Raw genomic sequence first — 144,179 nt, forward strand, 5'->3', positions numbered from 1 at the left:
TGGCTGAGTCAATATCAGTGTTGGGCGAATCCGAGCGCATGTATACAGAATGTACAAAAGTGGTTCCACACTTGAGGACCAAAAACAACTACTCAGTTGACATACACAAGCTGCAATTATATCTGTGGCTGGGAATGTGTGTCATGGATCCGTAGGGTACTTAGGTTTCGTCTGAGCCCATGAATCGTTTCCGATCTGTGCACAATGGCCACGAACGTGCTTCAAAAGGACGTTTTCAAACATATGAGCTATGATGTATTGAGCAATACTATAGAGAAACTCGTTAAACGGATTCGTGCCGATCTTTTCGTTGATTATGTACAAAACCAACTTCTAAGCTGCATTTTGGACCCAGCATTCGAATTCCAAAAGATCTTTGATGGCGGACTCACCTCTGCCCATAGCAAAAGTCGAACATGAAACTGACAAAACCTTAATACGTTGTCATGTCTGTATTGGACTCATATAAACCGTTCTTGAATGAGTTTAATTGTGATAAGATCAAACCGCGGTACGACAACGTCCAACAGTAATCTATCCGCTAGCATGAGTGAAGCATACCTGGTAAACGAATTTGATAAAAACGAATATACGAAAGATTATACACTGTTCAGTTACGAATAAAAAAAGAAAGTCTGTCCCCACTTGACACCGAGCGTGCGTGCGTAGATTATAAAAAAATAAAATTTAGTGTGCCCGAAGGAATAACTTGCAAATCATCTCGTACAAATGCTCTTTAGTCCTGCTAAATGGTAACGTGATTTTTGCTTCTGAGTAACAATCTGTCCGAGATTGAAAATATATCGACGGACCATACCTTGTTAGTAAGCCTCCAGATACCGAACACAGTTGTTTCTGAGTGGGTCTAACGGCGGTAGTTATGAAATCATTTTGTGAGTGACGTTTGTTTGATAAATAGCCTTAGCGGGTTTCAGTTCAATTGCTTTGACTTGCTTAATACTTGTATGAATGAAGGAAGTCTAATTATCCACTCTTGAGATCGTGTCTGCGGCCTCAACAATAATTGCGCGAAAAATCGTTGCAAGTGTAACTTTAACTTATTAAACGATAGCCTGGTTATATTAACACAGTTCTGAACCTATTGTTTTAATAATAATGCAGCAAGGCTCGGAGGTATGCTTTACTCGAATCCGTTTGCATGACCCGTGACTATGTTAGTGGAAAATATTAAAAAATATCAAACTGTAGAGAGCACTCAAAAATCGATTACAAAAATCCAAGAAGACATCGGATAAATTGCATAGGAAGTTGGCCAGATCCAACAGGATATTGGGGAAATTGTAAAGGAAGTTGGTAAGATCCAAGAAGAATCGCAGATACTTGACGCAGACATCAAAGTGGCACTTATTAATCTTCCACGGCTACCATCACCTGTGTATGAGTCATTGATACAAATACCGAAACAAAAATTTAATGAATTTGGTCGCCAGTGGATTTTTTAATGTCCCATATATACTGGTCTTATTGTTACAGCAAATGGGAAGATGGTTTGACAAAAAGGCATCACAGAATATATATGTAGTATGAACCAAGTGGGTGTCCTGAAAAATTACTGAGTTTAAGCAGACTACTGGTAAGCTTTTTGACACTCGTAATATAATTTTTGATACTACTCAAGCCGGAAAAATGACTAAAGCAAGAACACGCTCATGGCGTCGATACAGAGTATATTAGCTGCAAGACGAGGTCATGTGGAGCGTGCACCTCCATGTGATTGAATTATCCCAAGCAAAATGAAGCAAAAACCAGGGAGAAGTCACTGCCCAACCCGAACACTGAACCATAATCATCACTTTATGATTTTGCAGCAATTTCCAATAGTAGTATGAACAGCGGTTTAGCAAGTTACTAATATAGGTTAATGCCTTCTCCACACTCCCATGACTTTCTTCTGGAGGGGGCGCCTATTGGTAACATTCGCGGCTGCGCGTTATGTGAAGGCAAAGTCATGGGTGTTAAAGGCTTTACCCTCGATTAGTAACAAACCTGCTATCATATTTCTGGAATACACAGAGTAACGTACCGAATAACGCACAAAGTAACTTGCAAAATAACATTGGGAGTAACTTGTTGAATAACACAGAGAATAACTTAGAGAATAATATACACAGTAAGTTGTTGACTATTATACAGAGTGACTTGTAGAATAACTCAGAGAGCAACGTGTATGATAATATAGAGAGTAACTCGTAGAGTATGACACGGGGTAACTACGGAGAAGGTAAATAAATATTCATTTAAATGGAAAACTGCTTTTGAAAGAACAATTACTAACTATAACTAATTCAACTTTTTATGTAGCTGGCTTCAATGTTTTACAGATGTTTATATTGGTCAAACATAAAACTGAACACCAAATATATAGCGTAAATTCAGAGATCTGTTTAAAAATTACCACTAAGAATTTCCATAAGAATATAAAAGTGATAGCCAAAGTTTCCGTGTTAGGCAAATTCAAAATCAGTGTATCGCCTCCTTGATATATTCGTTTTTATGTATTAGCTGTCGTGATCACAGCCAAACGTAATACATGAGTTTGACGTACGATTCAACATAATTACATTATCTAACCTAACAAACCTCCTTGTTTATGTTCATTAATTAGGAAACTTAAAGTGGCAGTCGTTTTGTTCTGTCAAAATGCAAAATAAATTTTTTATCAATGTGGGGAAAATGGATATTTTGGTAACTGCATTTAAAACAAAATAGCATTTCTGGAAAAATCTCCTCGAAGGTTGTTCTGAAAGGATGGATACAGGCATTCGATATATATTTCCCTAGTGGTTGGTGCCAGTACTGCATATGACGACATTCACAATTTAAGGTTTCTGCTTAATCCAGTAATCCATTTTGTTTAAACGTGAGCATGCAGGTATCCACCTCATACATAAAACATGCTTGTTCGTAATATCTTCAGAAACGTTTAAACAACATAGGAAGGACGAGAAACAACTTGATATAAATGGAAGATATCATATTGAAATTATTATATATTTCGTCTGTCCTTCAGGAGTATTCATCTTTATTTATTTTAACACAACCAATCTATGGGACCATACAACCAATCTATATTATCATATGCATTACGCTTAATACTAAGAAAAGGTGGCGCTATAAGAATTATTTTGTTAATTTCTATCCACGAAATGTAAAACAGTGAACAGTAGGAAGCAGAGAAATATAAAATAACTATAAAGTGAACATGCTTACAATTTTCACCGGGGTATCCTTGATAGACATACCATCATACTACCCTTTCATCCTCCTCCTCCTCATCTACATTATCTATTTTGATGTAGCCGCCGACAATCATTGTCATTAAAATCAATTTCATTTTAACTATTGCTTCACAGTGCATAATGACATTATTATATTATAATACCTACTACTTTCCAATTTGACGCACTTTATAGCCTTTGGGCACTGGTAGCCTTTCCATGGTTGTAGTAACTATTTCTCCGTGCGTACGTGGATTGCGAATCTTTCCTGAACCTTTATTTACAGCAACGGTTGGAGGAACACTTATCAAGCTGAATAAACGAGATATTGTTAGATTTACCAATATACTCCTAGCTTTCTCTATGACCTTTCATAAAACCTAAATTAATTTTGTCTTTTCTAGTATTAATAAGAAAACGTTTTCCGTCGTATTATATGTATGCATACTATATAATGAGCTTTGCTGAGATTGTCCAAACTTGCAGCGCGATTGCTTGGAAGTACACCACACAAAGAGAAGTATGTTATCGCTATTGACCCGTTGCAGAAAATCTCATGATTATAGAAGAGACATATTGTTTATCAAATAAAGACTTATATACTGCTTTGATCTATAGACTAACAACCAAACTATTAAATACCGCTTTCACAAAGCGCCTATTCTGAGCCTAGTACGGTTGAGAATACAAATAAATCAGCTTACATTTAAAAATGGTATAAGCATAATTCCGTCATATCCTTTTTATGTTTCTCTAGACGAATTTAGGAGGGACGGCAGGTGACATTAGAGTAAAATTTAATCCAATTCCTCAACAATGTTATGGAACGAAAAGAGAGATTCAAGTAAGGAAATATATTAACTTTCAAAGATTATATATTGTGATGTAAATTTACTTTATATTATGAGATTAACTTTTGTCCTTGGTTGAAAGTTGCAAACAACGTGTTTGCATAGTTAACTTTTATCCACGATTGCAAGTTGTAAATAAATTCTTTACTTGGCAAGAGTTCAATGTTAATCTTGTTTACAGTTAGACTGCATTTTACCTTTGGAAATCTTCACATGCTATTACGATATAGGTAAACAAAAATGTGTATAAGTAGGGATAAGAAAACAAATAATTTATTGCTGTTTTATATCAGGCTGATATATATAATTCATCACTAAAGTACTCATTGACTCTTTTAGATTAATACATTATTTTTAACTTTTCTAAACTTATTCAAAGACATTCTGGATTGCATCATTTTGTTAAATATTAACTTTTAAGACAATTGGAATTCATTCGGAATATTCTATAAGTTTGTACTTGTGTTAAGAAATTTAGGATCATTTGGGATGCAATTCACAACACTTTAAGTCTTTCTAAATTTCACTTTGTATAGTATTGAAATAAATAACTTGCTTATTTTAGTTAACTTTTTGGGGGAAGAGGGTAACTATTTTGAGACCTAGAGTCTTAACAGAAATTCAGGGCTAGTCCCGGTTCTGAATTTCTTTACAATGTTTCGGAGATATTAAAAATTGTATTTAAAATAAAAACTGACTTTGTGTCGAAAGTTTCATTGTCAGTGATAAAATATTTTATTTCACACATTTGAAAAGTCCTTTAGTGAAAAATGTAATCATCCACACTGTCATATAATGTCAAGAACTTTTTTCAAATCCTACCCAATATCGGATAGAGTAAATGAAAATGGACGCGTTACTTTAAATTGCCAGACATTATGATTTTTTTATAGCGAAATAATCTTTAACAAAGCAAACGACAAAGAACATTTTGACTCGGTAACAGGATTGGTTAACAGGAAATAAAAGGAATTACAGTTGTAAAAACAAAGCGATTTGGAATCAAGAAATATACCGCTGCAGAAGAAAAAGATGGAAATAAAAATTCATGGTGAAAAATAAGAGAATTCAAATGCTGCGAGAGAGAGAGAGAGAGAGAGAGAGAGAGAGAGAGAGAGAGAGAGAGAGAGAAGGGAAGAGAAGAGAAGAGAAGAGAAGTGAAGTGAAGTGAAGTGAAGTGAAGAAAAGACAATAACAAAATGCAAATTCAGAGAGATGAAAGGGATAGGCACATTGAGAGTGAAGAAAAGAGAAGAAAATGCAAATCAGCTGCAAGGAGAGAAAGAGAGAAATACAAACACTGATTTAAATGAGTGGGTACATTGGCTGTTGTTTTCTCTTATGGAATCAGTTCAAGAATCATTGGATTGTAATCCTTTTGAACTAGGTTTTGGACATACTGTCCGTGGACATTGAAGATATTGAAAGAGAAACTTCTTTCAAATGAAGTCCAAGATTAACTTTCTTCGCCATGTCTCTGATTTCAAATATAAATTGTCAAAGGCTTGTGAAGTAGCAAGAAATAACCATCGCTCTACTCAGTCGAAACAGAAACTAAGGTATATCAGAAATATTAGTTCTGCATCTCTTGCCTAAACACCAAATCCTCTTCTGGCTAAATTATATATAACGCATCCAGAGATAGTCAAATGAGTATCGCTAATACAGTTTAACACATTGCTAAGGAGTATCGCTGATACAGTTTAATACATTGCTAAGGAGTATCGCTGATACAGTTTAACACAAGACCAAGGAGTATCGCTGATACAGTTAAACACAAGACCAAGAAGTATCGTTGATACAGTTTAACACAAGACCTAGGAGTATCGCTGATACAGTTTAACACAAGACCAATGAGTATCGCTAATACAGTTTAACACAAGACCAAGGAGTATCGCTGATACAGTTTAACACAAGACCAAGGAGTATCGCTGATACAGTTTAATACATTGCTAAGGAGTATCGCTGATACAGTTTAACACGAGACCAAGGAGTATCGCTGATACAGTTTAACACAAGACCTAGGACTATCGCTGATAGATTTGAACGCAGGGCAAGGAGTATAGCTGAATCCGTTTTTGATAGGGACAAGGTGCATCGATGATGCGGTTTAATACAGGACCGAGGAGTATCGTTGATACAGTTCAAAACAGGGCCAACGAGTAACGTTAATGCGCATTAACACAGGGTCACGGAGTAACGCCCATACAATTTAGTACAAGGCTAAATAGTATCGGTGATCAAGTTTAACACAGTGTCAGTGAGTAACAATGATGCAGTTTAATAAAAGTCCAATGAGTAACGTTCATTTAATTTAACACAGTGCCAATGAGTAACGCTCATACGATTTAGCATAGGAGCAAGGAGTAGTGTACTGTGTAAGCGATTTTATGTATTTACTGGAGATATTTTCTCCAATGGAGTTAAAATTATAGCACAATTAGAAAGAAGAGGAGAAAATAAAGGCAAAGAAAACAACATACATATATTCCTTTTATTGAAAACTAATAATAATAATAATGATAATAATAATAATAATAATCCAAGCCAACAGCCCACAGTGGATACAAAATTTAGCATGTGGTACATCAAAATGGAGGTAATCATGCCAAACACTGACATCATCCAAGAACGATAATGAGGTGTAAATGCAAGGTGTTTGTTCAATAAAAGTGACTTTCAGAAAACATTTTCACATTTGATCGTTCATTTACACATTACTCAAACACTCATACTGGAAAATTAAGATATCATTCATGTATATAGATTGGTGCAGTACTAATAATAACTGCAAAAATAATCAAACTAAATCATTAATACGTAAACATGTGAACAATTGTTTTGATCAGGATTTTGTATACACGTCAAAGTATGAACCTTTTTCTAATTTCAAGAATGCCAGGAAAAGTAATAATAAAGGTAACTTCATTTTCAATTTTCTGCTGCATAATTGGCAGATTCTATTTTCATAACAAATAAGTTGGTACATTCCTATATTTGTTCCTAGCGGTAAATTCCTTGCTCTTAACATTGTTAACAAATTTTCTCAATAAGTAAACCTAAAGCATCTAAATATCTTTGACATTTAAAATCACCTTTTGTGCACGTATGAAAACATATCAACATTTAACTCGTGCACGAAATTATTTCCTCATCGTTGTCTAAACGTTTTAATTAATACTTGTTCGTTGTACAAACTTTTTAATTAATACTTGTTCGTTGTATAAACGTTTTAACTAATACTTGTTCGTTGTATAAACGTTTTAACTAATACTTGTTCGTTGTATAAACGTTTTAACTAATACTTGTTCGTTGTATAAACGTTTTAATTAATACTTGTTCGTTGTATAAACGTTTTAATTAATACTTGTTCGTTGTATAAAAGTTTTAACTAATACTTGTTCGTTGTATAAAAGTTTTAAATAATACTTGTTCTTTGTATAAAAGTTTTAATTAATACTTGTTCGTTGTACAAAAGTTTTAATTAATACTTTTTCGTTGTATAAACGTTTTAACTAATTCTTGTTCATCCCCAAGGCCTTTTCTTACCTATATATCAATTAATTCTCATTTAAAATGTAATATTCTGACTTGCAGTATTGTAGAAGTACGATGCCATACTGATGAAGTACGGTGCAGTTCTGTAGAGGTACGATGAAGTGCTGTTGAATCTGTTGAAGGAAGATGCAGTAGTACGATGCAGTACTGTAGACGTACGAAACAATACTTTTGAAGATGTGCCCATCCTGCCGTATATGCTCTTAAGTTTAAATATATATTAATTGTTACACTGTGCAATGGTTATGTCTACTTATTTCTTTTTCTGTTTCATTAGATGCATGTCAAAGTAATATTTACAAAGAACACATTTTAAGCTTGAAATTGCAGAATTGCAGTCTCCAACAGCACGTGTGTACTTATAAGCCAACTCAAACAAGCTTTTCGTTTTTTGTTTAAGATGTTTTCTTGAACTTTTTAAAATGTTTTCATATTTATAGGCATTCCATGTGCAGCAAAGAAACTATATATGATAAATCCAAGCAATGAGACAGACATACAATTGTAACGATGTTATATAGCATGCATCCGTCAAGAGATCTGAGAAAGTGGATTCCAGTCATTATCATAATCATCATCGCCATCTTGTTCTTCCTATTCGTCTTTTCTGATAACCGACGCTATACATTCTATCACGTTAACCTTTTATTTCCAATTATTTAATCTGTGTGTAATCGAAGGTACTAGCATTCTCGACATATCACACTAACAATGGAAAGAATTAAATAAAGACAATACACCGGATTCCATCAGTTTATGGTGTAATGTGAATCTCGACATAAAGCAGCTGAGATCCTCAAGGAACGTCTTGTCAAGAAACAGATTTACATTTATAGTTGTTTGCATAAAGTCCAAACAGGAAACTATAGTGTCAAGAAGGACAACTTGACCTTTATTCGTAGGCGATAATTACCTTCCTTGTCATCTGAAATACGGCTGCTTTCAAACATTTTGATGTGAAAATCGGTTACTTTCAAATCTTGTCTGTCGGACAAAATTTCTAGCAAAGCAAAACGAGAAAAGGCACACTGAAGCCAGTTAGTAGTTTCCTGACAAAGTGGTCTCTATTTCATTGTCATGTAAAGAAGACGTATCACCAGGAATATAATCCAGTTACCACTTCCACTAATGACAGGGAGCACACCATTACCGGAATCTGTACTTGCATCAGGTTGGGCTGAAGGAGTAACGGGACTTACAGCTGCAGTTGCTGCAGGAGTAACGGGACTTGCAGCTGCAGTTGCTGCAGGAGTAACGGGACTTACAGCTGCAGCTATGGAAGATTTAGCTCCGTTGACAGAGGAATCATTTGTAGGGTTGGCCACAGTGGGAACGGACGGTGCATTCGTGGAAGGGGCTGCAGTTGGTACCGTTACAGGTTTGGCTGTAGTTTCAACGGGGGCTGAAGTTGCCACTGAAGGTACCGTTACAGGTTTGGCTGTAGTTTCAATGGAGACTGCAGTTGTAGAGGGTTCTGTAACAGTTGATGTCTCTTCTGCTGGTAGAGCTAAATGCAAGGGGAAAACAGTTAAATCGCTTCAAGCGGCTACTTTTCTTACATTCCACTCCTTAATTGATAATTATTCATACTTTAGGTTCCAGACGATTCAAAGAAATACAAGTTATATACAATTTTGTAGCGCGTGTTTCAAGCGTGAATTACTCTAGTAATGCAATTTACACATTGCAAATTGAAAAATATATATGGCAAACAATAGTTACTATCCTCTACGTGAAGGTATGCAAAATCATATTGAAAAGCACGAAACATATTAGCGAATTTTTTTTAGAGCTACTTAAATTTCTCATTTGTTCATTTTTGTAATATAGGAAATGCTTAGGATATATTTATGTCCGTGTTTATTATTATTATTATTATTATTATTATTATTATTATTATTATTATTATAAAAACTGTAAACTGATCAGAAGCAAACGTAAGTGATAATACTGGATAGGCAACACTGTTCTATCTTTATTTCAACAATCGATTTCCATTGCTGATTTTTTTTTAACGGTTCTAATTTGCATTTAGCTGTGACGCTGTCAGTCTTGTTGCAAATCATTTTAAGGAAACCATGGTGAGATATTGTAGAAGTATGACTCTCATAATTATGGTTATTTCTTGCAAAATTTCTCCTGTTTAAAGTTACAAGAGAATGGACAGCAGTTTATTTAGGATATGTTGTAGTCGTTAATGTTGATGTATTATTGCGTAGTCAAATGTTATTTGACAGATCCATTTTTGAGAGCTAAATCAGAATAATTGTTCCCAAATCCTATATCCCTCTAGCTGATACGCTCATAATTATTATCCTCCTAAGTAATAATAATAATAATAATAATAATAATAATAATAAGAAGAAGAAGAAGAAGAAGTAGTAGTAGTAATAATAGTAGTAGTATCAGTATTAGTTTTATTATTTGTTGCTGTTGGTGTTTGTTTTTTGTATTTTTTCATTCGGTAATGTAAGCCAAAGTTACAATTTGAAAGCGAAAAGCATACTGCAAATCAAAATTTACGTCACCAGCAAACTCCATTACTTAACAGATATTAATGTCTTGTACGGCTTAAGGAAACCATTATAAAACATTTATTGACTGATGTATGCTTTTAGTTCCGAAATTTAACTTTTCTAAATTTGATATCAAACATAAATTGTTGTCCTTGTAGGGATGCAGAATAGAAAAGCTGGAATGTATTTAAAACGAAACGAATAAATACTATACTTTAGTGAAATAGTATACATATCCTAGACTTTCGATATACTGACTATAAGCTAAAATACAGTATACATTAGCCATCAGTTCCATTAACCCTCATTTAATCTAAATATGCAATTCATTAGCATCATACTGCAGTTGTTTTATGTCACTGTTATAACATGGCTTGTTTAAAATTTCAAAAATATAATTTTATTGCCATCACTTTTGCTATACAGACCTCACCTAATCCACATACTAGCAATCAAGATGTTTCATTTACTCATCAAAACTTTGGTTATATCAGTGAATACCAAATCCATATGACAGCAACAGAGAATTTACTTTTCACCACCAACACTTTGTTTATAACACGATCAGCTAATTCAACGCAATAGCCACATAGATGTTATAATTTCAGCAGAATGCTCATGGTACTTTCTAACCATTTCAGTTACACATTGTAACTGCTCTTTGGAAACCTAGGTTATGTCAACTTTGTAGTCTTCAACGAGAATGACCTAAGTCTTACGTTAAGTATTTTATAATCCTTGTCATTGCGACATTAGTTTTGTCTATCGTATACTTTTTAAGTTTTATTGACGTTATACATGAGCATCTTATACTCTTTGTGGCATTTTGACATAAACTTTCTCTCACATAATAATTGAATAACTTGAGCAAATATTGTCAAAATTTGGCACTAACTTTCTCCATATCTGTCCCACTTCTCACAAGCGTAATGAAAAAGAGGTAAGATGTTGTATACAAATCTTATGAGCAGAATTGTTACCTATGAGTACTATTACAACTTTATTATTATTATTGTTGTTGTTATTATTATTATTATTATTATTATTATTATTATTATTATTATTATTTTCTGCTATAAGAAAAGTAACGAAAATGACTACGTTTCGGTCAAAAAGTAAAAATGATCCTGCCCGGTCCGGTGGCCTTAGTAGTTAAAGGTTCGCGTGTTCGAACTCCGGCTGAGTCTTACCAAAGATTTAGAAAAATGCTACTAACAGCTGCCGCGCTTGGCGCTCAGCATGAAGATGTTAGTGTTAGGACTATTCGGCCTCGTGTCAGGATAATGTGACTGAGTGGGACATGATGGTACATATCTGCGTCATGATGCCTCAGTGCTAGACATCACTATAAAAAAATTAAAAATAAAACTGCCACACTTCATACATCGTAGCGATATGACTAAAATTGTTAAATGTAGCTACAGCTACGTTAAAAATCTAATTCACACGATCACACATTCTTAAAATCGTAAACATAAATCCAACAAAAAGACCACAAAAGTTTTGCAAAAATTCCATAATGTTGTTTTCATAGAATGATATACAGTATACAGTATGTATTCATAGAAAGTCAGTTAGGAAATAAGCACAAACATTACTTAAATCGCGGTTTCTATTTACTTTATAGTATTTGTGTTTTTATATATTGGCTCGCCATAATTTTATTCCGACTAACACACTATTTGTAACGTCTATATGCAGTTGACTCCGGTACCCAGATGAAATAGAAAGCGTTTTGTTTTCATTTAAAGCTTGAAACAGAGACAAAAGCATGTATGTCGTCTGTGTATCCGTAATTATTAGGAAAACACCGTATAATACGGGAAAATATGTGTGTAAGTTTTCAGTGAGCCTTAACTTTGATTTAAGATTAAAATAGTATGACAAAAGAAAGACTATACATCTCTGGAGGGGATTTGGGTTGATGATCAGGTAATACGTTATCAATTACTATGTGTTTGTTATTTGGTTGATGATAAGGTAATGGGCTATACATTACAGGTGCTTAGTGTTTTATGGCACATAAAATCAATCAGGCTGTAAAGTGAAGAGACACGTGTAGCAAAATGCAAGCTGAACCGACGGCAGGAATCGAACCCACAACTGTCTGGGTAGCTAGTATGTCACACTAATCACACACTCACTACGGTTTTCATGAACTATTTTAGCTTTTGACAAATTAAACGAAAAGAACAACAGGGTAAAATATTACCAAAAAAACGGGCTGATTTACACAATGTACAATATATAATATTCTTAGAATCATATAGGTTTCCAATGAGTGTTATAACCCAACAAAAAAGAAAATGAAGAACAATAAAACATTACATCTACACCAAAGAAATGAAATAAAACTTACCTTTCTGTATGATAAGAATGGCCAGCATACAAATTACACGTAATTGTATCTGAAATAGATACGAAACAAAGCTGTAATGATTGATGTCAAGCTTGATTATTTAAAACATTATTATTATCATTATCATTATTATTATCATTATTATTATTATTATTATTAGTAGTAGTAGTAGTAGTAATAGTAGTAGTAGTAGCATGATCTACCTCAGATAACTGGTCCCGTTTTATTAATTTTTGCACACAAATAAATATACTACATTTTTGTGAGGTTTAATTTTCTGCGTTCTGTTATTCTTTCTACATTTGATGGGCAAAATAGTTTTCTTTCAAATCTCATTATTTTGATGGGTATTTTAAATTGTTTTGGATGGTACGTCTAGTGTTTGTGTTGACGTTCAATCCCCCCTTTCCCTTGATGATGGATGTGTGTGTGTGTGTGTGTGTGTGTGTGTGTGTGTGTGTGAATATAAAGAGAAATAGTTAAGAGAAATATTTATTGTGTACTTACCATTTCACTGTTGGGTTTTGTTCAGTAATCGATGTGATTAAATTGTTGGTTAGAACGATATCATTGAGAAAATGTGTATGCATGTCCTTCTTATATAGTACTGAATATCGGTTGTCATGGTAATAACAAACGTTAAAGCGACTATGGTGCAACGTAGGTTCTTTTGCGTATTACCACTTCATGCCAAAATAAATATTATTGCCAGGAGTATTGCGCATATATGTGTACAGGAAGAAAACACGTTGCTTAACTCTAAGGTGACATGATCTACATCTTGACACATGTGTTCTTATCTTCATTCCCTGATTACACAGGCAGAAACATGCGGTTACGTGTGGAGAAAGGTTTAGAACATTCCCAAAATCTACCAAGAGCACTGTAACAAACAGAACCAATGGAAAGGAAATACATAAACAACGTCAGATATGACAATTTACCTTGTCGTAAAGGCTTTGAAAATTGAAATATTTTTTTAATGAAAGGAACAATAATTATCCTACATCATACCTTCCCTTTTCGATAATTCATTGACTGTTTTCTCCGAGACATTGTAAATTATTTAATATTATGCACAAAATTACACAGTAATTGAGAAGGATGAAATCAATCAACGATAACAGATTCTGTGAATGTAATATTTTTGTTCAAGTTTCACCTGTTTCGTTGTCATTGTATCCCCTGTCCAATCTTATGGACTGGTCATATAATGTATCCATAATCCTACCTTTCGTGAAAATATAAAAGTAAACTATATGTTCCTTATTAAATAAATAAGATACGGACGTACTAAATACTGCCGAAATAGACTACATAGATACATGTAAATGTAAATTTTCTAACTCTTCAAAGCGTTTATTTCTCCGGTATTCACTTACTTTTTTCGTTCTCTGTAGTTGGCTTTGACTGGAGAGAAAATACAATGACGGCAACAATACCTTCCTAAAGCACATCATATCAATTTTAAATAAAAATTAAAATTATGTAGAAAAATATTGACATTCTGCGATGTATGTATACATGCATGCATGCATGCATGCGTGTGTATGTATGTATGCTTGTATCTATGTATGTATGTATGTATGTATGTATGCATGTATGCATGTATGTATGTTTAGGGTTCCATTGCACATCAGCACAATTGCGGCTTTAATGTAAAGATAGCGATCTGGTATCTCAAAACTAAGATAAAAGCAAAAATGGTAACTTTCTTAAAATAAAATGTTTGACTTTTTATTACGTACAACTGCACCCTTTAAAGAATCAAAGACCATCGCCTGTTAAGACATCTTACGACATTTTACCCTTCTTCGTGTGTCTATTCAACTTCCTTGAACACGTTAGAAAGTTTAGAGTGTAGGTGGTAAAAAACCTATTTAGGATTTCCTGGAGGGGGGGGGGGATGATGTGAGAAGTGGAGAGCATTTATTAATTTCTTTCTCACCTCGTTCAATCTAAATCTAATACTACAGTCTGCATTTCCAGAAAGATAGTCAATCATCAACCATGTTTGATTATTGAATAAAAACATTCGAGTTTATTCACACAATAACAACATCAACAGGTCCGCGTGGAGAGACGTGGATCTATGTTTCAAATGTTGCTATCTTACTAGGTTCGAGTTATAGAACCATTAGAAAGGCTGGCATAGTGTCATTAATATGGATACTGACAGAGACCCGTCTTGCTTAAATGTTTTTTTTTTTTTTTTTTTTGTTTCTCTCTCTCTCTCTCTCTCTCTCTCTCTCTCTCTCTCTCTCCATTCTTTTTCGTACGATGCCGTTAAAATCATTTGAAACATTATCCTTTTCTAAACTTCTCAACAAAGTCAAGGTCAAAGGATACCTTCATCAATAAATTGAGCATGTTTATTGTTATCTCATCCGCAGCATAAGCCTATGGATTAGGAACACAATAAATCGATTACCCAACCTTTCACAAAAGGATATAAGTGAACTTAATAGTGTCCCTTTAATGCGCGATAAGACAGTTAATAGTATGAATTTTATTGGATACGTTTAAATAACTAGGCAACATACTTGATGAAGATTAAATTGTTTACTTTGTATCCAGTGATTTCCAGAAAGAAACATAGTTTAATTTTTCGTTTAATTTTAATTTTTATCAGCTTACTGCAGTCGGTAAAACTTGAGGATTGTCTACCATCGATTAAATCCGGACCTGTTTGGACTGAAACCTACGCCGTTCAAGCATTTGAGGTGCGGAACTTTATTTACATCTTTGTCAAAGTCGCAAGGCCTGCTAACTGAAACTTATCTCAGCATGAATACCTTAATCGAGCACCTTAATCTTTGAATCCTAATGTTTACAGTTTTTCAGAATAATTAATTGAGACATGTGAATTCCTTAACATTAAACACAAAATGCACACCCTAGATGGGAAGGGTGAAGTCAGTTAACGATAACATTTACTGTACACGTAAATGTTCTTGTCTTCGTTTCACAATATTTTTTTTTTACGTCAGTGAGACATCGACAGGCAAATGTAGGGTAGCCGAAGGAACGACTTGAGAGGAAAAGTCAATGCTTCTAATGAAGGTCATACATATCAATTCTATCACATATAAACACATTGAAGACGAGTAAGGGCGTACATTTAGTTTTTCTATGGTGGCTTGTAGCAGAATATTATAAATCTGGTTCCGGGTCGCGTTTCGTATCTTCAGAATGGTGGGGCTCTTGTGTCCGGTTAATGTACAGAAAAGAAGACGTAAAGCAAATTAGCCTCTTTATGAGTTAGGTGTGCGTGACTGCCGATTATGTTGCTCGTTAAAAATCAAGGAGCTGATCAATTTTTGAAAAATTAATCGAACCAGGGAAATATAGAAATACGACTTTTCTGTTACACTAGACTTTTTGAGTCAATTATATCGTCTGAAAAATGGAAGACCATTCGTGTTATTTGTTTGGGGTGGCTGTGTGGGATTTGCAGTTTTTATTTGAGTATTTGACTTTTATTGATCGGTAGTATAGGTCATGACTTTCAAGAAAGCGTCATCATTCCAGTGATTATGCTGTACAATTTCGATCAGTTTATTTAACCGGGGAATGATTTATGATTTCTAAACGTATTACTCTCTTATTGCACCAAAAATATTTTGTGGCCTTCTTGATCGATGGAAGGATTTTCTTTTTTGTTGTAATTTTGGGTTTACAGCCATTTTTCAAGGCATGTTAGGCTGTCGATGGCAGCCAGAATAACTGCTGGAGGATGACCGTAGAAACCCCCGTTCAGAGCCAATGACATACCGGAAGCTACCGGCAAGCTTTCTCACATACCAGCGTTAACAGCCGAACCTGACATTCAGACCCACACAGACAGAGGTGAGATTGCAGTGTTCGTTCAAGGCGAGCACTTTAGACCACTCGGCTGTAAATGGCTCCGAAGTATATTTGTTAAAGAATTATATGATATTCTCCATCCATTGGTACACTACAACGTGTCTGTACAGGGAACTAAAGGGAGCATAAACACCGTGCTTCATAAACATGTTTTCTTAATATAAACGTTATATGCAGCGAAAATAAAGAGAGAAAAAAAGTTTCTAAATATTTTTCCCTGAATGCATATGTACTTTATCCTGAGGTGTCCATTACGGAAGGTATCCCTGTACTTATTGGAAATTTTCTATATTGGAGAACGTAGGATGGAAGAATAAACAAGCAGTTGTAATTATTCCATTTTCGCACACATACCCAAGGAATCGATGCATTCTTTTCAAAATGCTGAAAAATGAGAGAGAGCGAGAGAGAGAGAGTATGCGATGGGTATTTTATTGGTTGATTTTAAGGTCACTTTTGAAACGTTATTGGCCATATAATGTCCGTCAAATTGGAGCTACATGTCTTTCCCAAGGACACACAGGCAGTTGACACAGTCTTGCTTTAGATGGCATCGAAACCGGGATCATTGGATTACGAATCCGATGTTCTGCCGTCTTAGCCGCCGATGATCTACGATGAATAAAGTTACATTTGAATGGTAGTAATGTATTGCACTGATGGTTACCTGCGTTATAATTTATCAGAATGCGAATATATGTTAAGATTTGAACAAGAGTTGTAACTGAGCACAGCCCGCTTCTTCAACATACTTTAAGAGCTACGTTAAAAATCTAAATCACACACACACAAACACACACAAACACACAAACACACACACACACACACACATTCTTCGACGTCCTTGCTCGACCGACTAATATAGGAAATGACAAAATGCCTGATTGTTTGTCCCATCAGCAAACATAGGTCAAAATTTATGCCGTTTCGTTTCACACGACTTTATGTACTTTACATGTTCCATAAAAATCCTTTTGGTTTGTTTCTTTTCGGCGCAGTTAATACAATACTGAATAGTATCCGTGTTGATACTGAGTCATTTTGCTTTGTGTTATCAAAAATTTATAGTTTGAAAGCTTGTTATGTCAGTTTTATGCAGGAACCTGTCCCATGAAACAGTGCATACATTTTGGCAATTTTTAGCTGTAAGTACCGATAAGAGAATCGATTAGAGAGCTGGATAAACTGAACAGCCATGACCTCAGACCTCGTGGTTTCGAGAACCGTATGTGTTTCTTTTTTTGTCTGAAACCTTATTCAAAAGTCAAGCTCAACAATTAACTGCAAGGAAAGCAACAACAACAAAATGCTTACAACATCAATTCCCAGAAAAAAATCCCAGCAACATCAACAACAACAGCAATAAGACATTTGTAGCTACGGGTAAAATATGGGCCATACTTAATGTTTCGAAATAGGTGCATAGACCAAAGTGTTTTAAGTCCAGTTGTAATAATATTTTGTTTAATGTGATGTATAATTCTAAAAGAATGTTAAAAACAGCATTGCCACTGCTCATACACACTGTTATTGAAAACAGAATTGCCATTGCTTATACACAATGATATCGAAAACAGCATTGCCACTGCTTATACTTAATGTTATTGAAACAACATTGCCACTGCTTATACACAATGTTATTGAAAACAGAATTGCCATTGCTTATACACAATGATATCAAAAACAACATTACAAATGCTTATCGTAATGGTGATGAAAATATCATTCCCACTGCTTATACACAATGTTATTGAAAACAGTATTGCCATTGCTTATATACACAATTTATGAAAACAGTGTTGCCACTGCTTATAAACAATGTTATTGAAAACAGTATTGCCACTGCTTATACACAATGATATTGAAAACAACATTGTTACTGCTAATAAATAATATTATTGAAAACAGTGCTGCCACTGCTTATTGACAATGTTATTGAAACAGCATTGCCACTGCTTATAGACAATGTTATTGAAAACAGCATTGCCACTGCTTATACACAATGTTATTGAAAACAGTATTGCCATTGCTTATATACACAATTTATGAAAACAGTGTTGCCACTGCTTATACACAATGTTATTGAAAACAGCATTGCCACTGGTTATACACAATGATATTGAAAACAGCATTGCCACTGCTTATATATACAATTTTTGAAAACAGCATTGTAACTGCTTATAAACAACGTTATTGAAAACAGCATTGTCACTGCTAATAAATACTATTATTGAAAACAGTGTTGCCACTGCTTACAAACAATGTTATTGAACAAAATGGTAACTGTCTGAACGCAATGTTATTGAAACAGCACTGCCATTGGTTACATACAATTTTATTGAAAACATGCATTGCCACTGCTTGTATACAATGTTACTGAAACAGCATCGCTACAGTTTATATGCATTGTCATTGAAAACAGCATTAATACAGCTTATATGCAATATCAATGAAAACAGAATTGCTACAGGTTATATGCATTGTCTTTGAAAACAGCATTACGACAGCTTATATGCAATGTCATTGAAAACATAATTGCTAAAGCTTATACATAACACTAATGGCAGCATAATAGTACACCTCGCAATGACACAACAGTGTAACTTATTAGCAATAGGTAAATAGATAAGCATTATCATGAAGAAAAGGAATAAAAATATTGATTGACACATTAAAAACAGGTCATAAGGTTAATCAATGATGTACCAGTGTTTACCAACCATATTGAGAAAGGTAGTTTTTAGCTACACACTTGCTGTGTATGTATGTATGTATGTATGTATGTATGTATGTACGTACCTATGTACGTGCGTATTTGTGTATGTATGTATGTATGTATGTATGTATGTATGCATGCATGCATGTATGTATGTATGTATGTATGTATGTATGTATGTATGTACGTACGTATGTATGTTTGTATGTAAAATATTATGTTTGTATGTATGTATGTATGCATGCGTGCATATATGTGTGTACCTACGTACGTATGTATGTATGTATGTATGTATGTATGAATGTATGTATGTATGTATGTATGTATGTATGCATTTATGTATGTATGACAGCTAGAATAAAGTTCCTTTATTTATAAGCTAAACATTTTAGGGTCTTGCCTCCACTCGGCCGAAACACAAGTCTGATTGATATTCCGTCGACATTAAATGATCCCAGAGAAGAAAGCATAAAACAATGGTTCACACTAAATTGAGTGATTCACTATGATTATGTGGGTTCTTCCTCCACCATTAATACTGTCCGCCATGTATAGCCTATCGTGTGCTGAAAAATGGCGTTAAACCCTACAACAACAACAACAACAACTATGATTATGTGAATAGGAACGCTACCGTATGTATAATGTACTATATAAATATAGTATTTCAAAAGTAAATTTTAATTACCCAGGTATAATTGTATTTACGTTCACATATACGCGTTGGTTTTTTTTTTTTAAGAACAAAAGAAGACCTGGCCATTAAGAAAGAATGTTTTCTTTTTATCAGTAGTTCTCTTGATTGTTTCTATTTTCTTTTCTATACGCTCTCAAGTTTGTATATATTAGAGTAACAATGCCATTTGTACGTTTGACAGGGGAGGCAATCAGTAACACTGCATAACAACATGAGTTATATACTTCAGATATACGTCCTCGTGATCGATATTCCGTGGATATTGAAACACCGCGGAGGAATATATAGGCTGCTTCAAATTGTCAACAACATCGCCAGCAAGTGTGCAGCAGAAACATAGCAATTTCCCGATGTATTCTATCTATAAGTTTGAAATATACAAACTTACTGGCGAAAAAATTATCTTATATTTTCATTCCTATATTTTCACTTGTGAAAAAATATATCCTTGTTTATTTCCATGTGAAAATATATGATTTCCCATCATGCCTTGCGACGTTTGATTGTGTGTGCCTACAAAAGTTGTACCTGCATCAACAAGAAACGAGTACTTTATGAGGTAGAACAAATAAATAGAAACTGCCTTCCATTTCAGACAAGGAAATTAATCTTTGATGAAGACAACTGAGCAGACGCCCTTTGCGTCTATCAGAAGTTATTTCCCCTTGCAATCGTAGCAACAAGGATAACCCGCTGAAATGCATTGCTGAATCGAACTTGCTTTCTATTCATATAGGATCATATAGTTAACAAGATGACCATACAAAAAATCTAATTCATTGCGACATTATTAGGCCAGCCCAATAATACTATTCTCTTAGGTCCTGAATATTTATCAGCATACGAAACTGAGGTGAATTTAAGAAAAGGGATGGTGGTGAGGGAGTTGTGTCGACGAGTGAATTTAATCTTCTAAACTTCAACTCTTGAGTAAGTTTGGTATATAATAAAAATAAAATGTTCTTTTCCTACTTCAATACCGCATATATTTCATCTCTTTGGAACCAAAACCGGTGTGGTTTAACTCGTGTCTTCAACACTCGTTAAAATATCACGTTTTATGTACCACACGATGAAAAATAACCTGCATTTACGAATATCTTGAATTTTATATCATTTATTAGGATTGTCTCTGCTGCTTTTATATGCGAATGAGAAATACAAAAGAATACCAAAATGTAACGGTTACCAACCCCTTGTGCGTAAGCGAGGTTTTGTTTGATTTAATCGCAATATTTGATCTTCAGGTGATTTACGTTGACGGTAGGTATTATCGCTCTCTCATCGTTACTAAGATTATTTAATTGAATGTACAAAAATGATAGAGCTTATTTGTTACCGAAGTACAAACGAAGATTAATACATTCATTAATTCAGGTAAATGCGCAGCTCGCCTCCTTGGCATGAGAAAGGGCTTAGAAAAGGTGCCCTAAATAGTGCCTGCTCTTAACCTCCCTAGCCAGCTTATCACAGCTGGCTGGGACCCTGCTCCAGCGGTTGAATTGCAAAGAAGAAAATAAGGATGGTTCCTCTCACACTTGGCGTATGGTATGTGCGCACCTTACTGGACAGAGACGACGCCGAAAGATCTTTGAGGAGAACCGCCCCACTAGGAAGTGAACTCGCCAGATAAAACGTGGACATTGTTACCTTGAGCGAGACCCGGCTTTTAGGAGAAGGCGAACTCTGTGAAAGTGGTTCCAGATACAATTTCTTTGAGCCGCTGAGGAAGTGAATAGCGCTGTGAGGCTGGTGTAGGCTTTGCAGTGAAGACAGCACTGGGAGTAAACGGCTCATGACCATGAAACTCCCCCTCTTGTCTGGAAGAAAGCACCATCAGTTGTTACGCTCCGACCATGACCAACCCGGATGAAGTGAAGGACAAGTTCTATGAGGATCTTCACTCCGTCATTGCTGACGTTCCAATGGCAGATAAGCTCGTCATTCTTCGCAACTTCAATTCAAGTGTAGCCTGTGATCACTTTGCCTGGGATGGAATGCCACGAAAGCAAGGAGTGGGTCGTTGTAACGGCAACGGTCTCCTTTTGCTCCAGACTGGCACCGAGAATGAACTGCTGGTCACAAATACAGTCTTCCCTGGAAGAACGTCTGAAATCCACCCCTCATAAGTACTCTTGGATGATACGTATATTTATAACGAATTTATCGTATGGTGATCGGGAAACTACAGATCTGAGAAATCTAGGAATTATATAAGACCTAACGTTATAGACCTTACGGCTAATGATGCAAGTCATATTCGAAGGGTTAAAAGATCAGTTTGATCCCCAAGGCGTCCTCTGCTACGCTGAAAACGTCGTAAAATGACTAGACTGAAAATCTTTTATTCGTGCTATTCAAGGAATAGTTTGGGAAAATAAAAATTTGACATGGTGTACACAAAATGAATATAACGCATTAGGAATGTAATATAAGTGCTGAATATGATCTTACATAGATATAATAAAACTTTTTTGTATGTGTTAGAAGGTTAAGTTGCTATAAACATACTCCTTTCTATTAGCAACAAAAGCAGCTTGAAAACCGAACAGTGTTTTAAGCATTACCTTTAGTTAAGTTATAATATTGTACACCTCTCTATTACGCGGTTCATTTGAGTCTTTAGTGATCATACAATGCAACTCTCTTGTACACTTTTCATCTGCCACAAATGAATTTACATTATAAGCTATAGCTATGGTTACGTCATGATAGTGCGCTCCACTTTATTACGCTGTTTCATAAAACTAACCCGCCTTATTAGCGATATCCATGGTTAAATCATTGAACAGTGCTATTCTTTTTCACCCTTTCCATGTGAGAAAAAACACTGAGCTATGTTTTAAGAGATACAATAACTATGGTTAAGTCATTACTCAATGATCTCTGTTTATGCTATTTAAGTGATTCTTAAATCTGACACGCGTTGTAAGCGAGATCACACTGTAATGAGATTCGCATAAGGATGTGTGGTAGCACTGAAAAGTTAGCTAAAAAACATTCAATGATGTAAAAGTACACTGTGTTTGTCTCTAAAAAAACAAGGAATAAAAAGCAGTTTAAAAATATCTGAAACGGATAGAAAGAACATAGAATAACCAGTTAACCAGTTAAAGCGCATTCTCGGCCGAGTTATTGTCATATAAATTGCTGTATTATTCTGAATGAGACGTTAGTGTTGTCTGTAACAAGCGTGTACGAATGCATTTGTTTATCTAAATCGAATATATTTAAATTGCTTTAATCCTCCTGACTTGTCATTTGCTTAATGATGTTTCAACTATGCAGAAAGAAAGGTTTTTGAGGCCCAGTCACTTCCAAAAGAACTCATTGACTGACTGGTATTAAAGTTCACACTTGACATTCAAAATTATATCGTAATGGGATATGGGCCCCTGGTGGCCTAGTGGTGTAACGCATTCGACTTTATCGATCAATGCCCTCTCATCTCTGTCCGCGTTGTCAGCGCGTGGTTTCGAGATTCAGGCTCCACCAATACGGGTAATTAAATAAGCTTCAGCAGCTTACCGTGGGTCGGTGGTTCTTACCGGGATTTTCCGGAGTTCTTCTTCCACGAGTTATACTGGCCGCCATCTATAGCCTTTTGCATGCTGGAAAATGCTGTTAAACACAAAACAAGAACAACAACAACAACTGTACCGAAGAAAATGGATTAAAGAGTGTTTCTCAGGAAAACACCACGCTCTCAACATGTCTTCTTCTGGACAGGTTTGAACCGACACCCTTCTGGTCGCTTGTCTGGCACTCCAACCACTGATATACAACTGACAAATGCTTCAATGTGTGAGTACTTAACGATTGTTCCACAGGTTTTTTTAATTAGTGTTTGTATCAGTGTTTGTATCAGTGTCTGTACCAGTGTCTGTATCAGTGTTTGTATCAGTATTTGTAAATTCCAGATAGTAGTGGGCACAAACTTTCATGAGACACATGTATTTCTGATTAACCGCGTAAACACCGTTGAACATTAAGACATGGTTCACGTTTGTCAGCCAGAGATTAGTCAGTGAAATTAATGTTCCCATGGCGTGGATAATTTCAAGCGTATCTTGTCAAAACATTTACACCGATAACCTTGATTCTGTTTACATAAAAATAAGTTCTTTACATCGCATCATGGGTCTTACTCTAATCAAGAGGTCGCACGCCGTTATGAACAAGGAGACACAGAGAGAGAGAAGAGAGAGAAAGAAAGAGAAGAGAGAGAGAAAGATGTGAGAGTTAAAATGAAAGACACCAGATATTTCTTTTGCAACCCTCCATTCATGAATATATTTTTTTCAAGATGCAAAGCGGAATTCTGATGCAGTTTGCAAGCTATACTTGGTTAGAATTTCGCGAATTGAAAACCATGACAAATATATTAATTTAAATCGACAACGATGTTCTTAAACCCTAGATTTAAATTCCATAAGCGCTATGTGCACAGTCGGTGGCCATCCTTTGAATTTTAAGACTTTCATGGGATCATTCAGTTTTCCTCACATCCAAAACCTCTTTATCCGATCATACTTACAGTCGAGATTGCTTAGAATAAATCTTGCGTCGTGTCTGACGCAAACGTCTAGCATGTGGTGGGATTTCCTTCTCTTTAACAGATGAATATGAAGGATTTTATTAATCATATATAAATCACGTTTGTATAACAGTCAAGACGTATCAGCTATATCACATATCAGTCATGTTAGTATAACGGCCAAGACGTATGAAGTATATCATACATCAGCCATGATAGCATAACAGTCAAGACGTACTAATTATGTCATACTTCAGGCATGTTAGTTAAGAGTCAAGACGTATCACGTATATCATACATCAGCCATGTTAGTATAACAGTCAAGACTTGCAAAGTATATCATACATCAGTCATGTTCGCATAACAGTCAAGAAGCACCAAGTATATCATGCATCAGTCATGTTCGTATAACAGTCAAGAAGTACCAAGTATATCATGCATCAGCCCTGTTAGTATAACATCAAGACATACCAAGTATATCATACATCAGTCATGTTCGTATAACAGTCAAGACGTACCAATTATATAATACATCAGCCATATTAGTATAACAATAAAGAAATACCAAGTATATCATACATCAGCCATACTAGTAAAACTGTCAAGACGAATAAAGTATATTATCCATCAGCCATGCTGGTATAACAGTCAAGACGTATCAAGATAATCATACATCAGCCATGCTAGTATAACAGTCATGACCTACCAAAGATATCATACATCAGCCATTTTAGTAACACTGTCAAGACCTACCAAAGATATCATACATCAGCCATTTTAGTAACACAGTCACTACCTACCAAAGATACCATACATCAGCCATTTTAGTAACACAGTCAAGACCTACCAAAGAAATCATACATCAGCCATTTTAGTAACACAGTCAAGACCTACCAAAGATATCATACATCAGCCATTTTAGTAACACAGTCAAAACCTACCAAAGATATCATACATCAGCCATTTTAGTAACACAGACAAGACCTACCAAAGATATCATACATCAGCCATTTTAGTAACACAGTCACTACCTACCAAAGATATCATATATCAACCATTTTAGTAACACAGTCATGACCTACCAAAAAATATCATACACCATCCATTTCAGTAACACAGTCAAGACCTACCAAAGATATCATACATCAGCCATTTTAGTAACACAGTCAAGACCTACCAAAGATATCATACATCAGCCATTTTAGTAACACAGTCACTACCTACCAAAGATATCATACATCAGCCATTTTAGTAACACAGTCAAAACCTACCAAAGATATCATACATCAGCCATTTTAGTAACACTGTCAAGACCTACCAAAGATATCATACATCAGCCATTTTAGTAACACAGTCAAAACCTACCAAAATATCATACATCAGCCATTTTAGTAACACATTCAAAATCTACCAAAGATATCATACATCAGCCATTTTAGTAACACAGTCAAGACCTACCAAAGATATCATACATCAGCCATTTTAGTAACACAGTCACTACCTACCAAAGATATCATACATCAGCCATTTTAGTAACACAGTCAAAACCTAATAAAGATATCATACATCAGCCATTTTAGTAACACAGTCATGACCTACCAAAAAATATCATACACCATCCATTTCAGTAACACAGTCAAAACCTACCAAAGATATCATACATCAGCCATTTTAGTAACACTGTCAAGACCTACCAAAGATATCATACATCAGCCATTTTAGTAACGCAGTCAAAACCTACCAAAATATCATACATCAACCATTTTAGTAACAAAGTCAAAACCTACCAAAGATATCATACATCAGCCATTTTAGTAATACAGTCAAGACCTACCAAAGATATCATACATCAGCCATTTTAGTAACACAGTCACTACCTACCAAAGATATCATACATCAGCCATTTTAGTAACACAGTCAAAACCTAATAAAGATATCATACATCAGCCATTTTAGTAACACAGTCATGACCTACCAAAAAATATCATACATCATCCATTTTAGTAACACAGTCATGACCTACCACCTATATCATACATCATCCATTTCAGTAACACAGTCAAGACCTACCAAAGATATCATAAATCAGCCATTTTAGCAACACAGTCATGACCTACCAAAGATATCATACATCAACCATTTTAGTAATACAGTCAAGACCTACCAAAGATATCATGCATCAGTCCTGCTAGTGTAAAAGTCATGGCTTACCAAATTAAAAACAGATTACCACTCGTAATTTTGCTTTTGTGATAAAAGTGGACAAGTTTCAATTTGGCTTAAAAACAGCGAATGTATCAGGTTTGGAACATGTTGCTGGAATTAAATATCCTATCTTTTTTTACCTTAACGTAGAAACTCTTTGCGAATGACGCCCTCATTAGATTACCGTTAAACGTCATTTTTATTAGACTGATCTTATGAATACGTGTATTTTAGAAAAATTTATTTCCTGCAGAAGGTCGCGGGTTCGAACCCCGGCCGCGTCATACCAAAGACTTCTAAAAATGGTACAAACACCTGTCTTACAAGGGGCGCTCAACAGTAAGAGGTTAGTGTTAGGACTGGTCGGCCAGGTGTCAAGATGTGACTGGGTGGAACAGGATGCTACATGTCTGCGGCATGATGCCCCAGTGCTAGACATAACTATAAGCTGCCACACTGCAGAGATGTAGCGATATGACTGAAAATTGTTAAAGCTACGTTAAAAATTCAACACGTATGCCTATACACATGGTTGCATTGTCAACAGTGCACAGTGATTAACCAGGCATTGATGTTGTACCAGAAATGAAATCTGTGACCCATGGCCGACTTTTTGTGTACTGGTAGCCACTCAAAAAATCTGCCGGTTAAGCTATGACAATAACTAAACTGCGAGTTCATCTTTGAAGATATTTTACATTTTTAGATTAACATGTGATTTATTATGATTTAAGTACACTGGACAGTACTGAGAAGAAAAAAAAACTAATTTTGACACTGGTCCTAGCCCACCCCCCAACGTCTATTTCTACATAAACTGCTGACACAAACGTACATGGAAGTAGACACCATTTTTTTTTTGCACGTCATTCATTACTAATTTCTGTTTTATTCTACAATAGAATTTCAACACTCGATTTAAATGTACTTTTTCGAGTTGTGAACAAGTTTCTAGGTTTTGATGCAGTAACAAAGGTATGAGTTACACCAGGATTGAGTGAACCATTCTCGTGATGCCGAATATTCGTTATATGAATGTTTGTGATATCGAAAGTGTACTGTTCTTCAAGTCCAAATGCTATTTAACAAGTTGAACAAATTTTGTTTTCATCGATTAACTTAAAATTAAAGCTTGGTCGATAAGCGAGATAGTTCTTGAGAAAGATATATGTTGCTTTATTGTAAACAAGAGAAAAAAGTTCGAATCATAACTTTGATTTTATCTGAAGTTCTGAGCCTCGAGATATTTATATACTCCGATATGTCTTACTATTTTTTTTTCTTTTTAATTATCAATTAATTCAGTTCATTTTTCAAGTCTTTTAAGTAACTAAGAAAACCAGACGCTGAACTAAATGACACAGATTATCCTTGTAACTCAAAGGCAACAGGCTTGTGTGCGATATGCGCCTGTAAAATTACATTGTACCTCAGCTGTGTCACGTGGTGGGGGGAGTCAATTTAGGCGAAAGGTTCAAGTCTTACCATTGAATACCAAAGCAATGAATAGCACGAGAAATAAGAACTTTTCCAGAAATATGAAACTAATTATAAAAATGGTCAGTTACTGAAGATATTTGTGTGGGAGAGGAAGCGATGAAATGCGGCAAGAAATGGATCTGATTGGTCATTGGATTTTGTAGGGCATTAATGAAATAATTGAACAACTAACAAACAAGAATAAAAAAGACCCAGATATCCATGATTCGTCTTTGAAAACGATATGAATATAAAGTTTACTAAAAATCGAAGCGATATTATCAGTATCAATCGACAATTACTGTGAGGATACGGGGTCGGATCTGAATAAAAGTGTGTTGAAAGCAAAATTCGTTGAAGAGTGTGTTGTCTTTGTGTGTCTTTTGTACCAGTAATGATTGTTTGATTCATTAGGATACATCAACACATGCAAGTTCAGTTCTTGCTGAAACGATTTAGGTAAAGTCGTTTGCTCAGAGTGGTATAACAATTACAGGTGTCGATGTTAGTTAAGTTCAGCGATTCGTCATACAGCTGGAATCTTATGTTAACAAGGACCTGTGAATGATAGGGTCAAACGTGACATTAACATTCGGCATCCATATTCTTTGCTGTAGTGCGTGATGAACAATTGTAAATTAACGTTTGGCCACCATTCTTGTGGGATCCAGGGGACAATGGGAAATCCTATGTTAGAAAAGTAAATTGTTTCATTCTGTATAAATCCTCTTTGAAACCCAAGTGAGGAAGTTTGCCTATCCTAAAGTTAAGATTACCACTAAACATTGTTACGCAATTTATTGGCAGGAAGCAGTAATTTGGATACATTGAAAAACAAGCCAGCTAAATTTTCATTCACCAGCTTCTTAGAATGTTCCAAATGTGCTTCCATAAGCACTGACTTGGCCTATTAATGCACTCATACTATTCGTGTTGAGACCAGAGTTATTTACCCTACATTGACGAATGAAGGTGGAGTTTGTTGTGAGCCAGATTTGGTTTCGTAAAGTCTCTATTGCAAATATTACAACCATGACAGACTATACTTACCTAACTTTGGCTTGGCTAATGTTACGTCTGTCCTCCAAGATTTAAGACGAGGAGTAAAAATTGAGATCAGACTTATTTCGCTACATTTGTGAAACTAACGAATTTGGCTCATTGAATTTAAGATTCATCTAGCAAGTGTTTCAGTACTTACTGAAACCTGTTTGTCAACACAGATTTTGGACATTGAGAAGCTATAAGCTTCCTGTGAAGTCAAGATTTTTTGGGGGAAAGGTTACAACATTTTGTCTTTGGCAAACGTTGTGTAATAAGGCAAGTCATTTTCAGATACACAAACATATAATGCACATCAGTAAAATATGTCTAGGAATTCTACACTGCGGTTCTAATATTTGGTTACCAAAAATAGCACTTTATTAATAATAATAATAAACTATCTTTAACGAGGATAACACATCTGGTCATGGCTGACCCATCTGCCATGTGGTCCTAAGTTTTTGTAATAAAATAATAAAAATAGAAGTTCATGCATATAACCATGTATCGTCGCACACTCATTCGTACATATTTTACATGAATGACTATGTGTGACTATACTGGGAAACATACAAATATATATCAATTATGGATATAATTTTAAAGTTTTCTATTCAGAGCTTTTAATATATCATTCCAGCTGGTCTAGAAAGAATTTCTTTAATGATAATTTAAAAGAAGCAAGGGATGTTGAATTACGTATCCTCACTGGTAAGGAATTCCATAAAGTAGGTGCTGATACGGAAAATGAGCTTTTGTAATGATTGGTTTTCGACCAAGGAATCTGGAGATCGTTGTTTATCGTCGATCGGAGATTACGCTCAGTATTCGATGATCTTAGTTCAATTATGTTAGAGATATAATCTGGAGAAAGACCGTTTAAAGACTTGTATGTCATGATTCCTTTAAAATAAAGAATACGTTTTTGTATAGGTAGCCATTTCAGACGTGAAAACAAAACATTTGACGGAGTCATAACAGGAAGTTTCAGTATTATTCGGGCTGCCCTTTTCTGGAGTTTATCAATTCTGGACAGATCATAATTTGATGTATTTCCCCATATGGTACAGCCGTAATCTATCAGTGGTAGTATATAACCGAAAAATAAATTTCAAGTGATTGTGGAGGTAGAAATTTTGAAAGCAATTTTAACAGAGTTATTCTTTTGACTACCATTGCACATAAGTGATCGATATGCGCATTCCAGCTGAGGTGTTGATCAATGTAGATACCAAGAAGTTTTTGATTTTTGACAATAGATACGTCTAAGCCATTTTGAGTTAGAAGTAAATCCATGTTAGTAGATAGACGCTGGCTTGTTCCAATTGTCATACATTTCGTTTTAGAGATGTTAATATGCATTTTGTTTTGATGACACCAAACTGATATATTGTTGAGGTCGGTTTGAAGTTTATTTTTAATGGAGTCTAGAGATTTATCAGATAAATGCAATGTCGAATCGTCAGCGAAAAGATCTGTGTTAGCGTGCGCTGGATACAAGGCTAAGTCATTGATAAATAATAGAAAAGAAGAGGCCCTAATATAGATCCTTGAGGAACACCACTTAAGATATGACTTGGTTCGGATATATGTTTACCCGTGCAAACAACCTGGTGTCTGTTTGTGAGATACGACGTGAACCAGGCAACTGAGTTGGGAGAAAACTTGTAGGCTGAAAGTTTTTTAATGAGCACCGAATGGTCAACCAAATCGAATGCATTTTTAAAATCAATGAAGTTTACACCAGTAAGTTCACCTGATTCTACTGCTAGTAGCCATTGGTCTGTAAGTTTTGTCATTGCAGTCTGACATGAATGATTCTTTCGAAAACCTGATTGTGATCTATGGAGGAGTTGGTACTTGTCAAGATATATGAAAATATGCTTGCTGACATGTTTTTCCATAATTTTTGAAAGTACGGATAGAACAGATATGGGTCGATAGTTGGATGAGTCATTCTTTTCATTTCCCTTATAAATTGCGAATACCTTTGCTAACTTCATTGACTCCGGGAATTTATTGGAAGTGATACTACAGTTAATTATTTTTTTCAACGACTCTGAGATTGATAAAGCCGACATTTTCAGAGTTTTGGGGTGAATTCCATCTAGACCAGCTGATTTGTTTGTGCCAAGTTTATTTATAATATCAAAAGTGTCATTTATTGTTATTAAGGGAATGTTGAAACTAACATGATCGGGTACCCTTTCATTCACGAATTTAGTAAGTTTGTCTAAATTAGGCTCTGTATTATTAGACCTGTCAAGCGTTTGGGAGATATTAGTAAAAAAAATGGTTCAGCTGGTTTGTAATATCGAGCTCTTCAGTATATTTAGTGCTAACGACTATAATTTCACATGGAGCTAGAGACGCAGGTTTCGTTGAAGTTAGATTTCGTAAATGATTCCAGATGGATCTGTTATCGGACTTTGATGTGATGGCTTCTTTGAAAAGGAGCGTTTGTGTTTTACAATGATTGATTTGACTTTGTTTCGCCATAAACGATAGTTTGTGAAGTCTTTATGTTTATGGTAGTAGTTTCGTTTGCGTTGTGCCTCTGCGATTTCATTAGTATACCATTCTGGTTGTTTTGATCGTTTAATTCTCTTGATGAGTATGGGGACGTGTTTATTTAGGATAGTAAGAAAACAGTGATTCCAGTTCGACAAGTCATAATCTGGGTCTCTGTTAGGGAAATATATTGCGTTAATGTTTTGTGATAGTTCAGAGAGAAATTCATTTTCAGAAAAGTTTTTGAAACATCTGTACTGCATGTAGGAGTGTAAGTTGTTTTTCTTTGCGCTCTGTTGCTTACGAGTTGCACATTCATGATAGTGATCACTAATAGGGAAACATGGTACGTTTATCTCGTAGAGACTGGTTGGATGGGTAGTATAGATGTGGTCGATCAGAGTAGAAGTACAGGCTGTTACTCTTGTTGGAGCATATTGTTACACGCACACGGGTATTTACTTGACCGATCGGTTGTCAAACCCTGGCGCGATTCTCGCTAGAAGTCCTAAGTTTCCCCGACTTTCCAAAGACTTCCATACAACCTCAGTTGTAAATCAGAAAGCCCGACGTGTCCATTCTATACCTAAATTTTCCTCTAATTAATGCAAGACCACAGATAAACCAAACTGTCAACTATCTATCAACCGTACATCTGCGTGTTTTGGCTTCATTTTGTTTCCGTACCACCAACCGTTCACGCCTTAGAACATATATGAGTACTCCCTAACAATGGGAACTATTTTAACTCCGCCACCTTAGGACAGTCAATGTATGCTTTCCAGGCACATTTCGCCGATATAACTGCACCATATTCGCCCACATGGCGACATAAACGGTCTCTGCCAAGTCCCTTTTTATTTATGCCCTTGTGTAATTTACCGGTTTAATACCGTAAGTGCTGTCCTTGCAGTCACGCTACCAATGTATACCACTAGATTTTAATATGTACTATTTTACGACAGGGACATTCATTCGGTTTTGGTCGGAATTCACTACTAGTGAACCAGGACATCATGGAAACACACTAACACTTCACTCCGTGACGTTTGCTCCTATTAATTAGCTCATTAGTTCAGGCCAGGAATATTTTCATGGCGCCGAATTCCAATAATCAAACAAGTAATCACACAAATCTAAGAATTGCTTAAAACGGGGCACTACAACCACGTGCACATACTCTAAATTTACTACAATATATTACCTGTGTAAGGTCATGCATTTGTATCATATGTAGCCATTTAGAGTTAGTATTAGAGATGAGGTCAACATTAAAGTCTCCCATTATAATTACTTCATTGTTGGAAGATAAAGCAGCCTCTAACTCGTGTTCAAATTGGTCAGTCCATGAGGAGAGGGAGTTTGGGGGTCGGTATGCTGAGTAGATATAGAGTGATTTGCTATTGAGGAAACTTAACTCGATCCATATTGATTCGATAGTAGAATTTTCAAAATCTGTTCTTCTCTTGTATGTTAAGTTATTTGAAACGTACATGACTATCCCTCCTCCTATGCCTTGTGGTCGATCTCGTCTTTCCACTTTGAACCCTGTAATGACACCCTGAACCCATTTTCGGATTATATTTCTGGCTATCTACTATCCCGCACCCGAACATATAATGTATGTTTAGAATTTGGAACGTACAGTGGTTCTTCCTATTTAATTTTGTATAGACATATAGATAGTTCGTCATTAATGGGTCATCATGTTAAGGATTTAGGCCCTTGGAGAAATGGGGAAATGTAATGTTTCAAACGTTCATCTATGTAACATGCGGGGACAGTCTCGGGGCAATAGGCATTTATATGGAAAATGGCAATATAGTCCCTCTGGGAAATTTGACACAGTTGGGCTCTCTGGCCCCTAACGGGAGAGGTAATATTCAAAATGTATGTGATATTCTTTCAGCTGATATGTATGTATGTATGTATGTATGCATGTATGTGGGTATGTAGGTATGTATGTATATATGTATGTATGGATGTATGGTGGGAAAGGACGTACGTATGTAAGAAATAGGTATGGGGGTTAATTGATAGATATGTCATCCAACAAATCGGAGATATTTTATACATTAATCGTAACGATACAAGAAGGTGTCTCGCTAGGCATTTATCATTAAGAGGCTAGTGTTAGGACTGGTCACCCTGGTGTCAGGATAATGTGATTGGGTGTGACATCATTCAACATGTTTGCAGCATGAAGCCCCTGTGCTTGACATAACTATAAACTGCCAAGCTCCATACATCGTAGCAATATGAATGCATTTTTTAAAGCTACGTTAAAAATCTAGCACACACAAACAAACACACACACACACATACCATCAGTCGTAGAAATCGGACACCTGATTTGTTTGTATATTAGAGACATACATACAGACAGACAGAGAGACAGAGACAGAGAGAAAGATAGATTAGCTCTTTCGGACACTGAACAGCGGTGGCACTACCACAACGTCAACTTGGACGTGGAAGAAAAGGTTTAAGGAAGCTGTAGTCAACCAGTTTAAAAACACAAAGGCCTAATTCAGAGCCCATCAAGGTCTCTTCGAAAAGATATACAACTCAAATGATTGATATACAGATATCATCATAATAATATATTTAGCATATAGTAACCATACATAAAAAAAACAAATGAAGACATGGAGACAATTACGTCTCTTTTGGTGTATTCTTGTGAAAGGGAAACACGATATAATTTCGAAAACGAACAGCACGTTCCATTTTTCTTCATTAAAATAGTGTCTTTCCTAAAAGCACTTATTACATTTTGCACACAAGACCTTGATATATATCAAAGAGCAGACCGCTCCGGTGGCTTTGTAGTTAGAGCGTCCGCCTCGGATGCGGGAGGTCGCGGGTTCAAACCCCGGCCGAGTCATAGCAAAGACTTATAAAGATGGTACTAACAGCTGCTTTGCTAGATGCTCAGCATTAAGAGGTTATTGTTAGGACCGGTCGGCCTCATGTCAAGATAATGTGACGGGGTGGGACATCATGCTACATGTCTGCGGTATGATGCCTCAGTGCTAGACATCACTATAAATTGTCACACTGCAGCGATCGTAGCGATAAGACTGAAAAAGCGTTAAAGCTACGTTAGGAATCCAAATCACACACAAATCTATCAAAGAGCAACCTAATGTTTGAAATCGTATTGCAGTGATACATATTCAAAGCCGGTACATCCTTTGGATTGTATGCAGTTGCTATTTACACAATTTATCTGCACACACCGTGCATTACTATATTTATGTTTATGCCTTTATTTTGTCATGTCAGCACGTTGTATATGATATATATAGCCTTGGCTCGTAAAAGCTGGACATTATTTAACGAGTTTCATAAATTTAATATTAAATCATGACCCATTTGAGATTATGTTTATCACATAGTTTTATTTCAGTAGAAATTATTTAGATAGAAAGAAGAATGAACAATTTCGTACATTCTGACAGACGCTGTACCTTTCATATGTTGTGCGTAAAAATAGTCCCAAACAAAGCTGAAATAGTAAACGTTTATTATACATTCTTTCTAACTATCGATCAACGAATAAGCGTCCGACCAAAAAACAGAACATTTTACAAAAGAAAGAAACATTTGTCAAAACAAAATGTCTAATGCGTGTGATGTCACATTGTTTGATTCGGTGCACATTACTGGTTTGAGTTGGCCTACACAAAACAGTGCCAGTGTTTATGTTGAAATTTCACATCACAACTAAACATTACATTGTTGCGTTATTATTGTGAAAAGAAGATTACTGGGTGTAGAAATACACATATTTACTGTAATGTAATTTTGCCCGGACATTTGTAGTATTTGATTTGGAACATTACATTGTTGAGAATACGTACAGAAAACTCTTTCTGAGTCGTACTTGCATCACAAATTTACCGCGTAAATATGCTGTGGCTGGATAAAGTTCTGTTAGTTGGGGAGACCAGTGAGTTTATTTACTTCAGTTAAGTTCACATTTATACCAAGCTTGTATATATGGTGGATTCCATGCTACCGATATACCATCCCTTCATCCCCACCCCTTTCCATATAGCTATCATCTGAGCAATAACCGTAGTTTTACATGTTGTTATTTGTTTTGTCTAGGATGGTTTTTCTTTTTTCATCTTGTGATATGTTATACATGACATAACAAACCCTGTTAGGTCAAACACGCAATATTGAAACAGACGAGACCATTTTCTCCAATTCCCTTTCGCGAGTCGAATCAAAACTAGGCGGCAAAAAAAAATTATTGGAAACAAAAGGTTCCAGAAGGAGGGGTTAAAAAGTTTTCCCATGATCGCAACAATTTCATGGGCTTTTTTGGACCAATCAGAATCACATAAAGTGATATGTTCACATGCTATAATATCAAAAATATGAAACTGCACACTATATTGTCAAAGTGTACCGACTATCTGATAAAATATATTAAATATTACATCCCAGTGTAAAGATACAACAGAACTTGATACGGTATAAACAGGGTATTTTGTGATGAAGATTTAAATTGACCATTTTACAAACACGTTTAACCATTTATATGTAATTATGACCTCTGTGTAGAAGGGGTCGTAGGAAGTGTTTACAAGCAAACTAATACTAGCTTTATATATATAGTTTTTATTGAGTTGTCGCCCTTTGTTCAAGTTATCTTACTCAGGTTTAATCCCACCCATCCCTTCTTGATTTGCTACCGCCAAAAGCAGAAAAGATTATTAACCAGTCTAGCTGTGTGACGTATGCTTCAGTATGTGAGTTATGACCGTATTCGACTGTCCCAAAACATTGCAAGGAATACTTCTTGATTGTATTTCGTCTTTTTCTGCTTCAGTAGATATATGAAATTTCACGCATCTTTTCCAAAACGTTTTTTCTTTGTACCTTGGAGTTAGATGAACATACACACAACAGTTTTGGTTTCGAGTCAACAGGGACGGATGCAAGGAGGTGTTTATGATATAGACAAAGTATTTAGAATGCGTGTCACCCGACAGGGACGGTTACAAAGATGGGCCTATGTTGGCAGGGCCGGATCAGGGGAGGGGGATAAGGGTGTCAGAAGTTTCCGATTCACGTCCACCTACTAAAAAGAAACAAGAAAACCAAAATAAAAACAAAACAACGTATACATACACAAATTTACAAAACTTGTCACTTGAGAATTTGACCATCACGTTTATTGGGTATTATGCACACTTTGAGTAAATATAAACATAGTCGTTTGCTTTGGTGCTCTTTCGAGGAAACGCATGGTCTTTTTGAAATTTTGGAACCAACACCTCCAAAAACACTCGACCTGATCCGGCTCTGGTCTATATAGTATGTAGAATGGGTTTCACCCGACAGGGACGGGTAAAAGGATGTAGCAAATGTATAGTATGTATAATTGTTGAATCAGTAGGAAACGCCCCCCCCCCCGATAATGCTAGAGATTTTCAAAAAAATCTTGTTTATCTGGGTATAACGTCCTTCCAACATTGAACAATATATATATTTAGGTATACGACATTCATTTGACCTCCTGCCCTCGCATGTCCTCGTTTGAACTCGTCCTATGTGTGCCATGGTAATGCAATAAACGAACAAATAGTTATATGTTGATTGTGCGTGCAGCGGCATTTATAACATCACGTGATTATATAAACAATTTTCATCCAAATCATCGAATTCGGTCATAGATATGCAGACCCATCGATAAATAACTGGGTCAGGACAGCAGATAATCTATTAGGCTATGAAGAGTGCCAAATATACCCATCGATGTGACCGACATTTTTAATGGCAATAGTGAAATCGACAGGTATAAGTTTGCGATGGATTTCGTGTTCAAACCGTGATCACATTTCGTAAATGAACGACGTGACAGAATGAAAACCAATATCACCGACAAATCTAAGAATCAATGTCATGAAGATCAAAATGAAGTTTTCGAAAGTATTAGTTATCGTGAACTCTGACATCATTGATAGTTTTTTTCTCTGTCGGTGTAACGATATTCTGGGTGCTACAGACACTATTAGAATTTGTATTTTCATTAATCGAAGTATTTGAAGTGTAGATACTGTTTGAGTTCACACCAAATTTCGAATATGGCAGTCGGACCATATGGAACTTGTCTAAGCGAGACAGAATGCCCCAAAGGTTATGGGGACTTATCTAAACGAGATATAAAGACCAAAAGTGTATTAATGTTATGGCACAAGAACTTTAAACGATGATCACCCGTCATAAAAGACGAAAACTTCGACCAGTAGATCAGTAATGAATCTAAAATTAGGTTAGCAATTGTGTCTTATTGTGTGCTAAATAAAAAAAAATGTTTATAACCTACATTCATTGTTGTTTTGCGACGTTATTTCAAACTTTTTTTCAAAGACGGCGATTTAACAGACGTATGACCATGATAAGAAAAGATTTAGCTCTCGGAAACAGACACAAGATTCATTGCAAGGCCGTTTTGGCAACGTTGTTTCTCACAGAATGAAATCAATGGTTTCGTCACAGTATTTTTGTAGCAAAGCACGTAAAAGTTGTCGTTCTGCAACGGCAGTGTGTCTTATAGTCATGAACGACCTAATATTTGGGCATGAACCGAAAACACGTGAAACTGGAGAAGCGGTGTGTAATGGTAGCGCACATAAGTATAAGAGATCAAGTATTGGTCTTGACGTACGAATTTAGTCAAAAACCTAATAGAGATTAAAAATGTGCATTTACGTGCAGTACCCGTGGTTGCACTCGATTTGGAATTGCTATAGCCTGGAAATCATAAAACGTATAAGCTTGAATTTAAGATTGTGATTATATGTCAGCCAATGAAAAAGAGTTTAGCTGGGGATTTTGTGTCAGCCAATGACAAAGAGTTTACCTGGAGCTTTTTATGTCAGACAACGACGAAGAGTTCAGCTGGAGATTTTTGTGTCACCCAAAGAAAAGGATTTAGCATGAGATTTTTGTGTCAGCCAATGAAAGAGAGTTTAGCTGGAGATTTTTGTGTCAGCCAAGGAAAAAGAGTTTACCTGGAGATTTTGTGTCAGCCAATGACAAACAGTTTAGCTGGAGATGTTGTGTCAGCCAATGACAACGAGTTTTGCTTTTGTAGCGTCACTATTAACTGACTGCGAGTGAAAATTGAATTGAAAAGAAATCAACATTAGATTTATATGATCTATGGAACTAACCATCTAAGAATATATAAATTCCCGTAGGATAATTATTTTGAGTTGAGAAAATATTTCCTAAGGTTGTGTACCTACCGTCCTCCGTTGAAACTATGAGCACAAAGGCCTGGAATTTGTCTAATTATATTTTGTATGGGACTCTTTAGTTTTATTGGTTGTTCTGTAAAACGTGACTTTCAAAATCAGACCAGTCATTGTCACCTTTACGTGATTTTCTTTTGTTTTGTATTTAAGCAATCGTGCTTCATAAAAATTCCTTGCGTTGCATCTTTTATGAACATATATTCTTGCAGGTCATTTGTGAATACGCCAAAAATATATGTATTGATTGCTCAGATAAGAGTAAATAGCAGACACTGATTGCTGAGTTCAAATTTAGCTAAGCATTGTTTAATGACTTTGTGGCCTGTATGCTTCCACAATTTCAGATTCTGAGCATTATTCAAAAGTTTAAAATGTGTTACAGCGACGATCTAAGCTTAGTAAATTGTGCACTGTCCCCATATTTGTCCATCGATCACGGAAATTATTGTTAGAATGATTAAAATGGTGGTGATTAGTATCATATGTGCTGTTGGTTTTGTTAACATATCTATATTTGTATTAAAATATCGATAATGTTAATATATGATTTTATCCCGGTTTTCATTCGGTGTAATTAGACGTTAAACATTCTTTGTGCAAAATTTTCTCTCATGGGACTGTGTGAATTATTGAAATTAATCATGAGAAAACATGAATGAATCTGACAATGGTTTTTACGGCACGTGTTTCTCTGAATAAATACAGTAGCGTTGCTTTTGGATAAATGCCGAGGTACTCGTATCTTCGAATGAGTATGTAATATCATATGACTCGTCAGTAACCGGTATGATGTCTATGATCAAATTATGGACCAGTTTTCATGCGTAAAGTTGTGCATATGCGTATGTGTGAGTTTTTGTGTGCTATTGAGATCAGAATTAGAAGTAAAGGAGATACTCCTGATGCAAACAAGTTTTGTCTTGGTATACTCTGTAACGGCGTCTTTTTCCTGAGGACACCTGTGCGGTATACTACGTTAGGTGAGAAACAGTTGAATCTAAAATGTCAGCTGTAAATTATAGATGCAAATGACAGCATGATTGCACATCATGGACGCCGAGATATGAAATCCCATTGTTAAGTGCGCATATTGTCCAGGAATGAAAAAATCATAAGTAAAGTTATCAAGCTATAATTGACAAATAATGGGATCCACTGAAGAGAGACATATCTTTATCGGTAAGTGTCAACACCATTATTTTTTCTAATCCTGCGCATACGAATGATGACGGTTTATCTATCAGTAACTATGACATTGGACATGTATAATTAATTTGAATGAGTTATTATTATAGAGTCTGCCAAATTAACAGCTTTTGTTTTGTTTTTTTTAAAAAAAACCAACAAATTCCTGTTCAAACGTTCAAAAAGCAATTATTTAAACGAATTTTAGGTGCTTAAGACAACCATCAACTATGTTCACGTCACAATTCTTCTAGATTTGCAGATGTACTATATTCTGCATAACATAGCCTTTAACATTAGTTCTTGTCTTATATTAAATATCGAAAATAGCAAATACTATTACTATAGTATATATGTACCAATATATTAACCTGGTTAGTGCTATCAATATTAAATTCATCCAATTTATTCCCTCCCTTCCTCGTCTGTCACCGAGAACTCCACACCTCCAAAAGTGTATCAAGTTAAAACCAGTTTTTCTTACAGAGATATACAAAGTTCAGCACTGAGTTCATATTTGCTCATTATTAAGGTTGACGTCATACTGGGTCATCATCAATGCTGTTCTCGTTAAATTAACTCGTCATCAATATTGATTTCATAGTAGTTCATCATCAAGGTTGATTTCATAGTAGGTCATCATCAATGTTGATTTCATAGTAGTTCATCATCAATGTTGATTTCATACTAATTCATCATTAATGTTGATTTCATAGTAATTCATCATAAATGTTGATTTCATAGTAATTCATCATCAATGTTCATTTCATAGTAATTCATCATCAATGTTGATTTCATAGTAGTTCATCATCAATGTTGATTTCATAGTAGTTCATCATCAATGTTGATTTCATCCTAATTCATCATTAATGTTGATTTCATAGTAGTTCATCATCAATGTTGATTTCATAGTAATTCATCATCAATGTTGATTTCATAGTAATTCATCATCAATGTTGATTTCATAGTAAGTCATCATCAATGTTGATTTCATAGTAGTTCATCATCAATGTTGATTTCATAGTAGTTCATCATCAATGTTGATTTCATAGTAATTCATCATCAATGTTGATTTCATAGTAGTTCATCATCAATGTTGGTTTCATAGTAATTCATCATTAATGTTGATTTCATAGTAGTTCATCATCAATGTTGATTTCATAGTAGTTCATCATCAGTGTTGATTTCATAGTAGTTCATCATCAATGTTGATTTCATAGTAATTCATCATTAATGTTGATTTCATAGTAGTTCATCATCAATGTTGATTTCATAGTAGTTCATCATCAATGTTGATTTCATAGTAGTTCATCATTAATGTTGATTTCATAGTAGTTCATCATCAATGTTGATTTCATAGTAGTTCATCATCAATGTTGATTTCATAGTAATTGATCATCAATGTTGATTTCATAGTAATTCATCATCAATGTTGATTTCATAGTAATTCATCATCAATGTTGATTTCATAGTAATTCATCATCAATGTTGATTTTATAGTAGTTCATCATCAATGTTGATTTCATAGTAGTTCATCATCAATGTTGATTTCATAGTAATTGATCATCAATGTTGATTTCATAGTAATTCATCATCAATGTTGATTTCATAGTAATTCATCATCAATGTTGATTTCATAGTAATTCATCATCAATGTTGATTTTATAGTAGTTCATCATCAATGTTGATTTCATAGTAGTTCATCATCAATGTTGATTTCATAGTAATTCATCATCAATGTTGATTTCAGAATGGCTCGTCATCAATGCTGCATTAATATTAACTCATTCTCAGGCTGACTTGATATCAAATCATCATTAATACATCATCAAAGTTTCCTTAATAGTAGCTCATCATCAAGGTTACCGTCACATTAGCTCATTATCAAAGTTGACTTCATATTAACTCATCATCAGGGTTGACTTCATATTGACTCATCATCAGGGTTGACTTCATATTGACTCATCATCAAGGTTGACTTCATAGTAGCTCATCATCAATGTTGATTTCATAGTAATTCATCATCAGTGTTGATTTCATAGTAATTCATCATCAATGTTGATTTCATAGTAATTCATCATCAGTGTTGATTTCATAGTAATTCATCATCAATGTTGATTTCATAGTAGTTCATCATCAATGTTGATTTCATAGTAGTTCATCATCAATGTTGATTTCATAGTAATTCATCATTAATATTGATTTCATAGTAATTCATCATCAATGTTGATTTCATAGTAATTCATCATCAATGTTGATTTCATAGTAATTCATCATCAGTGTTGATTTCATAGTAATTCATCATCAATGTTGATTTCATAGTAGTTCATCATCAATGTTGATTTCATAGTAGTTCATCATCAATGTTGATTTCATAGTAGTTCATCATCAATGTTGATTTCATAGTAGTTCATCATTAATGTTGATTTCATAGTAATTCATCATCAATGTTGATTTCATAGTAATTCATCATCAGTGTTGATTTCATAGTAATTCATCATCAATGTTGATTTCATAGTAGTTCATCATCAATGTTGATTTCATAGTAGTTCATCATCAATGTTGATTTCATAGTAGTTCATCATCAATGTTGATTTCATAGTAGTTCATCATTAATGTTGATTTCATAGTAATTCATCATCAATGTTGATTTCATAGTAATTCATCATCAATGTTGATTTCATAGTAATTCATCATTAATGTTGATTTCATAGTAGTTCATCATCAATGTTGATTTCATTGTAGTTCATCATCAATGTTGATTTCATAGTAGTTCATCATTAATGTTGATTTCATAGTAATTCATCATCAATGTTGATTTCATAGTAATTCATCATCAGTGTTGATTTCATACTAATTCATCATCAATGTTGATTTCATAGTAGTTCATCATCAATGTTGATTTCATAGTAATTCATCATCAATGTTGATTTCATAGTAATTCATCATCAGTGTTGATTTCATAGTAGTTCATCATCAATGTTGATTTCATAGTAATTCATCATCAGTGTTGATTTCATAGTAGTTCATCATTAATGTTGATTTCATAGTAATTCATCATCAATGTTGATTTCATAGTAATTCATCATCAATGTTGATTTCATAGTAATTCATCATTAATGTTGATTTCATAGTAATTCATCATCAATGTTGATTTCATAGTAATTCATCATCAATGTTGATTTCATAGTAATTCATCATCAGTGTTGATTTCATAGTAGTTCATCATCAATGTTGATTTCAGAATGGCTCATCATCAATGCTGCATTAATGTTAACTCATTCTCAGGTTGACTTGATATCAAATCATCATTAATACATCTTCAAAGTTGCCTTAATAGTAGCTCATCATCGGTGTTACCGTCACAATAGCTCATTATCAAAGTTGACTTCATACTAACTCATCATCAGGGTTGACTTCATATTGACTCATCATCAGGGTTGACTTCATATTGACACATCATCAAGGCAAACTTCATAGTAGTTCATCATCAAAGTTGACTTCATAGTAGCTCGTCATCATTAAGGTTGACTTCATAGTAGCTCATCAACAAAGTTGACTTCATAAAATCTCGTCATCATCAAAGTTGACTTCATAGTAGCTCGTCATCATCAAAGTTGACTTCATCGTAGCTCATCGTCATCAAAGTTGACTTGATATTGACTTGACTCATCATCAAAGTTGACTTCATAGTAGCTCATCATCAAGGCTGATTTTATATTAGCTCATCATCAACTTTGGTCGAGTCACAGTTCTTAATAGTTTGGCGTTATATTGCCTCATCCTCAAGGTTGATTTCATATTAGCTCATCATCACGTTCCATAAAATATATAAACTCATTTTCGTTTTAAAAGTGCAAGTCTCTGTGACACTTCTCTTGATGTGAATAAGATAAAATTGTCGTAAAATAAGCAAAGTGCGTAATTAAATTCTTTTAAAAAAATGCCTCTTCGGGAATTTTAACAGTTTAGTATGGATTTTGTAAATACGATGTCCTCGTAGCACAAGATACCTCTCATAAAGTTCCTATTCTTATTCAGGGACTTACTAAATTGAATAAAAATGCTGCCTGACAATGCAATTTCGATGACGGTTACAAAGGCTGGTTGAAATACATGATTTTAAACGAATGAACTTCTTTCATATGGATTATTTATAACTTTTAACAGAATACATGTAATTCTTTTTTATCAGCACATATCTTTAGATCAAACTTATTGTAATATTGTGTAATAAAGACTGACACGTCAATCACGTTTTCTCCTTTGAATGAAGTATTGCGCTCCTTCTTGGTTTCGAACTTGCTCGTTTGATCGTTGAGCATTACAAAACTTTATCCAACATTTCCAATAACAAAGTTTACCACAAGTTTCTACATATTACTCCAAATAGGCTAATGCGGTATTTGGAGTGGTGAGGCTATTTTCGTGTGAGATTTGGAGTTGAAAACAGTTATTTGGCGGAAGGGCCAGAACCCCGACGTTCTAAAACATTTCTCAACACTTCGAGTTAAACATGTTAATCCAGACAGTTTTGCTTGGAACTGAGAACTTAAGCCGTTTATTGATCAGAATATGTTCTAGAGCGAGAATAAGTGTTATGATAAAGGGGCAAGGACTGCATATGTGGTAAAAAGGTAGATTGAATATATGTTGACGTTTAGAGGCAAATTTGGGTTAGTGAAATAATTAGAATGTATTATCCTTAGAAACTGTATGAATGAATCGTTTAGCCCATAAGAACAAAGGCACACACATAATATTTATTTTTCAGAAGAGACCAGTAATGGCACTCTGAAGAGAAGAGAGATAGAACGACTTCAAAACGGGTAATATATGCTGATCCATTTATGGCATCTTGCGTTGTGTGTGTGTGTGTGTGTGTGTGTGTGCGATTATCGACGTTGCAACGTTACAAAGTGAAAACGCTACAAGCCGACAAAGCTATTTGTGCCATCTTGCATTCTGTGTATGTGCGTACGTGCATGTGTGTGTATGTATGTATGTGAGCTATTTCGTTGCTTTGTCGCTCTCTCGTGCGAAAATCTGACAATTTCTAATGACTTCTATCAGCCTCCATAGCAAAATACTTTCCACTTACAAGCGAAAATTACTTTTATCTTTATCGTATAAAGAATGACTTATGTAGATTTGGAATCAAACGACATTAATACAACTTCCAAAATTTCCAAAATATCACATTAATATATAATTAGCTTGGTAATAATGTATGCTAAAACTGCAAAATATGTGTGACTATTTGTTCCGTCTCTATCGAAAACAATTTTGTTTGCATGTTAAAATTTGCTGGTCATTCAACGCTAACCACATGTGGGGATTTCGTGACAAAAATGGCTTAAGAAATGAACGATATTTATTAACGAATAGCTGAAGACCAATTAAAAAAATAAACGAACAAAAAGACAAATTAAAATGAGTAGAGTAAGACTGAGAAACGAGAAGAAACTTTCAGAGCTTTTTTATTATTGGAATGAATGGATTTGCAAGAATTGTCGCCATTTTTACTTTTAAAAAAAGCAACAGCATTTTCTAATTTCCTTGTACTTGATTCGAATGCACCGTGTAGTTTTATTCTAAATGTGATGATACACATATTGTAATGAAATGAATCATTATATCGTATTCGTCTCAGCATTAAGTGCAGACAAAAATTTTATATATTAAAATATTGAAAATAGCAGAAACAAAAACAACAACGACACTAATAATAATAATAATAATAATAATAATGATAATAATGATGATTATATTATTATTATTATTATTGGCGTTATTATTATTATTATTATTATTATTATTATTAATACTATTATTATTATTTATTGTTATTATTGATGCTGGTGATGTTTGTAGTGTTTATGCTGTTATTATTATTATTATTATTATTATTATTATTATTACACTGTAATAGGAATATAAATAATTAAGCTCACATTTCAAAGACAATTTTTAAAATTTAAAATGTAGTAAACAGAGTGGTATATGTAGCTTTGCTAAAAAATGAACATGAAACATATGTAGTCCCCTATGTCCTAAAATTTCCTAACATACTTGCCCCAACTCACTGGCTGATTAAAATGCCTAAAGTCTTCAACAGTGAATACATTCAGATCACAGGCAGCAATAAATGTTTATTAGTCTAGTTATTATTGATATAACTCTCTCGGATAAGCTTGTCCAGCATATGTATTGTGCTAGAAGCTGCTATCAAAAATTGATAGAGTGCGGAATGTACACACGGAAAATTATTATATGCTCATTTTTCCCCCCGTTACTTTACATTGTCAGAATCGTTCAGTATTACCCGATACTTAACTCGCGCGCCAATACACATATAGTATTCACGTGCATAAAGGAGCTACTTTCTATTGTAAACAAACAATGGACGCAGAAGCCAGCACTTTTGATTTGTAAACAAATCATGTACACTCGTGTAAGAGGCGCTTTACGTTGTGGTTGTTTAAATTTGTTTCTGAATGAACTAAAACAGATGTTTCTTGGACTGCCACATACCAGCTGCTTTGGCACATTCCGCGTTAAATTTGTTGATACAATGTTTCGGATTTAGGTTAGCTACAGTATACAACAGACGCAAGAAAGGGTCCTTACAAAAGTCATATACTGTCTTTAGCTGGTGATAAAAGTGACAAAAATATGCTTACAGTTTTACATGAATTTCCTCAAATATACTTTCTTAGTTCTGCAAATCCGAATTTCATGAGCCATGTAATAGATTTTCAATCTTGATTATACATTGCGAAATTGTACTGTAATTTCGATGATAAGTGCAATTACATCCTCCTTACTGCACTCAAAATGAAATAAGCATTAAATTCCATAGCGTATTTTTGATAATATCTATTGAAGACTTCATATTTTTCCCACATTATGATTTCAAATATTCAATGACAGAAACAGAAACACATTTACCGATGTCAACATGCTTCTCCCTCCCTTCTTCAGTCCCATGTATTTCATGTGGAATTGTCACATATAAATCCAGTCCATAATCACGAACTTTCGTAGTATCGAAAAAATATACCAAAATCTATTCATTCCAAATGAAATGGAAAAATTGTAATGAGCATTCATTCACAATGTGACTCAAAGTTTCAATTTTAAATAGACACGCCATTTTCTTTCGAAATTTATGTCGAGCGCCCGACTTAGTTCAAATTTATCTGGGCGGAGTTATGTGCGCAGCAATAATGTTGTGAAATTATGATTATTATATGCTCAAATTTTTCCCCGTTAACTTTACATTGTCAGAATCGTTCAGTATTTCCCGATACTGAACGCGCGCGACAATAAACATATAGCATTCACGTGCATAAAGGAACTACTTTCTATTGTAAACAAACAATGACGCAGACGCCACCACTTTTGATTTGTACACAAATCATGTACAATCGCGTAAGAGGATCTTTGCGTTGTGGTTGTTTAAATTTGTTTCTGAATGAACTAAAACATGTTTCGTTGACTGCAAAAAAAAAAAAAAAACTGTTTTGGCACATTTATACAATGTTACGGATTTAGGCTAGCTACATTATATAAAAGACGGAAGATAAGGTCCTTATAAATAACATACAAGTGACAAGGCATATACTGTCTTCTTTAGCTGGTGATAAGAATGGCAAAATAAAATATACTTACAGTTTTACATCCTGAATTTCCTCAAAATGTATTTTGTTAATTCTGGAAATCCGAATTACATGAGCCATGTCATCGGTTTTCAATCTGGATTACACATTTCGAAATTGTGCCGTAATTTCGATGATAAGTGCAATTGCATCCCCCTTACTGCACTCAAAATGAAATAAGCATTAAATTCCATAGCGTCTTTTTGATGATTACAATTGAAAGACTTCATATTTTTCCCACATTATGATTTCAAACATTCAATGACAGAAACAGAAACACATTTGCAGACTTAAACACGCTTCTCCCGCGCCACTTCAATCCGATGTATTTCATGTATAATTTGCACAAACGAATCAAGTCCAAAATCACAAACTTTCGTCGAATCGAAACAAAATTTCAAAATATATTCATTCCAGATCAAATGAAACAGTTGTTGCAGTGCGCATTCATTCACAATATGATTGCAAATTTCAATTTTAACTAGACAGGCCATTTTCTTTTGAAAGTTATGTCGAGCGCGCGACTAAGTTCAAATTTATCTGGGTGGAGTTATGTGCGCATTAATAATGATGTCATTGTGTAATGACAAATCTGCGCTTATGTATTTAGTTTGGAATACGGCATTCATTCATTTACGTTGTTTCTTGTAGTGTATTCTGTTTATATAATTAAACCCTAGGTAGAATAAAAAAATGAGCATATAATAAAAAGGTTACTGCATTTGTATGGGAAAATGTGAATTCGTTTTGTCGGAAGGATATACTGCACTCACAAGTTCGTGCAGTATTCCATCCCAAAACTCGTTCATATTTTCCCATACAAATGCAGTAACCTATACATACGCGCTTGTGTATTTAGTTTGAAATGCGGCATACATTCAGTTACTTTGTTTCGTGTAGTGTATTGTGTTAATATAATTAAGCATTAGGAAGAATATAAAAAATAGCATATTATAAAAAGTTTACTGCATTTGTATGGAAAAATATGAACTCGTTTTGTCGGATGGATATACTGCACTCCCAACGTCGTGTAGTATTCCATCCAAAAAACTCGTTCATATTTTCCCATGCAAATGCAGAAACCTATAAATCAGGACTCGATTCGAATCTCAAACTTCTGTTTTTAGAAGCTAACCCTCTTACACAGCAATGGGACCTTTGGTTATGTTACCAACTCTTAACAATTTAGTTCCTAGACGTCAAACAGCATCATCATTAACTTCATCGTCAAAATCATCATTAGCACTACCATTATCATCATGAAAATCAACAATAACAACAGCAACAGCAACAACAACAATACTACTAATAATAATAACAATAATAGCAGCACATCTACCACCAATAATAATAATAATAATAGTAATAATAATAATAATAATAATAATAATAATAACGAAAACAACAACAACAATAATAATAATAGCATCATATACACCACCACCACCACAACAACCACCAGCATCAATAATAATAATAATAATAATAATACACCAATAATAATAATAACGCTAATGATAATAATAATAATAATAATAATAATAATAATAGCAAGAACAACAACAACATAAACAAGTTCAAGCTGGGTTATCATAATATATCCGAGAGCTCTCAGATAAAATAGCATTCGTACTGGAATGAAAAGTTAATTATGTATTCTCTACTTACGCAGGAGACGAGTAGTAAGAAGAACATTACTGGAGATGATCTTGTTGTTTCTAGTGGTGATATTAACCATTACAGTCGTATGTCTGGCTGCCGTTTTTGTCTACATCTCCAACAAAGAGGTAACTGTCAAAGTTCAGTCCAATTTTAAATCTGCCACGTTGGAGGGAGTAACACCTGCCAGTGAATCAAAACCGGACGATTGTGGGGAAAAAGTTGGACTGAACAAGTCAAATAGTCCGTACAAGGGTAGGTTGATAATAGTATAAGTGTAGTTATTTATTTTCAATTATGTTTCAATCTACTAATATCATGCAATACGTAAGTCGACTGCTCAGAATTTCGTAGCGTATAATATTATTAAGCCTTGTTAATTTGTTACCCATGATATTGTTATTAAAATCTAATAAATATGTAACTATTTATGGAAATAGAAGCTTAGATTAAGATTAAACCAATAATTTCAATTTAAACTGTGGTTTGAACTCATATTTTCTTAGTATATCATGTCAAGTGCCAATCGGAACATCTCCGGGCTTCTACACAATTGTTTTGTCCGAAACAGAGTGAATAAAAAACATCATAAAACGTTGGAAATCGACGGAAAATAGTACCTAACTTTCAAATGGCAAAATAGAAAGTATTATTACTCAATGCGGTTTTTTGATAAGTTCAGTTAAACAAAGATCTCTTTTATGATAATGCTTGAAGAAAAAAAATTTGTTCTGATCCTTGGCAGAAAGGTGTTTCGATTGGGGAAAATTCATCGCATTTGATACTATGTCCATCGACGGATCCCCAGAGCCGAGGAATTCCGCTTCTCTACATACATCACCAGTGGTGATTCATGAATAATTCACGAATTAATAGGAGCTTTTCTTTGGATCCAGCAACATACTGACTGAGCCGATTCGATAAGCTGCTAGGAAGATGTAAATTCCCCACTAACCACTTGGTGGCGCTGAAACGAGGTCAGGGAAAGTATTAGACAATTACAATTGTTCCTTGAATGATAGAACGGAAGGATATCTCAGTCATCTTTTTTTTTTTTTTTTTTTTGGTGTCTAGAAGGCATATAAATTTCGGATCTCACTGGCAAAGGAAAGCCGATGATACATTCCTGGTTAATGTACCTGGGGCTGATGAATGTAGTAGTTTGGGAAGTTCGTAATCCTCGGATAACCTAGAATGTGAAAATGGTTTTACGTATCAACAAACTCAACTGGTAGGATCAGTCTCCCGTGGTTTCTGCAAGCTATTATAACTTTCTTGGAGACGTAACCAGTCTACACGAGGTACTTTTCTTTAATTACCATTTGATTTTTGTCTCATTATGTGTGATTTATCTCATTTTGTGTGCAAAGATGAAACAGAAATGTGTCAGAGTGTCGATATCCACAAAGATTAATGCAAATATACACCTTGGTGAAATCTAAAATGTATGATTTGCTTTTTTTTCTTCAGATATGTGTCTTACAGAGGGGTGTGTACTCGCAGGTAAACCTGTTTAAATTTTAAGAATGCTTTCACAGAGCTCAAGTCTGAAAATATGCCAGATTTGGCATCTTACCAGGAATATCTTCCTGGCTTTATTCAGTATGTATATGAATTAATAGACTTTAACGCATCATTCCAGTTGTTATTTCTGTATTAAGTTTCGGTATTAAGAAAGACACAAACCAAAGTTAAATCCAAATGTGGATACAATTCGTACAATACAATTTCAATTTGTTTCAAATATACAGAAGTCCCTTAGGGTAAAAACATTTTAAATTCCTGCGATTATGTTTATTTGAGTGCCACATATTTGATGGACCACGCTGCAACCCTTGTCTTTTTGATAAAGACTAAAACGAAACAGTGAAAGGGAAGTTACAATAGAGCATTGACTATATAGTGTATAAACCTTGTATTTACGTTTTTACGACTGTATGTGTTGACGATGACGACAACGATGATGATGATGAGAGATTGATCGAGGAAGATAACGAAGATAATGATAATGACGATTAAAAAATATATACATCAGGTAGTGCAAATAGATTTACCAGTGCAGTATAGACACCCGAGCCACATTTTCCGGTAAGGCCATATGGGCATTTTGCTAATGGTACGGGTTACCTGGCCGTACCGTCATTACAATTTATAATGGTACGACGTACCTGACAGTACCGGCTTATTCCAACACTGTATGCCTCACCAGAAAGCATTATCCGAATCTTCCCGTCGTTGATTGACGATTTCTTGAGGTGTAAAGTAAAACAAAGTTGATGATGGAAAAAGCATGAGATTTAAAAAAAAAAAAAAATCCTGATATGATTGCAACTGAATGAATATTTCCCTGACCAAACGTACACATCGAATTTTTAAGAGGCGATGATTTAGGAGTGTTACATCAGTCTAGGAAAGTAATTTTGCAATTTTCTGTTGCAGTTTTTATTTTATTATTTTAAAATTTTGTTTTGCTCTTATCTGCTTAATGTAAGGCCCGAGCGACACACAGTACAGTTCTTTCCGAGTGGTCTAGCGACTAAAATGTGCGACAATCATTAATATATCTGTCTAAACGTGCTACGATGCTTGTATTCTCACAAAACGGAAATAACCGACACGTTGCGATGGGTCCAGCAAGGGTCGACAGATACGTGACAAACGTGACTAGAATTTGGCTTCTGCAAACTGGTGCATATTTAACATAAAATTGTCCTTCACGATGTTATCTACCGTCTGGAAAGGTTTCTAGATAGATTGCTGGCGGTTTATTGTAATTGTCAAAATGACGAATTATGTTATAAAAAAGACGAGACTTGATATAAACGGCGGGGGTGGGGGGTGGGGGGTAAAAATTAAATAGAGGTATGAAAGTCAACGGAAGAGCAATGGTGTAGGGCCGATTGAGTTCAACGCAAGCTACTAGGTAGGTTTCAAGGACAATAACTGTGCATTATTTGCTTCACTGTAAGTTTTGTAATGACGGAAGTAATGAAGGAAGTCCGATACTTCATTCTAATCTTTTAAATTTAAATAATTGTGGTGTATGCATTTTTGAACTTACACCAAAGGACGTCCGATTGTTAATCCTTTTATCACTTATAACGCATGAAAAAAAAAAAAACCAAAAAAAAAAAAAAACCAAAAAAAAAAAACATCCATCCTCTGGCCTAAGCTCTCCAGGATACATCAATAAGGTGATCCATTAACAGCTTGGTGTGTATACATGTTAGCCTTAATCCCATTACTCACCCATACATCATTGCACTAGGTGCAACGAATGTATAGAAGACTGGTTCTGGTTGCTTTACGTAAATACATGGATGAACGCGTAAAAATAAAGATTTTTCTTTGTTTTTAATTAACGTCGGTAGATTTCAAACATAGAACGCCGTGTGCGCGAGACGGACTTAAAACTTTAATTTTGACTCGTCGCCGGTAGACTCGTATGTGTTTTGAAGCTTCTGTTAAACACTAGTTATAGGTAACCCAGGCAATCTATTTCCCAGATACGTTTTTATAGGCGTTTTTCAGATTTCAATAGAAGTATGTTAAGAAGAGAATCTTCAAATGCCGATTCATTTATAGTTTATCAACAACTTGAAAACAAAATGCCGTTTTTCGCCAGCGCAATCAAAGTATTTTTTCCTGGCAAATTTAGATTTTTTTTAACAAGCTTAGTCGGCACATCACTTGGAATAGAGAAGAGTCCCTTCTAAAGTTTAGAGGGGCCACGGGCTATCGGATTTATTTAGCACTGACTGTCATTGTTTTCCTGCTGATGAAATGTTGCAACTGAGCTAATTTTAACACACATTAAGAATTTGGTCTGGGAATTTAAGCTCAATCGTCGTAACAGAGGAACCTTTCGATCCAAGAAAACAACAAACAGTCTTAAGTATATATATATATATATATATATATATATATATATATATATATATATAAACACTAACGATTTAATATTATTTTGGAGACACACACTTTGCGACAAAAAGATATGAGACTAAACGTTTTCCTTTTGAATTTTCCTCAGTGCTGTTAATATTTTTCAGTTTTAAAAGAAACGTGAGTTAGTCGTACTACCATGTCAGTTCCAGCTGTCTTCGATTATATTTATTTTCCATTATTATTTGTTGGTTTTATGATCGGTAAATTAATTTCATTTATCAATATATGTATATGTTAGCGCTGTGACGACCGACGTCTATATGCATTGCCCCAACGAAACGACATGTATGCAAAAATGCGTTACGTCTCATCTATACGGTTAGTTGAGAACAGTACAATACAACCTACAAGGAATATATATATATATATATATATATATATATATATATATATATATATATATGCATGTATGTATACAAACAAATAAATGACTACACACACACACACACACACACACACACACACATATATATATATATATATATATATATATATATATATATATATATATATATATATATATATATATATATATAAAACTCAGTATGCAACGATTTTTAGGTATGAGTATTACTCTTATCGAATACATTTAATGACAATCGAAAAGCGGATCCGAAACGTGTTACACTGCAACATTAATCTTATTCTAGATGAGCAGGCCATTTCAGATAGTGTCATATTTTAGAAGTCTAACGTCATATTTTTAATGGGACTGTGTTTTGTCATAATGTAGATTTCCACAGGCGATATTTTCCTTGACACTAATGAATGATGTATTTATTTCCTTGAGTACGTGAAAAAAATCTCAGTAATGTCACACTTGTCGAAGCCATGGATGAAGTAAAAATAGTTAAGGATTTCACACATTCAAGAAAATATAATATTTTATAATACTTTATAGATCGTAAAGAAAACCCAAGTGTTAGGAATACGGTCACTATTTCTATTTAGATGTTATATTCTTCCGCAGCTGCACTTATTTTGGAATCTATTGACCCTAAAGTTGACCCATGTGATGATTTCTATGAGTACGCATGCGGAGCGTGGAAGAGAAAACACGTAATCCCACAGGATATGTCCAACCTGTATGCCTATGGTGTTCTCCGTGAAAATGTTTTAACAATAGTCAAGGGTAATTTTTATGTTCGCAAATTCCTGTTTCATTCCATTCATCATCATTTTCTTTTGCTGGCCAGCCGTTTTTTGTTGTTTAATAATGTTGATGACGACGATAATAACTAATATCGTAATGAGTAAACCCAATACTTTTCTTTTACCATTTCGTTTATGCACCGCTATAGTCAAATGTTTAGGTTTTTGTGTTTCAACATATTTTCACTAATATAAATTTTTCTGTGAGTCTCCGGCTGGTACCCATCTAGTTCTTTCACTCACGTTCCAATGAAGTTTTAATCAGCCCTGTTTATTTTGAAACTGCTCCAACGGTCTTAATTAAACTATGGAGTTCTTGCAGTAACATATACCAGTTGATATCGGTTTTTACCAATGTGCAATATTAAAGATGGAATTAAGCTGTAACGTCTGTAAAAAAAATTGTGTGCCTTATTTGATGTACCAAATAATCATAATTATAATTTTCTTAATTATTTGTAATTGGAAGATTTGTAAAAAGGCAAATTGTTTTTTGCACGAATAAGAAAACGACAAAATTGATTATCAATCTTATCACAGTGCTACTGCATTGGTTATGCTCAAATAGCCATGTCACAATTTTTGTGTTTGTGAAACGTACAAATACCTTGTAACGTAAGAGATGACTCGAAACGTTCTGCAAAATAGGCGTAATGACCGAGGCATCCAAATGTTTTTTTCATTCATTTTACTACACACTTCTGCTGTTTGGTAAAACAAAATCCTCATGTGACAATTAGAACCTATCATTTTGTCCTTATTTCAAATGAGATTTATGAAACTTATTAAAGAGTTTCAATCGTTGTTGGAGTAATTTGATAAATTTAATTTCAAATAACTACTCGTGTAAGGTCCTTTATTTATGGCTTCATGGTGTATGAAAATTACATACAATACATACTTCATTAAATACAGTCAGTCTGAAAATACAAATATATAGGCATGAAGTACATCCTGCTTACAAAAGTGGATGTTTTATTTTAGTGCTTAATAGAATCTGAGTGCATGTATATCATTAGTAACAAAAGTTATTTCCATTTTAGAATCTGAGTGCAAATATATCATTAGTAACAAAAGTTATTCCCCTTATATAATCTGAGTGCAAATATATCATTAGTAACGTTATTCCCCCGTATTAATATTAAATAATTATTTCGTTACGGAATATCATCAAGCAATATTCTGAAACTACTTAGAATTATTTGTCTGAATAACTCTAAAGTGCCCACATCCATCATATTGATTTGTTTTACGGCTTAGCATCTCAAAGAATAATCTTTTTTGTATTGTAGGTGTTTTGGAAGAGGAAGTAAATGAAAATGATCTTAAAGCGCAAAAGAATGCCAAGTACCTGTACCAGTCTTGTATGAATGAGAGTAAGTACGTGTTGACCTCTCCCTCACCATCAATCAATGTCAAGGCCGACTCTTAGAAAGAAAACTAAAACAATACACAGCAAACAATGCGTGCCAAATATGGAGAATGATTGCTACGAATCAAGTACTTAACCTTAAGTTAGCCTGCATCGATTTTATTTGCTTCAACGTGCACAGAATGAGGGTCTTATAAATGCAGACGGCATTACCTGGCCTATTGAATGATTCAAACAATTAGAAATTTCGACCCGACTACGACCGTAATATTGCATTCTGATATTATATTGGTTATACTAAATATTTGAATTTGTTATCAAACCATGAAACATCATCCTAATATTTGCTTCTAAGGTTTTACAGAGTGTGTAGTCAGCCTAATATTTTGCTTCGAGGGTTTTGGATTGTGCAAGTCCACGAGATGACACATGGGAAGTAACTTCATAAAACGAATACTCGACGGGTAAACTAGAGGTGTCTCCCCTTGACAAGAACTTAAGCACAATAATATGAAAACGATATCCTTATTTAAACTTCACCATTTGCAACATAATGAAGCAAGTTATCATCCGTACGCACAGGACTGTGAATTGACAATAATAACTGTGTTATATAAATGTCTTAATCAAATAATTCGTATCATACCCAATTGTTGTAGTATTGGCTTATTTAAAGATGCAGCTTTAATTATGAGCCCGTTGTTGGTTCGCATTTTCCTTATTAGTTTCATTTACAGCGCAATAAAGTTAGTACGATTTTCACATGCATACAAATGCGAAAGAATCATTTCAGATAGGCTTTTAATGCGATCTGCATGTGCATAGATTTGTGAATGAGTCATCTCCTACAGGCTTTTAATGCGATTTGCACAAGCATTAGGCTTTTAAAACGATCTGCACAAGCATAGATATGCGAATGAATCATTTCCTATAAGCTTTTAATGCGATCTGCACATAGATTTGCTAATTAATTATTTCCTATAAGCTTTTAATGCGATCTGCTCATGCATAGATCTGCGAATAGATCATTTTCTATAGGTTTTTATTGCGATCTGCACAAGCATAGATATGGGAATGAATAATTTCTTATCGGCTTTAAATGTGATCTAGATCTGCGAATGAATAATTTCCTATAGGCTTTTACTGCGATCTGCACAAGCATACATTTGCGAATGAATCACTTCATGTAGGCTTTAAATGCGATCTACACAAGTATAGATACGCAAATTAATCATTGCATATGGGCTTTTAATACGATCTACACAAGTATGTATTCGCAAATTAATCATTTCGTATCTGCTTTTAAAAAAATCTACACAATCATATATATGCGAGTAAATCATTTCATATGGGCTTTTCATACGATGGTTTAGTAAGTTTATGTTATTTATCCTGTCAAAGTTTAGAAATAATGGACGCAGAGGAAAGTAAAGTCAAAGCAAAAGTAATTTTAAGTATTAATTTAGACACAAAGACGTTTTTGTTTGTACAGAAGGAAGTGATAATGTATATGTAATATGTCATACAAACAATTTAAAATGAAGCAAACACTAAACAATTGAGAATGAAGCAAACTTTAAACACAACAGCTTTGCTAAAAAGCTTGTGGTCTCTAATCTGAACCAATTCGATGCCGGATCAAAACCCATTGGTGTATTGGTTATTATTAGGTACTCTCTGTGTTTTGTCCATTAACTTAACACTGTCAGAATCGTGCCATATTTCTCCATGTGTGTTTAAAATAGCATCGTGTGTGAGGAAATACATTTTTATGTAAATGCACATTTATGTACCAAATGCCACAGCTATCGATTTATTAGATTTTTCTAAAGATGAACCAATCAAGGTGTTTTATTGACATGAAAGTAGAGATGATAATGTTGTCGATGTGGATGAGTCAAAAAATAAACTTGCCACTTAGCAAACGACCGAATGTAATGTTCTGCGATGGCTTTGTGACAACCAACGTGAGAACATGCATTTTTGAAATCATCATTATAATGATGTATATACTAATTTACGAGAAATCCTCAAGACGGTTGGCAAATCTCTAGAATATGTACAAAAAAGCATATAAAGGTACATTAAGACTAAAGGGATATCCCCTGTCTCGCAGGAACGTCCAATTTTTAAAGACAGTTCAATCACTGAATTCGGACACAAAATGCAACACAAGAATGCACGTTTTGGTATAAGGAAGTAAGAGCCTCAGAGCCAATAATCCTAGACGATGAAGAAGCATTATTTGCTACAAGCGCAGCCGGCTGTCACAACCAATTTTTTGTCGCAATTTTTCCCCGTTTTACGTATTTTTGAAAAATGATTGGATTTAAGTAGAGGTCATGTACCTGGGGTTCCCCAACAACGAGCTTGCAAGTGATAGAGCATGAAATATGTCATCTAACTTACAGCTGGCGATAACAGTGGCAACAAATATACTTACCTTTCAGCATCTTCAGTTTTTCTCAGAATGTATTTTCTTAGTTGTTTCTGCTAATCAGATTTACATGGGTTCCAAATCTTGATCCACAGCGCGAAATTGTACTGTAACTTGGAGTATATTTCTAATAGAAAGAACTTTCCAAAGGAGAATTTACTGTACTCAAAAATGAAATAAAATTTGATATTCTATAACAAGCAAACAATATTGAATCCTGCGTCTTCTTGAGAATTTCAATTAAAGTCTTTTTATATTTTTCCAACCTTACGATTCCAGATTATCAATGACAGAACACAAACACATATGCAGATATATAAGGCCAATCCCTCCAGCCAAAAGTACATCGTATGGAATTGACCCTGCTAATAAATTCAGTCCATGACAACTAGAAAAAAGCGGAAATTAGTTCGATCGACAAAAAGAAACAAAATATCTCAATTTGAGACCAACTGGAAAGTTGTTTCAAGGCGCATTCATTCAAAATGCGACTCCAACGTTCAATTTTAAGTAGACGAAAACGAGATTTCTTTTTGAAATGAATGACTTAGCGCGTTAGGCTACCATGTTGAAATGTCGCTGGGCAGTACTATGTGAACATTATTAATGTTATTGTCTATTTGCTGAACTACTGTTATGCATGTACTTTAGAATCCAACATAAATTTAATTAATTTATTTCTTGTAATGTGTGTTATTTATTGCTCAACTTTAGGTATAAAAGCAAAGCGAGTACGTAAAATAGATTGTTACATTTGTATGGCAAAATATGAACTTACCTTTTCCTGAGCAATACTTTATTACAAACGGCGTGCAGTATACTTCAGAAAAAACTCGTTCATTTATGTTCATGCAAATGCAGTAAGTTATAAATATCCTGAGCGTTACTGAATACGACTTGTGGAAAATATGTATACTTTTTAAAGATACATTTTATCGTTCATTTTAAAATGGCAGTATTTTTGATTCCGATATAGGTTGAATGTAAATACTGTTTGACGAAGAAAAATGACGAAGCTCGTTGAGCACACATTTTAACAATATTAAACATTTTAAACAATATGAAAAGCCACGATGTTCCTTATTGTGACTTTGTAACCAACTTGGCCTTCTCATCTTTGCAATGAAAACCCCAGTAGACAAAGATGAATCACTCAGTCTTTTCCACTAGGCACGCCACATACGTGAAATTAAATTCAGGTCCATATATTTTGGTGATCTGTATAAGTGTGTGGATATAAGTGGCATGTGGGACAGGATAGGGATGTATGGCAAGTTCATAATAAATAAGGGTTGAAGTACTATCGGGATATATGGAAATTTAACATGGATCGGTTACAATGGAGGTGTAATAAAACTCAACATGGGTCGGTTACTATGGATGGAAAAGAAATTTTGTCATGAATTTGACACAATCAGGATGAATGGAGAATTAAAAATGGAAGGCTACTATGAGGAAATGGGGAGATTTAATATGCATATAACTGTATGTCGGCCCAATGAAATTTATCTTCGGTGGTCAATCATACGGAGAGATGGGGAGCTAATTATCCTTACCAAAGAAAAGAAAAACATCTGCACAAACACACGGAAAACACCTACATTTAACTATCATCATCGTGTTTCACAAACCAATGCACAGCCTTACAAGCCAATGCCTGGGGGGTAGGGTGGGGGTCAAAATATGATATAATGTAATGACAAGTACTAGTTCTTATAAGAAATTTTTACTCATTCTTGCAATCCAAATGTCTTCGTTACTTACCAATATATAGGTGTATGGCAATGTATGATCATAATTTTAGAATTTATTTTTAGGACTGGGAAATCCCTGGAAATTCCAATTTTACTTGTACCCTATTTTTTACCTAAAATCTATTGAAATTTCGAATGTATTTCTTCATTGATTAGCAGGTTGGACAATGACTTTATTCAAACACACTGGTTAACTCCGCCATACAATTTTGCATTCATAATTTTTAAATAAAAATATACAATGCTGGTAAGGGGTCTTGAGATATAATGTTGTATGCTAAGTAAAACATATTTATGATCAAACAGTCAACCTTACAAACAAATACCTAGGAATAGAAGGAATATAATATGACACCGTGCACACATACTTACAACCCAATATACATTCTTACAAATTATGGTCAATGAAGAGAAAGTGTACGTTATTGTATATAAACGACAAACATATTTACAATTCAAAACAATTTTAAAAACCAACGTCTATGAAGAGAAGGGTTACTGTATCGTTTGTTGACTAACAACTGTACATACAAAACAAACGCAGAAAAAACACACACCCACACTTGCAAACAACCTGATAAAGGGAAGGGCATGCCATCTGGTATTGTACTTTCACTTTCAAAGTAACCCACACCCTTACAAACTAATGTAATGGAAAGAAGGGGCATGGTATGACAATAACAACCAATCTTCACAAACACACATTCACTCATGCAAACCAATGTTTAATTGTAAGGAATATGTTTAAGGCTATATTATACAGACCCATCCTTCTTAAGATTATAAGGATGTTGGTTGCCCTGCAACATCATCTACAAAAGCTCCACTATTTGTCTTTTTACTGCCCAGGTCTCCCCTATTTAGTTTGGTGGTGGTGGTGATTATGGTGGTTCTCCTTCTCTTCTCCACTTTCTCGGGTTGGTGATGTCTTTCTTCTGCTGCTGCTCCTCGCTCTTCCTTTGCTTATCCACCTGTAGCCACGCCTGCCGTCGTTGGTGCATCTCCCCAATTCTGCCTGCTTTTGCTTGTTGTCTTATCAGCTTCTCCCCCTCTCTTTCTCTCTCTCTCTCTCTCTCTCCTCCTCCTCCTCCTCCTCTTCCTCTTCCACAACGGCAGACATGATATTATTAGAGTACTGAAACAAAATTTCTACTCCTATGTGTGTGCACGATATAAATCATCAATTACTAGACATGCGGACACCAAGATAGTTAGATAGATAGATAGATAGATAGATAGATAGATAGATAGATAGATAGATATAGATGTATATAAAATACTTGTATTGTGTAGAAAGAGAAAATATTAAACAATTCATCTCAATATCTACTCCCAAAAACTTCAAAAAGTTCAAAACACAGCTGCTTGGATCATACTTAGAGTACCATGATCAGAACACACCTCCCCGCTGCTCTGTATCCTACACTGGCTATCCGTTCAATCCAGAATCAAACACAAGATTTGTTCTCTGTGCTAATTTTCACTACCAGATTCCAGTCCAACATATCTATCCGACCTCACCCATGTGTATACACCAGCAAGATACTTACACTCCTCTTCTGACAATCGTATACTCATTATTCCCACTATGAAAACGTAGTCATATGAACAACGTTCTTTTGCATAGCAGGGCCCAGCAACGTGGAATGAATTGTCCACTGAACTTAGACACAAAGGAACAGTGATCGCATTCAAGAGTGCTCTCACACTCGCTTATTTCGACTGTAAGAACAAACTTAAAGACCTAATAATGATTCCTACCTTAATATTTTCAGCATGGTTTTTATGTTTTCTAATTTCATGGTGTTTGCTTTTGTAATCATATCATTATATAAGTTTTTTATGTTACAGGTGTTGTCTAATGTTGTAAAGCGCTTAGAGCTTCTAAAGATTAGGCGCTATACAAAGTCCTCATTATTATTATTATTATTATTATTATTATTAAATTTATCTTATCCATGCAGATTGTGCGAGGGCATCACTGATTGTGGACTTTCACATTTGGAGGCAGCACATAGATTTATTTAGCATGTGCCGCTGTTTAATCTTTTTCCACATACACAGTATGAGAACTTGTTATATGGACAGCTTCCTTTTGTTCGAAACAACAATAATTTGACAATGATAGTGAACCCCTAGCGATAATCAGATTAGAAATCATAAATTAATTAAACAAAACTGTTCGGTTTTGTATATTTTTATATCCTTGATGTTTTTCAGTTTTAAAGTCCGTGTGGGATATAAAGAAATTGAACGACGTACTATTACTTTGATAGTGAGCAGCAGAAGGGTGGGGGTGGGGTGCAAAAGGTGGCATCGCCCCTCTGAGGACCCCCCCCCCCCCCATCAAGGCACCATATTACAACACGGGCCTTGTAGGAATGTTGATTTTACTTGTAACAATGCTGATTTATTAGTTACTTAATGTAAATCTGAGGCTTGTATGAAACCTTGGAGAAAACAAAATAGCTAAAGCAGATTCACAAATCATGTATACTCGTTAACTGGTATTGATAAATCTTGAGCCGTGTGTTATTTTTAGCAGGTCAATGCGTCACTGATATTTTTAGGTTAGGCTGTGTTATTTTTAACAGTCAGACACGTGGCCCCGGGGACATCCAAATTGTGAGTCAAACTGGCATTCCGGCAATTCGTTGTAGTAAAAACAAATATGTTAATATTTATGAGTGTTTCTGCGGAAGGGCGACAAACCCGGGACTATACTCCCACCAGTTAAGGTCTTATTGATTGATATAATGAAGTTTATATTTTGATTAAACAGTTTTGATATAGCTGAGTTACATTTATCATCTGTGACATACTGTACTAATTTTGTTAAAATTAGAAATATTTTTCAGCGGATACCATTGATGAAATTTTTTTTGTTTCTCCTGTATCAAGATTAATTGATTTTAAGAGGCCTCTGTTTTTGTTTAGTTTGCCAGGTTTTCCACGTTTTGTTATTTTCGCTCTGTGTCATTGCTTGCAGATTTTGTATGCGATTATCTTTTCAATCCGAGTTGATATGGTCGATAACTAGACCGTCATCAATCATAACACTGAAACACACATAAACCAATTAGTGTGAAAAATAAATTTTTATCTTAGCAACGCCAGGTATTTTTACATAGATTATTAGATAGCTAGTATTGCCGACATTGCCGAGAGTTTTTTTTTAAAGTGGTTATTTCCTGATAACACCGGCTCGAGTGACCTAGTGATTAACGTATATGGCATGACATCTGAATTCATCAATATCACTATCTTTTTCAGCTTGCTCCATTATATAATACTTTTCCTTTGGTATATTATTACTTGTCAGCAGAGAAATATCTCCTGAGATAATCCTTAGCGTCTTTTATTCTCATGTCGTCCGAAACGTTTTGTATCTCGTAATATCTCTTTAGTGCTCGGTATTTTCGTCCACCAAAGGATACACATAACTGCGTTTTCCCTTTGACCCCAGCGCCACATTTCAACCACTGTTTTGGTCCAAGACTACTACAACATACACTGACCATATGATAGCCACAGTACTTACAATACCAATGTTTTCAACAAGATGTGACTGGTCCGATCATGAGCCATCGACAACTAGTTTTTGCTTCTATCATTTAGATATTATTAAAAAGGTTCAATTGAAAAAAATACATTTCTTTTATATAATAATGAGTAATTTTTCTGTTGCAAAACAATTGTGAGAACAGTACTTTAAACTAACTGAACAAAAGCCACCTTTCCCAAGGTCGAAACCTGCACCAATAAATTACAAAAAAGAAGCGCAAGTGAAATCGAGAGGTTAGCCGAGATTGAGCCACGGTACACCACCATAATTGATATCGATTGATTAACCGATAAGAAAAACGTCCTCTATTTGAACAGCCACTACACAAATTGATTAGGATGGCCAAAATAAGTCTGCGCAAGATGGTGCTGTTCAGGTCTGGTCAGCATTTAAGATAGACGGCGATGGTATATTCGTTGACTCCACAATGACTGACAAACTCACGAGGACCCTTATTATTAATCTTGCAAATGACAGCAAGTACCTATTCAGAATAACATTTATTGTACAACACGAAGGGGGCCAGGATGGCCAAACTTGGATTATCGTGATAAACTCGACCCTGTTAAGTAATCACGGTGACATATTAATGTTGTCACAGTGGACAAAAATTCTAAACCAGGTATGTTTACCGGAACAGACAAACCATATTACAATAATGCATATCCAGTGTCCGCTGTTGTTTATGCACTATACCGTTTAAACGACCCTGATATTAGAGCTATGGCGCCGATGCGAACCGGACTATTTAAATTGTATGGCTCAGAGTGTCAGAGAAATTTTATGAACGCGTGACGTGGAAACGGAATAACAGAATCAAGAACAAAAAATGAACTAGTGGGAAGATTTTCTCGTCAGAGAAGCTAAAAGGGACGATTGTACCGTACTGGAGCGGCGACTAAAATTTCCAATTTTGGTACAAGCAATAACCAACAAGATTTTGTATCATTCTGGCAAATAATGTAGTAAAGGAGCCCCATTATTGATAGTTGATCATACCATTCAAGCTTGGACTGAATCACTAACAAAGTTTCAACGAGAAAGAACAACTAGATTTTATAACGGTGATATTTTTTAGATTTTCAATATCAGTAAGCACAACCCTATATTGATATGGCTATATCACGGTGACGACACAGATTTATCTGCCGCAGATGAATCAATATTTGATCAGTATGTGCTACCGTCTGGTATACTTTATCGGAATGAATCTCTCCAAAGTGCAATGAAACAGACTGCGGTAAAATATAACGGCGACAGTGACTAAAAAAAACTGTTTTACAATATCGTATGTTGTGGACAATATTGCGCAACAAAACATTTCATGGTGTCCAACTCCAAAACAATTCTTGACGACATGCTAGATATTATATCGAGTTGGGACACAGTGGGCTTTGGAACACAAAATATAATTCCACCGATATGATCTCAGTTGACAATGTGACATTTTATCTAACTAGTTTTCTTGGATACGGCGAAAATCACCCGTTTGTCCAACACAATAAATAAGCAGGTTAGCAATAAATGGTCCGCTGCCGGAGTATTTCCATCTAACTGGATTTGCCGAGATTGAATCATTCTAGTTTTCATCAAATATTCATCCGGTTATACCTATCAGGTTTGGTCGTCATTAAATAAACCAGATACTAGAGTAAATCTCAACAACAGATGTGCAAAAAATCAATGTTGTTTGGTTCCAATACGATGTATGCTTGACGCCAAGATCCATACATCTCTAACCGTGATATCTGCGACACTTTCGTACAGGCCAGCTAAAAAAGTTTGTTTACCGCATGACAATAAAAATATGTGTAAACAAATATCGATAAGCTTATATTCTGTGTGTTATCTGATAATAAACGCCGCTGTACAAGATTAAATGTGGATCAAACATAACTAGATAGTATGGTTGCAGTTACGGAGAAGTGCAATCACAAAAGACAGAATATATATTCGCACAATCGTTAGATACTAAGATGGTGAATCTCCACAGTTTACTCATTTGAGATCTTCGATGCTCGCATATTTATCAATAAATATATTATCGATTATCAACTGGTTTCCAGCTGATGCTGTTAGAGTCGCCACTGATTATTTTTAAATAAGTCGATCGAAAATGGAAACTATTTATCGACACCATTTATACTCCAAGTTGGTGACATTTTAGAGTAAGCGTCAACAAATACGTAATTATTCTGAATCAGCTGATGTTGAACCAATCGGCACTTATTACCGTAACAAGAAAGTATCAGAACCATTATCGTCTCCGTCAGTGACATATCAAATCACAGGACATAGCATACAATGTTGTCGATGACGATGCTTCGTCTGCGATATTAGTTTTGTTTCGTCGATGATTTCTTCTTGCGATGCATTCTACGTACATGCTTGATTATATATGTAAGATTGTCGCACTACCTTATATACTAAATAACCAGCTTAACTGTTTGAGCGACGAATTCGAGACAACATCATTGCGTCGTTGCGATTAATTCTTTATCTGGTGCTTCCATTATGAATGTTTCCTCGGTATTTTGAATCATAATAAACCACACCACGTGGATCAACCGTGTATGAAACTCAGTGAGCACCTGGACTATAACGGCCATCGAGATTAATGATACCTCTTTCAGCGTGGTTTGGTTTTCCGTTAATTGATGACGCATAAAAGCGACTCTAAAGATTTTTATGTTTCGTAACCGAACAGTATTAAGTTAATCAAAATTGGACATGGGGAGATTTAGGCATTCTTGGACCGTGACCGTAACGCGTTCCTGATAATCTCATACCCCGTTCTTTTTCTGAGGTCCTTAACCCGTGTCATGTTGCTTTTTTTCAGTGCCATGCCGGCAACTGTTTCAGAGGTACCAGGTGCAGCTGTTTTTGCAACGGTTGGAGCTTCAGCGGCAATCAGTACTGACATCGCCACTAGAAGCGGAAATATAATGACGGTCTTTGCTGTATTGCTGATCGTATTCGCAGAAAGATTACGTCTCACTACCGTTTTTGATTTATTGGCGTCATTGTAGTGTTTGAGCTGACGTTCTGTCAGCAATAATTTTTTGGGGCCTTGCAACGCCCTTGATCTTATAGACATGTTTTCCCCATAATTCTTTTTTGATGCCGTTTGAGGCTTTTTAATAGGACCGCGTGTTAGAGTAACGGTGACGTGATGATCTGTCATTATAACATCATAAATGATCTACTTGCATGTTTTCCACTGGTGCATCAATGACTCTCAGTCGTTCACCAACGCCTTCAAGCAACATTGTTTTGTCTAACAGTATTAGAGCGCATGCTCTGTAACCAAAAGCTGTCGCAGGGCCAACATTAAAACGCACGTGTACGTCAGCGACAGAGTGTCTGAACAAATCCAGATGTTCCAACGAGAAATAATAGATCAGATGCAATGTCGGGAAATCCCGCTGAGATAATTGTTTTGCCATCGGGATCGCCTTTAGAGCAATCCTTCTAAATAAACCTTGAAGAACATCGTCGTGCCCATCTCCGTATATAGGTTTATAAACTGGTAATGGTGAATGTGTTGCCCTGACGTTCTCAAGTCCACGTTGGGCAATGTGTGTAATCATGTTATTTTGTTAACGCTGATCTAATCGATAAATTACTGTAGTTATCGCCGGTAATTTCATCGATCATTTCCCGATTGACGCTGCTGTCCATGACGGAGCCGGTAAAAAAAGCTGACAGATATCAGCTGCTTCATTGATGATTTCAAGGGAATTTTCGCAGGCTCGTCTTCTACTAATCAGAATTTCTAGTCGATCAACATCAGCGAGGATGTTATTTGGACAAAGTTCATCGTGAATCACCGGCGATTCAGAGATCACATTATCGCCTTGTTTCTTACGACGGCAATGTGTTTTAACATCGCGAATGGCAATGCCACTTCCGGTTGTTCCTTCAGGTTGATCGTCGTGTCGATCTGGTTGTGGTTCTGGAGACAGCTGCAGGCGACGCCCTCCACTCGGCTTTTTCCGTTTCTGTCTCATTTCATATCCAGTTTGTATATCTTTCTCTTTTCTTCTCTTGCTTTTACAACTTGACGCTTAATTTCTTCACGTTTTGTTTCCCTTTTCCATTCTACTCTTGCAGCATATCCCCTACGGTTTCTTTAAACATTTCAAAATCATTGTCGTCATTCTGACTCGCCGAATATTAAAAGAAGCGCGATATACATCTTTGACCCAATCAGCACCTTTTAGAATGTTAATATATACTTGGGTTTTATTTTTGATGTCTACGATTGTATCTAAACACGGCAATATGAAGCATTTGTTCTGGATCACCAATAGCGGAAATACCCTCCTCAGTAAATTTACCTACTATATTAGTTCTACCTTTTGGTGGTGGTGATAGTTGAATTTCGAATGGTGGTGAGGGCTGAAGACGGCCAGCAATATCAGCAGGTAATGTCTTAAGAGGTTTGTTTGTGTTGCCTCAGTTGCTGTAATAATTATTTTGTTGGTTCGACAATTAGTTTAAATAACTGTTCTGTACCGTCTGTAAATCTCACATGAGCTTCCTAACGTTGTTTTTGCTGATGTTTGACAGATGCACAGACTGGAATATATTTCTTAATTGCATGTAGTTGCTGTCGAGCTAATTTAGCCGTACGAGATTCCATAGCAAATGCAGAATCACTCATCGTTATTGTTTCAGCAACGATTTAATTACAAAATCACTAGTCAGTTGACATACAAGATTTTAGTATGCACAGTAATGTTACGTATTTTGTTTTCGCTCCACGATTTCATTCAAGCCTCAGATTTACATTTGGTAACTAATAAATTAGCACTGCCGCAGGTAAAATCAACATTCTTTCAATGCCAGGATTGTAAAATGGTGCCTTGATCGGGGGGGGGGGGTCCCCTCAAGGTCTATGCCACTCTTGTTTTGGTCGGCAGCCCTCCCCCCATCTTCTGCTGGTTTGTGCGATTGTATTCTTTTGAAATTTGTTATTCCTTAAGATCCGATTTGCAAGATGTTGGTTCTTTATTTACATGTACAGCGCTTCTGGAGGAAAGGGGGAATAAAGTGGCTAACCCATTACTCAAGGAACTAGGTGGTTGGCCAATTCTTGGTAATGCTACTGGATGTACGTGGAACGAGTCTGAATTTGATTTGAATACACTTCTTACAACAACCGCAAAGTACTACAATCTGCCTATAATATCCACTTGGGTTAGACTGGATGATATGAACAACAAAAAGTACATCATAGTCGTGAGTAGAGATTATATCATATATTATTAGCATGGACAAGTATATTATTAACATGGAAAAAAATACTTAAACATTTATCAGGTCTTGCGCAAATAATTGCTTTCGTGGATTTTACGATGAGTAAATATATGATATTTCTGGAGACCTTTCTCTTGACGAATATGAGTTAGGTTCAATATTGCATCGTTTCTCTATCTCTGAACATTAGGACTGCTTATAATGAGCTTACTCCTTTCTTGATTTTTCAGATTGACCAAACATGGTTTGGAATGGGCGACGCGAAACTGTATCTTGAAAAGAAGTATGAAGATCAATTATCAGCCTACAAAAAGATGATTATAAACACAGCCCTACTCTTCGGGGCTAACACAGAAACGGCGCATGCTGATGCCACAGAAATCATTCGCTTTGAGACAGATTTAGCTGACGTGCGTTTTAGCTGTACTTCTGATGTACAATATTTTTCTTTACCATTCCAGAAATTCCATCGGTATTTTTATTGCGATGAAATGAATTAAATGATTAAAATTTCTTAAATAATTAACCAGGTGATGGCCTATTCAGAATAATAAAAATAATATGTCAGTATCTAAACGATAAATTCATAATAGAAATAATAAGGAACATATTATTGTTTTCCTAAAGCTACTTAATTCGATGTTATAGTCTAATTATGTAGTCCCGTCGTTATTATTTTGTCATTTCAGATAAAGATTATACCAGAAGAAAGGAGGGATAACAACATGTTATACAAAAGAATGTCTATCAAAGATCTTATGAATAAGTTTGCAGGTCGACGTGCTTCTGCTGCCATCCAGGTAACAATGTGGCATTTTCATTATAATAAGATCAAACAAACAAGATGAGCTTTAAGGCCAGCAGAAGGCTTAAAATCGAGATTGAGGAACTGATTCGAGTTATGCTAGATTTTCGAGTTAAAGTTGTAAGTTACTTTTTTATACATTAAGATAAAACGAATTACAGCTTCAACGGACTACATAGCCTTACTTTTTTCTTACATTTGCATTAAACAGGGAATAACTAAGCAATACTATTTGCAACTGTGAAGCCGGGGTGTAATAAAGACTACATCATATTTGATATGAGCCACTTTCCATATAGAAAGATATTTATTCGATATCGTGATAATAACAACTGGAAATATTTGTGTTTCTAATGTATATCAGCCATTTGGTTATCCTTTTTCTCGTATTCTAGTTAATTTATGGATCATGTCAAGTTATATCGTGTACGTATTATCAACAATGAGAATTGTTGTCTCATTGTTTTGGTGCATTCTCTGTTTATATGTTGATTCTTGGTATTTCATAAAATCAAATGTACTACTTCGCAGCATCTAATCAGGATAGAAAGCCGTGATGAGTTGTAGAATAATACAATGACATATATGGGAATATCTGATAATCTTAATTTTCTATCAAAACATTTATGAGAAAAAGAACACCTTATTTTCACCATCGTGTTAATTACCACATAATTTGCACGTATTAATGAAAGATGCAAAGAGAAACTGAGATTTCTCACCTGCTGACTGACATCTGCCTTGTATGAAACAGAGCTGATTGATACCTTTGGGTTAGTTGGATACATCTTGTAGAGTTCTATTCAAATTGCATATGTCATGAAAATAACTGTTTCACTGTTTTTGGTTTGCTTTGTGTTTTGTTTTTGTTTAAATCGTCCTCCATATTTGATTGCATACCTTCTTCAGTTATATAATGTGGATGGATTGTTGTGCCAGGATGATCCCTGTAACATATTGATTAGATCAACTGAGCTTTTTCGAGGTGAAGGTGCCTGAAAGTTGTTTTTTGTTTTCATTTCTAAGAATAGCCGTTATGACGGATCGCATGTTGATATTACCATTGCAAGTGTAAAGGACGTTATGCTAAGATGCTTTCTATCAAATATAATGAGATTCTCTTTGAGCGGTTGTTGAGAAGAAGGCATTTGAATGTTCTTCTTAGCTTTGTAACCATGGCGGTCATATTTTATGCAAGATTACCATACCAGAAGTCAACTACACAAGGATGGTTTCTGTCGGAAATGGCCCATTTCTGACTAGCGCGTTTAGTTTTGTTGAGAAAAAAGATAAATTTGCTTTCATCTATTTTTTTTTAAAAACTTAGAACAGCGGCCATGTTTGACACTATCGGCATTTTTAACAAAAATCGATTGCCTTTTATTAGGTGATTTCTTTTAAATTTGGTAAATTTAGGCTGCACAGCATTAGAGTATCAGTTGTTTAAATGTGATTTTTCTGTTAGTTGTTAGTTAAAGGAGGTCTTTTTTTATGATGTTATGATATTAACATTTACATGTGTTCTGTAGATGTTTAGAATGATAACAGATGACGGACTATGCAACCACACATGCGCAGGACACACACACACACACACACACACACACATTAATATATATATATATATATATATATATATATATATATATATATATATATATATATATATATATATATATATATATATATATATATATATATATATATATATATATATATATATATATATATACACATACACACACACACACAGGTGCACTTTACCATTCCTTTGGTCCTTTTCAGTTCAACTGGTTCGATTACCTGCAGCGGATAGTTGACCTTGGTAACAAGAATGTTACGCTCCATGAACATGAATTTGTCGTATTAATGACACCTGGTTATTATGCCAAGCTGTTTCATGTCCTGCGGAAATATTCTAAAAGGTTGGTTTTGTTCCTTATTGTAGATTTTAAAATATTGTTTTAATCTGTATTGGCATTCGTCATGCACACAATGTGTATAGTCTATACTTACCGATAAATGTATCATGTCAAAATATCCGGCTATCGAACGAGACCTATATAGAGAATATCTTTTGTAATTGTTTAATCAAATATTAAAATAAGTTTTATTGAACTACACTGTCTTATTAGCAAATTAATCCTAAGAAGTTAAAATTGTTAATGATATTTTACAAAATATCCCTGTCATGAGCTTTGTAAGCATTTTAAGTCCATTTTTCCATCGATGTTACGGAATGCCCTTCATGGTAAAATATTATTTAATATCATCAATTCTAAATATGAAACAAACAAAAAAAACTTGTATATTATTGAAACTTTTCATTTCGTGACATGTCTATTTATGTGTATATTTTGGGGGGAGGGCAGTGTTTTAGCGGAAATTATTTTCAAGAAATTAAAACATTATTTTTCCTTTGCAGAACTATTGCCAATTATGTTGTGTGGAGAGTAATGATGAACCGACTCAAAAACTTACCAAAGAGGTTTACTGAAGAATATTTCAAATACTCCCAGGTACATAATAATAGCAGACTTTCACTCTATCCTTAAACATGTATAGTTCAACTTTTTATTTCAAACACCTTTTAAAAGATAAACGTTCGAAATAGACAAAGTGTCTCATTAGAACGAGCAATTTTTAAAATGTTAATATCATCTTAAAGACTACAAAGAGTGATTGAACTCGAAATTAGTCCGAATACTTAGGGTTCGAATGAGGTATTTTTAAGGTCAAAAGTTGTTTCTGAGTTACTCCATCGCATCTCCGATAAATAGTTTCATCATTTCAAAGTATCTGTTTCAACAATATCATCGTTCAGTTTTCGTGGATATTAGTTTTGAAAATTCAACGCAGTTTTTTTGTTGTTGTTGCTTAGATTGTAATATCCTGTAAAACACAAAAACTCTAGTGTGGCAGTGAGCTTAACGTTGCTGTTTTCGAATGTATCGTGGTGTGAGACAGTTTGGCTTGAGCAAGCCATTCCAGTGATGTGGATCGTTAGACAAATTGGATTTTTCGTTGCTGTTGTTGTTGTAGGGTTTAACGCCATCTTTTAGCACACGATAGGCTATACATGGCGGCCAGTATTAATGGTGGAGGAAGAACCCGGGAAAACCACGGAAAGAACCACCAACCCACGAGAAGCTACTGGAAAGCTTTCTCACATACCCACATTGGCCGAATCCGAGACTCGAACCCACGCAGACAGAGGTGAGATGGCAGTGATCCGTAACGGAGAGCGTTTTAGACCACTCGACCACTCGGGGCCCCTGGTTTTTAGTTATCTGTGTTGTATTGATGTTGTCTGAATAGCAGTGTACCTTCAAAAAAAAAAGCAATTGAGATAATGACATGTCATGGTCGCTGTGCTGTGGCTCATCCAGTAAAGAATTACGAAATTTAATATTAATTTGCACACACGCTCACCGCACACACATAATAATGCCAACAGCTTTGGAAAACGAGTCACCCTCAATTAACTTTGCTTTTAGTGTTCTGCGAGCCAAAAGGCTTTAACTGTTGATACACTCCTATCTTTGATATACCAGATTGAATGTGGTATGGTGTTACAACCGAATGCTTGTTGACTTAGAAAAGTGGTGTTAGTAATTGTTAAATGTCATATCATTATTTCAGAGTAACTTTATAAAGAGCAAAAAAAAAAACAAAAAACAATAAGGTGTGATGTTGCCAAGGGCCGTGCATGTACATATAGTATACTTAACACGTAATCAAGACATAATCTGTAATCAATCAATGCGCTCCTAAGTAGTTGTTACTCGTCTATTACTAGGGATACACAATTATAACATTGCTGCCATGTATGACTTCAATAATGACATTTATGTTAAAGTCCTGCAAAAACATGTTGGAAGTCTCATTTCTTCATCAGTTACTGCGTTCATATGAACTATTGGGCCAGTGTACTACTATGTTTAAAGGGTGTGTTAAAATTTCTTTTGTCGTCTGTTTAAGCAGATGGTATAGCATTGTTAAGGTGTTACGGGAATTATTCGTTTTATATCAATGCATAATCTACAAGATGGGTATTAAAAAACATAGTCTGTCTTTTATGTACATAAAATGTAAACGTGAACAAGACTAATGGATATTTATTTTATACCTCGTGAACCATACCCCTTGAGAAGTAGTTTCAGTGATACATTATCATATGTGTAGTAGTTAAGTGTTATTTAAACTACTTTTGAGAATTCAAATTTCGTGGTCTTCCACACAGTGTTTTCATTGCTAAGCAACTAAGGATGAATATTGATCAAAAGCGAACGTGAGCACATCAGCTAGGTCAGTTTTTTCACTTAAACATATCCAGAAGAAATCAAACAATATCTACATAAGTGTCATAAGTTCTGTTTTGGGTTATCTATTACAAATATTAGTGACCGCTTCAGTGGCCTATGTGGTTCGAGCATCCAACTCGGATGAGGGAGTTCGTTGCTTCGAACCCCGGTCGAGTCATAACCAAGACCAATAAAAATGGTACTAACAGCTGCCTCTCTTGGCGCTCAGCATTAGAGGCTAGTGTTAGGACTGGTCGGCCTGGTGTCAGGATAATATGACTTGGTTGGACATGGTGCTACATGTCTGTGGCATGATGCCCCAATGCTAGACATGATTATAAATTGCCACACTGCAGACATCGTAGCGTTATGACTGAAACATGGTAAAAGCTACGTTAAAAATTCAAATCACCCACCAACGCGCGCGCGCGCGCGCGCGCGCGCACACACACACACACACACACACACATAACATTTTAGCATTGATTTAAATTGTACTTTGTGGAAGAATTTTTCAGGATACTTTTCTTCTTTGCACATACGTATGACACAATGCGGAAATATTTCCATTTGGAACGGAATTCCGGACTGAGTGGCAGTTGACGTCATTATCTTAAAGACATTTGTTTTCTACTTTCTTGGCAATCTGTCCTTGTTATAGTCCTTTTATTGCCTGCTCTTTAAATTTTTTTATCAAAGATGGCTTTAAAGGATGCGGAATATTTGCTATAGATTAAATAATTTTTCACAAAATTAAATGATCTACGGTCTAACGTAAGGTAATAGGCAGAGTTGTGCACAAGTAATTATTTTTAGTCATTCTCGTGGTTAGCATAGAAACGGATATACATTATATATAGCGAGTCGTTATTTTGTCAACTTCAGCATCACTTTTCGTAACCAGCAAACATAAAACTGTAATATGATACAAGCTTTATTTTCAGTTACCATAGGCAGGGTTATTCTGTGTAATCATTTAGGGGTGTTCTGTGTAATCATTTAGGGGTGTTCTAGGTAATCATTTAGGGGTATTCTAGGAAATCATTTAGGGGTATTATGGATAATCTTTTAGGGCATTTTGGGTAATAATTTGAGGGTATTCTGGGTAATCATTTAGAGGTATTCTGGGTAATCATTTAAGGGCATTCTGGGTAATCATTTAAGGGCATTGTGGGTACTCATTTAGGGGTGTTCTGTGTAATAATTTAGGGGTATTCTAGGTAATCATTTATAGGTATTCTGGGTAATCTTTTAGAGCTATTCTGGGTAATCATTTAGAGGTGTTCGGATAATCATTTAGGGGTATTCTGGATAATTATTTAGTGGTATTCTCGGTAATGATTATGGGGTATTCTGGGTAATTATTTAGGGTTAATCGATATAATTATTACTATTTGTTAGCAAAAACATTTATTTCCGAAATCTGAACAAACTGCCTTTTTTGACAAATGTATCTTTAAATAATGGTCTAGACATCAACGACTCTTTCAGCTGTGCGATGGATAGCTAAATGAACCTTTCCTCAAGGTCAGAATGTAGCTATACGCCTTCCTTTTCTGCGATGAATCTTACGCTAACTTTTCCGAATTCACAATTTTTAAACGTTTTGCTATATAACCATTTAGTGTAAAACTAAATGTAAATCAGACGTACCTGGAAAATCGAGCACGTATAACAAGGAAAGAACTCTTTGAACATTCATATTTTACTGTTATGGAAAATAGATCCCATCTAAGAAAATAGATCCCGAAATGAAGAATAATTTGCATTGTTTTTTTTGGGTCAGTTTTCCCTTTTATCATTATATGCTGTGGATACATGTATTTTGGACCTGATCTTATTCAAAATCAAGTTCATTTTCTACCTGACATGAACCATTGAACATGTTTATCTCAAGCTGAGTCTAGAACGTTGGAAATTCCCCATGAAATGCCAGGTCTACATGTTATTTACTATATTTACATTATACTTTTAGAAATAGACTTCTACTTATCAATTAGATTTTATTTTGTAAACGCCTTGGACCTTCCAGGAGAAAACTTTCTATTAAGTAATAGGTTTCTTTTTTTTTTAGAAAATGCTAATTGTACCCTGAGGTCATATAGAGCACTATATATTCTTAGTGTTCTATAAATTAAATATTCATACTTTAAGATCTTAGCAAAATCGATTGTATTATTGTAGTGTCCAGTTATTTATTTGGGTCGGAATTTTTTATTCATATTCGTTATTCACTGTAAATACAAAGTTTCCTTAAAAATGTCATTCGTTGAAACAGATTTTAATTTATAGTGAAATTTGACATAAGTATATATTCTTGGATTGTATTATTGTGTTCCCACAAAAGATTGCTGGCACATCATCACTATACGAGAAACAAACGACAAATCAACATTTTCAGCGTTGGATTTAATTAAGATTTCCACTAAAATTTATTCAGAACTTTAAACATTAGGAATTGTGTCTGTAATTCTGGGGTCATTCAGAATTTAATTCGCAATACCGGAAGTTATTTATTACATTTTCGCTTGGTATTCTAAGGCAATAAATTACTTTTTGAATTTTACAAAGTTAGTTGCTTTTCATCCTTATATATTACTTGTTTTAAGATCGTAGAGTCGTAATACTAGACCGCTACATCGCATATACATCGCCGCTTATTCTAACTATACATGAACTTTTTTTGTTGTTGAAAATACAATTTCTTAAGATGCCAAAGGTATATTGCAAAAGGTCGAAACATTTATGATTACAATTAAGAAATGCAGATATGATTGTGTTGTTGGTGTAACTGTCGGTTGTCTTATATAGAAATGAAAACCGTTCATAGATGCTGATATCTGGTGACATAGTTGTTTGGATTATATCATTTCGTCTTGTGATTATGAGTTTCCGTCACTACTTTTGTTGCTATTAATTGTTGTTAAGATTTTGCTACTTCAATTGTTACACATACTACCACTTCTGTAACTGTTCTAGCCATCGTAGTGGTTATTGCTGATCTTTTTGTGAATGTTGTTGTTGTGATCGTTAATAGGTTGCAAATGGGAATGAAATGGAGGCCGCAAGATGGAAGCGCTGTACCCGTTACGTCATGAATACCTTCGGAATGCTCATAGGACGGCTCTTTGTCAAGGAGCATTTCGACAGCCATTCTAAAGATGAGGTAAAAATGTAGATAGAGACGCAATACTATATTTCCCTTCTGATTTTCTTTGTTTTTGAACTTCTGTTCTTATTGGAAACACTCATTACTTTCTTTTTCAAACAATCTTCTGTCTTTCTCGACTAGTTTTCATGCATATGGCGTTTTGAAACTTCTCATAGTAATGAAATCAAATTCACTTACATATACAAGACTGTTGCCATATTTCCTCCTTGTTCATAAAAATCTTACCAACGCTCTGTTTCATATTTTCATTGTCGATGTTTTGACGAATTGTTATAGACTATTTAGCAGTTGTTGTAATCAATTTACAATATTTAAAATACGGTTTTGTTCTAGTTTTGAAGTTAACATACAATTTTAAGATTTATCGTTGTGTTCAAGACTGCTGCCGATTTTCATAAGCGTATCACAGGACAGTAATATCACACATCCACCAATAGCTTGGTCTGTTAATAATGATGAATCTGAAAGATACTGTGTAAATTTTATCGTGATGTTTTTATCTGAGCAATAACTTTGTTTGCTTAATACTAATTTCTCTTATAACTTATTTGACGCAAAATTAACAGCTGTCTACCCAATATGTTAAGTCTGGATCGAAATTATTATTACAGGAATTGCACTTTTCTCTAAATGTTCTACTTCATAATTTCCAAGATCACAATTGTGTTCATCAATTACATAATTCCTGTTTTCGTTACTTACAGCAACTGATTATTTTCAGTGATAACTAATATTGTTAACAATTGCTTTTTTCTCAGAATGTGTATCTTCTGTTATGCTCAAGAATGTTATAGTTATTACAAATTAAAATAAACTGTTTTAGATCCATGCTAATGATAGTATTGCTACTACTACTACTACTACTGATACTACTACTACTACTACTGATAATAATAATAATAATATTATTATTGTAATTAATATTTATATTATTATTATTATTATTATTATTATTATTATTATTATTATTATTATTATTATTATTATAATCATTATTATTATTATTATTATCATGATTATTATTATTATTATTATTATTATTATTATTATTATTATTATTTACATGGATCTGAAACAGTTTATCTTAATTTCAGTCTGCAATATTCTGGGCTACTTTTTCATTGGGGGAGGGGGGCAGTACTAAACCGAGTTTCACGACAATGACGAGGAGGACTTATCGTAAATCACTAGAGTCCCTCGTTTATTAGTCAAGTAGTTTTCTGAAACAGGTACATCATAAATTGTTTAAACTGAAATTACTTTTATCTTGTTATTTTATTGGTGTTATCAAGCTCATATAGGTTGGACGTCGGATGCACTTACAAACACTTGAGCTAATTCTGATTGAGGTTTCCTGTGAGTTTTTAAAGTGATTTATTTTTCTTAAACAATTCCTTTGGGGGAGGGGCACCGGTCGTTGAGTGGTCTAAAACGTGTACCTTTACTGATCACTGCCATCTCACCCTCTGTCAGCGTGGGTTCGAGCGAGTCTGGGGCTCAGCCAATGTGGGTATGTGAGGAAAACTAATAGTAGCCTCCCTTGGGTGGGTGGTTCTTATTAAGCTATCCTGGGATTCTTCCTCCGCTAGTTATACTTGCCACCTTGTATAGCCGATCTTGCGCTGAGAAATGGCGTTAAACTCCAAACAACGACAATAAAATTGCGATAGTGGTGATCAAGAAAGTGGTGATCAAGAAAGTAAATCCTATCTTTATGGGTTTTACTTTTATTTAGCTTAATATTTGAAATAAAGTATTGTTCCAAATGTTTGATGAATGACTCTGATGCGCTGGAACACGTTTAAAATTTACCTTTTCAGTTTTTCAGCAAGGTTCGTAAATTTATAGTAGGTCGAAAGAGTTCGACTTCCTTAAAAGCATACAAATTTAATGTTTTTGAAGCAATACATTTTATGGCGGTTTTAAACTTTTAACTTGCAAACTACTTAAGTACATCCATATAAAGTATTATGTTCCTAAGGGACAGGACATCTAGATCTCTTCTCTTGTAGCTATGATTACTTAAAACGTTTGAATAAACTGCAATTATCCATAAAGGACACACTTAAGTGTTTCCTTGTGTGTCCTTGTATTACTTCCTTAGCACTGTCGTTACTACCAAAAAGATGACATAATCTGTCATCACAAATGATGTGCAATATATCTTATACGAAATGTTACCTTTTGACCTTGAAAATTGGTTTAAGGTCACCATAACCAAAATCAGGTCAGGTTTGGTGCAATGATGCCACAAGTATCTTTTCAAAATAACGAATTTCCGTTCAGGGCATAAAATGTTGCATTGGGCCTTAAAGCTCATGGACTTTCTATGTCCAGTTCATTTCATTCTCTTATGCATTTTTAATTTATATGGTGTACCTGACTTTTGTCATGATAAAGGTTGTGCCTAACTGACTTTTGTCATGCATTTTAAAAATAAAAAAAAAAGATATTTATTAAAATTTGAATTCAAGTCCTTAACTCGTTTAATGGATGAGAATGTTCTAGAAACAAACTTGATGGAACCATGTCGATTCCTCAGATATCCGTGTCGAATAATGACGTCAATTGTCCTGTTAGAAGTGGGGAGGGGTTATCATGGGACAGATATACGTTTTGGTATCAGACACAAGTCCCTTTAAGTTGTTTGAGTGAAATTATGTTTATTTCCTTACAATAAATAGTGTTGTGAATAACTGCGACAAAAGTATGATACCGTTTTCTGGTCGGATGGAGTGAAGTGTGAGCGGATGTTTCTCAGCGATGGTGTTAGCCCGGATTGAACACGAGTCATCTGCAAATAGATTTTTAATGGAGTTTCGCGCTTCACGCGATAAAATTTGTGATGAACCAAGTAAATTGAATGACTAATACTGCTGACACCAATTTAACCTTTTGATAATCTTTCATTTGTTTTATTCAAGGAAATAAAGATTCATTTATGAGTCAGAATTGTGTACATTGTATTTCTGCTCGATTATCATTCATGGATGCGAGCAACCACCAAACGAGTTGATACATACAAACGGTAAGTTGCCCTATTTAAATGGAACGATTTCAAAACACATGAAATGTCGTTATTTATTTATTTATTTATTTATTTATTTATTTATTTACTTATTTATTTTTTTAATTATTTAATTATTGTTTTTATTTTAGGCCAAGGAAATGATAGTACATATTCGTTCTACAGTCATAGAGTCTATAGATAATTTAGACTGGATGGATAACCAAACAAAAGTAGTCGCTAAGGAAAAGGTAGGGATATTTCTGACGTAATTCTTGTACCTGTTTGAAATACTAGTAATGCATGATTCCTTATGCAATCAATCCCTGTAATTTTAATGCCGTGTGTTAAATATCAACCAAAGAGTTGTCCAAACTGATATAAACTGTATCCTGTTGAGAATATTTGATCTGCTAAATACAATTCCATTATTTTATTATAATCCAGCATCCATTATTTTATTATAATCCAGCATCCATTATTTTATTATAATCCAGCATCCATTATTTTATTATAATACAGCATCCATTATTTTATTATAATCCAGCATCCATTATTTTATTATAATCCGGCATCCATTATTTTATTATAATCCAGCAAAGCTGGATAAAACGAATGAAGCCGAATTAAAATGCATTTTAGAAAACGAATTTTATCTTAATTAAATCACATTAAATTGTCATTATGCATTTATTGAGTTACTGTAAATTAAATGCCCTAGAATCTCACCAGACTTACTCACGTGGATAAATTGGTTTGTTTCCATATTCAACAAGGAAATTAAACGTTAAGTTTTAATCCGTCCAGTTTCTGAATAGTTTGTAATTTGACAAAGATATGGAACTCCGTCAAGCGAGTGTACAGCTTCAAAACGATGCGTTGCCCGAATTAAAACCAGACATTTTAAAGTTTTGAACACATGTATATATTCTTACTACTATCGTAAGCAGCATAACTAAATTCTTCCATAAGTCTTGTTTATAGCCACGATCTTGGATCAGCTAAACTCCGACTAAGATCTGGCGCTCAATATCAATAGCTTGAATCTCCGATCTTTTCCCATTCAAATCTTGACCCGACCAAAAATGTTAGAAACAGAATATGTAGTGCGTAAAACGTAATATTGTATTTATACGCTTGATCCATGGATCCATCTACCTGAACATTTAGAGGAATGGTGTCTTATATTGTAATATATTTTTGGTGCTATCAACATACAAAGGATATGAGATACATAAGGAAAAGTAGTTCCTAGGTGGTGAGGAGCAAATTTGCATTACGGTCAAGAGCGTTCTCTTCCCCATATTTTATGAAACAACATGCATTTCATTCAAACGCATGGAAATATTATTCTTCATTGTAGGCCAAAGCTATTATCGATTTAATCGGATATCCGGATTATATAATGGAGGACCAAACTTTGGAATCTATGTACGAAAATGTAAGTATAAATAACATGTACCACTGTAAACAAAGCGACAATTCATCGAGTTAGATACAAACAGTTAGAAATGTGTAAAAACATGATAAATTATAATTTTGCTTTCACTAGATCCCGATGCTCACCGGTTACTAAATTAACCGCATATCAAGATTTCGATGTATATTCATGGCTACATGCTAAACAATGCATATTCTTTCACAATACATCAATGTACGTCTGTGTGAATATGCGTATATATATATATATATATATATATATATATATATATATATATATATATATATATATATATATATATATATATGTGTGTGTGTGTGTGTGTGTGTGTGCATGAAATATACATTCTCGTTTCATTGATTATTATTACATTATTATCATTAATATCATTATTATTATTATTATTATTATTATTAAAATTGTATTGTTATTATCATTATATTTCAAGATGACCATGGACCCCAACAATTATTTTGAAAACGTACTGAACATTCTAAAGTGGGAATATGCAAATGAGGTGGCTAAACTCAGGGATACCTTTAACATCTCAAATGACAAGTGCGTATCTACTAGCCAGTACAGTTCTTTGAGATCCATATTGCTTGGTTGCATTTTTTTCATTATTTTGTTTGCAGGAAATGGTAAATCAATTAGTTTGCTTGCTTAGTTATAAGATTACGCAGTTAAAAATTGACCGAGTTGTGTTATCACTTGACTTTGTTTATTTCTTATTCACTTGTCAAATACCGTTTTCAAACATTTGGAAAATAATGTCTAAATATATTATATTTCCGTATTTACAGAAATTCGAACTTAACTAAGCTACTTTAGATAACAGGATTAAAATAACTAAAGTGTTTTTTTTGTAGACGTCCTTCATCGGAAGATCGTTCCGCATGCATATTAGAGTAGAATATCATGCGTTCAATCGTGATTGTCCTTTCACAGAACTAATTGGTTCCGATACCCAAACCATATATATATATATATACATACATACATACATATATATATATATATATATATATATATATATATATATATATATATATATATATATATATATATATATATATATATATATATATATATATATATATATTCTTATTAAACGCGACAGAAGTTGTTTGATTCGTTGTTTCAAAATAATGCAAACTATTTTCATATCGTGCTGTAATCACCTGCATGCTATAACGTTTTGCTATTTTATTCAATGAGTAATACTACAAATATATTTCAAATTGTTATATATATATATATATATATATATATATATATATATATATATATATATATATATATATATATATATATATATATCTTCCTTCAGATGGACCACTCCACCGACGACAGTCAATGCATTCTATAGTCCACAAAAGAATCAGATCAGTGAGTTAAGTTTATTGTCAGCTTAAACCTTTCTTTAATTCTTTCTTTTCAAGTTTTTTAGAAAAAATAATATCTTTTCTCTCATTCCTTTATTCGTCCCATTCATTGCCACTTATCTCACTCTGTTCATATTATCGTCCCCTTTATCTGTCTATACATCCATCTGTCTTTCTTTTCATCCGACCTAACACTAATGAATATGCCGGAGCCAGAACAAACTATTAATATTCACCTTTTGCTTATTAAAAAGATTTTGCAGATCCCATCACGACTTCGGTGTACTTTCACGGCAAGACGTTAGGGACATAACCTGAAAACACTTTGCGATTTTGCTACTCGATATCGTCAAGTGAAGAAAACTAATATGAAGCTGATTTTGGTCGTTGTAACTCGCATACTCGATCCCTCCATTATGTGCAATCAAATTATCCATTACGGGAAATCGAAACTCCGATCACATGTGATCGAACTAAAGGTAAGCCAACAGTACCATAATTGATATTATTTTTATGTTCCGTTGATTACAATTACAATTCGCATTTCTGAAACTCGGATTTTTGAATTTGAAAAAGGATAGGTTTTTATTTTTATTTTATACATTCAAATGTAATTTACATGTTGTGCATCAATTTATAATCGGACGTCAGTCTAGCGTAATAAAATAGTTGTGCCTATGCAGTTTTAATAGTCATTCAGTCGAATAAATCGTTGTCTGTGTTAGATTGCTAATGACTGCTGTTTTAAATGGACGATATGTAGATCGTTTATTCGAGCCTGGAATGCTCACATTGTGATCTCCTCAATGCGAATAGTGCTACGTTATGGCTATGTTCTTATGCACGTTAGTTCCATTATGCGCAGTGAAAGATTAGATGTACCGTAATAGAGCTAGTGATACGAGTTATAACGATCATGTAATTCAAAAATATTTTTTGATTAGTTCTCTCGAATTCGCAACCGCTCCTGTGTCCTAGTGGTTAGAGCGTCCGGCTTGTATGCGGGAGGTCGTGGGTTCGATCCCCGGCCGAGTCATAAGAAAGACTTACAAAAATGGTACTAACAGCTGCCTCGCTTGACGCTCAGCATTAATAGGCTAGTGTTAGGACTGGTTGGCCTGGTGTCAGGATAATGTGACTGGGTGGGACATCATGCTACATGTCTGCGGCATGATACCTTAGTGCTAGACATCACTATAAATTGTCACACTGCAGACATCGTAGCGATATGACTGAAAAATTGTTAAAGCTACGTTAAAAATCCAAATCACTCTCACATACACACATATAACACACACACACATACACACACTCACACGCGCACACACACACACGCTCGAATTCGTGTAATCGAGAATATATGTATAGTGTGTATCCTTACTTCATCATATCAGATGGTGATAATTGAAACCTAAGCTGTAATGCTAGAAAGAAAAATAATTGCAAGAAAGGAAAACTTTAGGAAGAAACATAGCTTTCCATATAAACATAAAGATATATTTGCCAATAAAATAAGAAATATCCATAAATGAACAAATATTTGAAACTATGCTAAATCGTGTTAGTACAAACATAAAACTTCATTAATATTGTTATAATCCTAGGGTATGTTATTTATACTTACATCTCCTTGAATAAATTTGTGTTATTGTAGGGATTTAGTTGTTTAAGGGGTGTGGGTATAGGTGTAGGGAAGATATTTCTCAGCACGATTATTAGCCATTTTCTTCGAACAGACATCATAATGTATAGCATTGTCACGAGACTGTGTGCTTTGGGACAGCACAGTTTAGCTTCATAGAGTAGAATCTCCCTAGTTTCTTAAAATAGTGAAATGTATCGATGTATTAGGTATACGTGTTACATTTTAGATATCAATCATTCTTTGTGTTAGGTGTTTATTTCGTGTTTTATATACCCATGGCGTGAAGTATTAATAATCGGTTCCGAAAGAACTAATATACCATACAAACGTGAAAACAAAAAATCAGAAACAAAACAAACACACACACACACAAAAAACAGAACACAAAAAATCAACAACCTGCACGTGTTTAATTCTAGTCTCGTAACTTGTGATCATTAGGTGATTAGAGAACCATTATTTGTAATATTCGGTCGTTTAAGAACCTTTCGGCTGACAAATAACTCTCACCTTGAGGTCCTTGATAATATGGTTAAACAATGGACTTCAGGTCATCTCAAGCAGGTGTTTGATTTGCGGAGGGACCCTTTGCGTATAAACAATATATTGCGTCAAACTTATTTCATATAAAACTGCATTTCCGCAAAATGTCCTTAGAAAGTCAAAGAGCTTCTCTGGTGAATCATTATCATAAAATTTCACAATTGAACCCACATAACGAAACCTATGTCTAATATCGTGGAAGTCCATGTACAAAAGAATAACGTGTTCCACTGTCAGTAATCCAGTTCATATCATGTGAAGAGTTTCCACATAATGGCCATTATTGCTGGAATTATCAGGTGGAACATTAAATTTGTTATCGTACCCAACATACGTAACACAGGATTGTTATTTTGTGCCAAGGCAATAGGAGTAATCTGTCCTGTTCTGTCCAGAAACACGCGTCATCTGTCAATCCTGCCTGATCTGGAAGGGATTCGCACCCACACTGTCTGGTGGCCAGACCGGCATGTTAAAAGCTGTGGAGCAACATTACACAGTCATCAAAAGAGCTGATAATAACAGCCGTGGTTATTCAGTCGGTAGAGCGTTGTACTCCAAGAGTCTTGGACTTAATTCCCACACAGGACAACCAGCATCTGCTACCACCGAGTTTTTGGGAAAGGCAGTCAGGTCTCACGTTTTCGGTATTTGCATTCAATATAGCGTTCAAAAAATATCACTGAAACCAACGAAAATAAGAGTACGCGACTGCTGCTTTGTGATGCTAGATATCCCAATAACGTTTATTTTATAACTTCACCCAATACATATGTTAACCAAAGTATAACAATTTTATTATAAAAAAAATAATTATTCACATAAAAACAGTGATAATGTCGGCAAATTGCACAATTTGAGATATCATATGCGTGAAAATGTGCAAAAAGTAACTGTCTCTATTTTAATTTTTTTAAACTTCTTTTAATTCACCTAGAATGTCAGCCGCTTTGGGACAGAGTGATTATGTTACCCCTTCTTCCATTTTATGAGCATTATGATCTTCGCTAGAGTTATGTTGTCTTTTGTCATCATCATCATCATCATCATCATCATCATCTGACATTGATTAATTTAGATACAGATAAAATTCAGAAACACTGTCCCATTTTAAAAGTTGATTATATTTATAAAATATGAACTTTGTCCTTTTCCTTTTCAACCATTTATGTAATATGTTATTGCGTTTTACATAATATTTTATAGTTCGACTGTATATTCTTTTGAAATCTTCGTATTGGGTTCCTCCGTCATTTATTTTACTCCACATTTAGAGAAAAGTCTCTTACTCGAGACTGGAAAATATGACTCCAAAAGTACATTTGCACTTTACTGAGTCATCAGAATAGTTTTAGGATAAGTTTATACAAGCAAAAGTTTAGGACAGAGGAAGATTTCGACAGCCACTTACACGTTCTAATCTCTAGCTTCCTGGTGATAACTGAAGGCAAACTGTTAATTCTGTGAATTTTACATTCACTGTTCACTTAATAAATGGATTGCAAACAGGCTTGAGGATATAAAACCAGCTCTAGAAGATCCAAATCCACCTCTTGAGTTATGGAATGGAGATGCGGACTAATGATCTGTGCATATTCCTTGAGATTTTATAAAACATTTTAATTCTACTGAATTGTTTTTATTTCAGTCTTTCCGGCGGGAATACTTCAACCGCCATATTTCCGAGGCGATCAACCAAAGTAAGCAACTTTATTCATATAAACAATGGTACCTATGTAAAGTCGAAGACGGCACTCTTACAGTTTCACTTTTTAAAGGATGCATGTAATGAAGGCGGGTTAGGGCATATTACTAAAAATACATGAAGATTATACGTGACATGTGACATTTCGGTGAACGAATAGTTGATATCTTAATGTCTGGTATACCAGCTAACGTAAAAGAGTAAAATGTGGATAAACCAAGCATATATCACTGGAACAGTCATTCAAATGCTTATCATCTCGTCACCTCAAATAACTAAAAAATTCGAATAAAAGATGAATGGAACATGAAGTTATTTGCAAAGTTGTGCTTTATATGTCAGATGTGAAAATTTTTTGTCACATTCAAGAGACTATGTTTCCTCTATAAATTTGGTACTTTATTATGTTCGACAAAATTGTTCAACGTTATAGAGTTGTAATTCTATATTATTGTTATTCAAGAAATTAACTAATTTAATGACGTAAATATTTACAGTCTTCGTTAGAAACACATACATTAGAACAAGGTGTACAGAGGGAAATGAAAATAATATCTGATATTTCATTCCAACCTATTTCATGTTCTTGGTTTCTTTTGATTCGTATGAACATTATAGTCTATAAACAAGAGAGATAGGAAAAATGTTGATGAGAATTATAACTATGTGTAATGCAAGGTCAATATATGACATAAATTCAAAAATATTAATGTTGACTATGTCATTGCGTTCCTCGAAAACTATTATCAAAGTAAGTACTTATATCATGAATTTATATATTAAATACTTTTTCATGGTCGAAGCATATTAAACTATTTAATTATCTTAATACATGTGTCCGTTATAAAATGCACTAAATACTATTTAAAGGTTATTAGATATTAAACTATTTAAATATCTTCGTACATAATTTCATTTCTCCTGATAAGCTTTGTATGCTTCAGTCTTGACGTGTTTACTTTAATGTATTATCTGTCCATATTCGGTAGTCTAAATTATTATTTATTTTGAGTCATCACTTATCGTATTTCAAGCCACGCCCGGTTTGTTTTTCAGAGCTCTAAACTATGGCGGTATCGGATTTTTAATGGCGCATGAAATTACACACAGTTTGGATGATTCAGGTAGAATACATGGTCTTAAATTATTTGTATTTTATCGTTTCCTTTTCATAAAATTTAACCACGGTCCAAGTATCCCTGTTTCCAAGATTTTATACCCCACCACACCCCTCCCGCCGCAAAAAGAACAAGCAAAAAACAGAAAGCGAAGCAAAACAAGGATTTGAACGTTCAAGATTGTGTTTTCTTCTTGTTGGTTTGGTAATATGTTTTGTTATGGATTTTTGTTTTCAAGACAAGTAAGGCTCTCATTAGAAAAAGACAAAGACGTCACAAATTAATTTGCATCCATTGCTATTTATAGACTTTCGATTATCAAAATCCAAACATCCAACATCAAACAACCAGTAAAAGGTCTACTTAAACAGAATCATAAATCTATTCCATTATTTATTTTGTTTTGTTTTCAAAGGACGCCAGTACGATAAAAACGGAAACCTCCAGAACTGGTGGACGGAAGAATCAGAACACAAATTTGACGAAAAGGCACAATGCATCGTAGACCAATACAGCAGTTACGTGTCACCTATATCTGGAATGAATGTGAGTAACTGTAATAATGACAAATATCGGAGGGGGGGGGGGGCGTCATACAGAAATATTAAAATTTGACTTAGGAAGAAATAAAGCATTTGCAGGATATTTAAACCAAATATTATCAAAACACTAAACTTTTTAGTAAAAACACATTCATGTGTCCTGTAAATAATCTATTGAATATCGCCTGTGTCACCATCATCTTCTTCTTTTCTAGTTACATGTAGTAATAAGTGTGTATATTTCCCTGCTTTCATGTATAAATTAACACATAGCTTTATTCATCTGGTTACATGTATAGATGAGATAATTCATGCGTGTATTTGTTTGGTTATATGTTTAGGTGAGTGAATGCATTAGTATATTTGTCTGGGTACATGCACATATGAGTGCGTGTATGTTTATATATTTTTGGTTGGATGTATAGATGACTGAATGAATGTGTATATTTACCAGGTTACATATAGATATGACTTCATGAATGTGTCTATCTTTCTTCTGACATGTATAGATGAGTGAATGCATGTGCCTATATGCCTAGTTACATGCAAAAATGAGTGTTTGCATGTGTATATTTGTCTGATAACATGTATCCATGAATGACTACGAGTTTTTGTTTATCTGGTTACATGTCTGCTTACATAAATAGATGTATGCATGTACGTGTATGCTTCTCTTGTTACATGTATCGATGAGTGAATGCATTGGAGCATATGTTTAGCTGCATACACACACACACACACACACACACACACACACACCTTGTCTAGTTACAGGTATAGACGACTGACTACATGTTTATATTTGGACCGTTCCGTTTGCCTAATTGGTTAAAGCCTCTGCCTCGGATGCGTTAGGTCGCGGGTTCGTACTCCAGCCGAGTCATACCAAATATTTATAAACATGTACTAGAAGCTGGCACGCTTGGACATGAGCATTAAGAGGTTAGTGGTTAGACTGGTTGGCCTGGTGATGGGAAAATATGACAGGAAATTATTTTAGAAAATCCAAATATAAAAAACACTTGTTTATTTTTGTCAATTTGTATATATAGATGAGTGAATACATGTTTATTTTTGTCTGGTTGCATGTATAAATGAGTCAATGCACGCGTATCTCTGTCTGATTACATGGATATATGCATGAATACGTTACACGTATAGATGAGTATATGTGTGTCAATCTTTGTCTGGTTACATGTATTGATGAGCGAATTCATGTGTCTATTAGTCTGGGTGTATGGATAAATTAGTCTGGGTATATGCATCCTTTTGTATTTCAGTCTAGTTACATGCAACGATGAGAGAATGCATGTGCATATCTGTCTGCTTACATGTGTAGATTAATACATGCGTGAATATAATTGTATAATTGCAGTTGCATCAGTTGATACATGAAGGGAAGATTTCCATTGGTCAGAACACACTCATGTGATCCTTCCCAATTGTTGTTGTTGTTGTTGTTCTAGGATTTAACGCCATTTTTCAGCACAAGATAGGCTATACATGGCGGTTAGTATAACTGGTGGAGGAAGAACCCTGGAAAACCCAGGGAAGAACCACTGACCCACGAGAAGCTACTAGCAGGCTTTCCCACGTACCCACGCTAGCCGAGCCTTGAACTCGAACCCACGCAGACAGAGGTGAGATTGCATTGATCCGGAACGGTGGGCGCTTTAGACCACTAAGCCATTCGCCCCCCCCCCCCCCCCGCCATTGTGTTTACTTCTGTATAAACTGTAGGGGGAATTAATTTATACTAACTTCTATAAACAGAGTCACGTGCAAAATAACTAACGTAAACACAGAACTGGAAGGCATACACACTGCATACATTTAAAACGAAATGAAAACGGTGGGTTAATATTTGATTGAAAAAATTGAATAAATTGAATTGACAGAATTAAATAACACATCTCTGCTGTTTTTCTGAACATAAAAATTATTTCTTTGAGTAGATTTGACAAAGAAAAGCTGAGAAACTCCAGATCTGCCAAGAACATTAGGGATACAGCATTTTCACTGCAGCTCGTTACAAATGAATTTAAAACTATAGGTAAATGTATATATGGATGGGGGTTGGTTCAAAGACTAACAGTATAGCAAATGGATTCACAGTCCTACAATGTAAGATAACGACCTTGATAGTTACGATGTGGGTGGGTGGGAAATCCATGACACTCAATCGTAACTGTCAGTGTCGATGTTTTTCACTGTTTGACTAGTGGACCCCATCACTATAACCATTTACTGATAATCTTAATTTCATTTGTAAGTAGTCCTTGTAGGTAGGCTAATATCGAAATGAACACGAAAATAGATTTAAAGACGCAAAAATGGGTCAGTCACGTGTCTAGACAATAAAGATTAGGCCAAGTCGCAAGGAACATATGATAGCATCAAATCCAATAGTCATTCGTATGTCAGACAAAGCAACACATCCTTTGCTTTGAATATTGAACTTCTTCGCCAATTTAGCTAAATGAATAGGACCATGTTATGGAATGTTCAAAACCTTAGAGCGCCTATCACTGTAGAATATTCTTTATATTGACGTAGGTATTATGTTGCAGATGGAGGATGTCCTGTTCTATTAATAGCTACAAAGCAGACGCCTCAACCAGAATTCATACGCTTAAACAGGCTATAAAACTAATAGGAAATATCTATAAAAAACAATAAAAAATTCTAGCGTTATTTGCTGTGTGATTCAGCAACTGACAGTGTATAGCTCGATAAACTCAGAATGAAAAAACAACATTAAACTCTTAAAGGGTTGCTTGTATCGATGAGTAAATACATCTGCAACGATGCCTAGTTACATGTGTAACTGAATGGATTCATGTGTATATTTGTCTGGTTACATATATAGATGAGTGAGTGTATGTTTATAGTCGTCTGATTACTTGTATAGATGAGTGAATACTTTATATGTACAGATGAGTAAATGTGTGCGCATATTTGCCTGGTTACATGTATAGATGAGTAAATGCATGTATATTTTTGTCTGGTTACATGTATAGTTGAGTTCTGGCATGTATGTATATGCCTAGTGACATGTATCGATCAGTGAGTACATACATAGTTATATGTATAGATGATTCGATCCCTGTGTGTATTTGTCCACCATGAGATGACCACATTGTCTGGTTGATTTCATGGTATTAAACGTAACTTTGACTTTACATCTACAATATATGTAGGCAAGGTTGCCGTATATCTCGACAAGCCATTGTTTTCTAGTTGTGATTTTTCTACTTACATACTGTCCCAGGGTGTTTCTTTTTGACAGGTAAATGGTATACTGACGCAGGGTGAGAACATCGCTGATAACGGAGGTGTTATACAAGCATACCTAGTAGGTGTATATTACCTGTGTCTATATTATGAAAACAGCTGCATTAGCAACAGCTGCAGCAGATACATCAATTAGATCAAGGACATTGCAATACACGAATTCAGAGTCTTCATTTGATATAATGAGATGATTGCACAAAGAGAAATTGACCTTTAAATAACCTGAAGATCTTACATTATATATATATATATATATATATATATATATATATATATATATATATATATATATATATATATATATATATATATATATATATATATATATATTATCCTTTAGTATTGGTTTGAACATTTAGTGATTCGACGATGATCAGCTTCCATATTGGCCCTGATCCATTATCAGCATTTTAATTTTTAACTTCTGATGCCTTCCAAACCTTATATTTCTTGGAACTGCCGTTATAATCGAACCAAATTACTCTTATATCTATATAACATTTATGCAAAAAATTGATATGAAACGACTCCTCACTCAAAACTATGATGTAATTTAATGCATTAAAATTAAAAAGTTAAAAAATTGTCCTCGCTCACAAATCTGACACTAATAAATTACACCTAACATACTTGCAACGTGAAAGGTGAGGAACTCACTTTCTCATACAGATCAGCTGTCAAAAAAGTGTTATGTATAAATAAGAATAGTTTACGTTGGGCATGATTGTAATCATGCAAAAATAAAAACAAACCAGCCAGATACTGATTCTGGTCTATGAACGACTGTTTGGTTCATTCCAGGGATACCATCGGTGGCTGAAATCTCAAAGTCATCCCGAGCCAACACTTCCCGGTCTAAACTTTACCTCAGACCAGTTGTTCTTCATCAATATAGCACAGGTAATATGCATGCATTAAACAGTTTATATAAAAAAATGAATTCTGTCTTATTTCCAATAACTCTGCCAGTAGTGTCCAAAAGAAAGGTACATCTAATGAGATCATCATTGGTAGATACGTATGGAAAATGGTATTATACACGAGGTATGCACCTTAATACTGTAATAAATTTGTGCCATTTATATTTATGTGTCCATTTTTGAAAATCTATTTGATTTTTGTGATTGCTTGTTTGATTATGGGAAATCGGGTTTAGGGAAATATTCCCCAGTCCGAGTAATTCGCCAGTTGATAGGGGGAAACATCACGGAGTGCAGTGTTGATTATATTTCATGATGGCATGGTTTAATTCCGTAGTGAGGTCAGGACAGAGCCGCATAAGTTGGACTTTAGCCAAGTAGTTCATATTAAAATCTACGTGTGTTGATTGTGTATCTCCATGGGAATTATTTTTGGTGGAGACTGATATTTTGTACCATGGAATAATTGAGAAGGGATTGTTCCATCATCTAGAGACGTCTTTTATTATTGCTATGATGGTAAATATGGTGTAGATTTACATGCGAAATGAGGCTTAAAAACATGACTTGACTGACATAGGGATAGAGAAGGAAACTAGTCTTCTATATTTGGTGTTTGAGTTGCATTACATTTTCAAGGCGTGAAGTACTAGCGCTAGTGTACGGAAAGCTAATAAGAAGAAACCGTGCAGTTGTGAAATTGTGACGCAAATGTAAATTTGCAATATTTGTGGTCATTCATTGATTAGAGGAAAATTATTTATAGTCTGGGCGCGTTCTTAGAATTTCCAGTAGATAACGGTTGTTGTGGAGACGTTCTTGGAAATAAGGGCAATACAATTGTCTTCTAGCATTGTTCACGCGAATGTTAGAATGGCTCGGTAAAGAGACCCCTTTGGCTGTTTGTATTAAAATAGTTTTATTCGTCAGAGACGGTAGCTGAAACATGGCTTCAATCGGTGACGATACGCGCTATATTATATTAAACCGTTTTCTGTGCTTATGTAGTCTTAGATCAGATGTTCGCGAAAATGGACAAATCGTATTAACCGAATGCAATAGTCCCTGATAATTCCGAATTGATCCATATTGGTGGGATAACATTTTCAAATCATTCAAATGAAACGGTCTCACTACATGCATTACGACCACTAGCTGTATATCATGATAAATAGTCAACAGTCCCTTTTCAACCACTATCTCTATTTATTTAAGACCTCCAAGTAGTGTAGAGGGACAATAGGAGAATAATGGATTGCTATTTTTAAAAAAGGGTCCCGGCACTATGGGGACAAGATATATAGGGACAATGGGAATTATCATTAAAGGACAAGGTCCCAGCACTATAGGGAAAATAGCAATTGAACAGGGGTGACGTCAAGGTACTGGACACTGACAACAATGTTGCAAGTGGGTGACCTCAATCGGGCGGAACAGTATGACAAGACTTGACCTGAAAACGCGCTACTCTAGGGACAAATAGAGACATATACATATAGACGCGGTTAGAGACATGGTTAGAGACAGGGTTAGATACATAGACGCACATATATTTATGGACATCTATCACACAAAATAATCGACTAAAATACTTTACAGGAAAGAGAGAATATGTATCATTTCGAGACAATGGAGTGGCCCTGAAAAGGGCCTATGCGTTTTTGTTAACACCATTCAGTTAACCTAGAGGGTATCGCACGGATCTTCTTCTCTTCTTCAAACTTTGTCTGACCCCAGGACCGTAGATTAAAACTCGCTTCAGACAGCATTGTCTCTCCACATAGATTTTTTGTTTCCAAAGGGCTGTCTCTGTGATCTGGGTAATTGCCCATGATGATTTGACATACATGGGATAGTCATGGTTGAAAAGCATCGACAATAGGATGGTGGACGATTCTACGTTAGTCCACATCTTGTGACCAGAACAGGTGAATGGAATGAGGTGAACGGCGGTTATTTATAGTGTAAGAGTGGATCTAAACGGATTGAGTTCTTTCACCAATCCTAACAAGCGTTACAAAATTCAGTCACATTGCGGAGTCTATCTTTCAATCCGAAGAGAGCTACATGTGACGTCACATTCCCTATATAGGCATGCCAGCGTCTGTGCGCAGTGAATCAATGCGACATTGTTAGAACATGACGGAAACTACGAATACAATGAATTGCGGTGCTACGGCCTTGAGGACGAGAGGTGATGGCATAGTAGCGGCTACCAAAGCAAACAAAGTTCTACTTCCAGAAGAGAACGATTTTAATTGGGATTGAATGGATTTTCTCTCTTCATCACAAGAATTTGTTCGAGTATCAGCACCTTCGCGGCCTTCTCCTTCCTTACCGTACGCCGAGGATTATAAACATAGACAGAATGAAGAATTGGAGAAATGTTTGCAACAGCAGAAATAAGCAGAACAAGCCTTTCTCATTCAAAAGCAACAGCGAGAAGAAGAAGCAGGGAAAAGACAAGGTCTAGAAGAGAAGGAGGACAGTGAAAGTCGAACAGTGATGGTCCTCTTAGATATGTTGGCAGAGTAAAGGAGTCTGAAACAAATGTATCAGACTTCTTTAATGCGACATGAGAAAAAGACCTTCACGGGCCAAACAATCCAACCCCGTCAGCACACCTGAAATACCACCCCTAGTGATTTCTCCCAAATCATCGATAGTAGCAGGTCCAGAAGTATGTCTTGGTCGTGGCAAAGGGAAAGGCAGTTAAAACTCATTACCCCCGGTTTCTGAGTTTGCTTTTTCAAAAAACAAAAACAAACACCCGACTGCACTTTTCGGGGCCTCAATGTTCGCCAAAATCTAATAAAATTCAAATCCCTTTTCCCCCAAGGTGAACGTGTATGAGTGCCTGAGTGTAGGTCCTTATTATAAAAATTGAAACCAAGAGGCGCTTACGTTCTTCTTTCTGGCATATTCTCTGGTACAAATTTACAATCCAATTTCGAAACACATCGCTTTTAATAATTCATAACTTCTTTGTCTTTTCACTCTCTCCGTTTTTTGAATTTCTTCCCTCTCACAGCTTTTTCTTCTTCTTCCTCACTTTCTTCTCGTCTTCTTTTCTTCTATTTCCTAACGTGTCTTGGTTCATCCTTGTCGGAGGGTACCTCTTCTTCCTGGTCGGAACCACTCTCTTCCTCCTTCTCCTTTTGTTTCTTAGGGCAGTCTGAAAACCAATATCCTTTCCCTTAAAAAGGATAACAGGTATCTTGACCTTTGTCGCTTTTAATGCCTGTCTTACTTTGACGTTGTTGACATTCTGAAGACCAATCCCTTCCTTATCACAGATAAAGCAAGTATCTTGACTTTTATATCGAATGGAAGGGGAGTGGTTGGTCAGCTTCTCTGAAGAAAACCTTCATATGACACCTCGCAAAGCTCTGATCAGAAGTTCGATCTGCGTTGGCTCTTCCATCTTTCTGATTGGATTGAGAGTGAAATGAATACTTTGACCATTTACAAAAGGAAGACACTGACCTTACATTGATATATAGGGGACCATGACGTTTAAAATATAGTCATTTGACCTTTTGCAATCAAGATGAAACGATCGAAACATTTCGTAAAGAAAGGAGAAGAAAGCAAGAGGCAAAAACGTGACCCATCACCTCGCACAGTAGCTGAAGTCTTCGCTCAAATCCATGCCAGCGATTTCGATGATGGCATGAGTGAACCAGAATCCATACCTTGTGAGTCTACGTCAAAACCAAAGTCCACCACCAGTAACACATCAAAACTACTACCACTTTCGAGAGACAGATAAATGCTCATCTAGAAATTTTAGAACCACAGTCTACACGTACACTCCATCGAGTACCGTCAAGTGGCTTGTCGCCTACTGATGAAATTTTCAGATGCCAAATCGTTATCCATTACATTTTATCCTGAATTGTTTGACATGTTGGGTGGAGACCTCAATATAGTCAAGGGTCCACTCATGCCACCATTCACCAACAACTTAAATTTTGTGGTGGGACACACATCCGCACCGTTACTGCGAGTCATTCCTTTCAAAGCGGATTCTGTCATGACCAATGACGAGGGAGGTGGAAACACATATCAGGTTCACCGCAAATTTGTACACCCTCATTATTTACCAGTTATCAAGTCGTATTTCGATACTGTCAGCATTGCTATAAAAGGAGATCTGGGACCAAAGGGAAAGTCACAGTGAAACTCCATTTTCAAAATCGATTCTCTAACGAAGTTTAAGCCATTTAGCATGTGTACCGAGGAGTCGCTCGACAATGAGGACGTGGTTTAGGATATATGCTGAAATCGGCGTTTCGTTCGGTGGCCCCCGTTTTGAAACCGAAGGTGACACGAGGATTGCATGCCTTGAAAGATGCCGATATGACACAAGGTAAAACATTTCTTCAAAATGTCATCAATGACAAACAAAATCCTTCAAACTGGCAAAGACATTTTGGGTTGACGAGAAACTTATATAAATGCCCTGGACGCTGCCCATTCAGGCATTCATGTTTCCCCGACAGCAAGGACAAAGCAGAAAGAGAGGACTAAGAAACCCCGCCAGAGGTATTTACACACACAGAGCTAAAAAGACCAAGAAAAGAAGAACCGTCCGAGAATTAGACCTCTTTGATTATTAAATAACAGAAAGAACAAATGATGCACCGAGAGTCTGGCGAATGTTCCTAGTTGAAACTGGATCTGTTTGCCATTCCACCCACTATGATGACGATGCAAGAATCCCAATGGGTAGAATTTCATCCCATCTCCTCTTTGACGACCTCTGCCCCCGAATTTGAAATCAAAGGACAGCCAAAAGATAACATCGATCTGAATAGCAGTTACTTGCACCTGAAAGTCAAAGTTTTCGATCCGACTGGAAATTCTATAGACAGCAACGAGGAAGTACTTCCCGTCAACAATTACATGCATTCCTTTTCAACAAAGTGGACTTGGACTTAAGTAACAAACTGGTCAGTAGCAGCATGGATATTTACCCTTACCGAGGGTACCACAAAAATCTCTTGACGTACGGAAAAGAAGTCAAGAACATCAGTTTGGATGCTTGTTCGGTATGGAAAACTGACACAGTAGGCGAATTCAAAGATACGGATTTGATTACAGATAAAAACCAGACCACAATGTGGGATTCAACGACCGACGAAACAAAATCAAGGATGGACAGAGATTATAGCTGATAGATCGTTTGCATTTGGACATGTGGTTACAAGAGAAGTATTTGCAGAACGGAGTGGATGTCCGCCTAAGACTGAATCGCAGTAGTGCGGCGTTCAATTTGATGTCTAATGCTGCCAATTTCAAAACAGTCATCAAATAAGCCATATTCTACGTGCGACATGTGGAAGTGTTTCCTAAAGTGGGAGATGAAAAATATTATTGAGATGACAAGAAGTTGGTGGAGGAGACGAAGGGAGGAGACCAAATAGAAGAAAGTCAAAAGGCCCTCCATATCGAAAATATATATATTCTTTCTTGCCTAAAACAGTGTAGTCCAGTTTTTGTGTGATAGATTTATGTCAATAAATAAATATATCTAACCATGTCTCTATCCACGTCTCTGTGTCTATATTTCTTTTTGTCCCTAGAGTAGCGCATATTCATGTCAACCCCTTGTCACAGTGTTCCGCCTGATTGATGTCAGCCACTTGCAACATTGTGTCCGGTACCGTGATGTCATGGCTGTTCAATTGCTATTGTCACAAAAGTGCTGGTACCCTGTCTGTAATGATAATTCCCATTGTCTCTATACATCTTGTCCTAATAGTGCCGGGACACATTTTTAACAAAGAAGTCCCATTGTCCTCCTATCTCCCCCTCATCACTACTCCTCCATTTGGTATCTCTTCATTATGTTTAGATAATGTCAGATATATAAATGGATAAATGTCAGGTATATAAATGGAGATCTGGAACACACGTCATGACTAAATAAGATAATGAATTTTGAAAGCGTTTGAAAAAGTCAATATTGTAGATTTAAATAAGTACAGATTTCCGCAAGGTTCGACATTTCAAGGGCACCACTCCGGTAATAAGTGTTTGGAGCGTCCGCCTCAGATGCGTGAGGTCGCGGGTTCTAATCCCGACAAAGTCATATCAAAGACTTATAAAAATTGAACTAACATGTTTGCGGCATGATGCACCAGAGTATGACATCACTATTAACTGTCAGACTGCAGACATTGTAGCGATATGCCTGGAAAATTGTTGAAGCTACGTTAAAAATCCAAAACACACACACAGACACACATTTCAAGAGCCATATTTTATGTAATTGCTGTATTCCACTGTACTTGACTTCTAAACATTTTCCCCAGTTAATACCTGGTTACTTTGGTTCTTGTACTCTGAAAAGGTATACAACCTGTCCATCATATTTGCTAGAGTACTCGGTGCATTCTAGACATTTTGGAACAAAATGGTTTTGTCGGTCAAGCCATGCCACCAACGCAGTGGTTAACCTTCGACAAACACGTAAGGAGAATTCTTTACTTCTTGAACTTCTCAGAAAAAATATCTTCGGTAATGTGTAATCATATAATGTCGATGTCATAATTTCAGTGTCCAATTTACGCAATATATTTGTGTATGAAAATTTTGTACATGATTTACACTTTTCTCAGCGTTATCGTCCACATTTAATATATTTTATTGATGGAAAACTTTTATAAAGTACGCGAATTATGCAAGTGACTAGGCGAATTTCCATGAAGTAGCAAATGCATACTTGTACATGTGCATGTAACATTTTATGTTAATATCTGATTAATGATCGCTGGCGAAAGTTTGTGGGGTTGGTCAGGAACAAGAGATATAAAATGATATGGTTTCAATCAGGCAACGTATCAGAATCAGCTATGGCCAGTGACGAAAACGAGTCTTGTGATTTTAAAATACAGAATTATTTCTTTTTCTTGATTAACATTTCTTCTCCGTTTAGATTCGTTGTGGTTCCAGTAGAAAAGCTGATGATATCAACCACATTCTTACGGGAACCCACAGCCCAAATAATTTCAGGTGAATATGTAAGATATAGCACAATATGTACAGAAAATGTGTTAGTGTGGAAATGTGATAAATCGTGTCTACAGTTTACAACGACTGTTGCTAAGGGATCGGTAGGCGGTTTCTGTAACAGGTAATGTTTTGGCAACGTTTTATTGCCAGAACTTGAAATGTGTATTAAAATATAATGCACATCTTGATAATGACTGGATGAAATTAAAAAGGTTGGCAGCAAAGAATGTTATATTGGCTCCTAATATAACAAACGTCAACATTTGAAATTACATGAGTGAAATGTATATTACATGGACGTCACTATATTTGTTGTATGTTTGTTAAAAATTCAAAACGTATTTTTTATGAAATAAATAAAGCGATTAGCTAGACGTATATTTATAAACGATGAATATATTGCATTCACGTATGATGAATATACTGTGTTCACGTACGTTGAATATACTGTGTTCACGTACGTTGAATATGTGTTTACATACGTTAAATATAGTTTTCGCGTAAGTTGAATATACTTCGTACATGAAAGTGAAACGCAGCGCATTAATGTAAATGGAATATGCTCTTTTCATTTATTTTCATTTATAATGAATTAACAGTGTAATCTTAAGTCGAATATACTGTGTTTATGTATGGTGAATATTCTGTGTTTATGTATGGTGAACATTCTGTATTCATGTATGGAGAATATATTATGTTCATGTAAGCTGAATATACTGAGTCATAATATATGGTGCATATACTGTATTCATGTATGGGGAATATTCTGTGTTTATGTAAGCTGAATATACTGTGTTCATATATGGTTCATATACTGTATTCATGTATGGGGAATATACTGCGTTAATGTAAGCTGAATACACTGTGTTCAGATAACTGGAATATACTGCGTTAATGTAAGCTGAATACACTGTGTTCAGATAACTTGAATATACTGTGCTAATGTAAGTCGAATATGTAGTAATCACGTATGGTGATTATACTTTATTCATTTATGTCGATAATATATAATGCATTTTTAAACTGCAAGAATGCCTTCATGAATGTGTCATTTGTTAGTCTACGTGATCATTTCTCAGTCATTAAAAATATAAAAGTAACATAATCATGTGCTTGCAGAACCCGCCAATCAAACACAATTACTAATCTTAATACGTTACAATTGTTTTGTGTTCTAATGAATGTCCTTTCAAATTGTATTAGAGAGTAATAAATATCGTTCTTTGTTTCTTTTAGAATTATCGGAACACTGCAAAATATGCCGGAATTCTCAAAGGCATTCAATTGCCCAATAGGATCTCCAATGAACCCCGAGGAAAAATGTTCCTTTTGGTGACCGTCTTACGATAATTCTGCCCATCATAAGACCGATGAATGGTAGACGGCAATTACAGCAAAAAAGACCAGAGACCCTAACTCACTTGCACAGCTAAATTGAACATCGAGTTTGCTTTCATCATATTTTTGGCATGCCCAATCAGAAGAAGTATATGTTCGAAATCATGAGTGTACATATGCTCCATGTATGCAGATTTATTTTATGAGACTAATCAGTGATGCATGTTTGAGACCCATTGTATTTACTAAAGATTGTTTGTCCTCACACACGATGCCCATTGCATCTGGTAAGAGTTGTATGTCCTCACATTGTATCTAATAAAGCTTGCATGTCCTCATAGACGAGGTCCATTTTATCTACTACAAATTTTGTGTCCTCACATTGTATCTAATAAAGCTTGCATGTCCTCATACACGATGTCCATTGTATCTAGTAAGGGTAGTATGTCCACACACACGAGATTCAAGATATCTATTAAGGGTTGTATGTCCTTATACACGAGGTCAGTTGCATCTACTATGGGTTGGCTGTCCTCACACACTAGGCCCATTGTATCTAATAAAGCCTGCATGTCTTCATACACGAGTTCCATTCTATCTACTAATGATTGTATGTCCTCATACACGAGGCCTATTGTATCTATTAAGGATTGTATGTCTTCACACACGAAGTTCAAGGTATCTACAAAGTGTTGTATGTCCTTATGCACGAGGTCCATTGTATCTACAAAGGATTGTATGTCCATATCCACGAAGTCCTTTTTTATACTAATGATAGTATGTCCTCACAGACGAGGTACATTGTATCTAATAATGATTGTCTGTCCTCACACACGAGGTCGATTGTGTCTCCTAAGGGTGGTATATCCTCATCCAAGAGGTCCATTGTATCTACTAATAATTGTATGTCCTCACACACGAGGTCCACTGCATCTACAGATGGTTGTCTGTCTTCACACCCTAGGTCCATTATATCTGCTAGAAGTTGTAGGTCCGTTGTGTCTACTAATGATCGTTATGTCCTTGCACACGAGGTGCGTTGTATCTACTAATGATTGTATGTCCTCACACATGGGGTCTGCTGTATCAACTAAGTGTTGTATGTCCTTATCCACAAGGCCAATTTTATTATACAAGGCGTTGTATGTCCTCACACACGAGGTCCATTTTATCTAATATGGGTTGTATGTCCTTATCCTCAAGGTCCATTTTATCTACTAGTGGTTGCTTGTCCTCACACTCGAGGTCTATTGTATCTACTAAGAGATGTATATCCTCACACACGAAGTCCATTGTATCTACAAATTTTTGTATGTCCTCACACACGAGGTATGTTATATCTACTAAGGGTTCTATGTCCTCACACACGAAGTCTATTGTATATATTGTATTGTATTGTATCTGTTGTATCTACTAAGGGTTCTATGTCCTCACACACGAAGTCTATTGTATATGTTGTATTGTATTATATTTGCTGTATCTACTAATGGTTGAATGTCCTCACACAAGAGGTATGTTGTGTTTACTAAAGGCGGTATGTACGCTGTGCATATCCAGTGTAACAGCACCAATTATGCAGAGGATTAGTGAATAAAAAAGCATCTTAACAGACACATACACACGCGCGCGCACATGCACACACCCACACACCATTGACTACACTAATAGCATTTCGCGCTATTGCAAATTTAAGTTATCCGAACTAATTTTCTTTCCTCATCTTTACTTACTTTTTATTTTGCAATGATGTAGATTCACAGAGATCACCGCATTGAAGAGAGAGATCGAGATCATATATCTGTTGTCACAGTGGAAATTTTTGCCACATATTCACAGAGTCTTCTATTGTACTGAACATATTTATTTAAATTAGCTCGTTAAATTTGTTTTTAAATACAAAATAGGACTTCTTTTTAACTTTAAAACACGATATATTGCAATTTAGGTTTCTATCTTTTAAGAACAATTTTAATGAAGACAAGTTGCAAAGTAAAAATGATGAAATCTGGATAAAAGGTAATATTGTTGTGCTTATCATACTCGTATGACCAAATGGTGAGCATTGGATTGTTTGGCAAGGTGAAAATTTTAATACGGATACATATGGAAATGCCATGGATCTGTGCATGCTCTATAGTGTGTATACAAACTTCAAACTAATCACCACCTGTAAATATGAATTATGGCTGGCAGAGTTATTTCTGGAAATAAAATGGTTGATTTTGTTTCTAAGCATGATCAAAATACAACCGATTTTTTTCTTCTCCAGTTGATATATAAATAATTCCTGAATAAGGCTTGGTTGTAAAATTTAAAAACAATCAGCATAAATTAAAAGTTCCATATGCTGCAAAAGAAATATATTTCAGAGATATCTAGGACAGTGCAAACAGCTAAAGCCATTCCATCTTAATTTTGTATGTACCTCAAATCAATTCATAAATGTTACAGAGGAATCATTTACAGAGGTTATATTCCGGTATCAGACAACTGATTACGTAGGATCAAAAGAGTACTATAAGAGGAATTATGGAAATAAAAATTGTATGATACTTACGGAGGTAAAGAAATGAAAAATATTTACGGAAAGAAAAGAAACATTTTACCTCAGGAAATATTATTCGTCACAACTATTATTCTATAAACAATTAATCAAACAACATTTTTATTTTTTTTCTTCTTCTAATTAACTCACTTTATTTTCTTTTTTGTCTTCTGCAATTTTTTGTACTGTCACTTGTCTATCATCATTTGAAATACCCCTCGTGTCACATATTGTCTGTCAACCTTTGGAATATCGCTGGTGTCGCGTATTGTCTATCAACCGTTGGAATACCGCTGGTGTCGCGTATTGTTTATCAACCTTTAGAATATCGCTTGTTTGTATCCCAGTATCGGTGATATTGTTTAATTCAATTTCAATCGTGTCACTGTGTTTCTTGTAATATATCGTTGTATGCAATGACGAGACACCTTTTTTTTCTTCCACATGACACACTAAAAGACAGTAGATGTGTTAAATCTACAAGACACGTACAATGACTCAGATAAATTAGACAATGAAATACGTTTATGCAACAACCACCTTGATTAGACTTACCTTACATCAGGACCCTCCCCAACTACTGCGGGTAAAAGTCAAACTGATCTGGCAAAAGAACTTCTTTATAGACAGAGACAGAGACATATCACATAAATATAACAAAGACACAAGCATCATATAATATCCACACAGGGGAATTTGAAAAAACAAACCCAAAATATATTATCCACACACGGAAAAAGGAAAAAACGAAGCCCATATCTACTATCTAAACACGGGAAGGAGAGAAAAAGCAAACCCCATATCTACTATACAAACAGAAGGAAGAAGATAAAAGCAAATCCTATATATCCTATCCACACAGAGGGAAGAAGAAGAAAAAAAAAACTCATATCTGCTATTCACACAGAGGGAAGAAGAAAAACAAACCCCATATACACTATCCACACAGAGGGAAGAAGAAGACAAAAAACCTCCATATACACCATCCATTCAGAGGGGAGAATAAATAAAATAATATACACTATCCACTCAGAAGGAAGAACAACAAAACTCATATCCACTATCCACACAGAAGAAAGAAGAAACGTAACACAATAAACACTATCCACACAGAGGGAAGAAGCAAAAAAAAAAACATTATATACTATCAACACAGAGTGAAGAAAATAACACATTATATACTATCAACATAGAGTGAAGTAGAAAAGGTTTTTTTGAAAGCACCTAAGCCCTCACCTACAATGACTAACTCTACCAAACATCTACACCTGCACACACACACTCCAAAACCCATTTAACCCATTATTCGATCCCTGTCACACAACATGTTTCAAAATGTGTTGGTAGATTTTTGTGATAGCGATCTTGAAGATGATAAAATTCTCTCATATTCTAAACCATTCGTATCCACTACATAATGAGATCGATAGGTTGAGAGCACAGCGGTGGTAACTTCAATAGGATGACAAAACCATCAAGACCAGTGAGAAAATGAATTTGTGTGATACCACATGAAGATTATTTTTTACAATCTAGTAGCTCCAAATGTGACTTGTAGAAACAGTACGAGCACTGACATACACCTACATGGTTAAATTAAATGGTTTACGTCAATGGTTGCTATTTCTTTGTTGTTCAAGTTTTGTACAAAAGATATGTGTGTAATCTAAAGCTAACACACACGCACACACATACACACACACACACACACACACACGTTTTACTGCATTGGGTGACAGTATAACGGGCAGTACTTTACTCTGGACTGTTTTGAGATATGAGCAGACAGACTTAACATTACCTTGGAGAGAGAAAGAAAGAATGGTAAAGAAAAGAAAAAACGTACGTAGGACACCATTTATGCTTCTGTTATTTTTTTTGCGGTATTTTAGAACAAAGCAACCATACATTCTATGAGAAATATGTTCATTGTTTTCATTCATTCCATCAATTTCAAAAATAATAAAAATGCAGCACCAAAAACGCGCCTTGTTCTATCGACGGTCTAAATTGAGAGACAATAGGTCTAACATTGTTACAATTTTTCTGAACGTGTGTTTTGGTTTTAGAAATCAGAGTTAACCATAGGCAGGGTTATATAGTGCAATGTCACTCGTGTCATTCCTGAAAAAGCCTTGTGTTTGTTTCCTTTCTGAAGAACGGTAGATCTAATGTTAGAATTGTTTTCCATGACACAATGCAGTGCCAAAATAGGGATAAAGATACGATACCTGAATTGTACTAGCTCAAGTCAACTCAAGATTTTATTGCATCCATCGATTTACTGATAGAAGGAAAACATCGTTGTACAGTTGTTAAGGTGTACGTTTTTGAGGTAAAAAAATACATTAAAACAGAGCAGTTTACCTAATTATGGTAACTACTGATCAAATATGTGGAGAGGTATCTTCAAACGGAACAAATTCCATTAGGATTTCAATCAAACTTGTTACGACGGAAAGATAGAAAGAGAGAAAATATGTTATTTCTACTTTACTTTTTAAAGGTATTATGACACACGTTTGTTTTTTACGAATCATTTTCCCAAAGAATGTTGAAGGAAACACACATTCCATTTAGAAAATTAAATCCATAGGAAAATTTCATCATTGCAAAATATCACCAGTGTGAACTGATGTGGAAAGCAACTAAAACATTCTCAAATATTAGTACACTAAAGCATGCCTTGATGTATTTAGCATCATGATTGGAACCGAAAATTGCATTACCAGCATTGCTTCAACTGTAATTGGCAAGATTTTCAGGATGATTTAGAAACATCCTATATTGTGAGTAAAGTATGAGTGATGGAAAATTAAGTCAAAATTTTGAAAGACTGATTGCTTTGAAAGATAGATTTAATAATCCTGCCTTTGGTTAACTCTGAATTCTTGAACCAATACACACGTTCGGAAGAAATGTAACAATGTTAGACCTTTTTTCTCTCAGTTTAGACTTTTGATCGAACAAAGCCCGTTTTTTGTACTACTTTTTATTATTTTTTACCGCTCTTAGATTTGTGAAAGCTATGCAACATTGTATGTATCTTGTGCTTCGAAACACGTGCCATTTTTAAAATTTGGGATAAGTTAAGTAAACGTTAAGCAATCAGTCGACAATAAATATCACACTACTTTGTGTATGAAATTGATGAATGAATGAAAACAATGAACATTTTTCACACAAAATATATGGTTTTCTTAATTATCTTTGTCCTCGAATACCGCTAAAAGAATGACAGAAATTGTGTCCTACGTTGTTTTATTTCTTTACCATTCTTTTTTTCTTTCTCCAACATGATGATAAGTCTGTCTGTCCATCTCTTAAAACACTCCGGACTAAAGTACTGCCCCTTCTACTGTCACCCAATGCAGTAACACTTGTATGCGTGTGCATCTGTGTGCGCGTGTATGTGTGTGTGTGTGTGTGTGTGTGTGTGTGTGTTAGCTTTCGCTTATAAACATATATAGTTTGTATAAAAAATTTAACAACAAAGAAACCATTGGCGTAAACCATTTAAATTAATCGTGTTGGTGCATGTCATCGTTTTAAATTTTTCTACAAGTCATTTTGGGGCTACTAGATTGTAAAACAAAATCATCATGAAGTACCAATCAAATTTATTTCTTCACTAGTCTTGTTGGTTCTGTCATCTTATTGAATTTACCACCGTTGTTCTCGGAACCTCTCGATCTTTTCTGTAATGGATGCAAATGGTTTTGAATATGAGTTAATTATATCATCTTTAAGATCTCTAGCACTAACCAAAACATTTGAAAAAGTGTTGTGTGTCAGGGATCGCCATTGTCGCTTGGCGCCTGCTTTCTCCCTGGAAAATAGATCGTTTCGTATTGATTATAAAAATTTAATTTGACTACATTTTACACACTGCTTGAACTTTTTAAGCCGTTGTTTTCAATTTTCTGGAATTTCGTTTTTGCGTTTCTCAGATGTGGTAATATTTTTATGGACTGAACACATTTCTTTTGGCGTAAATCAGGACTCTCGCTTTTGTGGCACAAGTGGAAAGCATTCATTCAAGCTAACTTATGTCGTCTTCGAAATCGCTGGCACGGATTTGAGCTAACACTTTAGCTCCAGTGTGAGGCCACAGGGCACGTCATTTCCTCTTACATTAGCAATTACATCGTTTCATCTTATTGCAAAATTTCATTTGACTAGGTTTCCCACGCATCAGGTCCCTGTATCTAGGGAGAATATCTTAGAGTCAGAGTATTCATTTCACTCAAACGATTAAGAAAATGGAAGAGTCATCACAGTTGGATTTGCTGGTTAAAGATTTGCTAAGGCTCATCCGAAAGCATAATTCACAAGCGAAAGGGGCAACTAAACTTACCCTTCTTGTTGTTGATTTGATGAGAGTCATACGAAAGTATATAAGTGCTGATTAAGTTTGCTATATCTGCAAGGTAAATGGGTATTTGTCTCCAGGATGCCTGCTTAGTCCAAGAAAGAGAGACTAAAGTCACGATACCTGTTATCGTTGTTACGTGAATGACATTGGGTGTCAGAGTATCCTAAGAGACAAGTGAAGAAACAAAAACAAGAGGAGAAAGATGAGAGGGGTTAAGAAGAAGAAAGTGATGACGAGGAAGAACTTGTGCCAGTGAAGAGATGGAAATGGAAACAATGACAATTTGAGCCTATGGGTTGGCCCTGACGTGAAATTTCATACTAACTTCTAAAAGCGAATAGACCAGAAAGAAAACGTATGTGTCGTTTGGTCTTAACGTTTTATAATAACGATGGTGTGTTTTGTTTTTATTGACACTGCATGAAAATGTGCTCTTTCTCCTCTCTCTATCCGTCTTGGTAATTTTTTATAGTTAGAAGAATTGAAATGGAAGGGGTGTTTTCCTTCACGTACACGCTTAAGGCACGCAAGAGGGTAAAAAATAACACTGGACAACAAATTTTTACAAAAGTCATGTTACTGAAATAAAATTAGTCAATTCTTATCAATTTTTATGTGCTGAACACGAATATGACAGTCAAATTGCAAAATTGGCTCTAGTTTTTTTGTAATCTGCAAGAAATTAATGTTTACATAACGAAATGCATTCCAATAGTAAAAGGTCAACTGTAATAGCCTACCTATAAAAAATCAAGTCATTGACTACATCTTAGATTTCTTCGCCTGTCTCTTGTACAGCTGTTCGGGAGCATCTCTGAGGAGTGTCCAGCAGTAGTCAGCCAGCATTGTAGTGGACCATTTTCCCTGGTATCTTTGTTCCATTGTTGCGATATCTTGATGAAAACGTTCGCCGTGTTCATCACTAACAATACCACAGTTGCTAGGAAAGAAATCCAAATGGGAATGAAGGAAGTGAATCTTTAGAGACATATTGCAGCCAAGTTTCTTATACTTCATCAACATGTCTTCTACTAGTTCCTTATAGTTTTTTGCCCTAACATTTCCGAGGAAGTTTGTAGAAACTAGGCGAAAAGCATTCCATGCTTGTTTCGCGTCACCTTCCAGCAAGTTGTTGAACCGGTCATCTTTGAAAAGCTCTCGAATCTGAGGACCCACAAAAACTCCCTCTTTAATCTTTGCTTCGCTGAGTCGAGGGAATTTTTCATGCAGGTATCGGAATGCTGGCAAAGTCCGGTCAATGGCTTTCACGAAGTTCTTCATCAAACCTAGTTTGATGTGAAGGGGTGGTAGCAAGATTTTCTGAGCCTCAACCAGAGCTGGGTGTTGGATATTCTTCTCTCCAATGGCTACATTCTGCCTGTGAGTCCATTCCTTCCTCATGTAGTGCATTTCCCTTGCTCGGCTATCCCACTCGCATAAGAAACACATGTATTTTGTATATCCTTGCTGCAGTCCCATTAAAAGGGCCACTACCTTCAAATCACCACAGAGGTGCCAGCTGTACTTGTTATACTCAATGGAATTCAGTAGCTGCCTTAAGTTATCGTATGTCTCTTTCATGTGGACAGTATACGCTACTGGAATAGATGGAAGAATGTTTCCATTGTGCAAAAGCACAGCCTTGAGACTCAGTTTCGAAGAGTCCACAAATAGTCTCCATTCTTGTGGGTCATGAGTGATTTTTAAAGCATTCATGAGGCCCTCAATATCGGAACAGAATATCAGATTACTTTCCTTTCTGAAGAAAGGCTCCAATTGCTGGTGGCGCTTTCGATATGCAGTAATTGTGACATCTTCTTCTAGAAGATTCCATTGTTGGAGTCTTGATCCTAGCAATTCTGCCTTGTTCTTTGATAAGTCCAAATCACGAATCAGGTCATTTAGTTCTTCCTGTGTTATTCTGTGTGGGGTTGATGATGCACCACAGTGAAAATCTGGATCACTGCATGCAGATGGACCAGGAGAAGAACAGGTCGACTCACCTTTGTCTTCGTCAGATGAATCAAGAGAATATTCTGCTGGAGGTTCTGGAATAGGAAGTCCCTCACCATGTGGAACTGGTCTCAATGCAGACGGAATGTTTGGGTAGACTATTCTCGACTTCTTTCGCTTCGTTATTCCGCCGGAAAGAGGAGGAACCAAGCAGAAGTAACAGTCATTTAGGTGGTTGCTTGGCTCTCTCCACACCATTGGGACTGCAAACGGCATTGATGACCTTTTGCAATTCAACCACTGTGAAAGCTGTGTTGTACATGTAGCACAGCATATATGCGGAGCCCAAGGCTTGTCTTGGTCACCAACCTTGCATCCGAAGTAAAGATGATATGCCTTCTTCACTTGAGAATTGATACTTTTCTTCTGGTTGGCAAATGTCATTTCCCCACAAATATAGCAAAAATTGTCCGCGGTATTAACACACTTTCGAGGCATTACTGTTCTTTATTGTACGTAAATGGATAAAATAATAAGTTTTATGTAACAGTAGCTTGAACTGTCTCGCACAACGTCTAAAATATTTTAAATGCTGAACCTATCTGATTGGGCTTTATATAGTACACTGCTTACGTCAGCTTCAGCAGCCGCCTGGCATTAGTATAATAGGCCTACACATGTATAGTACACTGCTGACGTCAACTTACTTCAGCAGCCGCATGGCATTAGTATTGCATTGCTTCAGAAAATGATGCAATCAACTGTGGATGATGTGAGCATGATGGTATTATGCAATGTTACATCATTATTCCGGATGTTGCTGCAGTCCTACTGGAGAAATTTACACAGTGAAACATAGAAAATGAGGTATATGAATATCTTCAAAACGAGAGCCAATACAAATTTTTCACGGTTATATTCGTGTTCGGCACACCAAAATACTACAGATTAGGGCCTTTTCAAGTCAGTAATGATTTCACTGTTGACCAGTGTAATCAGTCTATTCATCCATCATTTTATATATAAATGGTAAGAGAAAAAGAAAACATATAATGCTAGGAATAACAGGGGTATTCGCTTTGACAAATTGTAGATATTAAATATATAAAAAATGTCGCTTTATCGCCGAAAATGATTTATAGAAATATATCTGACCATACTGCAACCAGTGTAACGTCAAGAACGGATAATATGGGAAAATGTGGGCAAGCTGTGTGGAAAATTAACAATTTGATTTTAGACGAAAGGAATATACAAAGAAAATATTAGCAACAGAAACAAGAATTTCTAGACAAAGGGTGTAATGACATAGTGAAGGATAAAAAGAATTAGGAGAAAAAGTAAACTAATAATAACACAGTATTGCCCGATAAGATCATCTCAAAGTAGGTTAACACAAATAAGCAGAGCGAGGTTTTAAAAAAATGGCGAGTTTTTGGAACAAGAAAAAAGAATAGCAAAAGAACAGATAGAAAAAGTACAAGAATATAACAAACGATATATAAAAATCAGGCATGGAAAATTTACAGACGACTTATATACAAAGGCAGATGGTATATATCGACTCAGGAGTTAAAGAAAGGGAAATAAAGGGATATTGTAAGCTTAAATAAAGAAGGATCCTATATATGGGGGTAGGTGGATATACGCATGGAGGTACACACATAGTAGAATAATAATTGATGTGAAAACTAATGTGATCTTTAAACAAATTAGCGAAGAATCTAAATAAAAAATGCGAGAGTTTCATCTCGGCAGAAGAATTTAAAAATCGATCAGCCAACAAAACAAAGCCAAGTCGTCAGGATTAGACCGATTATCGTCTGAGCTCTATACATAATTGCAAGACTTACTAAACCTGATTCTAGAAATTGTATTTATTAATATTTTCAATAACCAAGAATTGAATAAGAACATGAAAAAAGGGATTATCACATTCATATATAACGGGAAATTGAGGCATTTAAGAACTGGAGACCCATTTCACTTTTAAATACAGATTACAAACTTTGAAGCAAAACTTTAGCGAGCATACGTAAAACATGTATGGGTAAAATTATAAATATTAATCAAATCTGTAGGAAGAAAGAGATGGATGTCAGAAATAATACACGTGACGTACCATGCTTGATTTATTAGAAACGAAACGAGAGAAAGGAATAATTGCATTGTATAACCAGAAAAAAAAGCATAGAATGGGATTGAATAAGGTCGTATAAATAAAATTTGCAAAAGCATGGGTTTGGGTGGTATTTGTTTTACAAATGGGGGAAACTATCATATACGAATATATCCTTTTCGTGCAGATTAATGTGGCGAAAGCCAACAATTTTCAAAATGAAAGGTCAGTTAGACGATGGTGCTCACTATCGGTGTCAGTTTACTAAATGGCGATAAAAGTACTAAGCACCTTAAAGATATAAAAACAATGCATGCAGAACAAACACAAGTTCCAAATCTACAACATAAAATACAAATATCTGCTCAAAAGTAATGCCCATATATATATATATATATATATATATATATATATATATATATATATATATATATATATATATATATATATATATATATACCTTAAACAAAAACGTTAAAGTTACAAGGAACAACAGTTTATTGAGGCCTCAAGAAAATTAAGGTGGATAAGAAACAATAAAATAATATAGAGATGCAAAGATGGAATGGAAGATTACATTATATATATTATACTTAACACAGAAAGTAATTCGAAAATGAAATTTAAAGCAGAAAACAAGAACCCAAATTATAGCGATCACAAATAGCGTCAAACTGGGTCATAATAGGGCGAACAATGAAGCAAAGTTATATGTACATGTATCTTCATGATATATGGGTCATTGAGGTGTAGCTTGTCGAAGTTATATTACTAGTCCGTCTTTCATTCCGTGTTTTTGTTAGATTAAGTTTATGAAAACCAATTGTCTCTTGCAAATTAGAATGGATATGCATCAAGCCATAGCACTAAATGTATGATACATGCATTCAAATAATAATAATAATAATAATAATGACATTGTATAGCGCCTAATCTTTAGAAGTTCTAAGCGGTTTACAACATTAGACAACACCTATAAGATTAAAAATCATATATAATGATATGATTACAATAACATAAAAAAACATGCTGAAAATATTTAAGGTAGGAAACATTATTAGGTCATTAAGGTGTTTCTTGCAGTCGAAATAAGTGAGTTTTGAGAGTTCTCTTGAATGTAATCACTGTGTCTTTGTGTCTAAGTTCAGTGGGCAATTCATTCCACGTTGCTGGGCCCTGGAATGCAAACGAATGCTGTCCATATGACTTTGTTTTCATAGTGGGAATAATGAGTATACGATAGTCAGAAGCGGAGCGTAAGTATCTTGTTGGTGTGTACACATGGGTGAGGTCGGATAGGTATGTTGGACTGGAGTCCGTCAGTGAAACGTAGCACAGAGAACACATTTTCTGTTTGATTCTGGATCGAATGGATAGTCAATGTAGGGTACAGAGCAGCGGGGAGGTGTGCTCTGATCGTGGAACTCTAAGTATGATCCGAGCAGCTGTGTTTGGAACTTTTTGAAGTTTCTGGAGTAGATATTGAGATGAACCAGACAGAGTTGAGTTACAATAGTCCAGTCTTGAAAGTACTAATGAACACACAAGTATTTTAGTGGCATCAACTGAAAGATATTTGCGAATGGAGCTGATGCGTCTCAGCTCAAGATATGCAGCCTTGGTGCAATATGAAAGTACTGTCCAGAGTAACGCCTAGGTTGTGTGAATTTAATGTTGGTGCTGCTGATATTTATTGTTTGAGGTAAAGGATGTTAATGAGAAAGTCTTTGTGTTGTGATCAGTTTTATCATCATTCATCTGTAGCTTGTTACATGTGATCCATGCTTTCACATCAGAAATGCACCTCTCTTCACCTTGGATGGTAGCATCAACTTCAGTTGGGTGGCTAGATTTGTATATTTGGGTGTCATCAGCATACAATTGGTGCGACACTGGATGATAAATTATGACACTTGAGAGCGGCTGAGTGTAGAGAATGACGCGAACAGGTCCAATAACAGACCCCAGTGGAACACCACAACATAGATCAACGGGGCTGGAGTGTATTCCATTTGCAGACACAATTTGTGTCCTGTTGACCAATTAGGACATGAACCACAGTAAGGCGGTATCATGAATGCCAGATACATGCTGGAGACGGTGAAGTAATACATCATGGTCCATAAATTTCTATAAATAGTTATAAGGACATCTGTTTTACATATATAAGCCTTACCCTAAGTTCATTTATTACCTCAATGAACGTGATAATTATCTTCTAATACTGTGATATGAGCAATCATATTGTTACGAATTTTACATGAATACAAATATACTAGTTTCATGTCCAGATGGGTAGTTTAAGACTATGTCAAGAAAGATGTTTTGCCAAAGAATGTTCTGTATCATTCATGTTATGTACAACGTTCAATGTATTTCACGATGTCCGCCATCTTTGTTTTGGAGGCAATTTACGTATTGGAGGCACCTCAGATTTCCACTACGCGGTATATGCAATCATTATTGAACACCAATAGACCGTTGATATCACTAGTTTTTACATAGAATAAGTTATGCTCAACAAGAAAATAATGCACTTACCTTCACCTGCAAGGATAACGCATTAGGAAGGTGCATGTTCTAATTTTCCCGCACCACCAGCTTGTTTGGAGGCCAATGTTTACTGTTTATACGTGTGACAAGGATTTTAGTGTTTGACCATACGTTTACGATTAAGATTGTAATAATATCAATAGCATGTAATGTTTGTTTTGCATCTCAATAATTTAACGATATTTACCATTTATTGAGTCTCAAATACTTGTTAACAATATGTACTATTTTGGCGGAGTGTTACACTGTGTAGTACAACCGAAGGTTATAAATACGGGTGTCGCGCAAACCAGTCAGTTTCCCTTCAACCGGCATCGGGTTTCATATGCAAATGCAATATATAATCGACTTCCAAAAGTGATAGGGAATGTTATCATTCTCTAAGTAGAAATTAAGTAGAAATAATCACATTAGAAAATATACATTCATTTCTGCAATATAAAAATTAATAGTAAATTTATGTACTAACAAAAATCAACGCTAGAGATAAAGTGTTGAGTACCCTTACGTAGGGATATAGGACCTCCATAACGCTATTTCAGTACATTTGTATGACTTTATATTTTCATTGTAAAAGAAATGGTCACCCGTTTCGCCTGTTAATTCTATTTATTTGAATCCGTTTGTATTGTGATTTTAATGTTACCGCTATGAATATTATAAAATTATTATAGTAAATTATATTTGATCAATATTATTATTTAATACTAATTGTTGAGACTGCTGGTCATAAGTATATGTACGTTCTGTTATACTAATTTATTTATTGACTAGGAAGAGAATATGTGAATTCTATTATATTGAATTGTTTATTGACATTTTAAGACGAAAATAAATCCTCTATTTTTCTCATTCAGATTTTATGTTGTTTATATACTTAGATAAATAAACTCCTCACATATAGGTAGCTAGTATAAGAAGCCATTATTTCTACAGGGATTTCGTCTGTTATCAGACGACTTACTATGTACTAAAAGTAAACTGTATAGTCTTTGGTTTTTGAGAGGAGATAACTGGGTGATGGTCACCCTAAACGGCGTGTTGATAATAAATCATTGGGTGCTGGATACTAGATAACTAGAGATAGCGTGATAGTACATCACTTGGTGTTGCATATTCGATAACTGAGTGTTGGATAGTATATTACAGAGTACCAGAGAGTAAATAACTGGGTGATGATCATTCAAAACGGCGTGGTGAAATGTAGATAACTTGGTGCTGGAGAGGAAGCGTGGGGGTAATAGATTGCACATTCCTGGGATTTTATCGATCAACGTTTATATTAAACCTATTAATATTTCTCTTAATCATTTCAGACAACAATCAAAAGACCGACTCGAAGTTAAAAACATTAAAATTTAGCTAAATTATAACGACATTTTAAAACTACACAAAAAGTAGTTAAGTAGTTATATCATGCTATTGGGGTCGAATCATAACTATATAGCGCCCATAAACTAAAGCGGTACGATCGTTGGGAGTAATATAATTATAAAGCTGTCTTCGGTTTAACATGATGCTGGTATTATAGGGTCAAAAGTGTTTATAGGTTCAAACTTACACAAACGATCATGTTTGAAGACACACAATATACTTGTACATACAAACACTGTCACGGCTCTATGGCCTTAAACTTTGTAACAGAAAGAAGCGAAACCAGCAAGACTATTAAAATCAACAGAAACTTTATTTGTCTAGAATACTAAGTGAAAATTAAATCTACACCGTATTGTGTATTAAATACAAGAAACCCCTAAATGTTCTATCACAAGTCCAAAATTATAGAATGTTCAAAATGAAATCCTATAGTCTTGAATTTCTTCACGTTTCAGAATGTTGAAATCCAGGATTTTTTTAAAATGAACCCTTGATCACAAAGTAGTGTTTTAATTTAAAAAATGAAAATGAGCACTTTGTAACTCCAATGAATAATTTAATGTCTTGCTTGAGTCTAGTAGCTTAATCGTAGGCGCTTTGGTCTCCTTTTCCTCATCAGGGAACCAATCTTGATGACCCAAACATCGGGCGTTTTCCTGATCTTCATCCAACTGGCACTGAGACGATGGAAACACTCTTCTAACACCTGACGCTCTTTTCCTTTTCTCACCTCCTCCCAGATTGTCATAATGTTTTCGGCTTCCTCCTTTATTACTTCTGCAGCTCTCCATTTACATTAGCTGCTCTATAAGGTACTCCACCCACTCCATCAAACTGACGGCTTCACTCAACTTCCTCAATAGGTAATGCTAGTAGTTATCATTTGTCTTTTTCACTGTAGGATCCCCGAGGACCAGTGAACGCGCCGCTCTTTGTGCGTGAACAAGGGCGTGAAGGAAAACACCCCTTCCACAAAATACAATCCACAAACAGGATATCAAAGGAAAAATAAATTGCGTGGACTTGATTTGATATTTTTACATGAATCGTGCTGCTGTGTTTAACTGAGCTGTATTTCATGGTCGTTGTAGCATTTGACGAGTCAACATGCTGTGACCAGATTGATTGACTGATCAAAGATTAACGTCGCTTATTGGCATAAACCTTGGGCGGCCAGTTAATGTCTGCACCGTAGGATTCCTAATTAATCGTAAGGGATGGAAAAAGAGCCACAAACCCGTACGCGTTTATTTATGCATCACATGCTGCTTAAGTAAAAGGTGTGCGCCCTGTGCAATAATTAATTGTTCGATATGTTGGAACAACGCCACCACCCAGCGAGAAATACCTACTAATTGATTATTTCGTTTAGCGAATAGCCAACCACATGACGACACCCAATTCAGCGTTGATTATAGCGCTGGTTGTAGACGTTTATTTGTGTGCTACTCACCCTGCAGGGTACGATTGTCCTGGCGAGGAAAAGGATGGAGAGTCAGGCTAGTGAAACTAAATGTCAATTAGTACTTTCTGTAACTCAAGAAAACAAACGGTCTGTCAAATTGTGCCCCGTTATATATGTAGGGTTGTTCTCTATTGCCAAATGTGTGTTAGCCACATATTGAACTTAGTCAAGTTTATAAGTTGAAAATGTTCTTAAATATACCAAATTAGAAGTTTTATACAAAGCGTACATAATATTACAGAAAATACAATTAAAAGTAGGTCTACATGACCCATACGTTTGTTTTCCTTCGAGGTCGATAAATTCGAGATACTATTTTTGAATGGTGGGCAAATATATCATATTTGCTTGTTAGATCAATGTTATCAAAACGGATTTTCAAGCCAGATAAATATACTAATATATGAGGGAATTCGATTAGTCGCCCTTAAACGGGCTGTTATGACCGCATGTTAACTCTTCTTCCCATCATTCCGCCAGAGATTTCATTCCTAGACCAGCTGCTACGGGCATGCCTTCGATCCATGTGCCTCAGTCAGCTGCTAAATTACCTCCACCAGACTAAAATAAGGGTGGCCCTGGTAAGCATCTTAGTAAAACCAGTTTCGAGCACTAAACTGCCATTGCAAAGTTCTTGGTTTTATTTTTTTGGTGATATACTTTAGTGTATGATAAAATAGTCGGGCTTCTTTCTGTCAGCTGTGGTAGTTTGTAACCCGGTATTGTTACCACTCTATGGTCATAAACAAAGCAACATAAAGTAAAAACAAAAGGTTTTGTAAAAGTTTACAAATAACTTATCAAAGTTATAAAATGAAAATGTAAGAGAAACCTACAGTATTATGAATTAGATCCAAAATAATCATAAAGAAATTATGAGCTGGTCAAAAAGAATTGAATGTTGCAATTGAATTCAAAATGCATGAATGCACTGGTCTGCCAACAGTCCTGATATATCAAATTAACATTTTCCAAAATTCCTTCGAACACATTCACAGTATTCCTAGAACAAGAGTTTAGATCAACGTGTACATTATAATTCCAACGAATAATTCAAGCAAATGTCTCCTCTCAAATTATATCTAAACACAAAATTAAATAGATCTTCAGACTAATATTAACATCAGAACATTTGAAATAAAAATCTGAAATAGGACTGAATGAATTGTTCAGTTTTGCCTTTTTATCCACACATACGTCCCTAAAATGCAATTGTTTTCTACTCACTGGTTTCGGCGTATTTCCCTTCAGGACATCACGGTCCATTATTATAGTTTGCCTCTGTCTTGCGGTAATGGTGTTAAAGGTATAGGTACTCATAATGATGACGGGTTTGTCACTAGATGTGGGTCTCAGATCTAGGGCTGGATCTTCTGGGAAGGATGTTTAGTGGTTTCACGTCCTCCGACAGGTGTCTTGCCTTCTCTTCGTTCGTTTTTTATTGCGTTGCACCCTAGCCGACTCCCACGTATCCGTTGATATCTTTTCGTCTTCTTTCTCTTCATTTTATCACATTAATAGAAGCGAAGTACTTTTATTTTAGTTACTTTTCTCCAACTCATAACAAATGCCTTATCTGTGCCCGGGTGTGTGGGTGGGCTGTATGTGCGTAGTGCTGGAGTTGGGATGATTAAGTTTATCAAGCTATGTCTGTCTAGGATGATCAATTTGACATCCCTAACAAAGTCATTTCGTCAGACCCGTAATTCTTTCAGTCAAGTCAGTAGCAAAACCGGAGGCTAAATGTTGTTCTTATTGTGGATTGTTGACACCATGCCTGTATTTTGTCTTTATATTTTGGAACACCAACACCCTCAACGCCTTTTTCCATAGGTTTTTCGTGTTCCATCTTTTCGTTTCTAATAGCCATAAATCACTTCCCTCAAAAGGTTAATTTCCTGATTCTTGTCAAATGCTGCATATTGCAAACGGGTGTTTCACATGAAGTGTACCCGATTTTATATGGTGAAAATGTCATTCGTCGCTGCCTTGGTCTGGAATGATATAAAATCCCCACAATGCATACGTGTCATCGTACTAAATGCCATGGCTGCGTTTGGTACCTAACTGTTGTGTGAATTTAGAAAATGCCAAGAAAGAACTCAAGTAGTGGTTCCTGTCAATGCGTTGTTCAAAGAGTCTGGAACACAATTCATGCCCAACTCGAGTGACTTCTATATTGGGCACATTGAAAAGTTGGAACTCAGAAGGAGTTTGATCCATGGCTCTATTGAGGGTTACTTTTCAGCCGATGGCAATGGGTAAATGTGCTGGTAACTGTATTTAGAAAACATGATCTTGACTCTTGGATCGGAGTCCATAAGCAATGGTGAAGGTTTTCATTTTCACTAGGCTGTCGTTCTGCTTAAAGTTTGTCTGATGTCGTTTTCCACTATTAGGTAAAACTACCTTACGACGAATGAAAAATTCTGGTTTCGTCGATGACGGTTTTGTACTCGTATCATTGGCCTTTAAATGATAAACAGTTCTAATTCAATTCAGTCTCAGGCATACATCCACTCTATTCAACGGATTCCTATCTTGCAGTCACATATACAAATGCAAACAATGTATTAGACGTCAACTGCAGCCTTGATTAATTTATTTTGACGGTCGTTGAAACATCATTGTGGTCTGTATCATCTTCTGAAATAAGCGCTGTGTTCAGGAACAATTCAGCATGTTAGGTTTATATACCACAAAAGTTGCCACAGTTGTGTTTTCGACTTTTTTGCCTTGTGTCAAGAGATTTTCCGGCTTAGCCGCAGATTAGTGTGTTGTGCATGCACAAATCCAAGTCGCTGAACAATGAATCAATTAAACAGTAGATGGGATGTAATCTGGCCTAAGTTCCTGGATTGGTTTTGTCTACTTTCAAGTGCATGTTACTGTTATTCAAATCGACGTAATCTTAGATTTGTCCTTTGATTTGAATTCGATTGGGGCTGAGGTAGTCAAATATAACAGGATTAAATTCTTCCCATTGGGATTCTTGCATCGACATCATAGTTGTTAGCATACAAAAACATATCGAATTCTGGCTTGGAACATTCTCTGTTCTTCATTGATTTCAATTAGTAATCAGATAAGTCTAATTCTCTGGCAGCTCATGTTCTCCTTAGTTTCTTATTCTTTCCCTGAACATGCTTATCATATCTAATGGGGTTTTGAGATCTCTTTTGCCTCCTCCTTGCTGTAGCGTAGTGGGTAGATGATGAAATAATACCTTGTCCAGAAGTGTGAAGCGACTCCATACGGCTGTCTCGCCGATCCGAATGGTCTTTTTCAGTTTGAAGTAACACGTATGCCTGCTCTCATGAAGGTCTTCTTAGGAGTTTGTTTGTGTAGGACGATTTTAAAATTACATTACCTTGCGTCAATGCGGCATCGTTTAAAACATGAAATTCTCGATTCTCCATCTATTTTAGGACAGGTGCAACCGTACACATATCTAATTTTAACATCGAGTGTGTTTTTCAAGCTAGGTACTCATAGGGTGCCCTTTAATTCGCTGATTCCTCTCGAAGAAATTCGTCGTAGGTCTACACTGACCCCTGAATAAAATATCAATGAAGGGTCCATGTCAAAATTCTACATAAAAATCTTCTTACGGCATGCGTTGTATCCAACCCCTTTATCTAGCCGCCACTTTCGTGAAATCGGTTCGACAAATATTCTTCAGACTTTTCCTACTGTTGGAACACATACTTAACTAGCTATTCCCGAAGAGGCGTTAAAACAAAAATTCTCTAAGTCGGATTTCATTTAGTAAGCACATATTGATACAATGGACGTACATTCTGAGTGTTTCTCATGCCTAAACCTCCAGGTTTACCCTTATTTTGCTGATTCCTCTTCAGGAAATTCATTAGGACTTCCTTCGTAGGTTGACTGCATCCCTTAGAGATAAATCTCAAATAAGGATATATCTCAATGCTCTGTAAAGAGGGGACATAATGTCCCAAATGTATACATACGATATAAACCTCCAACGGCATGTGTTGTGCCAAAGCTCATTTATCTAGGAGAATAATCTAATTCAAATTTTCTTACTGTAGGAACTGATCCCAAACTAGATAGATTCCAAGAAGCGATGAAATTAAAACCCTCTAAGTCAGTGTCAAATTAGTTCAAGTTATTGCTCCATTAGATCCACATTTTGCGTGGGTTTTTTATAGGACGTGTCCTTAGGATGCCCTTTACATGGATGATTCCTCCCCACGAAATTCGTCAGGACTTCCTTTGTAGGTGGGCTCTATCTCATAGAAATAAAATGTCAGCGAAGGATTCATGTATAAAGAGTGGACGTAATGGACCAAATATAAACGTAAGCTATAATCTTACGGCATGCATTCTGCTAAACTTCTAATTTTTAGTCGCGAGTTTCTAGAAATCGGCTTAACGAATTTTCGTTAAACTCTTTATGCTATTAAAAAGGGGCCTTATTTTGATACCGTACAAGAGGCGTTGTAATCAAAATCCTCTAAGTAAAGATTCCATAACTACAAATTATTGATACAGTTTATTAATCACTTCCGCGTTTTTTATCGATTGCCGGAACCCCCATAAGGCGCCCCTTATTTTGCTGTTTCGTCTCCACGAAATTCGCCATGATTTCCTTCGTAGCTGGACTCTATCTCCTGGAGATAAAATATCAATGAAGGGTTCATGTATAAAGAGTGGACGTAATGGCCAAAATGTAAACGTACGATATAATCTTACGGCATGTGTTCTGCCAGACTTCCTATTTTTAAACGCAAGTTTCGCGAAATCCCCACGACGAATTGTTTTAAAATATTTTTCTGCTGTTAAAAAGTGACCTTACTTTAATACTTTATAAGAAGCGTTGAAATCTAAATCCTCTAAATAAGGGTTCCATGAGTGCAAACTATTGATACAGTTTATTAACATTTGCGTGTTTTTCATAGCCGGTACCCTGTAAGGCGCCGCTTATCTCGCTGTTTCGTCTCCACGAAATTCGTCAGGACTTCCATTGTAGGTGGAATCTATCTCCTAGAGATAAAATATCACTGAAGGGTTCATCTATAAGGAGTGGACGTAATGGCCCAAATGTAAACGTACGATATACTCTTACGGCATGTGTTCTGCTCGACTTTCTTTATTTATTGGTGTGTTTCTCAAAATCCGCTAAACGAATTTTCTTTAAACGTTTTCTTCTCTAAAATTAGGCCTTATTGCGATACCGTATACGAGGCGTGAAAATCCAAATTCTCTAAGTAAGGGTTCCATGAGTACAAACTATTGATACAGTTTATTAACATTTGCGTGTTTTTCATAGCCGGTACCCCCTAAAGCACCCCTTATTTCGCTGTTACACCACAACTTCAGAAGTAAATGGTTTCTCCTTATTACATTTCCGTAACGTATCGGTAGTATTTCACGCCAATTAAGACACCAAATACAGGGAACTCTTTTACATGCTCTACCTCAGGCCGGTCAAATCATGTTTTTAAGCCTCATTTCGTATGTAACCTTGAACCATATCGACCATCATAGGAACAACACAAGCCGTCTCCAGACAACGAAACCGTTCCTTCTCATTTACTCTGTTGTACAATTTACCAGTCACCCATAACGAATACTGCACATGGACTCACTTAATTGTTCCAAACAGTTAAGTTTTAGTAGGGACTACTCATCCGCAAGGACACTTATGGGACTCTGAGCTGAACTCACTATAAAATTAAACTGTGCCATCCAGGAATCTCAACAACACTGCAATCCGTGACGTTTGCCCCTAGCAATTAGCTAATTAGTCAAGCTGAGGACACCGACTTCCCAAAATCAAACAAGTGATCACTAAAATATATGAAATCCTTAAAGTGGAGAGGTATATGCACGTGACGGATACTCCAAAATGTATTACAATATCAAATATAGGTCTATGTGAAAACTTTATAAAGAGGGGACTTGTTAGCCCAAATGTAAACGTAATATAAAGTCTTACGTCATGTGTTGTGCTCTACTAACTTTATCTAGCCGGAACTGGCTTGGCGTGTTTTCGTCCACTTTTTCCTACTGTTATTTATATAATATCCAAGAGAGGTTGTAATGAAAATCCTCTTAGTAGTGATTTAATTAGTGCAAAATTTGATACAGTCTATCAACATTTTAGTGTTGTTCATACCCGGAACCCAACGTTGTTTCTTATTGACGATATTCGTCTGGACTTCATTCGTGGGTGGACAGAGATAAAATATCAGCGAAGGTCCATTGTCAGAACTCTTTAAGGAGGAAACATAGATGCCCATCTATATGCGTAAGTTATAATCATCTGATCGCTTGTGTTGTAACCGACCTGTTTCATCTAACCGCGAATTCGTCGACATCGTCTCGACGAATTTTCTTCTAAGGTTTCCTACTGTTGGTATTGGTCACTCTTTACAGACTTTCAAACAGGGGTTGAAATAAAAATTCTCTGACGTAGGGTTCAAGCATCGCAAAGTTTCACTGCAATCTGTTTTCCGCTTGCATTAGACAAAAACCGTCAGAAATACTTTTTGGAGTCAATTATATGTGTGTTTAGAAGATATTATACAATAGTAAATGTCAAATAATTTTATTGGTGAACTGTAAGGAACCAGATATGGAATGATGAGGTAATATGCTAATAGACTTTGTCACAACTAGCACATATTAATCTCCGGATTCCATGAAATCGGGTCGGCGAATTTTTTAAAAAACTTTTACCTACATTTGGAAGAGATCCCTGACTAGATATTGTCCAGGAGGCGTTGAACTCAAGTCTTCTAGTTAGGGGTTCAATAATTACAATCTTTACAAGCGATCCGAATTGTACGTCTTTTTCATATAAAAAGCTCATAGGTTGTCCAGGTTTTCACTGGGTCATCTCGATCAGATTCGTCAGGACTTCTTTCAAGGCTCGACACTGTCTCTGAGAGATAAAATGTCAGAAAGGTCCATGTCAAAACTCGTTAAAGAGGAGACGTAATGGCCAACATGTGTAAGTAAGATATAATCTTCTTGCGGCATGTGTTGTACTCTCGCCCCCTTCCTTCATGTAACGCCAGTTTCTGGAAATCTGTTAAACGAAATTTTTTTAATGACTTTGGCTTCTGTTGGAACAGATTCCTGAATAGAAACTGTCCATCATTTAGGTACGGGTTTAATTCGTACTAAGTATCGATATATTTGACTGACACTGAGCTTCTTTCATACACCTACCCGTATTGCTTGTTTACCCAGCTCCAAGGACATCAAGTCAACAGTCGATGTCAACTGAGGGCTTCTTAACCTCATAGATATTTGAAATAATTCTTCTTTAAGCACATTATGACCACAAAAGAGAAATCTACAATTTCACACTTGTATGGTTTATTGTGATTTCATGTTTTCGTGAGTCATTAGTACGCTTTAGTAAGAAATGCAAGACGTGAAGACCATTAAAAAATATTGAAGAGGATTAACCCATGCCAGTAAAGAAATTGAAAAAAAAAGAGAAAGACAGTATGTGAAAGAAAGAGTATACTGGAAGCTTTTTTGTGTTATGAAATTTTCATTCTGAGTCAAAAGTGAATATGCGAACTAAAATGTAAGTGTCTCTTTCTCTTGAGTTTTAAAACATGGATAATATATATATGATAATGCTATTTACACACACACACACACACACACACACACACACAATAAAACTCATATAGAAGTCATTTTATCAGATTTTTTACCGCAACTGCCGCAATGCATTTTCCGTGCTATTTTTAAATTTTGCACATAAATTCTAAACATTTAGGTGATAATTGTTACTAGTTACTTTAGTACTAAAAATAAAAACAAAGACACAATACAGTTTGTTTACCTGTTTATTAATAAATATACCATGGAATAAAAATGGTGCACGGGCAACTTTTGGACAACATAGAACAATCTTGTTTTGTAACTTTATTCCTTGCAATTAAGACATTTGCAACCCATGCGGCATTCATATCCGATAATACCAATCGCTACTAATGTAAAAATGATAAGTTCGAAAATCCAAATACCAGTCAGGGATTTGGAAAAAAAAGTTGATTCGATGCAGACATCATGTGTATGGACCCATATCACCGCAGCTGAAAATAGATACGTTTAAAATGTGATGTAAGAAAAGCTTAGTGTAGTAATTTGAAGAAATGTTTTGGTAACATACCCGATGTATTTAAACAATTATCTACCGAGATACATCGATATAATTCATTTGATTCCTAAATAATACTAATCAAAATGTGTAAAATTTTGTTTGATTAGTTTCAGTATTCGAAGGAGGAAAAATGTAAAGATGAATTAAAAAGACTATAATAATAAATCTTACGTTGTCGATATTTATTTTAACTTAACGCAATGTCTTTAAAGGCTATTTATTTTACTCAGTAAGAATCATTAAATGAGCTTCTTTATTACATAATGCCTCTGTTAAACACGTTAGCTGTTTAGTGATACGTTCTTGAAATTATGTCATATTTTCTTATCCCAAATATAGAATTATCTTCAATCACGTTACCCATCCTGAAAGGAATGCATGCTAGACATCAATCGTTTAAAGTATTTATTGCTATTATATTATATTGCACAGCTATTTATTCCTAATGTTTTCATGCAATAGATGGTTTTGAAATATAAACTATAAAATGCCTTTTTTTAAGGCGGAGGGAGAGTAAACAAATACAAAGGAATACTAAATATAGGGATTCACGAAATAAAGATTGTGTTAACACAAACGTATCTCCGGTCAATCAAATGAGAAAAATCATAATAATAAAAGGAATACAAGCTGCTTACGTCCTCTGTAAAATATAGGTTCTTGAAATAGAAAAGATGCAATATATTTTTGTTAGTAAATAAACATCATTTTCAACACTAAATATATGGATGGTTACAATAATACAAGCTTTCGTTCTCATGCTACTATTGCTTTTTGGTTGTTATTCCAATTTCTAGCAATCAGTTGAATCGGCATTAAAAAGGGAAAAAAAAATTCAAACACTGCACGGTAGTTGTAGTAGTTATATATATGAGAAAATTTGCAAACCATTGCTTGGCTGAAGAGACTTCTCTTACTCTGGATAAAAGGTAATGCAACATCAACAGTAGAACTTTTGAAGTGGAAATTGAACATGTTATGTATAAAACTTTATTATTGTGAGCTTGTTTGATTTTTCCACAATAATTGATCTTGTCCATGTTTAAAAGACGATAAGCACCGTGTAGCAGATTTATTTACCTATCGATGATACTCCCAAGCCTAGTCCGAGAAAATGGAAGACTGCCCGGATAACAACATGGTTGGAGAAAAATTTGATGTAACATGGCAAAATAACACCATACACTACAACGATTAATCCTTGTACTCCGACTAAGGTTGGAACGTGTCCTTCGCAGTATGTAATACCGTGAAACCCTATAAAGAAAAGGAGATTCCAGTTTATGGAGCAACCAGCAACTGAGAACAGACCGAAGCTCTCCGTAAGCTGCTAGTCAGTACAAAAAGCAGCTCAGTAATATAAATCGTTAAACTGTATAAACAACAGTGCAAACTTTATGTTAGAGGGAGAGGATCATCCAGTAACAAAATACAAAATATATACTTTCGTTGAATTATGTACATTATTTCATAGCGCTCATCGCCTTGACCTCAATGGACTTTGGTTACGTGGGGATCCTGGTCTGGTTGGCAGAAAGACCATAGGCTTACTCAGTATTTGACGATTAACCGCGATGGTGTCGAAATAGTTATATCTCTTCTTTTGCCGCTTTAATTTATGCATATAACATAGTTTGGTTTAAGGTTGAGCGAACTGGTTCTAAAATTTACGATGACGTTTTTTCTGGACTCTTCTATGTTACTGTATCAGAATCAAGGTTTAATACTGAATATCAAATTCATACGCTATCATCGTTAGTTTCTATTATTTGTTATTCTAATAAATGTGAGCGTTAATATATTTTACTGCCAGAGCTCCCAACTTAAATGATTATTTGAAACAAGATACATTCCTTGTCAAACACGATGATTTTCTTGCCGATAACGTTAAGTTTTTTTTCAGTAATACCGCGAAAATTCTCCACGAGTATGAGTTGCCTAAGAGATGAAAAACACTATATAAAATAATTAATGCCATTGGGAAAATGCTTATCGACAAATGTAGAAACATTATTTTTAGCATGTTAAATGGAATATGTAATGCTACTGGTCTATGGTCTTAACCTAAGTAACAAAAAAATGCGAAACCAACAAGTTTAATAAAACTCAACAAATACTTTACTTCCCTAGAATACAAAGTGACATTTTTAAAAGAACTTAGGGTATTGTGCACCGAAAAAACCCTCAACGTGCTATCGTAAGTCCAAAAGTATAGAGTGATCGATATTCATTTCTGGTCTTGAGTGTGCTGAGATACTAATAGCCTTAAATGTGCTCATATACTAATAATCGTGATCATACAGGACATCTACTTGAGCATCAGTATCGAAGCCATGGATTAAGTGAGATTAAGAGGGAAAATAGAGGCTGGCTAGCCTCATTTTGCTAATCCTCAATCTCAGATGTACATCTATACCAGTTATCAAAACCTTGTCTTACCACCACAAGTCCTGGTGTAAACTATCCATAGTTTAAAATATATGTCCTTGTTAGAATTTATTTCAGCTGTCGCCAAAATAATGCATGGTGATTATCATCAGTTTATGTAAGCACCGAGTTGTTAAAGGCAGTTTTGAAGTGACATTTCTCTTCCGTACGTCAGGAGATTCTTGTGGTAAGCGCAGTATGGTAAGTATCCATCGTTTGATGTCCAGCCTATTGTTAAAGTATAAATGCATTTCTCTGTATAACGAATACAAGTAGCTGTTTTTCAGATCGATGCAGGCTTTGATTTCTCTTTTGATTTTAATCTCTCCAGGAGCTGAACTGGTTAAGGAAGACATGCGGTGAAACCCTACCCACTTGCATTCTTGCATCGTCGTCATCATCGGTAGCATCTTAGACTGATCTAGTTCTGTCTTGGAGCTTTCGCAAGAATTTCCGTACATCATTGTCCAAAACGTCCAAATTTATTCTTTTCGCATTATTTGTCAGGTAATGTCAATGGAGGTTTTAATGGTTTTAGGCGTGTCTTTCTGCCTTGTCCTACACTTAGCGTGTAGTGAATATAAATGGCTTTGACAGGAATGTGAAATAAAGGATCACGCGGTGACCAAGGAGTCATTCTGCGGTCTGTTTGAGAAAAGTATATTATTGAGGATAGACATATTTTCGGTGAACATGATACGTGTTTCATCATATAGCAGAAACCACGTTGAAAAGAATAATTCTCAGCAACGGACCAGCTATTTCTCACATAGTTGTTATAATCGTCGACAAAGAAGTACACAAACATCCATTCAACAGCGACTTGCAAATACTTGAAGAATCGAGTGTTGTTGTTGTTGTTATTGTTAAGTATGTCCTTGGTTGTAGAGAGAGTTGTTGTTGTTGTTGTTGTTGTAGCGTTTAACGCTATTTTTCAGCACACGATAGGCTATACATGGCGGCCAGTATTAATGGTGGAGGAAGAACCCGGGAAAACCCCCGGAAAGAACCAGCAACCCACGAGAAGCTACTGGCAAGCTTTCTCACATACCCACATTGGCTGAATCCGAGACTCGAAGCCACGCAGACAGAGGTAAGATGGCAGTGTTCCGTAACGGAGAGCGCTTTAGACTACTCGGCTACTCGGGACCCCTGTAGAGAGAACTGTGTTTTCATCTTTAGTCATAAACACACTGGGAGCTGTTAGATAAGTCATCCAACTACCGATATTCCTCTCTTCGTGCGTTTTTTTTTTTTTTTTTTTTTTTTAAATTTCATTTATTATCTAAGCATTTTAATTTTCAAGTTTGTATGGTGTTGTGCAGTCGGAAAAAAGTATAATTTGAGACTATAAGAAGATAGATGATGATTATTAATACTTTCATGGTTCTTCATTCCAAGTAACCACTCAGTGTCAGACTGATAGAAAGGTAGACAATACAGCTGTTGAGTGAAAAAGTCCATTGTTGTTTATCTCCTTGTTGCAAACTCAGATTTACAATTGCTGCTCTGACACAAATCATCACAATGAAATGACCGATAAAGTCGATTTTTATGAACAGTTTCTCCACACTACCTTCACTGTCACTTCTTTTCTTTTGTTTCTCTTTTTCGCGTTCTTTCTTGAGCTGTTAAAAGAGGAAAATCGAACAAGGCGATGCGGATTTTAATGGCATGCTGATGACGTCTATTTCTTGTTTTATAGTTGATAATTTGTGAAGCTGCAATCCAGGAATCTACACTGGGAGGGTATTCTTTTCAACGGACGTTAAATTCTTGGGTACAATGTTTTCGAACTTCATGTGCTCTTCGACTGAGGATGCTTCCGGTATTGTATTCGACATCGGCTTACTTGTATCGCACCCTGTCCGTGTCATGTGACACAAAATAATTATAGCTTATGTCAAAAGTGCGTTTAGTTTTCAAATATAAATCAAATTTAATTATTTCCTTTCCTTCGTCTCCGACGTTTCAAAGAATCGATCAGACACGACACCTTCATTTTTAGGCGACATTGCTTCTGGAGTACACCCGATGCCACAAATTTGCGATTGATGGTAAGCTATGACCAAACGTGGTAACACGTTGTTGAATTTGAGACCATGTTAACGTATAAAATATTTCAACGTATGTTTTTTTCAAGTTATGTCTGAAAACGTACCACGACTCTGACTTTTATTACAGGATGTTCAGCGGTGTCACAAGGAATGTGTAGTTTTATCAATTCTTTTACGAATGATTGGATAGGAAAATAAGTGCCTTTGTCCATTTGCCATGAAAAGAGTGTCAACCACCTTGTTTGAAGACAATTTTTAAAACTCGTACTAGCTCGTAACTTGTTACCAGTCAAAGGAATTATCCAAGCCGATGTTAAAAACATATAAATCACACAAAACAAATATTTGGAACCTCGATTGCAAGAACCTATTTGGAATTGATGCCAGCTACTTTCGTTTGACCTCTTTGACAGTCTCGACAAATGGTTTTGTGTAACATGTACGCCGATTGCACTTGCAACAATCTTGTAGACTTAGACTTTTGGGGTTTGGTTGCGCGGCACGATACAGTATTAAAATTTCTCCTTTGTCAACTGCACGGAGAGGACTGTAGTTAAGGATGGGTACAACTGTGTCATTGTTCAAGATGTTCGATAAGTCAACCAACTTCCGATACTCCTCTCTTCGTGCGATTTAGTTTTTTTTTTTCTTTTTGTTGTTGAAATTTTCAAGTTTTATATGGAATATTTGCCTGAATTCTGTACATATGTATTCTATATATTTATCTAGGCAAGCACTAAGATCACACATTCTCAAATATGTACATATATTTAAGTTTTTTATTAAACCATGATAGAGAAGTAAATATGAGTTGTAAGTAATATAATCATACAGAGTCGTTCAGGACTCACGGTACTAATTCAACTCAAATTGTAAACATATGGAAACATTATCATATTCAAAATTCAATAACTGACAATTTATGGGTGCTGATGATGAGACCTATAATTCTCCATGCACAACTAACCTTGGTGCAAGCTTATGTGTGGAGAACACCATATGAGCCGCGGCATTTTGTTTATTTACGTGTGCGTGAAGCACATGTTATTGATTCTGCACCAAATGAATCAGGTGCTACTTTCATTTTTGAGTACACCTGAGTCAAGCCTGTAAAAATACTAAAATTGCATCAGTAGAAATTTGTCTATATTTTTAAAAAGTTAGATATAGGATAAGCTCTCAAAAGATATTTTTACTAAAATTTTAATTTTCATTATTAACCAATTATGGACAACCAAACCCGTAAATATTCTATTATTTATTCACCCATTTCTAGACTGGTTCACAGTTCTTCCATATAATTAATACCGTGTGTCCTTCATATCCTTTTTGTTATTGTTCTCTCTCTCGCATACAGTCGAGAAATGTCCACATATATTATATACTATATTTGGGTATCGAAAGACAGCGAGTGCGTTCTCCTAAACTCTGGCGATATCACTTTGTTCTGAGGGAATACATGTATTTATTTTGGCTTAAAGAAACGAATATTGGTGTAAAATTATACACCGTATGCATATCGAAGAAACTGGTACTTGGCGTACATACATACATACCCATTTTGTCTTATACCTTTATATATTACACTTTGCTATGATATTGTGTGGAGCACAACACTGCTGAAGGAATGATGTACAAAGGGTAAAATCTGGGATTAAAGCATTTCTTAACAAACAATAAACCTTCAATCTAAATATCCACAATGACTGTATTTGTTAGAATATTTCATGATGTCTATTTGTCTTTCATTTTTGTGTCCAAGTCTGATTAAAGTCTGTAAATATATAAAAGTATTGTTGTCACCTTGGCTATTTTAAAGATGTTATAAGTAAGATATTATAATCTTCATTTTCACAATTTAATCTTCATTTTCACAATTAAATGAACGAAGTGGAGCAGCTTAAGCAACTTAGGGATTATTTGCATTGGAGTGAGCTGAGTGGTTTTATAAATCCTGGTACGATTCTACATAAAATTAACTTTTTTTAATGCACAATAGAGCCCTGACACATTTATTGGAAAGATTCGGCTTGAACCTGAAGGCAGTTCAAACTCAGGAAGGATAGGCAAAGGAAAAGGCGAAGCGAGAAAAGCAGTTACCTATTCCTGCTTGAACCACTCCAATTGCAATAGTAATGATTCCGATGATAATCGGTCCGGCAGAAATAGTCACTACAGAATGAAGCAGTAATGCATTGGATGAAAATCAAATAACTTTCATTTACATCAGCAGAAATACTACAATTCAGTAAGAAATTCATAACTTAAACAAAACTCCTTCCTGCCGTTTTATCGGTATTATATCCCAGTAACTGTTGGTTGTGCTACATACAAATGAAATATGTCTGTTTATTTCTTTTCATTTTTGGTTCCTTTACGTTTAAATAAATTACAAAGTAATTTCTAATTTATTTATATAGTATGCATTGCCACCTTTCGCAATAATAATATCTGATATACAATGCAATAAAAGAACGAACATATCACAACTATACATTAGTTCAGGACATATATTAAAAAATACGCTGCAGAGAAAAGAGAGGACGGCATATATCCCGCAAAGTACTTATTTAAGTTTTGTTGGTGTTCTTTTTCATACATACAGTTTGGTCTGCTTAAAAGGACATGGCGTTGATAACCATATATCATGCAAAATGATTACTAAACGCTTTTACGCAAAAGATCTGCATCACTTTCGGCTCCATTACACTAAATACAGCAATGTAATTGAAACAGTAAATATTAGCCAGACCAATTAATATACTGTGGTACACTGTGGCTTTAGTCTTCTAAATACGTACTTTTCTTCATGTCGCAACCTCCATCTTTGTTTTCGCTGCTCATAAGGAAGAGAAAAGTGTTTGTCAATTGCATAATATTCTAAGTGAGATACATGTAACTAATATATTTGAAATGAGATAAGTTAGAGTAAATAATTCGCCAGGACTGCTATGAGCTTTCATTGATGAGAAGCTTACGTTCACTGAATGAATGAAAGCAGAAGGAATATTAAGATAATTTACGTGACAAATACAAGGTGTTTGTTGAGCACATTGCGATGCAGTTGAATTTATTTTCATGCAAGCTCATCGACCTCTCATTGTCGATGAAAATAATTCAAAAATACTCAGTTATCTCACACTTACATGAACTTCAATGTTTTGTGTGTCAGGCAGAAACTGATATCAAACGCAAAGTTACAAAAGTACACAGAGAAGAATACAAGTGCAGTTTATTTTAAAATAACTTGCTGGACTCTTACTTAAATTCCAAACAGTCATATAATTTCTATAACAAGTCCAGAAATATTGAGTCTTCCGAATGAATTCCAATCATGACCAAAATCATGAAGTAGTGTTGATCTGCTAACAATCTAGACATATCAAAATGATAGAATCCAAAATGTGCCTAAATGAATTCACAATATACCCAAATAGTGATTTAGTCCTACAGTTTCACTGAGTACTTTGTAATTCAAGTAAAATATGTAACTAAATAAATCATCTAAAATATGAACTGAAGACCAATATAACTGATTTCTTTAAAGACTGTGTTTGGTACTAAATAATATCTTCGTATGTCAATATTTTAATGCGACGACTCGAACAAAGGATCCTCAATGTAGAGCAATTTATCACCCCGAGCTGATGCAAAATCACTGAAAACACATAGTAAGGGATTTCATCATCATAGAAATATGATATTAAAATTCATTTAATTCATAATATAATCATTTCCTCTCAAATTATATATAAACACAACAGGTAAATAATTCCACAGACTGAACTTATAACAGGAATGAATAATTGTTTAGCACATACTATATATACTAATTTCACATAACCTAAGACACAATAAAATGCCTAGGATATGGGTCATTTTAAGTGGAAAATTCCATCAAATTCAAGCAAACATCTTTCAAAGAAAAACAAAATTCGGGAAGGCGAGAACTCTGCACTCAGTTATGAACATAGGTGAAATGCACACTATAAATGAAGTATACATAACAATATAAATTAAATATACATAACAATATAAAACAATTCTCAGATATTCCGTCTGTAATTTTGTTGTTGCTGAAACTAGGATTCATGTTTATCAGCTACATACAAAACACTATCATTCAACCATAGTTTATGTAATGGCCGCCATAAAATTGAACACCATCCTCTGAATGATTGTACTCTAGCAAATATTTTCCTGTTTCATATAAATTACTATTTACGACTCTGGGTGATCTTACAGATAAAATCACTACTCAGTGGAAATAACTATTGCACACTTTATAAATACACAAATATTCCGTTGCTTTTAGTTTCGTGTCCATTACTTTTGATTATGTGAAACAAAATGACATTTCAGATACGTACATATGCCAATGATGTTAAACCCCGCCCGGTAAATTGTCTTCAACTTGAAATATTCAATGAGTTTCTCAGGAATACGTTGGCGCTCGTGTTTAGAATTCTAATAGTTCTCAATTAAACTTAGGCCTTTCGTTTGCAAAGCACAAGATATTGTCACTACAAAATTATTACTTAGAATATGAGCAATAATAGTAAATATGCAGAACGTACATTATATCTTATGGGATTATAAATCAATGACAGAACATTCCAAGTTCTTCATAGAACACATAATGAGAGGAAAAGAATACTCGGAAAGAATGGAGTTACACATACCTGTTTATTAGTCCAAGTGACTCGTCATCAGACATGACTGGATATGTTACCACCCTGGCTGTCTTCTGTCTTGTGTATGTCTAAATGTCATTGAGATAGCGGTTCAATTCAAAGGCAATGGTCTATTTTGGATGATGGGGGTGTACGGTTTACATTACATTCAACATCTGGTTAATGGTAAAGAAAATTGAGCTGCACTTTTATGTTGACATATATATACAACCATCAAAGTTGATAGAAACTTGCTTTTGTCCGACGGTAGTCTTGCATCAATGTTCATAGTTAGCAAACACACACTTATCGCCTTTACCACTCAGCAGACTGAATTGTTCATTAAGCCGATGCGTTGTACTTTAAAGGATATGTATATATTAAGATGTATACATATGTTTTCCTAATTTTAGAAACTCTTTTTAATCCAGACGTCTCTCTCTCTCTCTCTCTCTCTCTCTAATACTCTGTCTTTTTGTCACGGTATCTCTGTCGGTCTGTCTGTCTATCGCTCTCTCTCTCTCTCTCTCTCTCTCAGGAATATATCGATGGTCAAAAGATTTTGTTTTATATACGGTCTGGTGTTATACTTAGTCCTACAATGTAAAACGAGGACCTTGATATTTAGGTCAGGGGCGAATCAATGCCGTAATCCCTAGCGATTATATGTATCGTGTTCCCTGATTGAATGACCGGACAACTCAAGACTCAGTTTTTAAGAATATCTCGCATATGTGGTAGCACATACTGGCACTGTTGCACGCATCTCTTTTTCCTGGAACAATGCAGTAGATGCGTTGTCAGGCCAGACGTGCTAATAATAAGGAACAATGGGAACCAATCAAGAAAAGGAGGAAGAGAGTAGAATTAATCTTGTGAGAGCTTTTCCTACTTGCAACTGAAATATTGTAGGGGCACTGTTTTATTCATGGAATTTCAGTCCTTTTGCATACTTGATTTTGGTTGCTGAAATTAGTACCCGATACTTATGTGAGGAACTGAAAACATATGATTCAAACAAGTAAATCCAAGAAATACTTCGGGATATATAGCTTTCTTCACAAAGAAGTTTGCATCAGCGATGGATCTATATTGTGATGATCATGAGCATTCAAAAATTTAAAGTTATACACTTTTTAATAGCATGGTGTTTGCATGTGTTTCATATGGGAGCTGAATTAGTACCGTGAATACTTCAAGAGCCTTTTACATACATTTGGGATGGTTGAAATGTGAATGTAGCCAAGGAATGCCGAAGTCAGTTGAAATTGGTTTGTAACAACATTCAGTACGACCTATGCGGTTATTGGTACTGATTTGAATAGTCTCAAAATATGTCTCAAACACACGCACACACACACACACACACACACACACACACACATGAACACGTAACCAGCATTAGGGCGACATATGTCACAGAGCAAAATTAGGGTGAGAGAATGACATCATATTGTGTTAAGAAACAGTAGTACATATTTGCATATGAATTAATCATAATAAATTATAATTCCTATTATCAAACTTCAAGAATCATGTTTAAAACAGCAAAATTTATTTTTCAATATAAACACATATTTGTCGCCTTAATACTGTGTCGCCTTAATGACTAAACACAACTGTGATAGTCAAAACATCCTTATGGCGACAAACGTTTTACCCACATATTCTGTCTAGTCTAGCATTAAGGCGACAGCGTTTCTAATGTCCGTATTGCCATGCCAAATACAACAGAAAGCTAAAATTATATTTTAAGATGATGAGAATCTTAAATATATGCATTTTAAAACTGTATTACCAATGTGCATCCACATCCTTATGCCGGCATAATCTTCACACACATATTGTGTCTAATCCAGCATTAAGGCGACAGTGTTTCTAAGGGCCCTATTGCCATGCCAAACAAAACAAAGAAATAAAATTATATTTTTAAGGTGATCAAAATCATAAATATATGCCTTTAAAACTGTATTACAACGTCTGCTTATCCATTTGCAAACGTTTTTATGTTCAACTTTTTGTTTTAAATCCCCCCTTGCCGAAATATAAGAAAAAGCTTGTATGTGTATGTGTGAGTTACCCAGCTAATGGGGATGTTCATCCGACCAAAGACCATTGCCTATGGCGGATCCCCTTCCTCCTCTTGTTTATGTGATTGCGTATGTCCTGTGCTTCCTATATGTATAATTGTTATAGTATTTGTATGCTATAGATGTTGTTGTAAGGGCGGCATTATGTGATATCATTCACTTGGTTGTATATTTGTTATTGTTTTTAATAGGGACATTTTCCTTTCTGGAGTTCTTTTTGGTTCTTAATTGCTTTTAAATGTCTTTAAGAATGAGAAACGTTTATATATTCTATTAAAAGGTACAAAATACAAAGAAAACCCTATACTGTATTTTTATGTTTGCATGTGGTAAGTTTCTCATTCTTTTAATATTACAAAATTACTTTACCTAGCCTGATATAATGGGCTACACTACCTTTATTTGATAATTGTGCTGCTCCTTATTTTAGGACATTGTTTTGTGGTGCCTCGAGTTTTCCCAAAGCTGGAAAAGTGGTCTAAAGAAAAAAGACCGAAAACCAAAATAATAAAAAAAAAAAAAAATAAAAGGGGAGAAATTTCTCCCTTTGCGTCCGTATGTTTATTTGTGTGTGTGTGTGTTTGTTATTTGTGAGTGTTGTGTTCGTGTATCCCTTATGTTTTTATGTGTTAGTCCATGTGCTGCGTCCGAGGTTTTCATGAACTACTCCAAGGCCATGTTCAATTCGTGCTATGTAAGCTCATTACTTCCTCCGGTACGCAGGTTCCCTGTTCCCCGTCTGAAAGGCATGGTGAACCTCTCTAAAGGAATTGTTAATGTTGTGTTAGATTGATTGGTTTCCCTTTTTTTAGTAATGTGCGTTTAAAGGTTAAATTATGCTAATGAGCCAAAAGAAAAAGAAACACTTAGTGAGATACCGATAAAAAAGACAAAAATTTCAAAGATTTAAAAATTCCATTCCAGCATCCCTGTGTACTTGTGATATGTGAAAGAGGAGCCCCATCGGGCGATGAATTGGGGCCGATCCCCCACAGTGGTCTTCCACAAGGGTGCAGGAAAAATGTTATTTTAGTCAAGCAGTTATTGTTTAATCCTAACTACATGACCATACCTCAGCATTGTTTTAACAATATACTTAGATATATTTTGTATACTTTATCAGATATTCTGTCTAGATATAATTCATTATTTCTTCGCTATCTCCCTTATTTGCATATCTGCATTATGAAGTTAATTCGTTTTACTTTATTGTTCACAGATTGAGCTATTGCATGGTATTTTGTTGGGCATTTTGGGTATCTCTTTTACGATGTGGCGTTTGAAAGTCATTTCGCCCGTAAGCCAAACATCCTGTAAAAACTTAAATATCATATTTTAAACTTGTAAGGACTTTAATTCCCGCCCATGACTTCCACATATTTTCCCAGTTAATCCACCAGCGTTTTGTTCTACTATATATCTTCAGTCTTCGGTGTTTTGCCCCGATCCATTCGAATCTCTCTCTCTCTCTCTCTCTCTCTCTCTCTGTTCCCCATAGTTCCTTTTTATCTATATATTTTTAAACTTTTTCTTTAATATATTTAATATAGCCATATTTCCGTGGAACATCAATGGTAATGTCGGATTTTTTATTTATTTTTTTAAAAATCTATTTAAAATATTAGCTAACTTAACTATAATTGAATTGGGAGGACTTACTCACCACCTAGTATTCGTCATATCTAATGTTTCCTTGGGTAGATTTTGCGTTTTGCTGTTCCATATATAATTTTCAATTTGTTTGTCTAATTCATTCAGTTTTTTATTTCCAGGTCAACGGATTTTATCATATAATTCATATTGCTATAGGCCTACATGTATGTCTTGGCCGCATTATACACAGTGGCGTAAGCATCCATATATCTATATTATCTTTTATCTTTGATAATATGTATTTGTAGTTGTCTATTTTTTGCTTTATGGCCAAGGGTCACTCCTAAAGTCTTGACTTTATCTTTTATTAGGTGAGGTGTTGATCCCGGGTGATTCTCCCACCAGTTACCTATCTTTAAAAGTTTTGTTTGTCGTGGTTGATCTTGGAGTCTGACGCTTTTCCGAAAGTTTCAAATTAGTTTTGCAGGTGTTTAAGGATTTTGCATCCTTGATAAAGTTCGTGCGATCACCTGCGTTTTGGAGCATCATATCCTGATGTTTCAAATTTGGAATGCGTATACATTATATTTTCGAGTTGTTTCTTATTTTGTGACCAAAAATCTCAATTGCTATTACGTATAATAGCATGGACAGTGGGTATGCCTGCCTCACTGATCTTTGAATTTCAAATTCTTCCGTGATTGATGTTTATCTGGTTGTCACGTTTGCCTGCCCGCGATTACGTAAGTCAGGAACCAAGGGATGGGTTAGCGCCATGAGTATGTCGACCCTGCACTGCCGTGGCGATTTGTATTTGTACAAGAGTTCTCTTCGTTAGGTGTCAAAACTAACATGTAGACGTTAGAAGCTTTGTTATAAGAACAAAGGACCCTCGATGCTGTTGTAAATCTCCCCGCGTTGACAGATGGCCTGAGGCTCGTCTGTTAAGTTGGCCCGACTGGGGTAGAATTGATATCCAATCAGAACTGAGAAAGGGTGGGGCCAAGAATTCGAACCAGAATTTAACAGTCATTTGGGCTGGGAACGAATTAGTCATTGTGAAGCATCGTGCTGACAAGTTGTAGCAATAACTCCGGGAGCCACTCGTGATTTGGCGGGAAAAACCTTGGTACATTCAAGGACAGAAAGCTTCGTAAATGTCAGTGAGTTATTTGCTCGATTGTTGCAGAATGTTACGTCATTGTAATTGTAATTATGTGCAGTATGTATATTTACCTACTAGAATCGTTAGTACGTAGAATTACCCTTGTATTGTTTAATTTACATGCGTACTTGAGAAATGAGCTATGATTATGTAGATTGCTCGCTCGTCAGAATTAATATTGTAATTCGCTATTTAGTTACTTCGTAGTAAACTATGGTATTTATTTATGTGATATTCTAGAATTTGCAATTGTTGAATTAAATTGTAACTTTGGAAATGGTTGTATTGTGTAAATTAAAATAATATGGATATTTGAATATTTATGTACACTTGTGGGAGTGTAATGTACATAAATGCGTCGGATTGTTGTGATATTTTTGAGAATAATGAGATTAAGAATATATATATATATATATATATATATATATATATATATATATATATATATATATATATATATATATATATATATATATATATATATATATTGATGTGACGCAATTTAGTGAATTCTGTATGGTAAGTAGGATACCGCTCTTATTGCAACGTTGTTTCTATAAGAACGTGTGGGTTTTTCGATGTACACGAATGCGTGACCAAAGATGTAGATAGCCTTTATCTGATGATTGACTGATTGTTGATGTAGTGTGAGGTGAGATGGCTAACACAAATGCTAACGTCCTTGTGTTTTTCATAGGAAGCTTTTGGGGACAGAACTACCGGGTAGTCAAGTCCCGAGTGTCAGAGAGACAGGATAGAACAAGGCAGTAGGTCGCGAACAAGCCTAGTTGCTGGAGAAAGAGAGAGAGAAGGAGGAGGAGAAAAGGAGACAAAAGGGGAAGAGGATAGGAAGAATCGGAGTACGGAGAACGCCGGAAGGAGGAAAGGAATTGGCGAAGTAAACACAGATGAGTAGAAACCAAGTACAGGGGAAAGCCATCTCACACTATAATCACGTGATGAAATAGGTTGTTACATGGTCGATAGGAAGAAGATTGGTTGAGAAATTAATATCGTTTAATTTGTATTAAATTGTTATTCTTTGAATTTCACCTTTGTGTTCTTAATAATTTAATTGTCGGTATTGCTGACTGGGGGCTCGGAGCTTTACCTCTCTCTATCACTGATTTCACTTCCTACAAAAACGAGCCAGGGTGGGAATTCCATAGTAATTCAAATAAATATTGGGAGCATCCCACCCCAACGCATAACAGTGGGTCACATAGAACTTCACACTGTACTCTCGCTTTTATTCCAGTGTACAAGATTTCGGCCCATTCCTGATTTTTGTTCCGAAGCCATATATTTTAGTACATGTTGTATGTAGTTGCGTTCTAATGTGTCGAGAGCTTTTCCTTGTTCAAATAGTATCATGGCACCCTTTTGACCAGATTGGTTTATATAGGCTATCACGGTTTGTATGTTTAAAACATTAGTCTGAATATTCCCACCACAACCTTAGTTTTCATTAATTATTTTCCGCACACAAATCTTTATTCTACTTTATGAAATCGTACTCAATATTGTATAACCGACATTTAGAAGAGAGATAGTCCTCCATTTTTTAAGGTCTTCCCTATCTCCCCCCTTCCCTTTGTATAATATCGTGATCATTCCCTCCCTCATGAATTTAGAAATCTTTCCCTTTCCTAAAAATATGTTATTATATATTGTTTCTAAAATCAGCGCTATTTCTTGTTTGAATTTCTGATAGAAGTATGCGGTGAGCCCATCCATCCCTGGCAATTTTCCTTTCACCAGGGATGAAATTGATTTCTTTATTTCCTCATCTGAGATGAAATCATCATACATGTCTTTGTGTTCTGATAACATTACTTTATGTACATCTTGATAGTATTTTATACACTTCAATATATAATCTTTTGGTGAATAAATATTATTTCAATCCCTTATACTTTCCAGATTCTACTCTCCCCCTCCCTTTCTCAATTCTTCCCTCTTATATAACCCCTTAGCCTTTTTGAAAAGTATTGTAAATTTCCCCACTCTTATTATCCTCCATCATTTTGCTTCATCTAAAATCTCATTTAGAAGTTTCTGTGCTATTTGTTTTTCCTCATCTATCTCTGACAAGTCTAAAAATCTTTTAAGTTCTTGTTGCTCATTTTTTATTTTCTCTCTCCATTTTAAGATATCCCATTCATTTTCAATATCTTGGTTGCCTTTATAAAACCCCTCAATCCTACTGTTATAATTTCTTCATATCCGTTTTCCTCATATATTTTCTTATTTAATTTCCATTGTCCCGCCTCTGCCCACGTTTTCCTTTTCTGCATTATTATTTATTTATTAACCATTTTATGGTCTTATATTTTACACTCAGTTATTCTAAACTCTTTAAGTATCCCAGGCCTACTGGCTTGGTCTACGCCATATTCATACGTAAATTGTTTCCTTAAAATGTTTACTCTTCTATATGCATCAAATAGTTTGTGGTTTTTTTTTTAAAAAAAAAAAATCTTTCATATCCTCCCTATGTAATTTATCGTTTGGTGTTAAATATGTTTTCCTATCTAGATCGTCTTACACCCAGTTAAAATCCCCTCCTATTATAAAATTCTCCATTGTAATGTCCTGTAAATATGTGCTTAGGTTTTCTAAAAAAATATCTTTTGTTAATTCTTTGTGCAGGAAAGTAAATGTTGACAAAATGCCAGTCCTTAATTTTTATACGGATTAAACGTTCTTAAAACAAAAAACCTACATGTAGTTGCTCTCATGATATACCTTTATTGTTATGAATTATTGTTGCTACCCCACACCTATTATCTTCTTGATTATCACTAATGATTATAATTGCATTCATTTTTTACTCCAATTTTGCTTTTATTTCCTTTGTTATATTTTTTTTTTCTTGTATCATTATTATTTCATAGTCCTTAGTTTCCTCTAATAATTTCCCTAATTTTTCTTCGTTAACCCCATTTATATTAATGGTCGCAATCCGGAAGTTTGTTCTTCCATTTTTACTGCCAATTTAGTTTGTCTGATGGTTATGTCTTGCTTATTTTTTTAATGTATTTCTTATTTTATTAATTCAAATAACAATTGTTAACATCTTGTTGAGATGTTTAATTTGATTCGTCAGTCTCCATGTTTGTTTTCTCCGTTGTATCCGTCACTAATTTTCCTGATTCTGTTGATCTGTCTATCTTATTGTCGCTTGATTCCATGTCCGTTTCCGAAAAGTTGTCTGCTTTTTCCCAGTCTATTGTTTTATTTAATTCAGCGTCGCTTGAGTCCATCAGGTTTTCTTCCTGTCCGTCTCTTTAATCCGTTTGCGTTTGTGTTTCGTCAGTCTCCAAACTTTTCTTTTCCTTTTCTATTTTTATAACTAAGAATGGCGACATTTTTTGGGGTGGTGGTGGTGGGGGGAATCACTGTTTCGGGTGTTTTCTTTTTTGACTCCCTTTTAATGGGGGGGGGGTCACCCACTTGCATAGATTCTCCTGAGTTCAACATTTTTCTATTTATTCTCTTTTTGGGCGGCAGTGGATGTCAGGGGTTTCAGACCTATCTCTGTGACCCCTTCTTCCTCTGGGAAAAACACTGTGGACGTCCCCACCCCTCGTCTCCTTCTGAGGAAGAGCCCCCTTCATCCACCATCTGTTTCCGCAATAAATAATATTTATTGTAATATGTGTTTTTCGACTTGTTCTAATGTGTTAACTCGGGTTCTGTTGGCTCTTACCTTTTTGGGAGGGGGAGGGGGCTGTTTCCTTTAAAATCATCCCACTCCAATTCTCTGCAGAAACTGGAGTCTTTCTCCGCCCCATCTGTGATTATAGATCTGTCCATGCTGGGCACTTGGATATTATATGTCTGCCTACCATGAGGGATGGTTGGGCTAGCTACTTCGTCTGTAGATGTTTCTATGATATTTATTGGTGGGGCCTGTGTAACACTTTGCTGACTGTCCCCTGTGTTTTTCCCCGTATCTTGTTGTTTATTTACTTGGGTATTTATGCACTGTGCTATCAATTAGTCTATTTCTGCGTTTGTAGGCCCCATTGCCTCTCCTATTTGTACTTCTTCCTCAATTCCTTCTATCACGTTGATGAACTTATTACATATTTGAATAGCGTAAGTACTCTGGGCTGGGACATTTTCACTTTATTTTGGGCCATGCCCGGTCTGCTTAGACTTGGGGCACAGCCGGTCATTCTCGCAGCCCCTGTACCAGGTTTTTAAGAGAAATCCCATCACACAGAAAAACGGTGATCTTGTCTGCATCCCTTTTTACTAGCGTTAAGTACCCTTATACCAGTCGTAACAGTCTGATAACCCAACACTGTTGCCATCCGGCTCTTTCTAACCTAGATCTTCAGCTTTCTTTCTAACTTATTTTCTTTCTCCATGTTCAATGTCCAAGGGGAAGCCTGATACGTAATCATATGTTACCTTGGCCTCAACGTTCGGACTATCGGAGTGGCTTCTGACATATTGGCCACTTGGCATTTCACCTCTAGTTCTTAAATGTTTAAATTGGTTCATTGTACTGTTTGGGGTATAAAA

General features: G+C 35.3%; 2 protein-coding genes across 6 annotated transcripts; one reads left to right on the top strand and one right to left on the bottom strand.

The window, feature by feature from the left end:
* Nucleotides 1-6,570: 6,570 nt before the first annotated feature.
* LOC149774443 (uncharacterized) lies at nt 6,571-13,168 on the bottom strand. Its single transcript, XM_089945149.1, has 3 exons — nt 13,031-13,168; nt 12,524-12,572; nt 6,571-9,155 (listed from the first exon to the last, which is right to left on the bottom strand). Exons 1-3 carry the CDS (start codon nt 13,031-13,033, stop codon nt 8,713-8,715), a joined length of 495 nt encoding a protein of 164 aa, XP_089801275.1. The 5' UTR covers nt 13,034-13,168; the 3' UTR covers nt 6,571-8,712.
* Nucleotides 13,169-23,311: 10,143 nt separating this feature from the next.
* LOC149774444 (membrane metallo-endopeptidase-like 1) lies at nt 23,312-101,506 on the top strand. 5 transcript variants are annotated; one of them, XM_089945193.1, is made up of 23 exons: nt 23,312-23,607; nt 44,819-44,873; nt 49,378-49,619; nt 50,835-50,867; nt 54,283-54,444; nt 55,757-55,840; nt 68,622-68,836; nt 69,085-69,264; nt 69,544-69,654; nt 71,445-71,584; nt 72,085-72,178; nt 77,001-77,129; nt 80,295-80,393; nt 81,506-81,583; nt 82,032-82,141; nt 82,914-82,972; nt 86,805-86,856; nt 87,918-87,985; nt 88,395-88,525; nt 91,811-91,876; nt 92,617-92,715; nt 99,679-99,755; nt 100,992-101,506. In XM_089945193.1, exons 3-23 carry the CDS (start codon nt 49,409-49,411, stop codon nt 101,089-101,091), a joined length of 2,298 nt encoding a protein of 765 aa, XP_089801319.1. In that variant the 5' UTR covers nt 23,312-23,607; nt 44,819-44,873; nt 49,378-49,408; the 3' UTR covers nt 101,092-101,506. The 5 variants fall into 5 exon arrangements, with proteins under 5 accessions (XP_089801319.1, XP_089801317.1, XP_089801320.1 ...); XM_089945190.1 differs by lacking the exon at nt 23,312-23,607 and adding an exon at nt 39,783-40,038; XM_089945191.1 differs by lacking the exons at nt 23,312-23,607; nt 80,295-80,393 and adding an exon at nt 39,781-40,038.
* Nucleotides 101,507-144,179: the final 42,673 nt, after the last annotated feature.

This window comes from Sinohyriopsis cumingii, unplaced genomic scaffold (genome assembly GCF_028554795.1).
Source record: "Sinohyriopsis cumingii isolate HCF-2022 unplaced genomic scaffold, ASM2855479v2 utg000229l, whole genome shotgun sequence".
Lineage (NCBI taxonomy): Eukaryota > Metazoa > Mollusca > Bivalvia > Unionida > Unionidae > Sinohyriopsis > Sinohyriopsis cumingii.

Excerpts from the sequence above, each read along its gene's own strand:
- LOC149774443 (XM_089945149.1), bottom strand. Across the intron at positions 9,156-12,523 it reads CATTCTTATCATACAGAAAG|CTCTACCAGCAGAAGAGACA; the intron begins GTAAGTTTTATT and ends CCTTGCATTTAG.
- LOC149774444 (XM_089945190.1), top strand. The coding sequence starts at position 40,005 with ATGGGATCCACTGAAGAGAGACATATCTTTATCG. Across the intron at positions 44,874-49,377 it reads ATAGAACGACTTCAAAACGG|GAGACGAGTAGTAAGAAGAA; the intron begins GTAATATATGCT and ends CTACTTACGCAG. Across the intron at positions 50,868-54,282 it reads AGAGGGGTGTGTACTCGCAG|CTGCACTTATTTTGGAATCT; the intron begins GTAAACCTGTTT and ends ATTCTTCCGCAG.